General features: G+C 40.0%; 2 protein-coding genes across 4 annotated transcripts; both read right to left on the bottom strand.

Moving 5' to 3' along the window:
* Nucleotides 1-341: 341 nt before the first annotated feature.
* On the bottom strand, nt 342-3,741 carry FBXL22 (F-box and leucine rich repeat protein 22; the record flags this gene model as incomplete). Its single annotated transcript, XM_079700601.1, has 2 exons — nt 3,275-3,741; nt 342-687 (listed from the first exon to the last, which is right to left on the bottom strand). The coding sequence occupies exons 1-2, from the start codon at nt 3,607-3,609 to the stop codon at nt 342-344; spliced, it is 681 nt and encodes a 226-aa protein (XP_079556727.1). The 5' UTR covers nt 3,610-3,741.
* Nucleotides 3,742-9,890: 6,149 nt separating this feature from the next.
* Nucleotides 9,891-107,284, bottom strand: USP3 (ubiquitin specific peptidase 3; the record flags this gene model as incomplete). 3 transcript variants are annotated; one of them, XM_079699506.1, is made up of 15 exons in its annotated part: nt 9,891-10,141; nt 11,444-11,511; nt 11,695-11,808; nt 12,999-13,117; nt 40,279-40,359; nt 40,537-40,643; nt 44,280-44,426; nt 53,223-53,336; nt 55,903-56,016; nt 57,626-57,708; nt 59,242-59,323; nt 62,416-62,499; nt 76,572-76,703; nt 79,979-80,039; nt 107,194-107,284. In XM_079699506.1, the coding sequence occupies 15 exons, from the start codon at nt 107,282-107,284 to the stop codon at nt 9,976-9,978; spliced, it is 1,563 nt and encodes a 520-aa protein (XP_079555632.1). In that variant the 3' UTR covers nt 9,891-9,975. The 3 variants fall into 3 exon arrangements, with proteins under 3 accessions (XP_079555632.1, XP_079555633.1, XP_079555634.1); XM_079699507.1 differs by lacking the exon at nt 55,903-56,016; XM_079699508.1 differs by lacking the exon at nt 76,572-76,703.
* Between the last annotated feature and the right edge of the window lie 14,612 nt (nt 107,285-121,896).

The raw sequence follows: 121,896 nt of genomic DNA, 5'->3' as shown, positions 1-121,896 counted from the left end.
GCGCCCCCGGGTAGCTCCGAGCGGCCACGCCTGCCCACCAACTGCAACCTTAGCCGGGGAGTATGGGCTAAGGGCTCCCGCGCAGCGCCAGGCGGAGAACCGGGTGCTTAGGGGAGACAGGGAAGGATGCTGGTGTTTAGTGAGAAACACCCGAGTGTTTTTCAAGCATCTGGCCATCAAATCTTGCACTCAGCCAATGTATAAAATCGTAATGTGGGGGAGGAGCTCGTATCCCCGTCTTGGCTGAGGATGTGGCGGCTGTCTAGGGGCTGTTGTTCAATGCAGGCCACTCCTCCCGCCCGGAGGCCCAGGGCCGGTGTCCCAGCCACGGCCCGGCCGGCTTAGCGAAGAAGCTGCTTGCGGAGGGCAGCGCCGGGCGAACGCAGGCCACGCTGGGGCTGATCGGGGATCATGGCCGCGCTGTGCTCGGCGCGCAGAGTCAGGCGCGGGCACGCGGCGCGCAGGCGGCGCAGGCCGGCCGCGCTCACGTTGCGGCAGAAGTCCACGTGCAGCGTCTGCAGCGCCCGCCCGTGCGCCGCCACGGCCGTTAGCGTGCGGTTGGTGACGCGCGCGCAGTTCTCCAGGCGCAGTGCGCGCAGGCGCGGGCAGGACCGCAGCAGACGCGCCAGGCAGTCGTCGGTGACGTGGCCGCAGCCCGACAGCGTGACGGATGCCAGGTTGGGGCACCTGCGGAGAGAACGCGGCGACCGCGGGCCGGGGCCGAGGAGGGTGCGGTTAGAGTGCTAGCGTGCGGCTAGCAACCGCACAATTCCAACCCGTGAGGCCATCGGGGCACGCCTCTGAGTTCTAGTGCTCTGAGTTCTAGAGCCCTGGTTTCAGCTCAGTTGACTGAGGCAGTTACTGCATCTACAGTGGGATGCCAACCTGTCACAGGCCAGGATCCGGAGGTAGCTAGACCCAGGCCTGAGGTGGGTACAGTCAGGGACACAGGTAGCTTGTCCAGAAAGCTTTGGCGGGGGGGGCCTCTGCCCCAACCTTACCAGCATCAGCTGGGGGAAAAGATCTTGAGCAAAGTTGGACTTGGCTTATTTGCGCCATGACCTTGATTAAATCACTCGCTGAGCCTTAGTTTACCTGGGGGGGTGGGTGTTGGGGGTGGGTGGCGCGGAGGGAATAATGCCTACCAGTGGGGTTGTTGTGATGATTAAGCGAGATTTAGGGTGTCTGGAACCTGTACAGGACCTTCTGTAGGCTATCATAACCCATGTTTCCTGGGAGCAAGCAGGACCAGACCGCTTCCAGTCCAGAAGGACCTGTCTCAGGGGTGCAGGCCTTGGTTTCCTGTAGCCAGAGGGAGCTGGAGTCGGGCCACAGGGGGTTTCCCTCTCCCCATCAGCCTCCTCCGTTGCCCCTTGACTGCACCTGCCTGGGCCAGCTCAGCTCCCTTGTCCCTGAGCAAGGAGGTGAGGAACTAAAACAGACTGGTCATGGCCACATCCACACACCGAGTGCATCCTGTCTTCCCAAGTCCACACAACTTCCTAAGTCTTCATATCAACCTTCCACCCCCAATTTCATGAATGAGGAAACTGGCTCAGGGAGCTCAAGTGACTTGCCTGTGACATATTTGCTGTCTGACCCAGGACAAATGTCCGAAACTTGCTGGGCCACCTCCTCATCTGTCAGGCAGAGAAACTGTTACTTTCAGCGTGGTGGTAAAGATTAGGTAGGTGTTTAAGCCCCAGGGCTGTTAAATGATCCCTTCCTCTAAGAACCTTTAAAATAATCCTGATGCAGGAAGAAACCAGAGAAAGAAAAAGCCAGCTCCTTCCCTGCCCAGCCATCCTCAGCTTTCCTCTCACAACCCCTCTCCCCAGCTGATTGCCAGATCTAGATTTGGTGCATTCTTATCAATACCTACTATGTGCCAGTGCTACTGTGTCATTTAATCCTTTCAGCATGTGAGATAAGGTAGTTTATCCCATTTTACAGAAAAAGAAATGAGGTTGAAAGTGTTTAAATATTTGGGCTGGGGTCACATGGTTGGACAGTAGCAGAACTGGGGGACTCAGCCCCGAGCCCTTTGCTTTTTTGGTGACACTGGGGACCGTTGCTGTACCTAGACAGTGGCCTTGGAGGTCCAGTCGACACCTTGCTGGTTTGGGGGATTAAACCTGGTTCCCCTACAAGAATGCAGCAGATTCGGGGCAAGCTTTCACCCCATACATATCGCCCTCCAGTCTGATTTCTGAGCCTTGTTAAACTCATCAAAATGGCATGGTCCCACCAAGGACCAGCCCCAAGTCCATCTTCTGTTTTCTTCTCTTGCCTTGAAAAAAAAAACAAAGGTGGGGCGAGGCCAGTACACTATTTCCTTCCATTCCTTGTTGGGCTGCCAGAATATAGCAGCTGTTAGACTTGGGTGGCAGCAAGCTGACTGAACCTAGTTTGTTAGTAAACAAGGGGGTGTCTTTCCTCAAAGGCAGGACAGGACTGGTAAAGTCTCAGTGAGAGTCTCTTCTTGCATGGACTGCTCTAGGCAGGAGGCTGTGACTGTGAAGGGAGTCTCACCCATGGCTAAGCCTCTGTGGGGTTGACAGGTCAAATACAGGATGTATTTGGGACAGACACCAAAAAAATTATTCCGTCTATCTGAAATTCAGATTTAGCTGGGCCTTTTGAATTTTTATTTGCTAATATCTGGCAATCCTAGACTGGGGCAAGTCACACAACCTGTCAAGAGTTCTGGTTTGCTCATTTGAAACTCCTTCAGGTACCGTGAAGATTAGTGAGTTTTTAATAAGGAAACCATTAGCACCACCCCTACTTCTGGAGCCTGGCTTGGTTAGCTAACCCAGAGCTGAGCACCCTAATTCTCCTTCCTCAGCCGCATTTCACAGGTCTTGGGGTTTGCTTGCTAGGGGCAAATCGGAGGGGTGAGCTGATTGCTGAATCTAGAAACCTCTTCCTGGAGCCTGACCTTGAAAGTGAAGGCCCAGCTGGACCCACCCAGCACTTAATGGCTGCCAGGGAGGACAGCTGCCCGAAACACAGGGACAGCTGAAGACAAGTTCGTCCTCTTTGCCGAAGCAGCTCCAGGACCTGTGAAGCTAAGAGGAGGATTGGTGCCCGTTTCCCCCAGGATTTTATCCATCTTCTGGGGACTGCGCAGTGGGCAGGCCTGGAGGGTCTGTCTTGGGCCTAGTCTGAGGCTCCCTGAAGCAAAGCCATCTTGCTCTTGTAATTTGCTCTTCCCTGACCCCCGGAAGCCTCCCAGAGCTCTGGATGCCAGCGCTGCTCAGAGGCGGCCTACCTGTCGCACACCTGGAGGAGGAAATCACTGACTAGGCTCTCGTGCCCGCTGCAGATGCTCCTCTGGAGGGCGCTCTTGAGCCAGTCCTCGATGCTGCACACCTGCACGCGGCTGGAGTGCCAGCAGATGGAGAGGCTCCTGAGCGCCGGGCTCAGGAGGAAGTTGTCCTTCTTGAGTTCTGTGAGGGAACGAAAGTGTAGCAGGGACCAGAGTGCGGGGTCCTCAAACACGTCCTGGAGCTGGGGGCAGGTCCTGGCAAGGTTCTTCCTGCTGTCCTTGTCCAGAAAGGAGAAGAGGTGTAGGAGGCACTCGCGGTTGAGCTGGGTGATGTGCATGGTGCACAGCAGCCACGGAGTGCGGCTGGAGCCCAGGGACCTGACCTACCTCCTGCTGCTCCCCACCCCCCCAGCTCTGGGCTGGTGGACATATATGGTTGAGGAATGGTGTTTATTTTTGGCCAACAACTGGTGCTGCTGCTCTGAAGAGGGGGGGAGCCCAGACCCAGACATACGTGCAGCAGTCCGTGGCTCGGCTTATGTTCTGAGGAATTGAAAATCCTGGCAGAAAAGCAGCGTATTGAAGTTAAATAGCTTCCTTAAAAGGGATTTCTTTCCTTTTAGCTGACCATGGTGTCACGCGGAGAGCTCTTTTGGCATTTTCATTTGTGGTGCTGGCTGGACCACCTCTGTCTGGGCTTGCAGTCTCTACTCACTGGGAGGGACTCTAATTGTAAATAGTATCTGTTTTCATTTCCTAGGACATCAATATGAATCTTTTGCTCTCCTCTTAGTAGGAAGAAGCCTGCTGTCTATGAAGAGCTAAGGGTGACGGTTTTGTGCTCAGAGGTGTAAGCAGAAGCCATGGGTGACGCTTTTCTCTGTCACTTTGTTCAGTAGTGATGGTTTCCAGGCTGAGCTACCTTCAAATCCTGCTGCTCTCCTCCAGGCACAGGGATTTCTTTGGTCTCCCAGTTGGCTGTATTTTTACCCTGAGCTTTTCCATAAAAGATTTGTCTTAAGTAGCTTATCTCTCCAAGGTTCTTCTGTGTGTGTCACGTTTTAAACTTGTTTACTTGGCTTTACATTTTTCCAGATATGTGTCCCGCTGTATCTAGTCTGTATTTCCCAAAACGTCAGGATGGATGAGGCAGCTCTTAATACAAAACTGCTTGAAACAATTTTAAGTTGAAGTATTTTACTCTTTTGCCCTTTAAGCCTGCCACACACCATCCTCCTTGTGAGTGATGCTTTTAGTTCCTGGAATTAAGCTGCTAGGCAGGCTGCCTGGAGGCGGTTCATTAAGTTCTCCCTTCCTAAAGTAACTGAGATTTCTCAGTCCATGGATCCATTTTCTAATACTGCTTCACTCCCAATCATTCACCAGACCCTACCGCATTTCCCCTCCTGTGAACTCCTAGCTCTGTGTACTGGTTGGTTTGTGGGCTACAGTAGTGAGATGCGGAACCATTTTTTCTCTGCTGGACCAGGGAACACCACCTCAGTGGTTACCTTTGTTCCTTTTCCCACATAATTAGAATGGGAAGGAATGGGAATACTTTGTTTCCACTTGTGTGGAGTAACACAGATGAGGGACATATGGCGGACCCTCTTCAGGAACTAAGGCTCGATCAGACCTGGTGCAGCTTTGCCTGTAAAAGCAGAATGCAGCCTAGAGGGGAAAGCAGGCATTCTAGCCAGCTCCCTGGCTCTGAAGAGCCGGTCTCAATGGTCCCCTGTGTCTCAGGTACCCCACCACTGCCAAGGTAAAGTGGAAGGGGTGACTTTTCTTAAAAACAACATGAACCAATGAACAGCCAAAAGGAAGATGTGTTTCTCAAGGAAAGGTTAACTAGGAACTGCTCATATTTCAAGCTAATCATTTTAATTGTTCAAATTACAGCTGACAGCCAGAGTCCCTCTTTGGGCTCTAGCTACACTCACCCACTGAAACGGTACTGCTGCACCAGAGGTGGATTTACTAGAAAGCCTTATTCTCCCCACTTTCCCTCCCAAATCCTTTCCAAACCAGTACTTATAGAGGGCTGATCCCTGGAAGTAGTTGGTTCTTTCACCTTCCTAAAAGGCAGAGCCGTGTTAAGTGTGCTAGCCGTGTTAAGTGTGCTGGCCACAGGGGAGAGTCATTGTGGTTCCTCGTGGCTTCCAAGCTGCACTCCCGCAGCTCTGCTCCAACAGCAAAAGGTGGGCAGGGTGAACGTTCAGAGCCTGGCCTCTTCGCTGTTCGTCCCGCAAGGTTGTAGGGAGCACCCCAGAATGCAGGGTGGGTCCCTGTGCCTGCCTGCCTGCAGGGAGGGATCTGGCTTACGGCCTGGGGGTTGTGGCAGCAGCTCCTCCCAGCTCCTCCCTTTCCGCCCTGTGGAGCTCAGCTCCGTGGCTGCAGTAGCCAGCTATGGCCTCTGACCAGCACAGCTGCCAAAAGGAGACGTGTGACATGGGAACTGGAGGCAAAACCATTTGGGCTGCAGGCGCCTTTGTCTTCAGTTTCAGAAGACTGATAGAAACAGGCAAATAAGTAACACAGAAAAACGATGGGTGTGGACACAGGGTGGGTCTTGGTTTTTTTGCTTGTTTGCAGGGGACATGGGGGCGGAGAGGGGTGTAAAGCAGAATATTTTTTAACAATGGCACTTGTTTGCCTGTTTGGCTTTAAAAGGCGGTCCTTTGCTCAGAGCCCCAAACCTAGTTCCTCAGAGTAGAGTCTGGCTCCAAAGGAGTCAAGTGGACCTCATTTTTATAAAATCAGTGTCACAAGGAAAGACAGGATGAAGTCACTCATTTGCGGGTGAGCTCCCTCAGGACCTGAATGCAGGCACTAGAGGATCTCTCCCACCACCCCCCTCCCCTGCGCCTCCAGGTCACTCCATCTGGGCCCATGTGCACCAGCAGCCCCAGATGGCAAGGGGTCTGTAAAAACCTACTACTACCGGTTGACTGACTCTAATGGCCTGTAGCTTGAGCTAAGTACATCATCACTTACTATGCTCCACTGAAAGGTGTTCAGAAATAATAGTCAAAAGGAAAGAGACCAGATCTTTTTTTTTTGGTCTGATAACAAACGATATAAAGAGCAATTATGAAAAACAGACATTTACATATACTTCTAAAGTCTTATGAGAATATCCTGTTGGCATTGGATAACCAATCATAGGCGCAGCTGCAGTAGCAGGATATGCATATGCCTGTTGGTTCATACCATTGTGCGTATTTGCAACATTACTTCCATATTGCTGAGTGCTATCATAACCATTCTGGTAAGTCCCTGTTGGATTACCAGTCCTAAAACTGGAGACCAGATCTTTAATGATACTTTCCATAAAACAGTTCAGGTTGGTGAAGCAGAAAAGGGACGTGATTACAACTTAAATGAAATCAGTCACTTGCACAGTTAATCCTCTCAGCATCATACAGACTAGGCTTTAGTGGAAATGATTACATCACACACAACCAACACTCAGAGGGCAGTCTGGAGTCCGTCACAGACCTGAGGGGGAAGGTACTGCACCCAGTGAGGTGATGCACAGACCTTGGACCACAGCATGACGCCACCCACGCCCACCCCTTCCTGTGCTATTGGCACCCTCCTGCGGCCATATGCTCATCCCTTGGGACCCATGCCCTGGATGCAGGAATGGACTTTGCTCAGGAGCTTCTCCAGGGCCTGTGTGAAGAGGCCACTCCAGCAACGGGGGGGATGTGAGAAAGTTTAGGGGGGACGGTGGAGGTGGAAGTGGGATAAGTATATCTAAATAGACTTATGTACATACACTAAACCAATGAAGAAGAGGTTTGGCTTTAAGACATAAATGTCCCCAACCCCAGAAACCAAGCTGCTGAGCAGGTTCCACAGGTGAGATACACATTTAACACTTAACCAGGGCCCATATACTTTACTGGTTTTATTCTATTACATTTGTCATCACTAGACACTGAGTAGAATACAGTGGATAAGCAAAAGTTTCTCCACCATGGAGAGAGATTTGTGTTGCCACAAACTGTTTCTGTCACCCACCTGTGTGGGAGGACTTCTGAGAAAGTTCCATTGTTCCGAGGAGCCCTGTGACTCGGCGTGAGGCCCTGCCTCAGCACTGCTCTGAGCGAGAAGCCACAAACACGCTAGAGACAACACGGCACAAGGGAAGAGCCCCGAAGAGCACGAAGTCAGCTTTTGAAATAGGCGTGATAAAGCTGCACAGTGAAATTTTCAAAATACAGATAGGCACATTTACATCACTGGTGTTCAAGTGCACAGTTCACATGGATCCAATCACTTTTCCAAAGAACCTTCATGATATCCTTCAAACATGTCTGCTATAGTAAAATCAAGAAATAAAAACACTACAGAATTCAGAGAGATGTGTTCATTTCCTAAGCCAACAGTGTTGCCTGTGTGAGGACCACTTCCCCCAACAAAGTAGTCTGTTGTAAGTTCCATTTGGTATAAAGGCCACTTTCCTCCATCAACACTGCCCAAGGCTTTCTTGCTGGAGTTACAACTGCTGCCTGTCCAGAGACTAATGATTTAAGTGCAAATGTTAGAAGTTACAGCTGTGTACCTTCTAAACAAAAGAGCCTGGATTCATAGGAGCAAGATCAAAGGAGATGCACGTTTCAAGTTCAATGACATGTGGTGTTAATGCACTGATACAGTAGATCAAATTATGTGAAACTGTCATTTCTGTAGATCAAAAACAGTCAAATAGAATTTCACATGGCTCGACCTGTGTAATTTAACATTGTTAACTGTTTTAAATACATTTCCCTCTTAATTCTAGGCTCTCTGTTTCTAAGTTGTAAGACTTAAGTACGATGGCAGAGCTTTTTTCTCTGGAGTGGAAGTGCAGACCAGCGCTGTCTGAGAGGGTTCTGCACACAGGTGGAACTGTCCCAGACCTGGGCAGTCCTGTGCCACGTGTGGCTGCTGAGCATTTGAAATGTGGCCAGTGTGACTGGAGAACTGAATTTTTAATTTATTTTTAATTAAAATTAACATTTAACTGACCATATGTGGCCAGTGACTGCTGTATGGGACAGTACAAGTTTAGACATAATTGTAATTTGCTTCTAGTTAAAGTATATAGCAGATGTGTTCTGCTCTGAGAAAATGTGGGATTTATCCGGCTGATATTAAAGTGGAAATAGAGCACATCTGCTCCTGCAACTGCAAATATCCAACCTAGGAGGAGAGCCACCCAACTTTCTTTTACATTCATACACTTAAGAAATTATCTGGACTATTTTTTTCTTTTAACAGAAAAACAAGAATAGCAAAAAGTCTGGTTGGCTGGCTTAACATGAAATACATTCTGCCCCTTGTAACAACTTGTAGAGAATTGGGAAGGGAGGAAAATAATGATTGGGACAAGGAATGAACATGAAAATGTGCATGGTCCTATCCCACAGGCCTAGCTGGAGCTCCTTCCTTTTCTCTAATTTGCACATCATGCCACCAGCACCCCAAGATCCACAGGCTGGCTTGGAGCACTTGCAGAAAGCACAGTTACCTTCATTAGATGGGATTCTGGTTCCAGATTTCAGTTTGAGTTAAATCTAAATAGTGCTGATGCCTATTTTTCTTGAAAATTTTAAAACAGACTACTAACCTCAAGAATAGAAACTCTGCTTATTCAAAGTGAAAATATTTTCAATTGCTCTGCTATGAGGATAGGCCAATGAGAATTGTTAAAACTTAAGACTAGTAAAGACTTTAGTTTCCTTCTGTGGAAGCAGAGCCCACAGTATTACCCAACGTTTAGCTGATGGTCAGAATCAACTCTGGAGGGTAGCATCACAACCTCAGGTGACCAAGTAAGACTACAGTGGACATGAAGTTAATCCCAGTGCTACAACTAATGGGGAATTGGGTGCTGACTCAAAAAGGCGAACGGAAGCTATGGTTTCATGGCAGTGGATAAATAACACCTGGATAACATGTAGCCGAGTCATGGAATTTTTTAAACACTTAAGTGTATTTGGCCTTACTGGGAGTTTTTAGTACCCCTATCTCTATGAAAATACCCCAAAACCAAAAAAAAAGTAATTCTTGAATTTGCAATATAGTTACAACTGAACCAACAAATTTAGTTAGTTAGTGCTGATAAACAGCAGCTTTGAGAGATACGAAGAGCAGCAATTACCTGGTCTACTACTTAATGATGCCCTTTCAGTTATCTTTTACAAGCAAAAAGAATGATTACTGAGCAGTCACTGAAATCTTGTGGGCCACAAATTACGTGCACACATGATCCTTGATTTTGAGCCAACCTGATCTCCGTTACAGCTGTGAGAAGGCAGCAGGTGGTTACGTTGCTCTTCACCATCAGGAACATATCTTCCTTTCAGCATGTGACAATAACAATGCATTGATGTAAATGTGCCTCAAAGTGAGAACTGAACATTAATATAAGAAAGTCAAATAGAACTAAGTTCTTGAAACTACATATAAAAACTGAATTATTACAACTAAAGCAGCAAATCAAAATATCTGCTGAGGTTTTCTGGTAGAACTAAAAAAAAAAAATTAGTTGGTGCCCATGTTCAATAAGTCACTACCATTGACAAAATAAAACTAAACCCAAAATAGGAAACTGAAAAGTGCATAATGAAATTAAATCTTGGATCAAGTATTTATGGAAAATTGGAAATGTTTGTCCGGTATAGTTGACGAATAATGATTTGGAGGAGGTATTAAAGTTTATCCGACCCAGCTTTGGCCTGGCGTTCCACATAAAAAAGGATGTAGGCCTTGGCCTTCACGACGGTGTCTTCATCAGTCAGTGTTACAGTACTGTCATTGAAATGGAACCAGCGGCCTTCGTGAGTTGCATATGCTGTGTAATGTCCAGAACCGACCCTGTAAGGAAAGGTCAAATGATCAAAGAAAAAGACTACAGAAATCACAAAAGAATATATGCAGCCATATAAATTATTAGGTAGACAATAAATTTTAATAAGTACTGTAATTAGAGAATAAATCCTAGAGGCTTGTAATTTAAGATGGTTGCTTGGGCTCATGTGTTTATCTTCTCAAAACTCATTGAAATGACAAGGAATATATTGACACTGGGAAACAGGGAAGAGTGCCATGGACTGACCAGAAATTGAGGATTTTTTAGGACACACAAAGCAGTGTTTACATGGTACTGGATTAACAGAGAAACCAAACAGTGAAGGAGCTCTCAACCTAAACAGCAGAGGTCAAAGCCTATGGAAACATGGAAAACTGAGGACCAGATTTCCTATCAAAGTCTTAGAAGAAACCTGAGCATAAGACAGAAATCTGCCTCCAGGGAAGCACTTTCCCTCCTACTTTGGCCATCAAAGGCTTTTCTCTCTCAGCATGACCCACCCACTCACACATGGAGCCCCAGAGTCAGTCCTCCCGGGTAGGAGAAAGCCTGTAGATAGAATAGAGACCTTCATAAACTGCTAGAAAAACCCTTACAACATTTCCATGAACAGAAGACATCAGACTAAGAGTGCCCCTGTCAACTACCAAAGAGAAATGCATCTGATGTATCTTAAGTCCAAAGAAAAAAACAAACAAATGAGCATCAGACACGTAGTGGACTTGTCACTTGTAACTATGAATGGTGAAGTCAGTGGAGCAATGTCTACAAAGTTCAGAGGGAAAAGGATTTTCAACATGGATAGTGGTTTGCCAAGTCTGAAGGTAAAACTGCCATTCTCAAGCAGACCAGAAATAAGGTATATACCCCTAATACAGACTTTCAGGGGGAAAAAGTAATTGAGAATGTCATTTAACAAAATAAGAAATGCACCTTTAAAGTAGATGACATGAAGTAAAGTTATTCTAAATAATCCCCCATTTCCCCCCAATTTAAATATCAATTGGCCAAGGAAATCAACAGCTTTGGAGTAAAGACTACTCAGGATTTTGTGAACAATAGACTGGTTCCAAATGCTGGGCTCAAATGAACCCTTCTCCATTTTGGTTTCATGCGCCTTCTCTTCATGCTTTGCAACATCCTCAGGAATATTCTTTCCCACCAAGATTGACGGAAAGTTCCACTTCACCCACTTTAATGAATCTGAATCTAGTATAGGGAGTCTGGGGAGAGTTATCGGGAGTGGTACAAAATTGTGGATCTTCACTCTGTATTCCCAGCCCTGAGAAGCCTGCTGGCATACTCACCCGGAACCATGGTGCACCACCACAGCAGCAAGGTCATAGAGGCAGTTCTCCGGGCCACTGTTCTCAGGCTACAGAACAAGGGAGAAGGTATCCCAGGACTGAGTTAGGAGCAGTGGTCAATGACATCAGCATCTCCCTACCTCAGTGACCTCTACCCTCTCTTTGTGAAGACTTAATTTTACTGAAGAGCCATCTTTTCACCAGGCTAACAAAGGTTACTTACCCCTACTATATTATTACCTGCTACTTACCTCTAGTAAGTAGCATTTCATGTCTAGGCCTCTCAGGGGAAATTCTACATATGTATCAACTTTGTTTCTTAAATATGCTGTCCAATGAAATCTTTTCAAATGTAAGCATAGCACCTGGATGAGAGATAAAGACAAAAATTATAAACAATTTACCTTTCAATCAAAATTAGCTACTTGGTACTAATGTCTCTTAAATAATATTTTAGGTGGCCTACCAGTTTTTCTTTTGATTCTTGATATTAGTTTCTTCCATGAATACCTTATTGTGGTACTGTGATTTATAACAGTATGTTTTTAGTCTTTGTCTCCTTTCCTGGCACAGAGCTTCTAAAAGCCTTGAAATTTTCTAAGTGAGGAGAGCCATGAAGGTGTCTTTTTATGTTAATGAGGTATGGGCACTTGTTGCCAAGAGAACCAATCAAGAGATGAGAGAGTTGGAACTTTCAGTCCCACCCCACCCCCCACCCCCAAGAGGGGAGAGGGACTGGAGTTTGAATGATCAGCAGTGGCCAGTGATTTAATCAGTTAGCCTGTGTAATGAAGCCCAAAAGGACAGGGTTTGGAGAGCTTCTAGGTTGGGGAACCAGAGCTCTTCCACGTGCCACCATGCTGGGCCCCAAACTCCAAGAGGACAGAAGCTCCTTTGTTCAGGACTTTGCCCTTTGTATCTCTTAATCTGGTTGTTGATTTGTATCCTTTAACATCCTTTGTCATAAATTGGTAACCTAGTGAGCAAACGGGTTTTCTGCGGTCTGTGAGCTGCTCTAGCAAATTAATAGAATCCAAGGAGGGGGTCATGGGAACCTCTGATTTATAACTAGTCGGTCACAAGTAGGGGTAACAGTGTGGACTTGCGACTGGTGTCTGAAGTCCAGGGAAAGGGTCATAGGAACCCTCAATCTGTAGTTTGTAGCTGAGAAGCATAATGCACAAAGTAACAACCTGGCCTTGTGATTGGTGTCTGATGGGGAGGGTGACCTTGTGGGACTGAGCCCTTACCCTGTGGAATCTGATGCTATCTCTGGGTAGATAGTGTTAGAATTGAGTTCAATTGTAGGACACCCATGGTGTCAGAGAAGTGCTTGTTAGTGGTGTGGTGGGAAAAAAAACCCTCCACACATTGTAAATAGTGATTAGGACACATTTACTTATAAATTCTTAAAGGTTTAGTTTTACTGAAAACCTTAGAGACCAGTGCAGAACAGATTATATAAGTATAAAGTTAGAAAAATAATTTGTCTTCCAGTCAGTCATAAGCATTTTTTCCCTCAAAATTGCATTATAATTTGAAACTCAACACTTACCTTGGGTAGTTTCTGAATCCAAAACTTTTTAGTGGACTTTTGTTTCTTCTTGCACTTGTGGCACATATATAACTCTGTCTCATCAAGTTCTTCTAAGTCGGTAAAACTGCGAAGACAATCTAAAACCAAATTGATTTTGGCAGCATTAAAACAGGATGTCTTTTATAGAGGCAGTGTACTGTAGGAAGAAAAGACTATGGACTTCGAAGCTGAACAACTCAGGTTCAAATCTCAGCTTTATTAGCTATATGACCTTAGAAGAGTCAGCCTTTCTCAGTTGCAAAATGGAGACCAAAAAAAAAAAAGTCTACATTGAAGGACTGTTGTGAGGAAGAGAAATAACATGTATAATGTGCCTGGCATCATGTCTAATAATCTGATGATGATCAATTCATGACAGATGTTATTATTGTAGTTGGGTTTACTATTATTAGTAAAAGAATTAATCTGGATAATTCTGATAAAAATGGTTACCTAATGAAATCAAGGTTCGAAGAGCAATTTTCTCTCAGTATCTTACATAACAAAGGACAAAGCCCCAAGTTCATAAAAATGTCAAGTTTACCTCAAGCATTTTCAGTCATAACTTAATAAACATACATTACAGAAGGCTGCATTATTGACCTTCCTATTATATATCTCCAGTGAATCCTTTGCTTCACACACTACTCAGAATCCCCTAGATAAACCACAGCTATATTTTTTTCTTTTAAAAATTTAACTGTGTAATCTGGGATTTGGTAAACTTTGGCCTCAAGCCAAATCCAGCCACCTGGTTTTGTAAATAAAATTTGGAACACAACCACACCCACTCATTTATATACTCTGTGGCTGCTTTTACACTACAACAGCAGAACTGAGTAGCTGTGACGTAGACCTTATTTGCTGTAAAGCCTAAAAACATTACCATCTGGCTCTTTATAGAAAAAGTTTGCCAAAGCTTGGCAAAATTAGTAATATATTCAGAAGTCCATGTATCAATAAAATGTATGTATTGTTCTGTGAGAATAAATATATTATTTTTTTAGAGAAAAATATGAATGCCTGTGTACTCGCCACTCCAGTAAGGAAATGGACTCTCTCTAGTACTTGAGAAGCCAGAGTTTATGTGAATGGCATCCCCTAGAGGTGTTCAGGGGGCAGCCTGTGTGGCAGCCCTGTTAAGAGCTTCCTGAGTGTCTCATTCCAGTCAACCCTCCCCCAACCCCAGAAGCAGTCATTATCCTAACCTCTGTTTAATCATTTCTTGGCTTGTCTTTATATTCCATATACATGCATTTTTGCATCTTTAAACAATATACTGTTTGGTTTGAGAAGTTGGGTTGCAAGCACAGACCTAGCGTATAAGGAAAAGCAACACTCTCGCTGTGCTCGGAGTCTTCAAGTCATAGTCAGCCTTGGCACTAGAGATTGTGAGAAAGAGCCCGTTCAGGGGAGTTAGTGGGGCAAGGTCTAGCAGGGATTAGATGTGGGCCGGGTTCTACACAGGCCAGCATGTAGCCAGAGGCCCATGTACTCTTTTCTTTTTTTAAGCATACTTTTTTTTTTTTTTTTTTTGCGGTATGCGGGCCTCTCACTGTTGTGGCCTCTCCCGTCGCGGAGCACAGGCTCCGGATGCACAGGCTCAGTGGCCACGGCTCACGGGACCAGCCGCTCCGTGGCATGTGGGATCTTCCCGGACCGGGGCACGAACCCATGTCCCCTGCATCGGCAGGTGGACTCTCAACCACTGCACCACGAGGGAAGCCCCCGAAGCATTCTTTTTAAAGCATAACTTGTTATATTAGCTTCAGGTGTATAATATAATGATTCAATATTTGTATATATTGTAAAATTATCACAATACATCTAGTTACCTTTAGTCACCATATATGTTTCAAATTTTTTTCTTCTGATAAGAACTTTTAAGATTTACCCTCTTGGGCTTCCCTGGTGGCGCAGTGGTTGGGAGTCCACCTGCCGATGCAGGGGACATGGGTTCGTGCCCCAGTCCGGGAAGATCCCACATGCCGCAGAGCGGCTGGGACCGTGAGCCATGGCCGCTGAGCGTCCGGAGCCTGTGCTCCGCAATGGGAGAGGCCACAACAGTGAAAGGCCTGCGTACCACAAAAAAAAAAAAAAAAAAAAAAAGATTTACCCTCTTAGTGACTTCCAAATATGCAATACAGTATAAACTATAGTTAGCATGCTATACATTACATCCCTGTGACTTTGTAAGTGCAAGTTTGTACCTTTTGACCCATTTTACCCACCCTCCACCCCGATTCTGGCACCCATCAATCTGTTCTCTTTATCTATGAGCTTGTATTTTAGATTCCATACATAAGTGAGATCATATGGTATTTGTCTTTCTCTGACTTATTTCATTTAGCACAATGCCCTCAAGAGCCATGTTGTCCCAAATGACAAGATTTCATTCTTTTTCTTTTTTTTTTCTTTTTGGCTGCGTTCGGTCTTCGTTACTGCACGCAGGCTTTTCTCTAGTTGCGGTGAGTGGGGGCTACTCTTCGTTGCGGTGCGCGGGTTTCTCATTGTGGCGGCTTCTCTTGTGGAGCACGGGCTCTAGGTGCGCAGGCTTCAGTAGTTGCAGCAGGTGGGCTCAGTAGTTGTGGCTCTCAGGCTCTGGAGCACAGGCTCAGTAGTTGTGGTACACGGGCTTAGCTGCTTCACAGCATGTGGGATCTTCCCGGACCAGGGATCGAACCCATGTCCCCTACATTGGCAGGCAGATTCATAACCACTGTGCCACCAGGGAAGTCCCAAGATTTCATTCTTTCTCAGGGCTGAATTATATTCCATTGTGCATGTGAGTGAGTGAGTGAGTGAGTGAGAGAGTGTGTGTGTGTGTGTGTGTGTGTGTGTGTGTGTGTGTGTGTGTGTGTGTGTGTGTGTGTGTGTGTGTGTGTGTGTGTGTGTGTATGTATCACATTTTCTTTACCCATTCACCCATCGGTGGACACTTAGGTTGTTTCCATATCTCGGCTATTGTAAATAATGCTGCAATGAACATGAGGGTGCATATATCTTTTGAAATTAGTGTTTTTGTTTTCTTTGGATAAATACCCAGAAGTGGAATTGCTGGATCATATGGTAGTTCTATTTTTAATTTTTTGAGGAACCTCTATACTGTTTTCCATAGTGGCTGCACCAATTTACAATCCCCACTAACAGTGTATGAGGGTTCCCTTTTCTCTACATCCTCCTCAACACTTGTTATTTGTTGTCTTCTTGATGACAGCCATTCTTACAGGTGTGAGGTGGTATTTCATTGTGGTTTTGATTTTTATTTCCCTGATAATGACGCTGAGCATCTTTTCATGTGCCTGTTGGCCCTCTGTATGTCTTCTTTGGAAGAATGTCTATTCAGATCTTCTGCCCATTCCTTCAGCTGACATTTTTAAAAATTTATTATTTTATTTATTTATTTTTGGCTGCGTTGGGTCTTTGTTGCTGTGTGCAGGCTTGCTCTAGTTGCGGTGAGCAGGGCTACTCTTCATTGTGGTGAGCGGGCTTCTCATTGCGGTGTCTTCTCGTTGCAACTGCAGAGCACAGGCTATAGGTGCATGGGCTTCAGTAGTTGTGGCATGTGGGCTCAGTAGTTGTGGCTCATGGGCTCTAGAGTGCAGGCTCAGTAGTTGTGGTGCACAGGCTTAGCTGCTTCGCGGCATGTGGGATCTTCCCGGACCAAGGCTCGTGTCCCCTGCATTGGCAGGTGGATTCTTAACCACTGCACCACCAGGGAAGCCCCCTTCAGCTGACTCTTGGAACAACGCAGGTTTAAACTATGCAGGTCCACTCATACAGATATTTTTTTGTAGTAAATACTACAGTACTACGTGGTCTGTGGTTGGTTGAATCCATGGATGCAGAACTGTGGACATGAAGGGCCAACTATAAATTATACGTGGACTAATCCCCTCATTGCTCAAGGGTCGACTGCAATCAGATTGTTTTTTTCTGCTATTGAGTTGTGCAAGTGTTTTATATATTTTGGATATTAACCCCTTATCAGATATATGATGCAAATTCAGTAGATTGCTTTTTCATTTTGTTGATGATTTCCTTTGCTGTGCAGAAACTTTTTAGTTTAATGTAGTCCCACTTGTTTGTTTTTGTTGCCTTTGCTTTTGGAGTCAGATCCAGAAAATCATCACCAAGACTGAGGTCAAGGAACTTCTGTGTATATTTTCTTCTAGGGATTTTAGGGTTTCAGGTCTTATGTTCAATTCTTTAATCCATTTTGAGTTAATTTGTGTGTAAGGTAGTGGTCCAGTTTCATTCTTTTACATATGGCTGTCTGGTTTTCCAAACACCATTTATTGAAGAGATGGTCCTTTCCCCATTGCATATTCTTGGCTCCTTTGTAATAAATTAACTGACCATGTATGCATGGTTTATTTCTGGGTTTTCTATTCTGTTCCATTGATCTATGTGTCTGTGTTTGTGTCAATACCATACTGTTTTGATGACTGTAACTTTGTAGTATAGTTTGAAATCAGGGAGCATAATACCTCCAGCTTTGTTCTTTTTTTCTCTAGATTGCTTTGGCTATTCGGGGTCATTTGTGATTCCATACAAATTTTAGAATCATTTGTTCTAGTTCTGTGAATAATGACATTGGTATTTTCGTAGGGATTGTACTGAATCTGTAGATTGTCTTGGGTATTATGGTCATTTTAACCATTGATTCTTCCAATCTGTGAGCACAGTATATCCATATCTTTCCATCTGTTCATGTCATCTTCAATTTTTTTTATCACTGTCTTGTAGTTTTCCAAGTACACATCTTTTATTTTAATTAATTTTTATTGGAGTATGGTTGCTTTACAATGTTGTGTTAGCCTCCACTGCACAACAAAATGAATCAGCCATACACATGCAGATATCCCCTCCCTTTTGGACTTCCCTCCCATTTAGGTTACCACAGTGTATTAGGTAGAGTTCCCTGTGCTATGCAGTATGTTCCCATCACTTGTCTATTTTATACATATCAATGATGTATATGCAAGTACACGTCTTTTACATCCTTGGTTGGATTTATTTCTAAGTATTTTATTCTTTTTGATGCAGTTGTAAATGGTATTGTTTCCTTAATTTCTCTTTCTGATAGTTCATTATTAACATATAGAAATACAACAGGTTTTTGTACGTTGATTTTGTATCCTGCAACTTTACTGAATTTGTTTAATTCTAACAGTTTTTTGGTGGAGTCTTTGGCATTTTCTATATATAATATGTCATCTGCAAATAGTGACAGTTTCACATCTTCCTTTCTGATTTGAATGCCCTTATTTCTTTTTCTTGCCTAACTGCTCTGGCTAGGTCTTCCAATGCTATGTTGAATAAAAGTGACATAAGTGGGCATTCTTGTCTTGTTCCTGATATTAGAAGAAAAGATTTCAGCTTTTCACCACTGAGTATGATGTTAGCTGTGGACCTGACATATATGGCCTTTATTATGTTGAGGTGTATTCCCTCTATACCCACTTTGAGTGTTTTTAGCATAAATGGATGTTGAATTTTCTCAAATCTTTTTCTGCATGTATAGAGATGATCATATGATTTTTATCCTTCATTTTTGTAAATGTGGTATAACACATTGATCGACTTTGCAGACGTTGAACCATCCTTGCATCCCTGAAATAAATCCTACTTTATCATTGGTATATGATCCTTTTAATGTATTGTTGAATTGGGTGTGCTAATATTTTTTTGAGGTTTTCTGTGTTTATGTTCATCAGCGATACTGGCCTGTAACTTTCTTTTTTTGTGGTGTCCTTGTCTGACTTTGGTATCAGGTAATGCTGGCCTTATGAGTTTGGAAGTGTTCCCTCCTCTTCTGTTTATTTGAAGAGTTTGAGAAGGATTGTATTCTTCTTTGAATGTTTGGTTGCATTCACCAGTGAGCTGTCTAGTCCTGGACTACTGTTTGTTGGGAGGCTTTGATTACTGGTTCAATTTCCTTACTAGTAATCAGTCTGTTCACATTTCCTGTTTCCTCATGATTCAGTCTTGGTAGGTTGTATGTTTCTAGGAATTTATCCATTTCTTCTGTATTGTCCAATTTGTTGGAATGTAATTGTTCCTGTGGTCTCTTATGATCCTTTGTATATCTGTGGTATCAGTTGTAATGTCTCCTCTTTCATTTCTGATTTTATCTATTTGAATCCTTTTTTTAAAATAGTTTTTAATATGTGTTTTTACTTATTTATTTGGCCATGCCACATGGCATGTGGGATCTTAGTTCCCCAACCAGGGATTGAACCATGCCCCCTGCAGTGGAAGCACAAAATCCCAACCACTGGACTGCCAGGGAATTCCCAGTCCTCTCTTTTTGGCTTGGTAAATCATAGCAAAAGGTTTGGAAACTTAGTTTATCTTTTCAGAGAATCAGCTCTTAGATTTATTGATCTTTTCTGTTGTCTTTTTTGTCTCTAATTCATTTATTTCTGCTCTGATCTTTGTTATTTCCTTCCTTTTAGTAACTTTGGATATCATTTGTTCTTTTTCTAGATCCTTGAGGTGTAAAGTTAGGTTCTTTTTCTTTTTTTTTTTTTTTTTTTTTTTTGGTACGCGGGCCTCTCACTGCTGTGGCCTCTCCCGTTGCAGAGCCCAGGCTCCGGACGCGCAGGCCCCGCGGCCATGGCTCACGGGCCCAGCCACTCCGCGGCATGTGGGATCCTCCCAGACCGGGCCACGAACCCGCGTCCCTTCCATCGGCAGGTGGACTCTCAACCACTGCGCCACCAGGGAAGCCCTAAAGTTAGGTTCTTTATTCGAGATTTTTCTAGTTCCTTGAGGTAAGCGTTTATTGCTGTGAACTTCCCTCTTACAACTGCCTTTGCCGCGTAGCATAAGTTTGGTATGTTGTATTTCCCTTTACATTTGTCTAAAGGTACTGTTTCTCTTTTGATTTCTTCTTTGACCTTCTGGTTGTTCAGTAGCAAGTTGTTTTCATCTCCACATGTTTGTCATTTTTCTAATTTTCTTCTTGTAGTTGACTTCTACTTTCATACCATCATGGCTGGGAAAGATGTTTGATATGATTTCAGTCTTCTTAAATTTATTAAGACTTGTTTTGGGAATTCCCTAGTGGTCCAGTGGTTAGGACTCCATACTTTCACTGCCAAGGACCCAGGTTCAATTCCTGGTCTGGGAACTAAGATCCCATGAGCCACACGGTATGACCAAAAAAAAAAAAAGACTTGTTTTGTGGCCTTACATATGATCTACCTGGGGAATATTCCATGTGCACTTGAGAAGAATGTGTATTCTGTTGTTTTTGTATGGAATGTTGTATATGTATCTGTTAAGTCTATCTGATCTAATGTGTCATTTAAGGCCAGTGTTTCCTTATGGATTTTCTGTCTGGATGATCTATGCATTGATGTAATTGGGGCACTAAAGTCCCCACTATGTATTGTATTGCTGTCTATTTCTCACTTTAAGTCAGTTAATATTTGCTTTATATAGTTAGGTGCTCCTATATTGGGTGCCTAAACATTTACAAACGTTACATCCTCTTGTTGTATTGACCCCTTTATCATTATATAATGCCCATCTTTGTATCTTATTACAGTCTTTGTTTTAAAATCCATTTTGTCTGACATACCTATCCTAGGTTTGTTTTGGTTTCCATTTGCATGGAATATATTTTTCCATCCCTCTACTTTCACTCTGTGTGTCCTTATATCTGTAGTGAGTCTCTTGTAGGCAGCATATAGATGGGTCTTGTTTTTTTAACCCATTCAGCTGCTCTGTCTCTTGATTGGAGAATTTAGTCCATTTAAAGTAATTATTGATAGGTATGTACCTACTGCCATTTTGTTAATTGTTTTCTGGATGTTTTGTAGTTCCTCTCTGTTCCTTTCTTCTCTTGCTCTCTTCCTTTGTGGTTTGATGACTTTTACTGGTATGCTTAAATTCCTTTCTCATTATCTTTTGTGTATTTACTGTAGGTTTTTACTTTGTGGTTACCATAAGGCTTACATATTATATTTTAGACTTACAACTTATAAGTCTATTTTAAGTTGATAACAAGTTCAAACACATTCTAAAGCTCCATTTTCCTCCTGCCCACATTTTATGTTTTTGATATCACATCTTTTTATTTAAACATCTTTATTAGAATATAATTAACGTCACATCTTTTTATCTTGTGTATCTCTTAACTAATTATTGTATATTTTACTACTTCTGTCTTTTAACCTTCATACTAGCTTTCTAAGCTTTCTAGCTTTCTACCTTTACTATATATATTTACCTTTAATGGTAAAATTTATACTTTATGTTTTTGTTACTAATTAGTGCCCTTTATTTTCAGCTCAAAGAAGTCTCTCTAACACTTCTTGTAAGGTCAGTTTAGTGGTGATGAACTCCTTTAGCTTTTGCCTGTCTGGAAAACTCTATCTCTTCTTCAATTCTGAATGATAAATTTTCCAGGTAGAATATTCCTGTTGGAAGTTCTTTTCTTTCAGCACTTTGAATATATTGTGCTACTCCCTTCTGGCCTGCAAAGTTTCTGCTGAAAGATTAAGATTCTCTCCTTGTTTTTAACTTTGACACTTTAATTATATGTCCTGATGTGAGTTTTCTATCTCTTTGTTGAAGTTCTCACTGTTGTTCATCCATTCTTCTCCTGAGATGGTAAGCATCTTTATGACCATTATTTTGAACTCCTTATCAGGTAAATTACTTACCTCTGTCTAATTAAGGTTTTTTTCTGAGGTTTTATCTTGTTCTTTCATTTGGAACATAGTCCTCTGTTTCTTCATTTTGCTCGACTCTATGCATTAGATACCACAGCCGCCTCTCCCAGTCTTGAAGGAGTGGACTTTGTAGGAGATGAACCATATTGCTCAACCATGCCCTAGCTCTTGGTTGTCTCTCAAAGCTTTGTGATTGTCTAAGCAGCCGCCTATCTTATTTTTAACAGTTCCCAGTAGTTGAAGGTGTGCCAAGACCTGTCAGTGTCCCAAAGGGAAGAATCTCAGGCAGCAGCTTTTAAAGTATGCAAATATATACAGGCCTATGGGACTGCAAGCATAAGTTTCACTAGCCACCAGAGCTGGAGGTGTCCCTCCCACCAGAGTCAAAAAATTGGGGTCCAGACGAGGGTATAAACTCCTTTCTGGGAGATACCAGTGAGCCGTGGCAAGGCAGAAGGAGAGTGCAAAGATGACCTCCCTGGCCTGTGTTGTCTGGGAGTACCTCTATAAGCCCCTAAGTGTGTGCCAAACCAGAAGCCTGCCTCTCAGGCCAAAGCTCCCAGATAAGTAAATTGGCCTCTTTTACAGGAAGACTTGGGGTTTTAGTCTGCTGTCTGTGCAGTGCCCTGGAGGTGGTAGCCTACCAAGCACTATCTTCCATGGTTAGAGTCCTGTGGGACCCAGGAACACCAGTCCCTCCCCCCTGGCCTCCAGAGACAGGCAATCAAGGGGCATCCCGTGGGCTGCAGTCACAAAAAATGGGGCACCAGACATGTCTAAGAGCTCCCCTTCAGGATATGCTGGAACTGTGGAGTATGGCAGAAGGAGAGGACAGCACCCATCCTCCAGGTTCTCTGGAAAGGATTATAGTCAGCCCTTAGGTGTGTGTCTAATTAGAAGCCTACCCCTCAGGCTGCAACTATGATGATAAGCATATAGGCCTCTTTCAGAGAAAGGCTGAGCTCCTAGGTCTGTTGTTTCTTGCTGTGCCTGGAGAGTGATAGCTGTTTAAGAGCTCTTTCTCCATTGGTTACAGTCCTCTGGGGCCTGTGAGCCTAAGCCCCACTGGCCACCAGAGCCAGGTGACATAAAGGTGTCCCCTGACAGCAGCTACAAAAATCCGAGTGCCAGACAAGGGTATAACCTCCTTTCCGGAAGATACTGGTGAGCTAGAGCAAGGCTCTAGCCTTGCTAGAACACAAAGGTTGCATCTGCTGGCCTCCACTCCCTGAGAGCAGCTCTGTAGGCCCCTAGAACTGCACCAGACCAGAAGCCTGCCCCTCAGGCCAAAGCTCCTGGACAAGCAAAGTCTCAGAAAGACTGGGTATGTTTGTCTGTTTTCTATGCAATGCTGTGGGGATGGCAGTCTGCCAAGAACTGCCTCTCCATTGTTATAGTCTCATGGGATGCAGGAATGAATGTAAGCCCCTCTGGCCTCCAGAGCCAGGTGATAAACGGGCATCCCCTGATGGGAGCTGCCAAAACTGGGGCACCGGATGCATGTGAAAGTTCCCCTCCAGGAGATGTTGGTGCTCTGGAGTATGGCAGAGGAGAGCTTGAAGATGGCGCCTGCTGTCTGGAGCAAAACAGAAAAGGAGTGTAAAGATGGCACCAACCCAAAGCAGAACACACACACAAACAAAACGCGGCACCTGCAGGTTTTACCAAGGCAAAGGGAGAGCATGAAGATGGCACCCACCAGCCTCCATCCCTGGAAGGTATCTCAACAGGCCCCTGCCCCTCAGGCTGATGTTTTAAGGTTAGCAAATAAGCCTCACATAAAGTCTCGGTGCTTTTCAAAGGTCTGCTTCTGCATAGGACCCTAAAGTGAGTGAGTCTGTGCACAAGCCCTTTAAGAGCCATTTCTAAGTCTCGTGGGTCTGGTGGATGCAAGCCCTGCTGGTTTTCAAAGCTGTTTTGAGGCCTCACCTCTCAAGTGCAGGTCTTAAAAGTTGGGGTGCCTGGTGAAGGGAGAAGCTCTGGGTTTTGAGTTTCCTCCCTATGTGGGTTGCTGCCCTGGGTGTGGGCTTATGGTGAGATTGTGTCTCAGCCTCTCCTACCCACTACAATGTGGTTCCCTTCTTACTTGCCCAATGTGCAGGAGTCGCTGTTAGTTTTTAGGGTTTTTTTCAGAGCAAATTGTTCCATATGTAGCTGTAGATTTAGTGTGTCCATGGAAGGAGTTAAGCTCAGGATCTTCCTATGTCACCATCTTGAGCTGGAATCCCCAGGCATTCTTCTTTCTTCTTTTTTTTTAATTGAAGTATAGTCGATTTGCAATGTTATGTTAATTTCTGCTGTATAGCAGAGTGATTCAGTTATATGTATATATACATTCTTTTTACATTCTCTTCCATTATGGTTTATCATAGGATATTGAATATAGTTCTCTGTGCTATACAGTAGGACCTTATTATTTATCCATTCTATATATAAAAGGTTACATCTGCTGACCCCAACCTCCCACTCCATCCCTTCCCCAACCCGCTCCCCCTGGCAACCCCAAGTCTGTTCTCTATGTCCGTTGAGTCTGTTTCTGTTTTGTAGATAGGTTCATTTGTGTCATATTTTAGATTCCACATATGAGTGATATCATATGGTATTTGTCGTTCTCTTTCTGACTTACTTCATTTAATATGATAGTCTCTAGTTGCATCCATGTTGCTGCAAATGGCATTATTTTGTTCTTTTTTATGGCTGGGTAGTATTCCATTGTGTATATGTACCACATCTTTCTTATCCATTCATCTGTCGATGGACATTTAGGTTGTTTCCACATCTTGGCTATTGTGAACAGTGCTGCCATAGGGGTGCATGTATCTTTTTGGATTAGAGTTTTGTATGGATATATGCTCAGGAGCGGGATTGCTAGATCATATGGCAACTCTATTTTTAGTTTTTTAAGAAACCTTCATACTGTTCTCCATAGTGGCTGCACCAACTTACATTCCCCCCACCAATGTGGGAGATTTCCCTTTTCTCCACACCCTCTCCAGTATTTGTTAGTTGTACAGTTTTTAATGATGGCCATTCTGACGGGTGTGACGTGGTACCTCATTGTAGTTTTAATTTGCATTTCTCTACTAATCAGTGATGTTGAGCATCTTTTCATGTGCCTATTGGCCATTTGTATTTCTTCTTTGGAGAAATGTCTATTTAGGTCTTCTGCCCATTTTTCAATTGGGTTGTTTTTCTGTTGAGTTGTATGTACTGTCTGTATATTTTGGAAATTAATCCCTTGTCGGTTGCATTGTTTGCAAATATTTTCTTCCATTATGTAGATTTTCTTTTTATTTTGTTTATGGTTTATTTTGCTGTGCAAAAGCTTGTAAGTTTGATTAGGTCCCATTTGTTTATTTTTGTTTTTATTTCTATTGTCTTGGGAGACTGAACTAAAAGATCATTGGTACAATCCCCTGCAGGCATTCTTGACTATATCTTTGCTCCCTGATCCCAATACCTGGAATGTACATCCCACAACTGCCTCTCCTCAACTCAACTTTTCACATTTTGGTTTTTTTTTTTTTGAGCCTTTCCCAACCTCCAGGGGAAGTGACCCTTCCCTCTTAACCTTGTCCTAATAGATTTTGTTAATACTACATTGCCAACTTGCTATTTTATCTCAAGGATGGCTCCTAGGAAAGGGTATATAGTTTTGACCTTTTATTTCCTGAAGCAAGTAACAAATATTAAACTTAGAGTGACGCTGCCCTTAGGGACCTCCGAAGTTACACATCTCTAGCTACAAGAGCACTGATTATACCACAGACTGGCTTGTACTATGAATCCCTTTAGATTGATCGCTATGGTCTTGTAATCTCTGAAGCTGAAATTATGAGAACTTCCATCAGCAAGTATTTGTTGCATCGTGTGAAAAGCTGTAACCTTGCAAGGAAGGGGTGGGGGTGGGGAATGGGATTAGACATAGGAAAGAAAAATATAATTTTCCACATTTAAAAATCAGCATATAAACACTCAATAAACTAGGAAAAGAAGGCAACTTTTTTAACATGATAAAGGTCATGTATGAAAAATTCAAAGCAAACATCATACTGAATGGTGAAAGACTGAAAGCTTTTCCCCTAAGATTAGGAACAAGACAAAGATGCTTTTGCCACTTCTATTCAACATAGTATTGGCAATTTTAGCCAGAGCAAATAGGCAAGAAAAAGAAAAGGCATTAAAATTGAAAGGAAAAAGTAAAATTATCTATTTGCAGATAATACAATCTTTTATGTAGAAAACTCTAAAAATAAAAAACCAAACTGCTAGAGCTAATATACCAATTTGGTAAAGTTACAGGATACAGAATCAACACAAAAAATCAGTTGTTTTTGTACACTAACAATGAACAACCCAAAAATAAAATTAAGACAATCTCATTTATAATAGCATTTTTAAAAGGAATAAAATACATAGTAAAACATTTAACCAAGAAGACAAAAGATTTGTACTGAAAACTACAAAACACTGCTGAAAGAAATTTTATAAATACCTAAATAAATGGAAAGACATCCCACGTTCATGGACTGGAAGACTTGATAATGTTAACATGACAATACCACCAATAGAAGTACAAAGATTCAATGCAATTTCTGTAGAAATCCCAGTGACATTTTTTGCAGAAATAGAAAAGCCCATTCTAAAATTCATATGGAATCTCAAATAATCCCAAATAGCCAAAACAATCTGAAAAAGCAGAACAAAGTTGCAAGACTCACACTTTTCTGATTTCAAAACTTACTACAAAGCCATAGTGTAGTACTGACATAAAGTTAGTTTTCAGGGTTCTTTCAGAGGAAATTGTTCCATACGTAGCTGTAGTAGTGACATAAAGTGAAAGAGAATAGAGAGTCCAGAAGTAAACTCTCAAATATATGGGCAATAGAATTTTGACAAGAGCAACTGGATCATTCAATGGGGAAATGACAGTCTTTTCAACAAATGGTGCTAGGGAAACTGGATATCCACATGCAAAAGAATGAAGTTAGACTCTTACCTAATACCATATACAAAAATTAATTCAAAACTCTTAGAAGAAAATATAAGGGAAAAGCTTCATGACTTTGGATTTGACAGTGATTTCTTTGATATGATACCAAATGCAGGGGCAACAAAAGAAAAATTAGATAAACTGGACTTTGTCAAAATTAAAAACTTTTGTGTCTCAAAGGACACTAACAACAGAGTAAAAAGACTAACCACAGAATGGGAGAAAAATATTTGCAAATCATGTCTCCAGTAGGGATTAATAGATATATTAAAAACTCCTACAACTCAACAACAACAAAAGTAAACCACTTGATTCAAAAATAGGCAAAGGACTTAGACATTTCCCCAGAGAAGATATACAAATGGCCAACTAAGCACATCATTCAACATCATTAATGATTAGTAAAATGCAGTTCAAAACCACAATGAGATACCACTTCACACTCATTATGATGGCTATTATTTTTTTAAAAAACTGAAAAATAACAGGTATTAGCTAGAATATGGAGAAATTAGAATCCTCATGCATTGCTGGTGGGAATGTAAAATGGTGCAGCCACTGTGGAAAACAGTTTGGCGGTACCTCAAAAAGTTAAAGAATTACCATATAATCTAGCAATTCCACTCCTATGTATACACTCAGAAGAATTGAAAGTAAGGACTCAAACAGATATTTGTACACTTACGTTTGCAGCAACATTCTTCATAATAGCCAAAAGGTAAAAGCAACCCAAAGTTACATCAACAGATTAATGGATAAACAAAATGTGGTATATATGTACAATGGAATATTATTCAGTCTTAAAAAGGCAGGCAATTCTGATACATGCCATAGTATGGATGAACCTTGAAAACATTATGCTAAATGAAATATGCCAGTCACAGAAGGATAATAGTACGATTCATAGAATGTAGAATAGAGGTACCAGGGCTAGGGAAAGAGGAATGGGGAATTACTGTTTAATTGGTACATTTTCTGTTCTGGATGATTTTTAAAGTTCTGGAAATAGTGGCGATGGTTGCATAATATTGTGAGCTTACTGAATGCTGCTGAATTGTACACTTAAATTATTAACATGGTAAATTTTACGTATATTTTACCAGCATAAACAAACTTTTTTAAAAAATAAGTGAATATCAATATCTGCCTGAAGCTTTCATAAACAAATAAAGGGAGTAGGCAAGAATGATGACTCTGAGATGCTCGGTCACTCAGCTTCTCCGTCCGATTAACCAGGTGGTGGTATGATTTGCTAGCAAGACATCCATTCCCCAAGTCTCCCCAGCCACGTAACACTAAGAAGCAGAAACAACTTGATGGTGGGGAAGCATCTTTTTCCTATATTTAACTTGCATTGAACCACTTTCCTGTGTATGGAAGCATGCAGTCATTCAGAGGGAGTTACTAATGAGTTAGTAGGTGGCATTGTGAAAGTCTCCGTTGGTAATTATTTAGACCCTCTAATTTCAGGAATATGACACCCTTACAAATGTTGAGATTATTGAAAGAATATATCAACATTTCACAGCGACTCAGTTGCATTTTTGAGACCAAAATGTAAAATGCACAGAAGTACTGGAGTGCTCTCTGGTTTCTTCTCCCTGCTAAGACACGGGTGGGTACCTCTGCAGTCGCCCTGCAGGACTCCCTCCGTGGGGAGGCCCCGCCCACTTTCCACACACAGGCCTACAGTCACAGCATCTGGTCTTGGCCCTGCATCATCCTGCTCCTTTTCTGAAAACAAAGCCCCTCCCTCTAGCAACCATCCAGTCCTTTTCTTCTCCCCAACACAGTTTCATCTTCCTCCAGCATCTTTTTGCTTTCCAACATTTTCTTCCTTTGTATTTTTCTTCCTCCCTGACTTTTTGAGAGGCTTAAACTTATGGGGTGACCACCAAGTAAGTGGTCCCACAATTGACTTATGTACAAGATAGTGCAGAGTTCCCTCCTTTTCATGTGAGGCCGTACATGATAAACCAAAATGGAACAGAAGCCATGAAAAGCCCATCAGACAATTCACACGCAAGCAATACAAGCTGAGCCTAGCTTTTCCAACACTCAGTTTTAAAAATGGTGGCCCCAGCTACCTCTCGGAGCCCTCTCTCTCTCTGTTCTCACACCTCTCCCTGGCGCTGCCACAGGCACAGGAAACCCACACCTGCGGCTGTCCCCAGACAATGACAGGCCAGAAAACTGCTGTGCCGGGGGCAGCCTCTAGGGAATAGTTTCAGTGAAGAAACGACATTGTAAATCCTTGCTGGATTTGTAGAGAACTACCCCCACTACCACAATCATCTTCCTATGTGTTTAAAAAAGCTTCTTTAGTTCTCCTGAAAAGTTAAGGCCTATTTGTAATGGTTTCTATGGGTTAAGAAAATAGTAACTCACAACAATTCTAAAGTTCCAACTGCTGCCTTTTTATAAAGCAGCTTTTAAAGGAGTTTTTAAATTAAAATATCCTTAACCATAGTGTTTCTGGAAATAAGCTTATAAGGGATGTTTCTTTTCCTCTTTGTGCTCTTTTGAATTGTCCCCAAATTCTACAATACACATACAAAGAATTTTGCTTCTGTTTGAAACCTATGCACACAAACATTTCTTTAAAAGGAGGACTGCCTAGATACAGCATCTCCTTGACATTCACAGATTTGACAACTGCCATCTTAACTATCTGAAAAGTCTGAATGACCCCAAAATGTACTACAGTGTAATATTTTGCAGCAGCATGAACATGAATCTCACCTCAGAGCTCACATGTAGAAGTGAGTCACATGGCCGGTGACCACTCTACTAGGCACCCATCACTCACACCTCAGCCAAGTTTTGTTGTTCTCTACCTATCTTCATTAAGGATCTGAGAAAACTGCTTAACGTTTTCATTTGTACTTTACTGCATTTCATGAGGGAAAAATATATGTGTGTGTGTGCACGTGTGTGTGTATATATATATGCCATATGTGTGTGTGTGTGTGTACATGTGTACGCATGCCAAGGTGGCTTCTAAAACTCCTAAGATTCTTAAAGGTTTCAGGACATATATTTCATAAATGTCAGTCTAACGCATTACATAAACTGTTAAACAGCATTCTATAGAGAGCAGGGAATAACACTGATTTGTTGAAGTTACTACATCACTTCATACACTATATAAATTAAACAAAGCAGTAATTGGGAAGTATGCATAAATAATCCACATTTTGTTTTACTCCCCCAAAACAAATATATAAAGGTGATACAGTAAGTTAAAAAACTAAAACAATATAAAAAAGATGAAAAATAGTCCCAGTTCCATTTCTTTCTGAATCCCACTACCCACTAAGATAGTCACTGTGAACAGGTATACACTGCTCAAGAATTTTAATGCACGTATTTTTTTAGTATTATATAAATGGAAGAATTCATGGAAGAATTCTATATATATACTTCCATGGATTGTGTTTGACTCTACAATATTTTGTAGCTTTCTTTCTGTGGCCTAGCTGTTGATCAGTTTTATCTTTCTTAAATGTTACATAGCACAGTGTATTAAACCAATGCCCTACTGGTGGACATATAAGTTATTTCTGATTTTTTGCAATAGCAATGTTTCCATGAATATCTTTTACATATGTTACTGTCCACGTTCACAAATGAAATTACTATGTCTAAAAAAAAGCCCATTAAAAATGGTGATCACTACCCTCTGAAAACAACTGTACCAATTTATACTCCTAACAGCAATATATGAGATTGCCCACCTTACGAAACTTTCACTAACAATGCATATTATCTGTCTTTATCATCTTGACTAATTTTGCTTTACTTACACTTTCTTGTATATAAATGAGACTTAGTATTTTTCCAGATGTTAAATTGACCATGTGCATTTCTTTCTTATTCATATATTTTGCCCAAGTACTTTTTTTCATATATGTTACAAATATTAGTTTCAAGTTTATCATGTTTTCTACTTTGTTTATGGCATCTTTTACCATTATACAGTTAAATTTATGAATTTCTAGCCTTCATGATATACTTACAAAGCTCTCTCCTACAACACGATCAAAAAGATGTTTTACTATAATGTCCTTGTGGTTTTATTTTTCACACTAAATCCTGAAGTCTTAATCTGGGAAAACATATGAGTTAGGAATGAAATTAATGATTCCCACATAAATTTTCATTTACATTAATACAACCTATTGACTAATTCCTTATTTTCTCCACTAATTTGAAGTGTCTCCTTTGCCATGTAGTAAATTCCCATACACATAGTACTTCTAGGACACTACCTATGTCATCTCTGTCCTCCATTATTTTTGTTTTAAAAACTTTTTTAGTTCCTCTTAAGAATATCTGCTTATAGAAGAACTTCTGAACTAATTAGAATAAATTTAAGGAGTAATTTGGGGGAAAACTACATCTCTATCATACTGGGTCTTCCCATCCAAGAATATGACATGGCTCTGTTAATTCTAGCTTTTTCTGTCCTTTTATAAAGTTTTATAATTTCTTCATCTAGGTCTTGCATCTTTCTCAATAAATTTATCCTCAAGTACTGATGAGTTTTTAATACAACTGTGAATAGGATCTTTTGCTATGTATAAGAAAGCAGTTGTTTTTTGCCTGTTTTCTATTTGGCCATCTTACTAAGCTTTTTAGCTCCACATTAAGCATTTATTTATCAAATCAGTATCTGTGTTTATTTTTTGTTAACTGAGGGCTAGAAAAGCAGGTCGCCTGCGTTCCAGAGATAGCTAGGGCTAAACTTTCTTTCATAATTTCCAACTGATTCTCTTGAAATGTTGTAGGATGTACTAATTTGGTCTTTCCTCTTCACTACTTATTCTTATTTCTTTTCCTTGTCTACTGCCTTGTCCCACAGCAGCAGTCCTCCTGGCTGATTCCTGACTGTAATGGAAAGTAGTGCTTCACTATTAACTGTGATGATCACTGACAGCTTTTGATAGATAATCCTCAACAACATGTCTATTCCTATAATAATAGGGTTTTTTTTTCTTCTTTTAATCAGTCATGAATTTGCAATTTTATCAAAACCTATTTGGGCATTTTGATTTTTCTTCTCCCAATAAATTATACTTTCTAATATTAAATCAGTCTTGCATTGTTGAAATAAATCCTACTTGATCTCTGTATATTACTGTTTTAGGACACTACTGGATTCTATCTGCTAACATTTTATTTAAGATTCTTTAATTCATAGCATTAGTAAGATAAAGCTACATTTTTTCCCCCTTCGGATGGTATCTTTGTTAGGGTTTAGACATGGGGTTATTTTAGCCTCCCATACACCCTTTCAGTTAAATGATTTCAAATGACAGTGGTCTTTCTCACCATCACCTTTCCTTTTTAAATGAAAACCTTAACAATTACGGATCCAAAAAGCACATAAGTAATTCTAGCCAAGTAGATGTCTAAGGATGTAAAAGCAAAACGTATCAGGTAATCACACATCTCCATCCCCATTCAGTAAACAAATGTGTATTACTCAACTAAAATTCATCACACTATGGACTGTCCAAGAAAAACGACTGCCCTTAATTGATATTAGTGGTAAACAAAAAGAGAATGAAACGTTACCACACCCATCATATACTTTTTAAAGCTGACGTAAGCTATTTATTTGTTTAATTTTTACTGAAGTGTATTTGATTTACAATACTGTCTGGGTTTCAGGTGCACAGCAAAGTGATTCAGTTATACATACACATATATCGATTATTTCAGATTCCTTTCCCTTATAGGTTATTACAAAATATTGAGTATAGTTCCCTGTGCTATACAGTAGGATCTTGTTGGTTATCTACTTTATATATAGTAGTGTGTATATGTTAATCCCAAACCCCTATCATAATTTATCCCTTGACCCGCTTTCCCCTTTGGTAACCTTAAGTTTGTTTTCTATGTCTGTGGACCTATTTCTGTTTGGTATATAAATTCATTAGTATCTTTCTTTTTTAGATTCCACATATAAGCAATATATGGTATTGGTCTTTCTCTGTTGGCTTACTTCACTTAGTATGATAATCTCTAAGTCCATCCATGTTACTGCAAATGGCATTATTTTATTTTTTATGGCTGAGTAATATTCTATTGTATATATGTACCACATCTTCTTTATTCCTCTGTTGATGGACATTTAGGTTGCTTCCATGTCCTGGCTATGGTAAATAGTGCTGCAGTGAACACTGGGGTGCATACATCTTTTCAAATTATGGTTTTCTCCAGATATATGCCCAGGAGTGGGATTGCTGGTCATATGGTAGTTCTAGTTTTACTTTTTAAAGGAACCTCCATACTGTTGTTCATAATGGTTGTAACCAATTTACATTCCTACCAACAGTGCAAGAGAGTTCCCTTTTCTCCACACTCTCTCCAGCATTTATTGTTTGTAGACTTTTTGATGATGGCCATTCTGACTGGTGTGAGGTGATACCTCATTGCAGTTTTGATTTGCATTTCTCTAATAATTAGTGATGTAAGCATCTTTTCATGTGCTTTTTGGCCATCTGTACATCTTCTTTGGAGAAATGTCTGTTTAGATCTGCCCATTTTTTGATTGGGTTGTTTGGTGTTTTTGTTATTGAGCTGCATGAGCTGTTTGTATATTTTGAAGATTAATCCCTTGTCAGTTGCTTCATTTGCAAATATTTTCTCCCATTCTGAGGGTTGTGTTTTTGTTTTCTTTATGGTTTCCTTTGCTGGGCTGAAGGTGTTAAGTTTAATTAGGTCCCATTTGTTTATTTTTGTTTTTATTACTGTAGGAGGTGGATCCAAAAAGATTTTGTTGCCATTTATGTCAAAGAGTGTCCTGCCTATGTTCTCCTCTAAGAGTTTTACAGTATCCAGTCTTACATTTAGGTCTTTAATCCATTTTATTTTTGTGTATGGTGTTAGAGAATATTCTAGTTTCATTCTTTTACACATAGCTGTCCAGTTTTCCCAGCACCACTTATTGAAGAGACTGTCTTTTTTCCATTGTATATTCTTGCCTCCTCTGTCATAGATTAGTTGACCATAGGTGCATGGGTTTATCTCTGGACTTTCTATCCTGTTCCATTGATCTATATTTGTTTTGGGGCCAGTACCATACTGTTTTGATTACTGTAGCTTTGTAGTACAGTCTGAAGTCAGGGAGCATGATTCCTCCAGTTCCGTTTTTCTTTCTCAGGACTGCTTTGGCTATTTGGGGTCATTTGTGATTCCATTAAAATTGTAAATTTTTTTGTTCTAGTTCTGTGAAAAATGCCATTGGTAATTTAATAGAGATTGCATTGAATCTGTAGATTGCTTTGGGCAGTATAGTCATTTTGATAATACTGATTCTTCCAATCCCAGAATGTGGTGTATCTTTCCATCTGTTTGTGTCACGTTCAGTTTCTTTCATCATCGTCTTATAGTTTTTGGAGTATAGGTCTTTTGCCTCCTCAGGTAGGTTTATTCCTAGGTACTTTGTTCTTTTTGATGTGATGGTAAATGGGAATGTTTCCTTAATTTCTCTTTTTGATCTTTGGTTGTTAGTGTATAGGAATGCAAGAGATTTCTGTGTATTAATTTTGTATCCTGCAACTTTACCAAATTCACTGATGAGCTTTAGTAGTTTTCTAGTAGCATCTTTAGTATTTTCTATGTATAGTATGTCATCTGCAAACAGTGACAGTTTTACTTCTTCTTTTCCAATTTGGATTTTTAAAATTTCTTTTTCTTCTGATTGCCGTGGCTAAGACTTCCAAAACTATGTTGAATAAAAGTGGGGACAGTGGACATCCTTGCCTTGTTCCTGATCTTAGAGGAAATGCTTTCAGCTTTTCACCATTGAGTGTGATGTTAGCTGTGGGTTTGTCATATATGGCTTTTATTATGTTGAGGTAGGTTCCCTCTAGGCCCACTTTCAAGAGTTTTTATCATAAATGGGTGTTGAATTTTGTCAAAAGCTTTTTCTGCATCTATTGAGATGATCATATGGTTTTTATTCTTCAATTTGTTAATGTGGTATATCACACTGATTGATTTGAGGATACTGAAAAATCCTTGCATCCCTGGGATAAATCCCACTTGATCATGGTGTATGACCCTTTTAATGTATTGTTGGATTTGGCTTGCTAGTATTTTGTTGAGGATTTTTGCAGCTATGTTCATCAGTGATATTAGCCTGTAAGTTTCTTTTTTGTGGTACCTTTGTCTGGTTTTGGTTATCAGGGTGATGGTGGCCTCATAGAATGAGTTTGGGAGTGTTCCTTCCTCTGCAGTATTTTGGAATAGTTTCAGAAGGATAGGTGTTAACTCTTCTCTAAATGTTTGATAGACTTTGCCTGTGAAGCCATCTTGTCCTGGACTTTTGTTTGTTTGAAGTTTTAAAATCAGAGTTTCAATTCTGGTACTTATGATAGATCTGTTCATATTTTCTGTTTCTTCCTGGTTCAATCTTGGAAGTTTGTACCTTTCTAAGGATTTGTCCATTTCTTCTAGATTGTCCATTTTATTGGCATGTAGTTGCTTGTCTCTTATGATCCTTTGTATTTCTATGGTGTCCACTGTAACTTCTTTTTCATTTCTAATTTTATTGATTATTTATTTGAGTCCTCTCCCTTTTTTTCTTGATGAGTCTGGCTGAAGGTTTATCAATTTTGCTTATCTTCTCAAAGAACCAGCTTTTAGTTTCCTTGATCTTTTCTGTTATTTTCTTCATCTCTATTTCATTTATTTCTGCTCTGATCTTTATGATTTCTTTTCTTCTACTAACTTTGGGTTTTGTTTGCTCTTCTTTCTCTAGTTGCTTTAGGTGTAAGGTTAGGTTGTTTACTTGAGATTTTTCTTGTTTCCTAAGGTAAGACTGTCTTGCTATAAACTTCCCTCTTAGAACTGCTTTTGCTGTGTCCCATAAGTTTTGTATCATCTTGGCTTTCATTTTCATTTGTCTCCAGGTACTTTTTGACTTCCTCTTTGATTTCTTCAGTGGTTGTTTGATAGCATACTGTTTAGCCTCCATATGTTTGTTTTTTCAGTTTTTTCCTTGTAGTTGATTTCTAATCTTACAGCATTGTGGTCAGAAAAGAAGCTTGATATGATTTCAGTTTTCTTAAATTTACCAAGGCTTGCTTTGTTGCCCAACATGTGATCTATCCTGGAGAATGTTCCACATGCAATTGAGGTGTATTCTGCTGCTTTCGGATGGAATGTTCTATAAATGTCAATTAAGTCCATCTGGTCTAATGTGTCATTTAAGCCCTGTGTTTCCTTATTTATTTTCTGTCTGGATGATCTGTCCATTGTAAGTGGGGTGTTAAAGTCCCCCACTATTATTGTGTTACTGTTGATTTCTCCTTTTATGGCTATTAGCATTTGCCTTATATATTGAGGTACTCCTATGTTGAGTGCATATATATATTTACAATTGTTATAACTTCTTGGATTGATTCCTTGATCATTTTGTAATGTCCTTCTTTGTCTCTTGTAACAGTCTTTAAAGTCTATTTTGTCTGATATGAGTATTGCTACTCTAGCTTTCTTCTGATTTCCATTTGCATGGAATAGCTTTTTCCATGTCCTTTCAGTCTGTATGTGTCCCTAGATTTGAAGTGGGTCTTTTGTGGACAGCATATATATGGGTCTTGTTTTTGTATCTATTCAGCCAATCTATGTCTTTTGGTTCAAGCATTTAATCTGTTTATGTTTAAGGTAATTATCAGTGTGTTCTTATTGCCATTTTGTTAATTGTTTTGGATTTGTTTTTGTAGGTCTTTTTTCTTCCCTTCCTCTTTTGTTCTCTTCTCTTGTGATTTGATGACTATCTTTAGTGTTGTGTTTGGACTGCTTTTTCTTTTTCGTGTGTCTATTATAGATTTTTGGTTTGCAGCTACATTGAGGTTTTGATATAGCAGTCTATATATATATATACAGGATTAAGTTGCTGGTCTCTTAATTTCAAATGCATTTGTACTCTCCTCACAACTGCTGATTTTGATATCATATTTGTGGTTTGATGATTTTCCTACCTTTACTGTATGTTTACCTTTATTGGTGGGCTTTCCCATTTGTAATTTTCTCATTTCTAGCGTGGCCTTTTCCACCTAGAGAAGTTCCTTTCGCATTTGTGATAAAACTGATGGTGCTGAATTCTCTTAGCTTTTGCTTGTCTGTAAAGCTTTTGATTTCTCTGTTGAATATGAACGAGAGCCTTGCTGGGTTGAGTATTCTTGGTTGTAGGTTTTTCCCTTTCATCACTTCTAAGTATATCATGCCACTCCCTTCTGGCCTGCAGAGTTTCTGCTGAAAAATCAGCTGATAACCATATGGGGATTCCCTTGTATGTTATTTGTTGCTTTTCACTTGTTGTTTTTAATATTTTCTTTTTGTCTTTAATTTTTGTCAATTTGATTAATATGTGTCTTGGTGTGTTCCTCCTTGGGTTTATCCTGTATGGGATTCTCTGCACTTCCTGGACTTGACTGTGCATTTCCTTTCCCATGTTAGGGAAGTTTTTGGCTATTATCTCTCTTCAAATATTTTCTCAGGCCCTTTCTCTCTTCTCCTTCTGGGACCCATATAATGCAAATGTTGGTATGTTTAATGTTATCCTGGAGGTCTCTTAGACTGTCCTCATTTCTTTTCATTCTTCTTTCTTTATTCTCTTCCACAGCAGTGATTTCCACCAGTCTGTCTTCCGGCTCACTTGTTCATTCTTCTGCCTCACTTATTCTACTATTGACTCCTTCTAGTGTATTTTTCATTTAGGTTATTGTATTGTTCATCTCTTGTTTGTTCTTTAAAGCTTCTAGCTCTTTATTAAACATTTCTTGTATCCTCTTGGTCTGTGCCTCCATTCTTTTTCCGAGATCTTGGGTCAACTTTACTGTTACTACTCTGAATTTTTTTTTTCAAGTAGACTGCCTATCTCCACTTCATTTAGTTGTTCTTCTGGGGTTTTATCTTGTTCTTTCACCTGGAACATATTTCTCTGCGATCTCATTTTATCTAACTTTGTTTGAGGTCTCTGTTCCCCAGCCTGCAGGACTGTAATTCTTCTTGGTTCTGGTGTCTGCCCCCTGGTGGGTGAGGTTGGTCCAGGGGCTTGTGCAGGCTTCTTGGTGGGAGGGACTGGTGTCTGCCCCCTGGTGGGTGGAGCTGGGTCTTGTCCCTCTGGTGGGCAGGGCCATCTCAAGAGGTGTACTTATAGGTGGCTGTTGGCTCTGGATGACTTTAGGCAGCCTGTCTGATGATGCGTGGGGCTGTGTTCCCACCCTGTTGGTTGTTTGGCCTGAAGTGTCCCAGCACTGAAGCCTGTAGGCTGTTGGGTGGGGTGGGTCTCTGCCAAAATGGTGACCTCCAGGAGAGCTCACACCAATTGAGTATTCCCTGGGGCGTCTGCCACCAGTGTCCTTGTCCCCACAGTGAGCCACAGTCGACCCCCACATCCCCAGGAGACCTTCCAAGACCCTCAGGTAGGTCTGACCCAGGCTCCTGTGACTGCTTTGCCCTGGGTCCCAGTGCATGTGAAACCTTGTGTGTGCCCTCCAAGAGTGGAGTCTCTGTTTCCTCCAGTCCTATGGAGCTCCTGCACTCAAGCCCCCCTGGCCTTCAAATCCAAATGCTCTGGGGACTCCTTCTCCTGATTCCAGACCCCAAGGCTGGGAAGCCTGATATTGGGCTCAGAACTCTCACTCCTGTGGGAATCTCTGCAATATAATTATTTTCCAGCTTGTAGGTCACCCACCCGCCAGATATGGGATTTGATTATATTGTAGAAGTGCCCCTCCTACTGTCTCATTGTGGCTTCTTCTTTGTCTTTGGGTATAGAATATCTTTTTGGTAGGTTCGAGTCTTTTTTGTTGATGGTTGTTCAGCAGTTAGTTGTGATTTGGTGTTTTTGTGAGAGGAGGTGAGCTCAAGTCCTTCTACTCCACCATCTTGTCTCCAGCCTCTCCCTCATTCTTAAGCAGAAGTTGAGCCCTCACAGGCAAATGTCTTTGATGCTTCATCATGAAAGATAATTGCCACTGCATGCTTCTTGTCTCTCGAGGCAGCCTGGTTATATTTTTGATGTTGTAAGGTTCAGTTACCTTGTGAAAGTTTCTGAAATATGCTGCCTTTTCATCTGGAAATTTTTCTAGCCCTCTGGGTCCTTTACTAGGTGCCTTCTTGAAAACCACCAGCATCGTCTGAAAATCTCGTTTTGTTGCATTTCGCAGCTACTGCATGGTTTAGAAATTCTAAAGCTGACAGTAAGCTCTTTAACAAAATGAAGTCTGAGAATTCAAAGGAAAGCCAGCTGAGAATACAGGAAACATGTTTCTAGCCAAACCCTCAACACCTCAGGATGGTCTGGGCCCCCTGATGCTAATACCAATCTTTATCAGATTTCAAGGAGCCTATGCCAAGAAAAAGACTACTTGGGATATGAGGCAAATTCCATTTGCCACTATTCTTGTTTATAGTACCAGTCAACCACCTAAGTAAGCTGTGTCATATTTTAGGGGGAAGTGGCATGGATGGGGCTTCCTTAAATTTCTTCGGTACTCCTGTTCAAAAGAGACAATCAACACTGTTGTATAGGTGGAGAACAAACTAAAAGCATCTACGAAGTGTTTTCATATACATTTTACAGGATAATTTGATTCTATAGCAGCACCGTCCAGCAGAACTTTCTGCAACAGTGGAAATGTTCTACACCTGTGCTGACCACTACCGTAGCCACTGGCCACACGTGGCTACAGAGCACTCTAAGTATGGCGAGTGTAACTGAGCAATGGAATGTGAAAGTTCACTTTGATTCATTTACATTTTAACAGGCACATGTGACTTCATGGTTGCATACTGGACAGTACAGTTTTAGACCAACAGAACCTTCTGTTTTGTAAGAAAAGTTTACATCATATGTATATTAATCATTATGACAATACTCCCTAAAACTTTTAGTGAACATGTAATTCAGGGTAGAAACTTTTTATTTGCCTTCACTGTAGAGGTACTTAATGACAGAACACATACTAGATCCTCTTTCTTTTTTCTATCCTAGTTTCTTCTTTCAATGACTAAAAAGAACGATTAGTCATTTCAGTGGTTGGTCAAGGACAGGTCTTCTGCCTTGACTGAAGTAGTTAATACTCATCAAGGAAAAAATCTGTTCAGAAATCTCTCAAAGTAAATGTGAATTTTAATCTTGCAATTAAAAGCAAGGCCTCAGGCTTAGCCAACAGTTATGTCATCAAGAGAGCTCTCAAATTATTAGTCATACGAAAGAGTGAATGACACCATAATTTGTAAAACTTTTCTGAGCTTCTTTCTTCCTCTGGTTACTAGTGGAATATCCATAGAATAAATTCTATTTCATTAGATCAGAAAAAGTTTTGTTACAAACTTTCAATTTTAAACTAGTTTTAAAAAGAGGAGAAAGGTGAGAAATATTTTATGTTTCACCTGGCAGGTCAGTATCTCTGGCAGGCATTCTTGCTAAACAGAATTTTTTTGTACAAGAAGAGACATTCAGGTTTGACTTTTGTTAAGTTATAACACAAATTCATTAAAACAATTATTTGCTATTTCAAGGGGGAAAAATTCTAGAACATCAAAGTATCTTTACCTCGTAATGAACAAACTGGTCCATTTTCTTGATTCTTAGAGCGCTTATTTCTGAACTGACTTGGAATATCTAATGAAAGGTCTTAAAAGGAAATAGGAAAACAGAACTGTTAAAGGCATATAACCACACTCAAAAAATAATTTCAAAAATTGATGTATTTTTAAGGATTTATCTCTTTACTGTCTTAGTTTTCAAAGGAAATATTACAGTTATTATTTTAATACAATATCATATCTCCATATGCCAAATATGTCTTACCTAGGAATGGATCAAACTTTCTAGATTCTGTCCCACATATGAGGCAGTTAACCTCATTTTGGAGAATGCCTCCGAATATAGCCGTGACAACTGTGGATGCTCCATTTCTAAAGAAAATCACACAGGAAAACATCTCAGTAAAAAACTAAAATACATATGTGTAAAAGGTCCTATAGGTGGCTCTGTTTGGGGGGTATATATATATATATATATATATATATATATGTATATATAATTTATTAATTTAAATTATAAAATAACACAAAAATTTCGAAGCTATATATAGACGTATACCAAATTAAAGGTTTAAGCCACTGTCCTTCCCCCAGCTCCTTTCCCAATCCCACTACTTTGTACAAAAGTTACTAACAAACAAACACTGAACATTTGCCATTACTAACAGATCACGTACATGCCTGTACTCAGGGCAACAGGACCCCTTTCCCCCAACTATACCCCTCAGAAAAGAGGGAACTGCCTTAGATTGGACCCTTTGCAAGACTTCTCATATTATGGGGAGCACTCTCAGTTACTTTACTTTAAACAACAACCTTGATCAAAGATAGTTTCAGATTTTTTTAGATGGTCATATTTGGGGAAAATGAGGTAAACAAATTTAATACATACTTAGTAATCACTGGTGGAGATATGACTTCACATTTGAAGTGCTGGATGTTACTATCACAAACCTTTTAAAAAGCTCACTTAAAACAATATAATAATTCCCTTGTGGAGATCAAAAAATATGTACAACACTTTAAGAACAATAAAAAACCAACTGTCCTAATGTTACTTAACCTCTCTGTGCCTCTCAGCTTCATCAAATGTGAAACAGGCGTAACATCTATCTACCTTAGAGGCCTGGTGACGATGAAATGGGAATATACGGACAGTGCTTTTAGACAAGTGCTTACCAAAAAGAAAGCCCTTAGAGTGTTGTAAGCATCTTTTATAACAATAATCAGGATCATACCTGTCTTTGGCTTTTCTTTCCTAAGTATGTATCTTGGACATGTAACTCACTCTTTGACAGGTGCACAGCCTGCCACGGTATGGACATGAACAGCATGCACAAGAACATTGCACACGAACAGCATGATTAGCAAGCACTTACATTATTTAGCACTTACATGCCAGGCTCCATTCTAAGTACTTTCCATGTAAATCAATTAATCCTCACAACAATGCTGAGGTAGATAAGATCATCCCCATTTTGCAGACCAGGAAGCTGAGGTTCAGAGGTTAAATAACTTGGCTCAAGTTCACACAGCTGGCCTGACCTGAGCACCTGCTCTGGACACTACGCTCCTTCTCTTAATTTAACTAATATAATATTAATGGGTAAATCAACTATACTTCAATTAAAAAATATTATTTTAAAAACCAAAATGGCTTTGGGTTTCACTGCAACAACAGGAACCCACATAAAATTGTCAACAGAATAAAGATGAATCAGAATTAAAATAAAAATATTAATGGATACTGAGGTTCATTTGTGTACTTTCATTACTAGTACTACAGTGAACACAGATATTAACTTTTGTGCACTTATGCAGTTACTTGAGCCAGTATATTGCTCTTTTTCACTAATAGCAATTTGAGGTGGTTTCTGTCACTTGCAGTCAGTAGTACTCCTAATACACTGAACCGTACTTGCTCCAAATTAGACCTACTGCAATGATGAGACAGACAAAACCTACCTGAGCAATTCTATTATTTTAAAAGTTTGCTTCCTTTTCTATGAAAGGGCTTCCTTCCTTATTGGCAAAAGAAACATACTGTAGCTTTTTTGTTTCTTTTTAAGTTGTTCATAGGATACACATGGCTTTAGTAAATTACAAAGGGAAGATACAATGGGAACTGTAGGATATAAATGGCCATTTCAGGTTTTAGACTTAATATCTGTTATCACAAAAAAAGGTATACCCCCCTCAAAAAAAAATCTACTGAAAAATTAAAGGACTATGACTGACCCTTTCATACTGATGTTCACACACACTGCTGCCTTTAATTAAAATGGAAAATGCTTTATTAAAAAGCAGTACATTTAAACTCAATGTACTTCTTTATAATTTCTTCCTCTGAGGAAAAGATACTAATGAATTCCTGGCTATCTGATGTGTATGGCATTAAGCTTAGTCATTATACAATGACTTAAAACAAGATTCACGAATTATTTCAAAATCGCTGTTCCATTTATCTTAACTACACGAGAGAGTTTAAACATTGGCTACTTGGACAGGCTATTATGCTGCAAAGTTCCTTTATATTGGCACTCATGATTTTCTATGTGTTAAAAAGAACACATCCACCATTTATTTCTACCATCCTCACCCCCACCTTCAGTAGGGTTCAGTGTGTTTATACGAATAAATACAAGTACAGGAGACTTTTTTTTGTAGTTTTAGCAAATATGATCCTTAGATCCTGAAATGCATCCTCCAGTGAATTTAAGGAAATATAAAGGAGCCTGAGTTTTGAATACTTGATGATAATTTTTTTATGTTCCTAACTAATGGAACTTAAAATTACTATTATTTAAAATATCATGAAGGGGTATGGATTAATACTGAAAACTCATTAATTACTAAAAGAACATCTTGTATCACACAATGTGATTCCCTAAGGGTGCCCTGGGCATCAAATAAAATAACAAAGACATATATCCTCTCACTTCACACAGACTATCCTTCATAGAGCCCAGCTCAATATCCTTTATGTATGAATATATCATCCTAAAATACAAAACAGAATTTTTCATTTAATACTATGTTTGATTTGGTGCTAGCAGCAAGATCATTTCTACCAAATCACAGGTCCTTCCCTTTCTGTACTGGATTCTAATTTGAACCATAGCTCCTAGGACCTAGGTTCAAACATTTAAAAAAGTATGGCAATTCATATTGATTGCCCATCTCTGATACAGTCAGATTAGCTGTGAGACTCCTCTGTCATTAAAAAGACCTTATCTTACACAAAATCCGATTTACGGACTGTCAGGCAACATACTACAGCAAACCCTATATATAACTTACTCTTTTCTTCTTTCTTTGGGGAGTTCGTCTTATAAATCCCTTTCCTGCATAGGTCAATATGAAACTTTTCCCAAAATTTGGACAAAAGGAGACAACTAACCAAGATCCAAGCTGAAGTAAAAGTCAATTATCTCTCCCTCAGCAAAATAAACATTCTGATCTCAGTGTATATTTTGGGGTATTAGTACCTGGGAAAGCAACCCAAAAGGTTTGTTTTGTTCATACTGAGAGGCAAAAAAAATTCTGAAAAGTTACAAATGCCTCAATTTGATGAAAGAACAGACATATTTTTGGAAAATTTAAGTCCAAATGAGGCTTTAGAAAAATTCACATTCAAAATATTTTAAGCCTGTTATTAGTGAACAAATGTAATTATTTTAGTATATGAATATTGTCTCCCATACATTATTCAATACATTTGGAGGAAAATTTCTAAGTGTTAAATTGTACAAAATATTTTCTATTTTTTCAAGTTTAAAAATAATCTATAGCAAATAACAATTAGAACTACACCTAGATGCAAGTACAAGATGCCTTCGATCTGGAAGCAGGAGGCATGTGCTAGTCCACTTGGTCACAAAGTTCAAGTGCACAAAAGTTTCAGCAAAGGTCCAGAAAACTTTCCACCTTCCATTATAAATCTAATAAACAAGAACACCAGTAGAAATCTGAGGTCTTCCCAGAAAACAAAAGGAAACTAAATCTTACATGCAACATTTGTTACTTGCAGACAGAGTAGAATTCTCTTGCAGAACTGATGAGCGGGAAATACCGTTGAAACCGCCCTGGAGTTCCAAGTGCAGGTGGTCTAACAGGTAGCGCATGAACTCATGAGCGTCCTGCTGCTGATAGCCCCTTGAAGCAAACAGAAACAGTCACTGTGGGGCACTGCCTGCCCAGCCCAACATGCAGGAGGGCAGAGTGTTGAGAAGGGCCACAGCCCTGCGCTCAGAGCACAGGGAGGCGCCCTGATCCTTCCTCCTCACTTCCTCCTTGTCTTACACGTAAAAGCACCTTCAAGACAGAATTCCACTACTGAAAAACCAGTTTGAAAACACAGAATAGTAGAGCTAACTGGACTTCTAGTGTTCGCAACTGACCTCACTTAAGAGGAAAACTGAGGGGCAAAAAAGGGGTTGTGTGACCTGCCTGAAGTCATGCAACTGCAACAAGGAGAGTAACATGTCTCCTGGATGGACTGTGAATCTTCCCATTTCCCACATGGCCTCTCTAGAAGATGCTCAAATGTTAAAATTTCACATCTTAACCTGCACCAGAAAACTAGGTCTAAACCACCATTATAAGAAATAAGGAATTTAAATCTTTAGACTGAAAGATACTAATTTTTAAACACTGGCTGAAAGGAAGAAAAACTTTATCTAAAGAGTTAAAGATGTATAGCATTCTATACTTGCATCCTAATCTCTGATTCAAGACATTTTTTAAATAAATAAAAACTTTAAAACGCATTGACTCATAATTATGCTCTAGCCTAAAACTTTAATATATACAGCAACATATTCTGAGGTTACTTCTTACACTATATTCAGTCAGGAAATTCTATGCAATTCTTCTACTAATACAGATCAATGACAAGTGAACAGTAATAAAATCTGACAGAAAATTAAGCTGGTACAGTTGGAAAGTAACAGAGGTTTATGTAGATAAATCCAGCAATGATATCTAAAGTACATTCATAAAATTATGGATAGGAAAGACTACTGCCTACATTTTTACAGGCATGGAAGGTTCTCTTTAATCTTTGCTCTAAGCGGCAAGTTTTCTGGCCTGGTCTTGAGTCAAAACTTCTACCACTCTTCCAGGTAGTGGTTCCATAAACAAAATTTCTTTTAACCAGAGTCCCCCCGCTTTTCCTAAAACTTCTCCTGGAAATAAATTATGGAAATGATCTGCCTAATCAATGGAACTTAAATTGAAAGTCACTTTAGCATTTCACTGTAACTTTTTCTATACTATTTAGCAACTAAATATTAATATATATGTTCAAGTATTTCTTCTAAGACTCTTAAGAATAAAAATGTTAAAATTCACAGTCAAAAGTATTCAAAGTTGGTAGTTCCTTTATATATCTAAGGAGGTGCTTTAAACTTTTTCAACATAACATACATTTTTTTCGTGACTCAAAGGTAAGATCAGTATTTCAGGTCATATTTGAAATTCTATCACATATAAAAATGTTTTATTCTCTCACCAAAATAACCTAACATCTAATCATTATTTTCTAAAATGGATCATGAAAACCAGTACCTTGTAGTTATGTCAATTTGCGTTTTCATCAAACACATCCGTCCCTTTTTAAAACAATCTGCCTAATGTACATTAATGAATATTTCCAACCATACCATGATTCTCTTGATTCTCTTTCCTTATATCAAAATACATTATTTTCTAATGTTCCCTTTACCATTAGAAACACATTTGTTGACCTACATGAGATCATGGAACACTCATTGTTTTATAAAGATAAGTTATGGGGATCTGTTTCAATTTGTGATCTTTACCAGATAACAAAAAGTCTATGTTTCTTCTAGGACTGGGACATTTTTTTGATTCTGACTAAAGAGACATTTACAATTCCATTTCTAAACATTTAAATAAAACCTTTCATTGATTTATCTGAAAATCTTAATAATTATTATTTAGTATATTAAATTCAACAGACTTAAGTTATCTTTTCAATTATTTCTCAATTATACAGTCTGGGCTTCAGAGTCTCCTCTGCAGTCAACTTAGGTTTCTTCTTTTTGGTAATCTTGTTAAAGGAAACACCCCTCACATTTGGGTGCAGTGTTCGAGTTCTATATACAAATTATTTCAGTGATGTCACCCAAACAGGTGTCTGTGAATTAGTGAGGAAATGAATTTATGAAGAACCAACTGGTATCTCTGTGACAGATCAGAATTGAGAGAGAAAATAAGACAGAGGGAAAGCATGGTGGCTCCAGTTTTAACACTGTTCCTATCTTCACTTGTTTGTGACCTTCGATAAGCATTACCTCTTTCTCCTAATGTCTACAGAAAATCTGTGTCATAAAGATGCTGTGAGAAATCATCCGTGGAGAGCACACTGCAAATACAAAAAGCCTAGAGGCTCATGAGGCATCCCTTTTGAATGAGGGGGCAGAGAAGGACAGACACTGCTGAGGCACAATGTATAGGAACACAGAGCAACTATCTCTTCACAACAAGTTTTGATACAAGGAGGCAAGCCATATTTATTCGGATCTTAAGAACAAAGAAATGTTCCAATAAAGAATGATCAAGGAAAACATTACTCTGCACCTGCCTAAGTGAAAGGCAGACACTGCAAATAATAAAACAGACATCACATAATACAGGCACACACAAGCACTTGTGTGATGCTCCAACATGCGCAACTGTGACACGTGCCTGTGCATTACTGACCATTCTCTGTGTTTTGGCAAGACCAGTACATTATGTGTAAAATAGCAAAGACCAATACGGAAAAGGATATGCCTCTACAGAATCAAATTTTATCATACTAGAACAAACTTCTTCTAAAGTACCTAGGACACATTAGAATTTTAGATTCTGTTCATATTTAAAATAAGTTATTGTTTTGTCCAAATTATCTGCAAAACCAAAATCAGTTAAATTTAGCTATTCCTATCCAGTGTGAGGCACCAATCAAGGCCGAGTTTCTTCAAGACAAAAATACCAGAAAATGAAAATGACAAAAATGTTTTGTTTACAAACACATGCACAAAAATACAATAGCTAAATTCTTAGAACTAATACAGCATACCTGGTTTTATTGCACTTTGCTTTGTTGCGTTTTGCAGATACTGCCGTTTTTACAAATTTCAAGTCTGTGGCAACCCCGCATCAAAGTAAGTCTGTTGGTGCCCTTTTCCAACATTTGTTCACTTTGTGTCTCTGTATCACATTTTGGTAATCCTCGCAATACTTTAAACTTTTCCATTATTGTTATTATCTGTTAATGTGATCTACGATCAGTGATCTTTGATGTTACTACTGTAATAGTTTTAGGGTGCCACAAACCATATAAGGCAGCAGACATAATAAATGTTGTGTGTGTTCTGACTGCTCCACCGACAGGCTGTTCCTGCCTCTCTCCCTCTCTCGGGCCTCTCTATTCCCTGAGACACAACAATATTGAAATTTGTCCAATTAATAACCCTCAATGGCCTCTCAGTGTTTAAGTGACAAGAAGAGTCACATGTCTCTCACTTTAAATTAAAAGCTGAAAGGATTAAGCTGGGACTTCCCTCGTGGTCCAGTGGTTAAGAATCTGCCTTCCAATGCAGGGGACATGGGTTTGGTCCCTGGTCGGGCAACTAAGATCCCACATGCCATGGGGCAACTAAGCCTGCACGCTCTAGAGCCCGTGTGCCACAACTAGAGAGCCCGCGTGCTGCAACTACTGAGCCCACCCACCACAACTAGAGAGAAGCCTGCACGCCACAATGAAGCTCCCATGTGCCGCAGCTAAGACCCGATGCAGCCTAAATAAATAAATATTTTTAAAAAACTAGAAACCTAAAAGGAATAAGTTTAGTGAGGAAGGCATGTCAAATGCTGAGACAGGCCAAAAGTTAGGCCTCTTGCACCAAACAGCCAAGTTGTGAAAGCAAAGGAAAAGTTCTTGAAGGAAAGTAAAAGTGCTGCCCCAGTGAAGACACGACTGATTAAAAAAAATGAAACCCTATTGCTGATATGAAGAAAGTTTTATCAGTCTGGATAGAAGATCAAACCAGCCACAACATTCCCTTCAGCCCAAGCTTAATTTAGAGCAAGGCACTAACTGTCCTCAATTCCATGAAGGCTGAGAGAAGTGAGGAAGCTGCAGAAGAGAAGTGTGAAGCTAGCAGAGGTTGGTTAGTGAGGCTTAAGGAAAGAAGCCGTCTCCTTAACAGAAAAGTGCAAGGCAAAGGAGCAAGTGCTGATGTAGAACCAGCAGCAAGATATCCAGATCTTGCTAAGATCAGTAATGAAGGAAGCTAATAACAGATTAGCTTCCTTCACCAAATAAAAGATTTTCAGTGTAGATAAAACAGCCTTATACTGGAAGAAGATGCCATCTAGGACTTTCCTAGGTAGAGAGGAGAAGTCAACGCCTGGCTTTAAAGGACAGGATGCCTCTCTTGTTACAGGCTAATGCAGCTGGTGACTTTAAATTGAAGCATGCTCATTTATCATTCTGAAAATCCTAGGACCCTTAAGAATAATGCTAAATCTACTCTGCCTGTGTTCTATAAATGGAACAACAAAGCCTGGATGGCAGCATATCTGTTTACAACATGGTTTACTGAATATTTTAAGCCCACTGTTGAGAGCCACTGCCCAGAAAAGATTTATTACTGCTCATGGACAACACACCTGGTCACCCAAGAGCTCTGATGGAGACATACAATGAGATGAATGTTGTTTTCATGCCTGCTAACACAACATCCATTCTGCAGCCCATGGATCAAGGAGTCATTTTGACTTTCAAGTCTTATTCTTTAAGAAATACATTTTGTAAGGCTGTAGCTGCCACAGATAGTGATTCCTCTGATGGATCTGAGCAAAGCAAACTGAAAACCTTCAGAAAGGATTCCCCATTCTAGATGCCATTAAGAACATCATTCGTGATTCACGGGAAGAGGTCAAAATATCAACATTAACAGGAGTTTGGATGAAGCAGATTCCAAACCTCATGGATGACTCTGAAAAAAGTTGAGCACTGTTTGGAACAGCTTTATTTCTCTATCTGCTAATTTACTGCAGTGGTCTGGAACCAAACCCAAACATTACTGAGGTATGCCTATATTGTTTAAATATAAAATATAAACAGCTTGATGTTTTTTTTGTTTTTTTTGTTTTTTTTGCGGTACGCGGGCCTCTCACTGTGTGGCCTCTCCCGTTGTGAAGCACAGGCTCCAGACGCCCAGGCTCAGCAGCCATGGCTCACGGGCCCAGCCGCTCCGCGGCACGTGGGATCCTCCCGGCGGGGCACGAACCCGTGTCCCCTGCATCGGCAGGCGGACTCTCAACCACTGTGCCACCAGGGAAGCCCTTGGTGTTTTTTTAAAGTCCTCTATTTACAGATACCCAAAAAAGATTATTATTAAATTAAATAGATCTTTTCAAGTGATATTTTATTATCTACAAAGATCTTTTATATTTTCTACAAAGCGAAGTAGAAGAGCTAGCAAATTCAAGAAAGATTTTTCAGTCATTTCTTCATCATTTTTAAACATTCAAGAAAACTACAGAAAACTGTTTTGGGAAGTCAATGAAGATATATTAAATCAAGTTTTACATGAAAGTAGAAATAGCACGTAAGTGACACGATGAATCAAGGGAATAAATACTATGACCTGATATGAATTATCAAGAGACTTTCCTGGAGAGTGTTAGCATTAAGCTGGATTCTAAAGAAAGAGATGTGACCACAGGCAAATACCATAGACAGGAAGCAGATGACAGACAAATATATGGAGGCAACAAGACAAAATCATGTTAAGGAAAGCAAGGAGTAACAAAGGCTAGCAGAAAAGACTATCAAAATTACAAAAGCTAATTGTCTTTTGACCCAGCAATTCCTCTCTTAAATACCTGCATTATACGTATGAGATTACCCACTTCAGCACTATTTGGAACAGCAAAGAAGAAGAAATGTAACCTATGTAATCATTGGTAGGGGACTATTAAACAAATCATGATGCAACCTAAAATGACTGAGAAAGCTATTTATATACTAATATGAATCATCTCAAAGTAGAAAAACAAGATATATTACCATTTATGTTAAAAATTATGCACATGCTTGTATGTATATACACACAGAATATCACTGAAAGGATACACAAAAATCTGTTAACTATGGTTGCTCCCGGAAAGCAAAATGAAAGGCTGGGGAATAGAGTAAAAGAAAAAAATTTTCATTGTATAACCTTTCTTTACCTTTTGAAATTTTGAACCATGTGTATTTTTGTCTATTTTAAAAAATACACTTTAAGGTATTTTTATGAAAAAAGAAAGGACAGGAAAAGCTGGGCATACTAGGAAGCCATAAGAAGTGTGGTAAGTAGATATATGTATGCTGAGAAGTTCAAACTCAGGAACAGTTTCCCTGCTGAGTGACTGGCTTTTGGTTTGGGTGGGAAAAGAGAAAAGAATAGCTCTGATGATTTCTATGTCCAAAGCTGTTGATTACATTTAGGGTACTTTTTTTTCTGCATTTATTTAATAAATGAAAGTTGTTCCTACTTCTACATGCATGATTGTATTTCAGGCTCCTCACTTTTTTTCCCCTTTGGCCATGCCGCACAGCTTACGGGATCTCAGTTCCCCGACCAGTGATTGAACCCAGGCCACAGCAGTGAAAGCCCGGGATCCTAATCACTAGGGCACCAGGGAACTCCCCAGGCTCCTCTTATTTTATTCCAAGGTATCACACTCCCTAGATACTGTCATATGTTAATCAGGGAAAATGGGCTTTCTAAACTTTAAAAAATTTTACTTTGGGATTATAAATACAAACATAATTCAAGACCCATTGCATTTCCACTTCGGCACGTTATAAGAACTTTTACCCTGTACACATAATAGGAGTAACAATTACGAGAAGAAAACCCTACCTCACACCTGGGCGTTGTGCAGTGACCCTGTACTAAAACTTTATTCATGATATAATCTCAAGATCTAGAGCTAACCAAGAGAAAATTATTCTCTGATTACATGAAAGTGAGGAACAATCTGAGTTACTACAGAACGAAGAGAAAGCCCTGCTAAGAACACACAGACATCCTATCCCGATCAGTCATTAACGAAATCTAAGAGTTCATATGTAATAGGAATCACTCCGGAAATGCCATCCTAATTTCTCAACCTGGTTACCTATTCCAAAAGTTCTTTCCCTTCATTGGTAGGAATAATAGAATGAGTAAAATTAAGCAGCTAAAAACTAAATCATGCTCACAGATGGGCTAAAGAAACTAGAAAGAGCAGAGATACGGGCAGATTTAGATGAAAAGTAGAATTCTATTAAATGAAGAGGGAACTGAGTCACCATGGGAACCAAGTAGAAGAGTATAAAGGTGGTTGGTGGGCCTCACTGGGGCATGCAGACAAATACTGTTAACACATCTATCGCTGACCAACACCACGAAACCTAGGTTCTAATTCTGGTCCCAACACCTACTAGATGTATAAAACTGAACAAACTACTCTCCTCTGTCTCAGTTCCGTCTTCTTTCAGATGGGGCTAACACTTCTTACCCTGATGGGAATTTTGTTATGTTTCTTAATGAAGATCAGATATAAAATACCTAAAGTGCTTGACACATAATAGACATTCAACAAATGGAAGCAATTTTTATATAATAACCAAACACAAAGATTAAATCCCCATCAAGAGTCTAAGTAGGTGATAATTAGAAATTTTATATCTAGTCCAGACGTGATTAGCAGTAACAATCATTTCTACCTTTCCTATTTAGAGTCAGGAAATTCTAAAATTCTTACAAAATTATTCTCTCCTCAGGAGAGATTTAAATAACATGAAATATAAAAGATTTCCTTCAAAACAAAGACCAGGGTTAACAATAGTCAATTATGTCTGATCCTCAAGGCTACACTCTTTGGCAAGGCAACAAATTATAGTCCTTTGAAGCTGTTACCCTTTAGACATTTCTCCATACTACCAATATATCTAAACCACTCTGAGACAGTAAAGCAAGATATACTGCTGAGTTTTACTAGAGCGTGCTGGTTTTAAAAAAGGAGGAGAGGGCTGTACATAAGGTGCCAGAATCATGACTAGTAGGAACCATGACGTGCTTCAGAAAGATAAAAGTCAGCAGAAGGTGGCGAAGGCTGCTGTCAAGCACCCGTAGTGCTTCAGGTCTGTTGTTACCTACGGGGAGGACTAGCTTAGGAGACGAGGTAGATTTCTCTGACAGCAGGGCTGTTTCCCCACTCAAGTGAGACCAGATAAAGAACACTGGAGGGGTGGGATGGGGAGGGTGGGAGGGAGGGAGATGCATGAGGGAAGGGATGTGGGAACAGATGTATATGTATGACTGATTCACTTTGTTATAAAGCAGAAACTAAAAAAAAAAAAAAAAAGAACACTGGAAACGCTGTGACTCTATAAGCACATTAGGAGATGATGTGTTAATTGTGTTACCTTCTGGAAAGCGAATGAATCCCAATGGACTTAACTATAGTCTTGTAAGGTCTTCAGAACTCAGACCAGAGCAGTGAATACGATACCATGGTTTTCTACTGATTACACTTGGATTTTTTTTTTTTAGCTGAAATAACAGGACAGTGTATGATGATAATTACTCTGTATAAGATTTTGAAAAAAATCAAGGAAATTTTGTCCAGTATGTTTTCCTAGAGCACGTAAGTTATTTATAAGGGCTTTGTTTTTATAACAACAAAATGCCCTGCCTTTTGTTACAGATTTTTCTAAGGTCTATCTGTTACTTAAACACATTTGCCTAGTAGGATATATCCAACTTCGGCTCTTCTCCTTAAAAAGCAAAACACTGGTTTACATTATTGAGAATACCACCACTCTGTTGGAAATTGTTTCAGGAACAGTGTAAAGACTAATATTAATGTTTTAAATATCCTTCATTAAATAATACTTACCTAAAATTCGGCATAATCTTCCAAATAACATAAAATAAGGACTCTGGGCTAAATGCAGTCTGGCTACCTTGCCATAATGCACAGAGTGTCTTTCTAAACTCTTCCACCAAAGACCTAGAAAAGAGCAGGGGATGATGAGACCCTCAGCATTAGTAAAAGGCTGCTATTTCAATACACAATGCCAAACTGTCTAAACTCCACAAATAAAAAATGAAAACATAAGAAGAGTTTGGTCTCTTCTGAACTAGACCTGACAGCTAAGTATAGCATCTCAAAACCCATACCAATAGCAGTAATTACAGACAAAACTAGTTTTTTAACTATATGGTGAACTCTGAGTATGTCGAAGTACTGCCATACTTGTAAAATAAAGCAATGGATAAGTTACAAATCAAATTACCTAAGAATGTAATGTTTCCAAAAAACCCGTAAAACAAGTAATAGAATCTCTTTCTCCATCTCTTGCCTTTCTCCTTCCTGCCCCTCTAGGAGCGCACTTCCCAGACCTCGCTGCGTGACTGTTTGCTCCTCTCTGCCGCAGAGTTCATCTGGCCACAAAGCTTCAACACTCACCTCTATACCAATGAATCTCAAATCCAAATCTAAACTCCAGATTTTTCTCATGACCACTTTTATTCAGCTGTCTCCAGGTTCCAACAGGAATTTTCTACTGGACTCAGTGTGTCCTAAACCTGCTCTCCCTACTCTCCCTGCCGCCCCTCAGTCTCCAATCGCCCCTTCTCTCACAGGAATACAACTTCCATTTTTTTCTTGGCACATGAGCTCCTGGAATAAAAAAAAATTTGAGTGTGCCCAACTTCTGACAAATTCCCTTAAAGAGAAAGAGTGGTCCTTCTTATTCACCCCTTCCTTCTGCCTTCCAGCTAGAATGAGGACGAAAAGGTGGTGCGCCAGCACCACTGTGCATGACGTGGATAAGAGTCTCACCCAGGGCTGGTGGGACAGAAAGACAGAGGAGCCCAGTGATTGTGTGAAACAAACCTAGACGGATAACCTCCAACTTTTACATGAGAAGATAAACCACGGATGTTTAAGTCACCGTTAGTTTTGGTCTTCTATGCATGTAGGTAAACTTATACACCTCCTCAACTTCAATGACTGTATGTGTCAATACAGCTACCATACTCGTGGATACCTGGTTGGTATCACAGAGAATCTCACTATCTTCTTTGTCAACCCCTGTTATCCAGTAGGTTCCTGAGATACAAATCATATTTTTTACTTCCTAGTACCTGAACCCTCATCCTATGTTTGAGGAACCCCACCTTAAGAGTCAAAGCCTGCCTCCTACTGTGGAACCTGAAAAGGCCAGGTACTTGCTCTCTCTCAGCCCCCGCCCACTCCCCCTTGAAGCCAGGACTCAGGTACATGGCCTGGGTATGCCTATTTGAAGCTGAAACAGTGCCAGATTGTTTCTGGTGGCAAAGAGCACAGTCAGGAGTGCAGGGGCGACAGTAACAGCAGCATCCACCCAGCACCCAACTCCAGCAGTGCTGGCAATGGGAACTTCGGCGCAGCATGGACAGCGGTCCTAATGGGACACCCTCATGGATGCCTAGACTCCAGGCCTGATTTTCCCCCCATCCAGTAATGGTAAGCTCACCAACAGACTTTCAATAAATTCCTTTTCTGCCTAAAATGGCCAGCGGCAATTTCTATAATTTGTAACTAAACCCTAAATGACACTAATGCATCAAGTACTACTAATTCTTCCCTTAACTTTTGTGCACATGTATTTTTTCCTCTTCATTTCATGGCTATTCCCTCTAACCAATTACTATAAAGTGAAAAGCCTCCTTGAACGCAGGCACGTTCCAGCTCATCTTATAAGCTGCTACCAAAGTAAACTCTTAAAACACCACTTCTAGTGATATCATTCCATCCCTGCTCCAATGCCTGGCTGCACTGCGTACTCCACACTACACACTATTCTAACACGGCCTATCCTATTCTCCCTCAGACATCTAGGCAGAACACTATCAGATTATAAGACGGCTTTTCAGAATGTGTGGGGATGGGGTGTGTGGGAGCAGGGATGGGCAGGCAGGGAAAACATTACATTAAAATACATACAGATGATAAACCGTAGCCCTATTTCAGTAATGTTAAGATACCCCTTATGGTCATGATAATATGATAAATCTTTCTGAACCCCAAAGAGAACATGGCTGCACTGAATTTGAATATATATTGGTTTGGTTCTCAATAATCACTTGGCAATTGTTTTCTCCTTCCATATCAACTAAAAATTGACTGCACTGCTCCATAATTAATTTGATAACTACAAATTAATTTAATTATCCAAGACAGGTTTACCTAACTCTATCAGACAAATCAATTCACAAAGACTAATGATATTCATGCCAGTCTATACCTAGAACTGTATTTTCTTCATAGATGCCAATTTTAGAATGCCCACATCCACAGACTCAACAAGCAGAGTGCTATATTTTGTCCTGCCTACTAGGTAAATAGAAATGAAAGAATTCTAACAATTATTAAGATTGCTAGCTAGATACTTAAACACAATTGAGAGTTGTTTTGGTGTTTTTTTTTTTAAATGCATGTGCCTATTAACTCAGATAACGCAATGGAAATCACCAGTAAGAGTCATTTGTTCTGTAGCTCAAAGCCAGAAAGGACATATTCTTAGACTCACACGTTGTTGTCCCCCTGGCTCCTGGTATGGTACGTTCGCCTTCCTGCTGTCTTCCCATTCCTTAACTCCACAGCAGGCAGCTCTTTGAAATAACAGCAAAACTGCTCAATGTTACTATTTTAAAAGGAAGGGAAAAAAAACTATTAGTTTTTAAATGTACTAAGAAGTAAAGAAAGCACTATGAGACCTATACAGCATATGGATTTTGAAAATGTGATATTTCTATTTCTCATTAAAATGGTACTCAATGCAATCTCTTAACATTGCATTTCTTCATTAAGCTTACTCATTTACTCCAAGAAAACAATATAAGGGGGACTTCCCTGGTGGCACAGTGAGTAAGACTCTGCACTCCCAATGCAGGGGGCCCAGGTTCAATCCCTGGTCAGGGAACTAGATCCCACATGCAAGCTGCAACTAAGAGTTTGCATGCCACAATTTAGGAGCCCTGGAGCCACAACTAAGGAGCCCGCCTGCCGCAACTAAGCCCCAGCGCAACCAAATAAATAAATAAATATTTTTTTAAAAAGGGAATATAAGTAGATGACTTTGCAAAAATAAACAAAGACCTTAAAGCAAAATCTCTGTTCCAGAAATCCCCAATTCCCCCTTCCCATCTATAGACTGTCACCATTTCTTTCTTTTCAGGGTCTTTGTTCCCAAGTGTTCAATAATTTCCTCAAATAAAAGCCATGAAACCAAACATATTGTTTAAATACACTATACAGAGTAACAAGGAGAATTCGGTAGTGACTAGAATTTCTTCTTTGAGCAAGACTAGATAAGCTGAGAGCCAGTACCTTTAAGGAGAGATCACACATGGCTTCTGTTCCTTATTAGCAAGGTGGCCTTGGGAAAATAATTTACTGTGGTCTTTGATACCACATTAAAATCTAAAAGTATGCAACTTTCTAAATAATTTCTTCTGTATAACTTAGGTCAGCCTTGTTGTCTATTTTATTTTTCCTGCTCATCTTACTCTTTTTTTTTTTTTTTTTTTTGGCCACGCAGCATGTGGGATCTTAGTTCCCTGACCAGGAATCAAACCCGAGCCCCCTGCAGTGGAAGCACAGAGTCAACCGCTGTACCGCCAGAGAAGTCCCTGCTCATCTTACATTTTGAAGATCTTCTAAACATCTGATCTTATGACCATACTTAAGACTCAATTAATGATTGAACTAAGTTATCTGAACAAGGTTCCTTATAGCCAGGGGTCTGCAAACTATGGCCCACAGGACAAATCTGACCCTGGGCCAGTGAGGTTTTACATTTTTAAAGTGAGTTTTATATTTTTTAAAGAGTTGTTTAAAAGGGAGAGGGGTGTTGAAGGGAGGAGAAGATGTGTAAGGAAGCCTGGATGTGGCATGCAAAGATTAAAAATATTTATTTAATCTGGCCTTTTACAGAAGTTTGCTGGCCTGTGCTCAAGCCTATTCAAGAAGGAACAGGAACTAAATAATAACAGCTAACAGTTATTTACTGCTAGGCACTGTTCTAAGCACTTTATGTAAATTATATAATATCTTCCCGACTACCCCGTGAGGTAGACTATTATCCCCGATTTCACTGATGAGAAAACTAAGGCACAGGGAACTGAGGTAACTTGCCCCAAGTTACTAGGCTAGAGTTAGTGGCAGAGACAGGATCTGAACCCAGAGCCTTTGCTCTTAACCATTCCACCAGAAACTAACGTCAGATACTTAAGCTCTGACTGTAACAGTACCTGAGTGACTGAAGGATGGCGTTCATGAAACACGTGTTCCCCAAATTCCGAAGGCCTGTGGCACAAATGGCAGTGGTGCTTCCCTGTAAAATGGAACAAGAGGTGGCCTTCAGTAATACCAAGAGAAGGCCAACTGTTTCAACATCAAAGAAGAACAAAGGCCTATATTTGAAACTCTAGCAACAAGCCAGTTCGGAATTGATACTTTTCAGTCCAACAAATATTTCAAATTCTCTTTCTACTCTCTGTAAACGTGTCTGGATATTTTTAGAAGGCTGTTTCTGACCCTAGGATTGTTCTAAATGGAAGCTTATGAGGAAGTCACCATTAATAAGTACTGCGGAGTACACAATGCAAAAACCAGGAAGATTCTTAAAAGAAGTAAGTTTAAGACTTAATGCCGTCATAAGACTCTATTAAAGCTACTACAAATTGGAAAAAATATAAACATGCCAAGTATTTCTGTCCCCCAGCTTTTAACTCTAAGCCATGCAAATGACCAATACATGTTTTCCTAGCAATGGAATATCAATCTGAAAAAACTACCTGAACTTCCCTTAAAGACTAAGGCTTTGTTTTTTGATTAGCTGTACAAATGCACTGTGATGTCTGAATACTACACATGGTTAGTGAATCTACCCATCCAACCCAAAGCATCACTTTAGCTCTTTCTTCCACAAAATTGTAATACTTAATTAAGTGTGTGTCTAAACACAGCTGGCATGACAGCAGAGAGGTAGATGCAGGACAAAATTACTGGTATATTTTACAATATTTAGTCATCTTTAAACTTTGTTACTCCATTCATGGCCATACATTTGGTAAGAGATAGGTATCAGAATGAGGAAGCATATTCTTTTATGGTGAAATTGTATTAATGAAGTCCTAAGGAAAAAACTTACCAAAACCTCAGACCCAGAGCATTTTATTTTTTTAAGATTTTTATTTTATTTATTTATTTTTTGGCTGTGTTGGGTCTTTGTTGGTACGTGCGGGCCTTCTCTAGTTGAGGTGCACGGGCTTCTCACTGCAGTGGCTTCTCTTGTTGCAGAGCATGGGCTCTAGGCGCACGGGCTTCAGTAATTGTGGCACACAGGCTCAGTAGTTGTGGCTCACGGGCTCTAGAGCACAGGCTCGTAGTTGTGGCGCACGGGCTTAGTTGCTCCACCGCATGTGGGATCTTCCCCGACCAGGGCTCAAACCCGTGCCCCCTGCATTGGCAGGGGGATTCTTAACCACTGTGCCGCCAGGGAAGCCCCAGACCCATAGAATTTGCACTAGGGACCTTCAACAGAAGGAAGCAAGGATCTTTGGGATCCTATAGAGATGGAGTAATAAGGTACATGAGTAGGCGTTAAGAACAAATGCCTGCTAAGGCAGAGGAGCACGGTGGTCATCCTGACAGAAGGAAGGCACTGACAGACAGACAGATTCGCTGGGGTATTTAGTCACGTCAAGAATCATTAGTACAAGTGGCAAACATTCTGTAAAATATTCCAAATCCAAGGCATACATTTATAAAAGTTTATAAAGGGCAACATTAATGTTAGAATTGTAATCAAACAGTGACTAGATCTCAACCAATTCTTATATTTGAATACATTTTAATTACTTACATTTACTTTTAGTAACTTGCTGTTCAGTGATGAATTTTCCAAAAGTTTTCTTTTCCTATGCCGGTCAGCTGTGAAAGCTGAGCTATTAAAGCACAAACAGACAGTCAAAAAGACATTCATACATACACAACACTACACAGCAGGACAGAGTAAACATGGCTGTTCTAAGTATCTAGGGTATGGAGCCCTGCCTGGCTGCTTAGCCAGGCCAGGAAGTGACCCGTTAGGCCACTGTGGCCCACAAGTATTTCAAGTAACTGAGGAGTTCCACTTCCCTTGGAAATCCCCTCTGCTCCTCCAGCAGGGTGGGACTGGAAGCTGCCACCCGCGGGCGCTTCCCAGAAAAGCTGGCCAAGTGGTTGTGGTCTGTTGGACAGTCCCTCTCCTCCACCGCTCTATCTACCTAATCAATGGTGAAGCTTCAAACAACAGAACACCCACTACTCATAAAAAAGAAAAACACTGGTCTGACATGATTATTCTGAGATTTAACATTAAGTCTTTCTTTCTTAATTTTCATAAAGGTATCATGTTTTGTTAATATGTTGTAATAGATGATGATATAATCTGAGTTTGCAGAATGATAAATTATAGACGCATAGGCATATATCAATTCATTTGATTCAGCTGTGCTACAAAGCATATTCTAAAACAAATCCTAATTAGCACATAAATTCTGAATTTAAATTATCTAAATGTTTCTCATTGAAAGAGATATTAAGTTTGAAATTTATTAGAAAATAATTCCTATCTTCAAAGGGTCACTTTAAAATTATTATGTATCAGGGGAACTAATCTAAAGGAAGTGAAAGTTACTATTAAACAACATAGACTTTTTAAGTCTACCAACTCTTTCCCATCTTCTAAAAGTACCAGGCTAATCCAAAGAAAATACATAATTATTTTTCCTTCCAGAATTTCCACATGAACTGTCTTCAGAGCATCAGATCTAGTGACAGTCAGCTGTTTCAAATCTAAAAATATTCTTAGGAAAAATGTCTTCAGAAATGTATGTCCCTCTCAGTGTACTGGTGACTACAAGGTAAGAAGAGATAATCCCATATGTACTACCATGTTAAGTTATTCCTTCACAAATTCTATAGGTAAAGAAGTTCAGTCACAAGCACAATGTACTGTGACAATGCCTAATAACTTTTAGTTTTAACCTATACAAAAAAAGCATTTAGCTTTTTAAAAATGTTATTAAATTTTACCATCAATGATTCTCAAAATGGCAGAATCCTTTAGATCCATGCTATTTAATATGGTAGCTGCTCACAACATGTGGCTAATAAATTTAAATTAATTAAACTTAAAAATGTAAAATTCAGTTCCTTGTCACACTAGCTAATTTTCAAGTGCTCAATAGTCACATGTGTCTAGTGGCTACCATACTGGACAGTGTAGATTAATACAATGTTTCTGGCGCTCAGTGCTTCTCCAGATGATATGCTAAACAGTCTAAAGTAAAACGCAAATGTAATCATAGTTCTTTCATTGTAGCTTCCATTACAGATTAAAGGCTATGTCTGAAAAAATAAAAATAAATTTAGGTAATGTTTATCGACATAGAAAAAGGATTGCAAAGTAGCTTTTTCAGAGGGACCAAGGAGAAGTGTAGACAAGGCAGTCTGTGACATCTTTTACCTGATGAAGAAATAAATGGAAATAAAAGATTCAATATCTGCATAAATGCATTTGATGTCCGGTTTTCCCTTTGACTTAGTTCTAATGAATTTATTTGTCATTGAGATGATAGTCTTTTCTTAGAGAAAGCTATAAATGGCAGGAAGAAATAATTTGGTAGCTACCTACTTCTATAACAAAGAATCAAGTTAGTAAGATCTTTACAACGACATCACCACAACAAAGAGTGATATTTACATAAATTACTGCAGGAATCTCCTACTTCACAGTTAATTGTGATTATTTCAGACCAAATTCAATATTCTAGATCTGTGTGTCTATACTTCTGTCTCTAACCCTAGATATGCTCCTGCTGCTTTGTTCAAATTAAAAGGGAGGAGGCGCTTTGAAAAAGTGAGGAGCCCCAAGATGACAAGCCAAAGTGCACTTAAACCCAGACTGTTCTAATTAGCTTAGATTTCAAAGAAATCAATTCTTCCCTTATCAGCTTATAGTCTATTTAGACAGAGACATGCACAGAGGCTTTGGTTAACCAAAGCTAGACAGTGTTTCACTCAAAGAACTTAGGTTATTCCCTCTCAGCACTCAATTTTAAAATACTCTGTTGGCTTCACATGTAAGTTTGCTAAAGGACTCCCACTTGTGGCATGTTCTCACAATACCATTTATACATTGACTGTCAAAATAAATAAGATGTTGTAAAGCAATTATACTCCAATAAAGATTTTTTAAAAAACAACAAAAAATAAATAAATTAGATGGCACCTGACGATTAGGGGTGATTTACACAAATTTCACCTGAGTCAGCGACCATTCCAGGGCCATGCTTCTATCCACTGCAGCTTCAAAGACATTGCTACTGGGGTTTCTGTTTACGCTTGAATTTTGGGTCTAGTGAGTTTTATCTGACTAACCTATTTGGCTATAGCAAAAAATAATTCTATTCACTTAAGCGGTTTAATTTCTTTATGATGACAAACCATTTCACAGTTTCCTATACTTTCAAGTGATAAATACTGCCCCTAACAAAAAAAGGAAAAGAAGAAACTAGGATCTTGTGCTATCACATAGATGCATGCTGAACAATAATATAATTAAACCTATTTTCCCTTGATACATAAATTTCAGAGTTTCTAAGACCTCATAATACATTTGGACAAGGATTTTCTAATACCAAAGGTAACTCTATAATGATTTTGTATCATTTTTTGCCCTTCCCTTGCACTACCAAAATTCCCCTTGCAAATAATCTGAGGAGCTTATAAGTTGGTGGATAATAACTAAAAAACAGGCTCTGGAGCCCTTGCATATGGTTTATGACAAATATTAAACAAAATAAATGCTGAGCTATGATCACTGACTATGGGCATTTTCAGATACCCAACTCCAAAGTTTATTTTGTTCACATTTCAATCACACTAAAAACGTGATGAAGTTATGGAACTCATAAACAAAAATCCCACTCAGAAATGCTGAAAGACCCCTCAACCCCACTCCATCCCTTCTTTCCCAAGGCCTATTACTTACTTTTCCAAGTTCTGTAAGTGTTCTCTGACTTTCTGTACCAGTCCCAGCTTGGTGTCATTAATCACAAAATCATCACAGCGATAACTGCAAGGAAAATATTAATCAATGTGTGTAAAGAGCTTGAGGAAACCACAGTAATGAAATCACTAAAAGGCCTGTCTACTGCCAAGATGATCACATGCCTCTGCAGGCAGTTACTGTCAGTGGTGAGTTTAAAGAGGACTTGGAATTCACAATGGAATGCTTTTTAAGAGTCCTTTTAAAAAGCCACGTAGGCAATGAATACCAGTTTCTTTACACATTTTTATTCAAAAGCTCTTCAATTCCTCTTTCAAAAATGAAATATGCTACTACATGTTATATTCTTTTCAGTGGTACATAATACATGGAAAATGTAATACAAAGCACCAATTCTGTTCATGTAACATGAAGCCTAAATCTTTAATGTGATCCTTCCCAACTCAAATTAATGGGGAGTTAGCAGGGAGGAGAGATTTAAGAGAAAAGCAGGAAAAAAGTAATTATATGAATAAAAAAACTAAAAGCCATATATTTTACACATAATTTAATTTAAATAAACTGAATTCAGATGGTTGAGAAGAATGAATCTTTTCATTCCAAGGTGTTAGAAAACAAAAGTATAAAACAGTGGCTGCATCCATCTTTCAGGAAACCGATAACCGCTCTGAAGAAAGACATTTAAGATGTTCCTTAAAACTGACAGTGTGTGTGTGTGTTTTAGCAAGTCAATAAGCAAATAATATAAGGAATCACACATAACAAACTTTAACTTGTACATTAGCATTCAATTTTCTTCCTAGAATAAGGCCAATTTTAATAAAAATAACTTACAAGCTAGTACCAAAATATTCTTTTGAACTGAAGCTTTGTACAAAACCACTTATTATAACTACTAAAGAATAATGACAATAACATTGCCATTCTGAGCAAACAAAAAACTTTGAATGCATAGCAATTAGTAAAAATTAGGTCATCTCTAGCAGAATCCAAAAAACATTTCTTACATACCTGAAACCAGTCTATAAAAAAATTGTGAATAGGATGGGGGAAAGTAATTTTTTTTTTTTTTTTTAGTAATTTTTTTTTTTAAGTGAATTCATTTTGGCAGTTTCTGCCTTCCTTCAGAGAGGTCCCTGGGCATTGTTTCGTTTTTTTTTTTTTATAGTGTTTATTTATTTTTACTTGTTGACAGTTTGCTTTATTTATTTATTTATGGCTGTGTTGGGTCTTCGTTTCTGTGTGAGGGCTTTCTCTAGTTGTGGCAAGTGGGGGCCACTCTTCATCACGGTGCGCGGGCCTCTCACTATCGCGGCCTCTCTTGTTGCGGAGCACAGGCTCCAGACGCGCAGGCTCAGTAATTGTGGCTCACGGGCCCAGTTGCTCTGCGGCATGTGGGATCTTCCCAGACCGGGGCTCGAACCCATGTCCCCTGCATTGGCAGGCAGATTCTCAACCACTGTGCCACCAGGGAAGCCCGAAAGTAATTTTTTTAAAAAAAGATTACACACAAAAGCATGGCTTGTGTCTCTTATTCACAGAATTCAAAATGTGAGTGCTTTTGAAAACTTTAAGTAAAATATATATGTAATTATTTAACACGCCCCTCCGCATTAATTGACTGCCTATGTTGTCAATCAAGAGTCTCTAACGTATTCTCCAAGCTCCCGTGGTCAATCCCTAATGTTTCTACAAATAGCAAAAGCTACCTTTTACATCCTAGACCGTTTCTCTATGATCAAAGTACCAGCAATGGCAGGAAAATAATTCCTTATCAGTTTTATAACAAAGACATAAAGGAATTAAATTAGTGAAAAGGTTTAATTCCTTGCTTCCTCTCAGCATAAATGTTAAGAGGGTAAGGTCTACTCTGCAAATCTGGGTTTAAGGCACTTGGTTCCTCCATGGACCTCAGGCATTCACTAAAGAATGAAATTGTATTGTTACTCTAATTCCTGCTTACATTTTCATTCTATGTTTGCATAAATATATGCATGTATTTTGGTTAAAAGAATACCCAGTGTTCAAAACAAAAATAACTCCAAATGCTAGTGCTCATCTGGGGAATGAAGTCTAAAAGCAAATTCAGATCATCTTTCATGTATTTACATGCTGCTAGAATATCTCATTGAAAAGGTAAACCCCTTAGCTTCTACAAAAAAAAAAAAAAAAAGGTTGCTTTGTTTAAAGAAACAAATTGTTTCAGATTATATGAAATAACTGGTTTTTGTCTTATTAAAGTAATTCTTTTTGGTGTGACATGAATTCAGCCTTTAACAAATCTGTTAAAGGAACGTTTTCATATATTGAAATACAGATTCATTTACGGCCTTGCTCCATTCTGAACTAATCTGACTTAACTGGGTCTAGTTGCTTCATCTCTTTGAATGTTCATCATTAAAGTGAATAAGTTTCTCTAGACTCCAGAGCTGTCCTAATGTGACTAATGCAACTGAGGAAATGCATTTTAATCTTTTAAAATTTTAATTGATATAAAATTTTATTTAACTAAAGCAGTATAAAATATATTTCCATTAAATACTTTATGGTTTTGGTAAAACTATATTTCACTTTTATTATGACATCATATAAGATGTACTGCAGTGCACATGTCATTTCTAGGATCACACATAAGCATATCACCAGTCTAGTTTATGTCAACAGAAGGTTTCAGTTATTTTTCTATGCAAGAATGAAGCGCTGTAATGTGCTTATTTGAATATTTTCTGCAGACAGCAGGAGTTACAGTGATACTTATGTAAATAGTAATTGGTAGTTAAACTGAAATACTTATTTTAATAATTAATATAAATAAATTATTTTTCTGGGTTAAAAACTAACAATGAAAAAAAATTTTAACTTCCAAATGAAGTTTGGAACTTTAAAAAAAGATTACACACAAATGTGTAATTGACAACACAGGCACACTAATGAGGCAGAATCGAGTGGAAAAGGTGTATCACAAATTTTACAAATAATGGCAATTACAATGTAATACAGCAGAGCCAAATTAATAAGCTGTGTAAAAAAGTTTTAAGATAATAAAGTAGATAATATTGAGTCATTTTCAGCAAATGCATAATAATTTAATAAGTTGCTTCTCTACAGTCAAAAAATAATCAGTGAAATTTGTCACAATCAATGAAATCAGAATGAAATGTATAACAAAGAAGTTTCTTAGTGATTTTAAGGATTGAGCTTGTAATTCTGGCAAGCTTTAAAATAGCTTGAATTCTTGCTCAAGAAAGAAAACAATTTTTAGATGGAGAGATGAAACATTAAGTTATTATTTCAGTTAAGGGAGTTATGTTTTAGAATTTGAGATAAAGATCAAAAAGGATATTTTACAAAAAGTGAAAGATCTTCAGTTGATCCACCAAGCAATTGTTAGTGAATAAAAGACCTTTCTAACATTATTAAAGATCAATTCATTCAACATTTGAAAATTGTAAGTACTTTTACTTTTAGCTTTAGATGAGTTTTAAGATACAATGGCCAATTAATACTTTGGGTACGTTTTGTTTCAAATGACTTCCAAATTGAAATCTCTTCATCTATTTGCAACCTTAAAAACAATCAACCGCATGCTGTAAATATTTTTTAATCTTTTACATCTGTCACTTTCAGCTAGACAGGAAAAAGTTTCTATCAAGACAGACAAGGACCTGCTACGTGGGATCAAAAACCCGGATTTAATGGAATTATTTCCCTTATTTGATCCACTGCATATTAACATATTGAAAATATCTGTGCTCTAAAGTAGACTGTATCATGGATGCAGTTATTAAAACTGTTCAGTATACATGTGCAAATGCTCTGACTCTTCACCAGTTTATGAAACTGTTAAAAGAAATAGAAGATAATGAATATAATGACTACATGTTCTTTGCCAGTGTTCACTGCTTGAGTCACAGAAGAATTTTACAAAGGTTTACTGTACTGTTAACTCTAATTCAAGATTTTCTTGAAACAAAAGGAACACCTGCCAATATTGAACAAAGAGAAAACATCACAGCATGATTTACATTTTTTCACCTATATCACAGTGCACATGAATGAGCTAAATTTAAAGATCCAAGGAGAGAATAAAAGCTTGTTTGTGACCTAGCTAGACAGGTATGAGAATTTATGTTAAAATTTAAACTATTCATAATACATAATAAACAATTCATAATACATAATGATTTTACACATTTCAACGTGAACAAATATACAGAAGATTTTAAATGCAATGGCATTATGTAAGTTGTCTGCAAAATCTACAAGAAAAATTGAAGAATGCTTTGTTGATATGGACAAATTTGGAGTTGATTTTCAGTTTATATATGGTCCTTTGAATTTGATGTTGATAATACTGAGTGGTTACAAGAGTTAGTGGATTTACTTAAATTAGATACAGTTTTGAGACTGATATGCTTTTGCTTCGGACTCAATTATTCTAAAAAAGATGAGTCAGTCTTGTCAAAACAGATGCCAAGTATTAAAGAATATGGGGTTTTTTGGTACTTCATTCATTTATTGGAAAATTTTTAATAGTGTTTGGAATCTACATTTTAACTGCACTTTTTATGACTAAATACAGATCAAGCATTTCTGACGAAAAGTTAGCATCTGAATGGAGATGTGCTGTACGTGTAAAATACATACTGGATTTTGAAGGTTTCATATTAAAAAAAGATGCACACTATGTCTAATAATTCTATATGGATTACCATGTTGACATGATAATATTTTGGATAATTGGGTTAAATAAAATATAGTTAAAATTAATCAACCTGTTTGTCTTTGCTTTTTTAATGTGGCTACTAGAAAATTTTAAATTACTTATGTGACGAATTATTTCTCTTGCACAGCACTGCTAGCCTAGAAAATATCTAAGACACTAGTTGTTCTACTATAATACTACCCAATATTATAAAGAGGTAATAAATATAACTTTAATGAACTATAAGAAATCAATTTTATTTTGGCTGAATTTGTTCTCACTAGCTTAAAAAATTTTAAGTTTTCACAATTGTCCTATTGCCAAGAGTCAATTTTAGATCTTCTTACAGTCACTATGAAGGACATTTACTTCTAAGATTCTAATTTTTGTCCTGTCTGAATTCACCACACTATACAAGCGTTATTAGATGATGATGATAAAAGGAAAAAGCACCTGCTTCCACAGGTCAAAACGTCCAGGGGCGCCTGGCACGTGGTAGAGGGTCAATAAATGTCAGCTTCCTTTTGCTGTGTAACCAGGGCTGCCTCACAGCACACCCGTCTCTATCTGCCCCCATCCCCTGTTCTGATTTCTTCTTCCTCCCTGGCCCAGAGGTCAAAAGAAAATAAATAACAAAAGTAGGAAGTAAATAAGAATTTAAATGTTGTCTGGTTACCTTAGTCTTTAGCTGAGACGCTGCTTTCAAACTGGAAACTATCGCACTAATACTAATATTAAAAAGTCCCAAGGCAATAAGAAGGATTTAAAGTAAACAAGTTCTAAAAATCTCTTCCTGGTTTACAATTGTGTTGAAGGTATTAGGTCAGTATTATGCTTACCTCTAACACCTGAAAAAATAAATAAAATTTAGCCACTATTCTTAGTTTTCCCTTCAAGGAGATTACACCAGAATAAGTACAAAAAAGTACATAACTTGTAGGCTGTGTTTCAAAGCTTCTAGATTGCTCCTCTGAAACTTGGAATGCATTTCCCATTTTGAAATAAATATTGTTATAAAATATGGTTAAATGCTGCAAGGTGAAAATACACCTGGTTCCCAAAATGTAACTGAAATAATATAAAAAGTTCTACTCCTCTTTTTCTTCTTTCTACTGAGAAATTGGAGCTGAGGTCCAGGTTTTGGCATCTTTTCATATAAATAGGACTTCACATGTCTAGCAAACAAAAGTCAGGAACTACCTATATTAAACAACCAACTTTTAGGCTATTATATTAACACTTAAGCAAATTTAAATTTAGTGATTTTAGGTGATTCTTCAAGTAAAGATGAGCTCTACCTCTAACAGACTACTTGTCAGACAAGGAAAACGTTTACTTCTGTATTTACCAAAAAGAAAGAACTGTTTAAGGAAATTTAAGTAAACTGAACACTAAAGACAAAAAAATAATACTTAGAAGTCATATCAGGCAACATATTAGAGATGTTAGATAAGGAAATCAGACATAAAAAGGCAGGGAAGGAGAAGGTACTGGTATCTTTCTCTACTTCTAACACCTTGAGACAAAGTATACTATCATCTTAGCTATGTAAAAATTAGTCTCAAACCAAATTTCTTGAACCAAATATGACACTAAAGTAGTTTTAAAGTACTTCAAGCCAATAGTTAATAAACTGATTAAATGTAGAGTAGGGTATTATATATATACTACTGTTCAGAGCAGAAGATACACAATTAATTTTACTACCTTGCACTGAAAGAACATGTAGCAGGTAGCAAGTAAATTTTCATAAGAAATACCAATTATTTATACTACTATAATAATTTGGTAAAAAACTGATAATATCACAGCTCAAGTTATTTCAAATTCTGCTTATTCTAATAAATAGCAAAATTGTCCAATTTCTTCATTACATTGATTCCTTATGTGTACATTTTTAAGATTGTGATTTTTTTCTTATTTCTAGTATTTAATCATGCCTAATCCTTTCTAAATATTTTTCTCTCTATAATCTCCCCTAAACCCATCTTTTTCCTCCTCCATCTCAACTAATATTTTATTCTAACCCTTGGTTATTTCCTTTAGTATGATATCCCCCTCCACCCCACCCAAATACAGTGACTTTCAAATGCACAGATATCTGTAGCCGAATTAAACTATAGTATTTGATGGTCCCTGCAATATCAACCTTACCTAAATTTTCTTCTCTCTCATCTTTCCCTCCCAATCTTCCCTTTCATTTCAGTGTTACCTGCTTTATGTTTAGATTTAAGCTTTCATTCCATACACCACCAACTCCCTTACCCTCCCTCAGTATTTTCCATGTAGCACCATTCACTTGTTTAACAGCAAAAAATATTCCTTACTTGGTCATCCCTATCTGTACTTTTTCCCCATTCTCCAAAAATTGAAACATGCAGCATGGCTCAATTATTTTCTCATCCTAAAATTTAATGTGGGTTTACCTCCTTTTAAAAATTCTAATTTTAGAAACACTTGTTTCCTTCCTATTTCCAGCCTGCGCCTCATGCCCTCTCTAATTATAAAAGGAAAAACACCAGTCCACTAAGACGAAATCTTCAAATTATTTTCAGTGGCTCCGAATCAGATAAAAAATAAGCCACAAAACTGAGCATCCATCACCCCCAACACATTTACACATTTGTACTAATTATATATGCAAGTAAATCTAAATTAATATGCATATAGTATAAAAAGAGAAAAATTTTAGAAGAATGAGCTAGAGATGAAATAAACTTTTTTAATGTCTTCATACCATTATTAAACTAGTATCTCAAAGTATAATATATACATAGGGTGAGGTTTGACATTAATGATCATGGATATAAATTCATACTTCACACAGTCTCAAACTTTTTGTCCAATTTATCAGATCTGATTAGTCTGTGTTTTTATTAGATAGCCAATATTTTTACTTTGTAATGTATTTGATGAGCTCAGAGTAGGAGTGTATGTCAGCTTACCTTTTCCTTGTTCACCAATATTTGTCTTACTATTGTTACTGTTATTATCTTTGAGGGCTTTTTCTCATAAAAAATCTTTAAAATGTGTATCCATTTGAATCTTGGTAAAATTAAATAAATCCATGTAACTAGGCAGACAAAAACCATTAACATACTGCACAATGCTAAAAGTGAACAAGGGAGAGGACGCCACACGTGAAGCTGATTCAGGACACTCCGTGTGTGGTTCATGACACATAACCACCTAGTCTACAGACCACTGGCAGTAGGTATTTTAAATATTTGCCAATGATTTTATTTTTGCCAGATAAAAAGTTTTAATAAAAGTTCTGCTATTTTCCTCCCATACCTTCAAGTGCATTATTTTAGAGACCACTGCACTAAAGACTAGGTTCCTAACATACAGCTGGTTCTCAATGAATATTTATGTCTTGAATAAAAGCAACATATCTGCTATTTTGATTTTTTGGATGTTGTGCACATTATGTTCGAGGACCATCATGTTCATCAGACCCTGTCTCCAGGAAAACTTTTGAAGGTAAAAATTTGAGGGGGAAATGAACTGTTTACAATGTCAAGTTTTCTTCACAAAGGATCCATATCTTTGCTTTGTATCTTTCTGTAATACTTATTCCTAGATTTAGTTTATAATTTTGGTCATTATGTTGAATGTTTGTTTTTTTGTTTGGTCATTTCCATTTTTAACTAATGACTGCTAATGAAGAGAAAGCTATTAGTTTTTGCATATTTATTATGTATCACCATCTCAAAATTAATTATTAATTCTACTTGTTGTTTTCTACTAAAGTCCCCCTGAGTTTTCTCAGCATTATATAATTTGAAAGCAGAAATAATTTCTTCTTTTCTAATATTTATACCAACAATTTATTCTGTCTTATTTCAATGGCTAGAACTGCCAAAGCAATGTTTAATAATAGTGACGATGATGTAAATGATGATAGGAAGTATTTGTCTTTTTTCTGATGTTAATGGAAATAGCTTTAGTATTTCATCAATTGGCATAGGATGTCTGCTTTCTTTGGGGGGAACTATCATATTTTAATAGTTTCCTTTTATTTCAATGTTATTAGTTTTATAAAAATCAGAAATGGCTTATTTATAAATGTATTTTTGCTTCTAATGATACAATTATCTGGGATTCCCTTTAAAATGAATATGTTGGCAGACTAGTGAAATTAACTCAATAATTATATAATTTTTCTTTTTGACACATTTTACTGGGTTAGATTTGCTTTAAGTTATACTTATTTACAACTATTTTAGTTCGTGAAATTGACTTATTTTCTTTTTGGAGTTTCTATCAGATTTTTGTCTTAAGGTTTTTAAAGTTTCATAATATTAATATACTCAACGTTAAATTTTGAGTGTGAGGCTACACTGTCTGATATAGTAGCTAATAGTACATGTGGCAATTTAAACATAATCATTAAAATAAAATAAAACATTCAATTCCTCAGTCCCACTAGCCACTTTTAATTGCTCAACTGCTACGATATTATATGGCGCAGATGTCACACTGAAAACAAAGAAAATCTCTCTTTCTCAGCTTTAAAATTCTAAAGCTTTTTCCATTCCTGTTGTAAGTGCTATTGAAGCTACCCAAGTCATAAGTCTCCACATCATATTCTTGAAGCACTAAGAAAATATTCCCAGACCAAATCATTCTTCACCCACATGAAACAAGAAGCAATCATCATACAAATGAACCTGAATTTTTTACGCAACAGTAAAGGAACAAGTCCTTTAATCTACTGGCTATAAGGCAATCTTTATATAGTAAGTCATGTATAATACTAATACCAAAGAAACAAAATCAAAAAACTTTAATGCAAAAAGTACCCCTCTGGGCTTCCCTGGTGGCGCAGTGGTTGAGAGGCCGCCTGCCGATGCAGGGGATACGGGTTCGTGCCCCGGTCCGGGAAGATCCCACATGCCGCAGAGCGGCTAGGAGGCCCGTGAGCCATGGCCGCTGAGCCTGTGCGTCTGGAGCCTGTGCTCCGCAACGGGAGAGGCCACAACAGTGAGAGGCCCGCGTACGGCAAAAAAAAAAAAAAAAAAAAAAAAAAAAAAAAAAGTACCCCTCAAGAAAGGGCAACGGCAAATCAATCATTAAGTTTTAAATTCCTTGTCATTCCCTTGTATCATAGATAACATCATAATAGGACACCTAGAGTAAACTTTGGCCTCCAGTTTTATTATAAATGACAGATATAGCTACAGAAAACAAAAAACAAAACAAAACCAAAAAAGCTGGTATTCCAGTGACTTCATATATTTCAAACCAAGAAAAGTTAAATCCAAAGACGCTTTTAGAAAACAAGCTTATTTTTAAATTATCTTTTATTCAATTCTAATGCACGGCCATCAACTTAGCCAATTTTGGAAAATTAGAATACTTGCAGAGAAAACTAATTTCCTTTGTTAAAAGCAGACAAGTACCAGCTTATTAAGAAAGAGCCTTTTGTGGGCTTCCCTGGTGGCGCAGTGGCTGAGAGTCCGCCTGCCGATGCAGGGGACACAGGTTTGTGCCCCGGTCCGGGAAGATCCCACATGCCGCGGAGCGGCTGGGCCCGTGAGCCATGGCTGCTGAGCCTGCGCGTCCGGAGCCTGTGCTCCGCAAAGAGAGAGGCCACAACAGTGAGAGGCCCACGTACCGCAAAAAAAAAAAAAAGAAAGAAAGAGCCTTTTGTTTTCAGACCACGTGCTAAAAAGTTTCTTTTTAATAAAACTTCAAAATACTGTTTTTAAATAAACAAAATTCTTCCTGCTCTCTAATCTTTACAACACTGAAAATTTGTGCCCAAAAAGTTTATAAGGATAGTCAACAAAAGATCTTCCCCTTTTTAATTTTTAATCACAACTGCTTTTGAAAATGATTCAGCATCCATTTAAACCCACAAATAAAAGCTTTATTTTTATTAGTTTTAATTAAAACTGCTATTTATTATAGGTGTTTAAAATCTAAAATACAAGTCTTTTTTCTAGACAAATGAATTGACTCACATTTCATAATATTTCTTTGTTTGAAGGAGTGCTTTAAAACATTACCCTGCCAGGAAGGAAAAATTCTAGTAATTTAGTTTTAATACTCCTTTCATACTTTTGAATTCTCAGAAATTCAGCTATTGTTGATAAGTTGACAAGACTATGTCAGATGTCAAAAATTATCTGTTCAGTATTTTAAATCTATTAACTCCAAATGTCTATCTACATAAGAAGTCAAATAAAAGTTCCTAATTTTAATCTTTGTTTCTTCTCAATTTTAATCTCTTTTTTTGATACAAAAATATATACCACATACAATTCCATTTGTATTAACTGGGGGAGGGAATTTGGGGTAGGAGGAAAGGAAATATTACTGAACACACACAATAATCTGAACACTTGCCCTTGTGTGAAAATCTTAAGATTTTCATTTTTATTAAAATCTTCATTTGTCTCCTAAAGGAGTGGGTTTGTGTCAAACCAAAATGATTCTCTCCCTCTTTTGAAATAATGACCCGTTTTATGTTCTGCTTGGTTAATATGTGCTTCTCCTGGACGCCCAGTTTATATCAGAAGTGAAAGGACCTGCTCTACAAGGGTGTCCCTCTCGGGAGGCAAATGGAATAGCTCACATATGCTGTGATTTGAGTCTTCTTCAGGAAAAGGGTTCTGCAGCTCTTCAGTCCTCCAAAAGGATCAGGAGGGCACAACAGTATAGATTTGGTATAACCTTCCCCATTTTTGGAAAATAGTTAACAAAATTCAGTCTTTCAAACATCTACTGCCTACTCGGCACCAGACACTGAGTACTGTGGAGGATACAAAGATCTGACATATGGTTCCTGCAGTCCCCAAGGACATTCACAAATAACTAACATGCAGCAGGAAATTATAAGTATCCCAAGGACTGTGAGTTTAGGGGAGATTACATCCAGCTACAATTGGAGCTAGTTGGGGTAGGGGGGAGTGCTAAATGATAACCTCATAAAGAATACGCAAAGACAGGACAAGGCAGGGACTCTTGGAAAAGGGAAAATAAGGACAGAAAAACTGTAAGCCTCGGAGCCTGTTTCAACTTCTTCAGAGGACAGAGCACATGGAAAAGGAGCCTTAACATTAGCTACAGTCAAAATATTTTGACTACAAGCATAATAATTAATAATCAAATAGGTTAAACTTAATACACCTCTAAAGTAAACCAATTAGTCTAACCACAAGAAATTTACATACAAGGAAAATTTACAAACTGGAGTGAAATTACTAAGGTGCACTGGAAAATAACACACACACACACCGCATACAGAAGAAGAAATCCTTTTTTGTTTCTTAATCATAGTGAGGTGTGGGGAAAATGTTAATTTAAACCACAGCTTCATCAGCTTACTACTAGCACAGTTTCCTTTTAGGCTATCAGTATAATGCTGCAGGATGATTCCCTGGCATTTTGTTCTAAACCCACAAATGAGATGGTTATGTGACCAGCTGCAGCTCCCTTCCTGCATTTCAGAAGCTCTCGGAGTCCACACACTTGGTCTCTGTATAACTTCACACAAAAGACTGGCAACTGGCCAAAAAACCCCTGCCATGGTGTATATTCCCCCAAGGTCCAAGATCTGCCATTTAATTCCAATTCAGCCGTGAAATGACTTGTACTTTAGCATACTATATCAATATAAAACAAATTAAATTCCAGTCCTAGTTAATAAAGGTATTCCTCTAAAATGCAATATACAAAGACATTAAAGTATATAGTCTATATTTTTAAAGAGACCTATGAATATAATTCCACTCCATTAAGAAAATTCCAAGATAATTCTTTAAATTTCCTCAAAGAGTTACTATTTCCTCATAATCTTACCAACAGCAAGAAAACCCACTGCACACAGAGATTTAATTGTACTTCCAAATTTCCCCATTAAATATTTCATGCACATTGCTAACTAAAAGTCAAGAAGAATGAACGTTTTCAACATCTGGTGCGTACAGGTTGACATGACCTGCAATGATAACTGTGAGACAGATACCTCAAGAATGATCTTAATTCCTGCTGTTTAAAGAGAAATACTTACAACCTTACAGAAACACATGGTTCTGTCAATTAGATAGCTGCTGTGTCATTCTAGTATGTAAGTGTCCTGAGGGAAACGGGGGCGGGGGGGAACTAATGAAAACACTTTAACAGCTTGGCTAATGCTTAATTTTTATAGGAAGGAGTGTTTTATGAGAGCAAATAATAATAAACTGAGCACTAGGCTCAGAAAATCTTCCCAAGATTTTCGCTTTTACTGATGTCTTCATGTACCTCTAGCTTATCTCTCTTCCACGTCCGGACATCTTCCACACAAAGGATCACTGAAATACTAGTGATCTACAGGACTAACCCTTACAATAGTTTATTCAATAGCCACAGTGTAATAATGTTAAACCTGTAAAAATGTAAACTTGGTAAGCCACTGACCTTTTTTTCTTCCTTTTGATGGGACACCTTTCTACAATATAATAAGCAGCTAAGGATAATGTAGAAAGGATTAGCACACAACTTCAGTAGAAAGTGTGACTCAAAAGCAATATTTGGACTTTAAATCCCCATCCCTGCCCAGTATTGCCTTCATGTAACATTCGAGGGCTATATGGCAAAAACAAAAATAAAAGGGCTCCTTTAAATGGCTTTTTTTTCTTTCAATGTCAAAAACCTTTCGAATTCAGTAAAATGATTAAAACCATAAAGAATTATTCATAATTTACTAGTCAAGGAAAGAAATTTGCTTCACGCCAAAGTTAAAACTGTAAAATACACTGACTCTTTGAGCATACCAAATGGATATGGATTGTTAAACATCACTTGTAACCTGAATAACCTGTTCAAAGTAGTCAAATTCTTACTTTGTCATTTATATGAAACAGACATGTATAGTATATTACAAAGAGAGAACAGGGCCTCCAATATCCTTTTAAAGGATGTGACACTTACAAAAAAATTAGCCTGAAAGGCTACACACAAAATTCTTGATGTCTATCTACAGAGTAGAAGAGGAGGAGTGGAACTGTGTTGGGACAGGGGAGACTGTCAAAATAATTTTTTAAACAAAGAAGTTAAAAATTTAAGATTATATAACAAAACGTTAACTGGACAGTAGGAATGTGGGTTTTTATCATATTATTCTTCAATTAAAAACAAAACAAGAAAAAGAAAAGGAATTATAATGAACAACAACAAATACTTTTCACTTCCCTGAAGCTTAGTGGGATGGGAAAGAAGAGGAGACCTAGAGGTTGAAAGGGCAACGCAAATTTACATCTGAATGAATAAGGACAAGCATTCCTGATAGCCCCAGTCCTCTGTGAATTCCAGCAGGACTCAAAGGCAGTAATGTCAGTACCCACTGGCTTAGAGACTGGGGGGAGGGGAAAGAGCGAGGAAGACGAGAAAACGCCTGCGCACACACAGTAAAGGAATGGCATTTTCAGATATTAATACTTACCAGTATGTACTGTAGCTACTGCAATCCATACACACTGTGTGCTGAGCTTTTTCTTGCTTTTCTGATTTCTTATGGTTGGTTAAGGGTACTTGTGCATCTTCATAATGTTTTTTTGCATGGCCATTCACATACCTTACAAAAATCAAATGAAAATATATTTTAATCTAAATATTGCTTTGGAAGTTAAAGTAGCAGGAGATAATAAAATTATATGGTTATCAAATCAGAATAAGAAAGAATTCCTTCTAATAAAGAGCATTCAATCCTGTAAGAGCATTCATCACTTAGTGACTTATTAAGCTGAGTACTTAAAATATGCTCCTTTTTTGCAATCAAATACAGTCCATTTATTATTATACACAAGACTAGGACCAGGCAAGGAAAGGTGTTATCTTTGCAAATCAGTTTCAATACCATTGAGATTATCGCTTATCAACTCCTTTGCTGATACTTTTGCTATATAGCCTTTTTCTTTTTTTAAGTTTTCTTAGGCTGCTAACTCCCAACTCAGCTATTATCAAAGACAAGCTTTGCAAACTATATTACTCAATCACTGCCCACAGGGCCGTAGGCTCTGCTTAGATTGCTGCTTAATATAAAACATTCGAGTCAGATATGGAAACAGGATAATCTCCCATCTCTTTCTCATCAATATGGCTTCAGATCTTTCATTTGAATGCCTGAATAATCACACCACTAATATGGAAATAGGTTTGTTTAAAAGAAATCCAAACAAAACAGAAATTATCTTAAGCTTACATAAACTGTTATTTCTTACTACATGGGCAAAGATAATTAAAGGTTGACTACAGTCAGAAACATTTTCTAACACTTTCCAACTCAGATTTAATAAATCATTTTATCACAAAAAGCAAAATGAAACTGAAATAAGGATTCATCTATACCTTCACCTAAATACTGTACAATGCCGTAACCGACCACTACGTGAAGATCCTCATGAAACAAAAACTTCCCAGTTCCTGGAAAGCTGCCAGTTTATAGAAGGTAAGGCCTAATTGTAAACTCAGAACAGTCAAAACAAATGTCGGTTAAATAGTGCCAAAGTAAACCTGCTCAGAGAGTTAAGGTGACATTTTTGTCATGATGTGCCTTAACTGTACAAGGAGCAACACTTACCTTAGGGGAAAGTAGGATAGTTTGTGCTAAGTAAGGAGATCAACTCCAAGCCTGGCCACTCTACCCCAGGAAACCTGGAAGCATCAGAGGCACTACTAACCTCAACTCAGAGTTTGATCACGTTTTCCCCCCTTTTTTTCACTGTAATAAACATAACCAAGACTTGTGTGTAGGGTCTTCTGTTCACAAAAGTGGACTAAAATGAATTTTTAATTCCATTGTATATATGGCTGAGTTAAAATAAAAATAATGATTAAGAGTATAAACTCAAAAATTAGATAGCCTAGGTTTTAGCAGGCGTTATCACATGCTGGCCTGGTGAGCTTGGGTGAGTTACTTAACCTCTCTACTTGTGTTTTCTCATCTATAAAACAGAGATAATAGTACTTATATCTCATGGGTTGTTAGGTGATTAAATCATCCATGGCTCAGAATGCATGAATGAATGAATAGTACATATAGTTCCTTTAGCCACCATACTGTAGCCTCCAAATGTGCTAGATATTTCCATGGTTACTGTAATAAATGCCAGTGATAAAGTAAGAAGTGTATTACTGCTAACATTAAGATTAGCAATGTTTTGGCTAATATTCAAATACATGTCAGAAGTTTTAGATTTTAACCAATTTGGTCTAAAAAGGAAAACAGATTTTTTAACAACAATCAAAAAATTGGAAAAAATAACTTAAAAGGGATGGTGTCATGAAGACCAATACAATACATAACTCAAATATACTACTGATAAAGTGCATTTCCTAGTTTGAAAGAATATTCAGTTTAAGACTCCCCTAAAGACAAGTGGTCTAAATTACTAAAAAAATTGTCATTCTTGGCAATCAACACCCAGGATTACATGGCAAAAGAAAATTAGCCAATCAGCTATGTAAAAATGAAGATCCAAATGCAGGCTACTCGCATTATCTGTGTAATCTACTTAATTATATTTCTCTGAAACCATGTCAGATTTCCAAATTTAAGATTGATTACAATTGGAAACATACTACCTACAGAGCCTAGAAAATTTTCAATTTATTTTTCCAATACCTACTTAGAGAACTGTTTGTTGCTTGCTGTTAAGAACACTAATGTCTCCATTTTTTGAGAGTGTGTCAGGTCTTTTTGTTGACATATGACCTTGCAGATTTAGGCTGTAAAGCACTATGAGACAACTGGAGGATAGAACTATATAAATTTTATTGTGTTATAATTCTCACCTCTCAAAATCTAGGAGAGGAATCTGTCTCTTCAAGTGCAGAATTTAAGTGCTTCTACTTTTCTTCTTTTTTTAAAAAAATGTTATCTGTACAAAGTATTTTCAGGTTCCCCAAATCCTAGAGATTTCAAAACCACAATAACCACAATTAAGATATGCAGTTAACATTTTCCAAAAGTACTCTTAAATGTACATGGAAAAATAGACTCAATTCCAGAACTGAAAATGTGAAAAATCAAAAGTTAACTGAACAAAGATGCTCTCTTCATGCAATGAGGGTTTACGAATAACGATGGGGAAACCGTCCAAATAAATACAATATAGATTTCAGCCTGTGTGACTCAGTATGATTTCCCACCTCCTTGCTGCTAAGCTACTAACTTCTGAAGTAAATTCAAAGCAGATTTTCTAAGCTAAAAGAGCCATAGAAATAAATGTGCTACTACCAGACACACAAAGTTTGATATTTATTTGAGTTTGTGCTAGAAGAAAGAGTTACTAAAGTATTTAAGTAACATCATTTTGAAGCCAAGAACTGGGAGGAAATGCTCAGGCTTGAACTGGGTTTGGGAGTGTTAAGTTCCTAGAAAGCAAAAATGTCTTACTGGAACAATGATATATTTGGTACATCTTAGCAGAAATAATGAACTACACAGTGAGACCATTTTTGAGGGAATTCCTTTATCTGTTTTGTTTTCCGAAGAATGATGTTATATCTGGGATTTGATTCAAAAGTCAGTAAAGGTAGGGAACGGTAGGTAACAGGTGAAACAAAATTGGCCACATGTCAATCAAATATTACTAGTAGATTGTCTTGATCATCAAATTAATTCTTCTGAGTATCAATATAAAGGGGTTTCCCCCCCTAGATTTTCCTCAGTTCCATCACTGAACAAAGGGATTCTATTAGGAGAGGGAAGCCCTACAGAGAATTACGTATACGCTATAATTAAACAACGGTGCTAAATAAATCCAAATCAATAACACTTTGACATAAAGCTTAAAGGTAAACTGAAAAAAGCAAGTTGGGTAGTGAAGTAATAAGCATGTCACCTACCTTCCACAGTGGACACTTGAACAAGTCAAACAGACCCAGGGGCTTTTGTTGGACCGGCACACTAATAAAAAGAAAAATACACAATATGCCAATTGTATCACGTTATTTCCCAGTTTCTCCCCTAATCTGTAATACCACATCCTGTGATTAAGTTATAAATTCCATGGCTGCTTAGGTGTACTGAAATCACAAATCCTTGCTTTGTGAGTGCATTTACACAAAACGGCTGCCTAATTAATGTTATACTGAAAGAATCTAAACGCATGTCCACAACAACTGCTCATATTAATTGCAGACTCAACTCAAATAGTTTAACCACAGGCTAAACACTTTTCTCCTTTATTACTTATTCCTTTTTTTTTTTTCAACAGTCTCTGACAAGTTAAGGACAGTCTATTTTCTCATCAAAAGCATTTTTAAGGGAATTCCCTGGCAGTCCAGTGGTTAAGACTCCACGTTCCCAATGCAGGGGGCACGGGTTCCATCCCTGGTTGGGGAACTAAGATCCCGCATGCTGCATGGTGCAGCCAAAAAATAAATAAAAAGACAAAACATTAAAAAAAAAAGATTAAAAAAAACCATTTTTAAGGCAAATTTTTTAATCACATGTCTTTACCATACAGATCATATACTACTATAAATGACAACTCTTTTAGTTTATTTAGTGAGAAGCATAACCTAAGGATACAATTCGGAAGACTAAGCCCAGTTCTTCCCAAATTAACGTCTCAAATGCATTAAATATAATTCTAAATATGATGACTGCATGTAATTCTTGCTGAGGGTATAATCAGGACATTAATTACTTTAGTTTGAGTATTATAGGGACGCAGCAGGCAAAAAGGGGAATGAAAACTTTTAAAATACTGATTACAATTTTGCTTGCTGTTTACTTATTCAATTTTAAGCCCAATAAACATAACAATGATTTTAAAAGGGAGGGGATATAAAAATCACGAGGAACAAGCTTTTTCAAAACACATATGCTCTACTCAGGCAGACATCTACATTGGGGTGGGTATAGCAGGAGAAAAGAACTTGTCTATTTTGAGAAAAGCAACTTCCCAGGTGACTCCCTAATACAACCACTTCAGAACCACTAGTCAGCCTCCTAGGGGCCATGAGGGGGGCATCGCAGCACATCCACACACTCAGGATTATAGTAAATTCACTGCCTGGCACACAGTATATGCTCAATGAACAGTTGTTGAAACAAAGTTTACCTTTCTTAGTTTAAGATACCAAGCTCTTCCAAGATCTGATCCCTACTATATTATATTGGTCCTGTCTAATCATACATCACAATCGGCCTTTCTCATTGTTAAGAAAAATTAGCCAAAACTGGAAATAAAGTGAATCAAGAACTATAAGCCCTTTCAGTGTATAATAAAACACATTATACCATGAATATCCCAAAGATATTTAATTATAATACCATTGTTTGACCTGCTGTTTACTATCGATTAGGACCCAAATTCTATGAACTTGTAGGTTTTTATTTGGTAGAGACAATATCTGTCTGGCAGACTCCAAGGGCTATGGTTGTACTACCCTGAAGTACATTAATGGGCTTTATATCTAGCCTGGCAATTTACTTCAACATTCATTCTTCAGTGTCTGCATTCACTCAATTCCTCAAATGCTCTTGGAATCAGCTTTATCATCCTGCTGGTTCCCTTATTAATGAGTTAAATAAATCTTTGACACACATTCATTCTACATTTGGGAGGGGAGGAGAAGGCAAGGAAGAATAGGAGAGTACAGTGATATACTGCCCAAGGGCCTCTGCCTTTCTGCCCAGCACAGGGCTCTAACTATTTTTGAATGAGAAAACTTTCAGTGGTAACAATTCCCTTCCAGTTAGCCAAGGGCTTTACCTTTCCTTAGTGCATTACATTAACTGCTAGGGCCAACCTGAAGGCATTTTAGTTTTTTACTCAGTTGGGTCCAATTTTGTTATATGTGCATGTAAGTCACATGACAAAGGCTAATAAGAAGACCGCCAAACTGCTAACAGCAATTATTTTAGGCAAGTACATGAGAAGACTATTGTGAGGGGAGACTGCTGGCTTTTATTTGTACACCCCTGTGGTATTTGATTTGTATCAACAAAAACATGACATTTTTATAGTTTGAAAAGCAAGTCCTATAAAGTATATTTTTAAAGGGAAAAATAAATTAGAACACAGTTTACTTGAAACAGATATTCCTGGTCTGCGATATAACTTGAAGGATTAAAAAACTACAAATATTATATAGTTTTATTCCTCCAGCAACCCTTTTTCTTTCAGTAAATACTAAGAAACACTGTACTCAATCTGGAAGAAGTTTAATATTATCCTGAAATAAGTAATTATAATAGTAAGTTTAGGCCCAAGTTTTTAGTCATTTACAGGTTTTTGTTTTTTGTGTAATTATGGGAAGATTTTTCCCCCTCCTTTGAATGAGGAAAAAAAAAATCTAGAACAAAATCACTGTTACTTTGGTGCGTTTCCTACCAAGTGTTCATTTTTTTCCCCCGATGGCTGTAAAGTGTGTGTATGGACAAAAAGTACATACAATTTTGTGATCTAACTTTTCCACTATCAGTATATTAAATGCATTTCTTCATGTTACTGAATTAGAATAGTGTACTCTAAATCTAGTCTTATAAAATCTCAATTACCTCATAAAGTTTTATCAGTTTTTTAATTTCTTAATTTCAAATTTTTGAAAAGATACCCTAAGCCTGAGGGGAAGAAATGGGGAATAACTGCCTAATAGGTACAGGGTTTATTTTGGGGTGATGAAATGTCTTGGAACAAGATAGAGGTGGTAGTTGTAGATGTACTAAATGCACTGAATTGAACTATTCACTTTAAAAAAATGGTTAATTTGGGGAATTCCCTGGCAGTCCAGTGGTTGGGACTCGGTGCTTTCACTGCCAAGAGCCCAGGTCCAATCCCTGGTTGGGGAACTAAGATCCCACAAGCTGCATGGCATGTATATAAATAAATAAATAAGTAAATAATATTATGTTATGTGAATTATACCTTGATTAAATAAATAGGTGCTTAAGACAGGGATGAGGAGAAAGAATAAAAGGAAATAAAATAGTACTGACTTTCAAAAACATCGGAAAGAAGTGACTGTGCCTTTTACTAAATCTCAAAAAAGACCTCACTTGGGCTTCCCTGGTGGCGCAGTGGTTGAGAGTCCGCCTGCCGATGCAGGGGACACGGGTTCGTGCCCCGGTCTGGGAAGATCCCACATGCCGTGGAGCGGCTAGGCCCGTGAGCCATGGCCGCTGAGCCTGCGCATCCGGAGCCTGTGCTCCGCAACGGGAGAGGCCACAGCAGTGAGAGGCCCGCCTACCGCAAAAAAAAAAAAAAAAAAAAAAAAAAGACCTCACTTTCTAAGTTAAGAAATCAAATTTCTTTTATCATGAATATTTACAATAAGAAAGTTAAGACTTAATGTGTGATAAGACAGTTGGTCTTGGCTATTTAAATGACAGTACTCTCTGAGGGCTTAATAGTTTCACACCAGAAGAACATTTGAAGGCTAGGAAACTACACAGAAAAGGGTATTATGGGGCATTCTGAAGGCATTTATTACACTGCTTCAGGGAATATTCACTCTGTGTATATATACCTTATCTAAATTATAAACCTTTAAAGTACCCAAGACAATTAGAAAACAGAAGGAAAAATATTGGCTTTAAATTAAACTCTCAATTATTGCTACAAATAGAACAGGTCATAGCATGAGTAAAAGAATACCTGCAATAATCTTAAATTCATTTATTTTAATTACCTTAAGGGGACATATTTTATTATAAAAGGTAGTCTCTCAATGTATAGACAGATGGGTTTCAAGTTTATCTGTAGGATGAACACATTTCCCACGGAAACTGCATTAGAGGTTTGCAGGCTATTTTATAAAGCTCTACAAGAACCATAACAAAACTGAAATACTATATTGTGTGTGTGCATGTGTGTGTGTATAAAATAAAACCATACACAGTCAATAAAAAATGTTTTTTAAGCTATAAATATACTATCTATTCAGCAGAACATAAAAATATTAAACTGAAGGGTTTTTATTTTTTAAATCTTAAATGCCGGTGCTTGAGAAAGAGACGTTAATAAGGTTGGAAACTTGTAGGAGTTCAAAAAGATAAGTCTGAAAACTTATAAGGGCACTTTTTATTATGCCTAATTACACTTCAAGGTGACATCATGGCAGGGAAGCCATGCAGTATATTTCTCACACTGTTACACATGGCCGCAGCAGGGTCACTGGATGTCATAAGCAGAAGTCTGGTCCTCTTTCACTCAGATTATGAAATTTCCTCAAAGTTACTCTCCTCCAGCAATCTGTCCCATACGCTTAGATTCTTCCAACCCCGAGCTCGGGTTTCCTCTCTCAGCTCCTGGGCATCTCAGCCTGGGGGCCTGGTACTATCCAGCTCCCTTCACTCTCCTCCTGCTGCTATAGCCTCAGAACTCTCCTCTGGCCCTGTCCTCGCCCTCAGCCACGAGCTCTGCAAGTTGGCAGCAGCACCCCTTTGCGGGGAGTGGAGAATGTCGATCCTCTCCTAAGCTAGGGCCATTTCCCACAAGGTAGAAGCTCTGACACAGGTTGGGCAGGGGAGACAGGTGAAGGAGGCCCAGCCTCTAAAACATGCTCGCATTCATGGCTTCTTCCTAAAGCCCCCAAAAGCCTTAACCCTCCTGGAAACTAGGAAGGGACAACTGATGGAGCACAAAGGCAGAGGGAAGGCATCCAAGTGATCTACAAACCAAAGTGGTTTTACTCCTTGCTACTTCTATGCAGGGAAGAACAGTCTGCTCCTTTACCAAGAGACAAGAAGGGCAGAAAACTAGGGAGTTCTAGGGGACTTCCCTGGTGGCGCAGTGGTTAAAAATCCACCTGCCAATTCAGGGGACACAAGTTCAAGCCCTGGTCCGGGAAGATCCCACATGTTGCAGAGCAACTAAGCCCGTGAGCCACAACTACTGAGCCTGCGCGCTGTGACTACTGAAGCCCGCGCGCCTAGAGCCCGTGCTCCGCAACACAAGAAGCCACCGCAATGAGAAGCCCATGCACCGCAACTAAGAGTAGCCCCTGCTCGCCACAACTAGAGAAAGCCCGCGTGCAGCAACAAAGACCCAGTGCAGCCAAAAATAAAGAAATAAAGAAAAGAAAACTAGGGAGTTCTGTGCTTAAAGGGGCCTATTTATACACGAATATCTTTAGGTTGTGTTCAGAAGGCAAAATGGCATCCACAGCGAATATAAATTTCTTCCCACTGATCTTCAATAGCCTTATTATTCACTATACAGAACCTAATAAGATAGAATACATTTGGTATTCAAGCCCATCAACAATTCTCCTGGAATTCTAATTTTTTTATAAAACATCATGCACTAGTGCTTACGATACAACTTAGTCACTGTCTCTACACGAAAAATAGTTCAAGCACTCAGCACTGACAGGCAAGCCATTTATAGTGCATCCATTATTCAATAGTTGCTTCAATTGGCAGAGAGGCTCTTGAGCTTCTTAAGAATTCAGAAAGGTGAGGATCCAATGACTAGGATTCTAGTCCTGGCCCTGTCATTACTAGCTATAGAACTGAGAATGTCACTACTATTCTGAGTCTATGTCTTCACTGTAGAATAAAAACTAGGTGATGAGCATGTCCCCTCTAATTATAAAATTATTCAAAGAACACAAAGCAAAAAATAGATTAAATAATCATATAACTTCCCTATAGATAAAATTCTTCCAACTCCACTCTCCTCCTAATTTTCTTAACAAAAAGATTAATTGCTAGTGTAGTATAATTTTCTAAATCAACAGCCTTCAGTTTTTTTCCTGCTCCCACAACCCTTGAGAGGCAAATACATTCCCAGCACATTGCCTGTCAGTAACAGCAGCTCACTGCAACAGCGAGGTCAGAAAGTGTGTGGAATCGCTGTCCAAAACCATGGTACAGGGGCTTCCCTAGTGGCACAGTGGTTAAGAATCCGCCTGCCAATGCAGGGGCCACAGGTTCAAGCCCTGGTCTGGGAAGATCCCACATGCCGCGGAGCACCTAAGCCCGTGCACCACAACTACTGAGCCTGCGCTCTGGGGCCCACGAGCCACAACTACTGAAGCCCATGTACCTAGAGCCTGTGCTCCACAACAAGAGAAGCCACCGCAGTGGGAAGCCCACGCGCCGCGACGAAAGGTAACCCTGCAAGCCGCAACTAGAGAAAGCCCACGCGCAGCAACAAAGACCCAACACAGCCAAAAATAAAATAAATAAATAAATTTATTAAAAAAATAAAAACTGTAGACAAACATGCTGCTCCAATAGTAAAACTCAGAATATCACCCCCCCTACCAACAACACACAGTTTTTAAAGGGCCACACTAAAAAACCAGCAACCAGCAAATATTCATAACGTGTTTTTTCAAAGAGCAAGTTCTTAAATATTCTAGTACATACTATGTGCCAAGCACTATTGCACTTTATTGGGCCACTTTATAAATATTACTTCATTTAATCCTCTACAGTCCAAGGAGGTGTGTACTATTATTGGCCTGTTTTATAGATAAGGAAGCTGAGGCACAGAGAAGTTATATACCTTGCTAAGTTAGTAAGTGACAGAACTGGAACTCAAACTCAGTACTTGAAGGTATGGACTGTCGCAGAGCAGTAAGTCCAGAAGGTTGTCATTTTTGCTTTAGAAAGATTACGTTCTACGTGTTTCTGTGTATACATTATACCTGTATATAAACTGCCTGAAGTCTAGAAGGGTACATAGTAACTGTTAACGGTCATGTAAAAAGAATGGGATGGGGGATTAGAGCCACATGGACCTACTTTCAACTATACTGTTTGAATTTTTTCAGAAAGCATTACTTCTTTTATAACAAAAATAAAGTTTAAATGTCTTAAATTTAAAGATACTGGTATTATAAAGTTGTCCTAATGAAATAAACTTATTCTAAATTATTAAGCCTAAGTAGTAAGTGAAACCAAAATCCTAGATTACAACTCTATGGGTGTGTAAACATACGATCAATGAAAAATATTTGCAGCTGTTATTCAAAACACACACACACACACACACACACACACACGCTCCATAGAAGTATCAATAGTAAAAGTGTTATTCCTCTCGAAAATGGAGAATAGGGCAGAATTATCATTAAAATTCTATAAATATTCCAGTACATATACAAGTAGAAATATACTCCAGGACTAACCCAGCTTACTCTCCAACTAATATATTCTTAGATGTTTAGAGCAAGGCGTATAATCTTCTTTATACCATAAATGCTCTTTGAACCACATACTCATGAGCCTATTCTATGCTAAAAGTTCTGAAGCCTCTTCTATCTTCAACTTGAATCCTCTGAAATTACTGGGGGAAAGAGTGGTAAAGTCACATAAAGAAAGCAGGAACTGGGCCTCCACGTAGTCCAGAAAAGAAGAAATCCAGCGATATGAAGCAACCGCCAGAGGTGCCAGAGCAGCCTGAGGGTAGCCAAAATCACTGCCTGTGTTCCCATACCGCCACCTCCCACCCCGGCACTGTGGCTCATTCTGGGAGTGCACACTGGGTTCCCAGGGAGCAGGGAAGCAGGACAAAGCAACAGGCAGCGCCCAGGGCTAAAGAAGTGAGCCCATGCAGAGCTCAGGAGAGGAGGTCCAGATACTGAAGGCGGAGGAGACCGAGCATGAGCACCAAATCCAAACTGCTCAGAAGCAGCAGGCTGGGGCTCACAGAAGATCACGGAACCAAGAGTTCAGGGCCAAGGCAGGGAAGGCAACTATGAAGTAAAGCTTACCTCGGTTGCCTTTCCTCTTTGCCCCATGAGAATCTCTCCCACCTTCCTCCTCTGGCTTCAGTCCCATTCTTATTCAAGGCTGGCAATCAGTTAATCTCTCCTGAGTCATTACATAAGTAAATTTCTGATCAGTTTTCTGATAAAGTCACAGTTCAGTATTTCTCACAACCATTCTCTCCTTTCTGCTTAATGGCCCTATGATAGATTAAAGATGAGCACTCCTCCCATTAAAAGGCAGGTCTATGTCCTCTTTCCTTGAATCTGGGCAGGCTCTGCAGTGCCTTGACTAATTGAATATGGCAGAAGTGACTGCGTGTCAATTTGCAGGTCTGAGTTTTAAGAAATTGACAGCTTCTTCTTTTTATTGCTTGCTCTTGGGGAAGCCAGCCACCATGCAAGAAGCCTAATCACCCTGAGACCAACACACTGTGAGAAACCCAAACGACACAGAGAGACCTTCCAGAATGTGACACCATGGGGGATGGGGGGGGTGGGGAGGGACAGAAACAGAGAGCAGGAGCACAGAGGCACAAGACATGTGAGTTAAGAAGCCATCATGGAAGCGGATGCTCCAGCTTCAGGTACGCCAGCTGTGACAGCCCCAGCCAAGTTCCTCCTGAATTCCCGACCCACAAGATGATAAGAAAAATAAAACGGTTGTTTTAAGCCACTAAGATGTAAGATAGTTTGTTATGCAGCAATAGATAATCAGAACACTACTTGTAGAAGGAGGGGTATCAGTGATACAGTATCTACCATTCACCCCTGCCAAACGACTCATGGGAATGACTGACATTGTTGTTTAGTAGAAGTGAGGATGAGACCCTTTGGGAGGTTCTACTCCATAGGAATCAAAAACTATCCAAAGACTAGACTATCCCCTCTGTAACGGGGGTAGTAAGACAGTAAAAACACTGCAGTCTGTCATCAACTAAGCTGCAATCATCCTTTGGAGTGGCTCTTTCTGTATCCCATTAATATTTTAAATCCAGGTGTGCTGTCATTACCATAGACAACCTAATTCTTGAGCAAAACATCACTCCTAATGTCGTCCTATATTGTAAAAAACGACCTTCAGAAATCTCAAAACCACTATTCCCGTATTCTACTCTAAATAATTCAATTCTTCTTTATCTAAGATAAATAAGGATTACCTGGTTCTCTTTAAGGGGCACCATCCTTGGCTCTCAGAGGCTAATCTTGAGACTGCTCTAGCCAACTTTCCTAATCTTTTTCATGTCAGGACATGCATGGAAAATGATAACATCTGTATGGTGCATGCACATAAACTGAAGAGTCATCGCAGGGCCAGAAGTGATCTGTTTGGAGGCTCCAGTCACCCTTAGGCTGAGGGGATCGTTATCTCAATACATATGTAATCCTTTTATGGCCCTTCTGATGGAAAGCTATGTGGTCAATCTTTATACCTGGTTATCTAGCAATGCAGGAGGAGGTCCCCTTCTACTCCAATGCCCACTTGTTGGAACAAAAGACTGGAAGTCATCAACCAGCTGCATTATCTAGGAATCCAAGATGCTCCTCTGAGTTTATACTACTCACTAATGCGCTGAGACCTGTAGGAGAAAATAAATGGATGCCCAAATCCTTATTTCTATCCTATGTATAACCGTCTCTTGATGCCCAAATCCTTATTTCTATCCTATGTATAACCGTCTTTTGATGCCCAAATCCTTATTTCTATCCTATGTATAACCGTCTTATCCTACTGCCATTCTATAACCCAAGGGAGCAGCCAGTTAACAGTATGACACAGGAATCTAACATGAATTAAATTAAGAGAAAACTACTACAACAGCTGGGTCTGAGTACTTAGGTGGTAAAACAGCATTGACGAGTATGTAAAAGGAAAAGTCAACTGCTTAAAATGAACCTGAACGTAGACTAAAAATGTTTCCAAGGCCACTTCCAGCTCTCTGATTTCAAGGTTTCCCAAACAGAAATATAATTACAATAAAGTATTTCACTTCCACAGCCTTGAATGTATTTGTAAGATCACGGTAGATGGGAAGATAGAAGCAGGCAGACAAATAGTTTGAAGTATTATTATAAAAATCACACATTATTGCTCACAAGATTAAAAAGTTAAAACTTTTAATCTTCCCTGAAGATACCCAATAATACAAAAATATATTTGTACAAGGCTGTTAGTTGCAGCATTATCTGAAACTGCAAAATACTGGAAACAACCTAAATGCCCAAAGATAGGAGAATGTTTGAATTCACTGTGACACATCACAAATGGAGTACTATGAAGTTGTTAAAAAATAATAAGTAAAATTTCTACAAACATGGAGTGATATCCAGAACACACTATTAAATGAAAGAAGCAAATTCCAAAAGAGTATACTTAGGTTGCTACCTTCTGTGAGAGAAAATAAGAAAATACTCATGTACCTGCTTTTTTCTTTTATAAAAGGAAACAGGAAGGATAGATAAAAATAACTGGTTGGGGCTTCCCTGGTGGCTCAGTGGTTGAGAGTCCGCCTGCCGATGCAGGGGACACGGGTTCGTGCCCCGGTCTGGGAAGATCCCACATGCCACGGAGCGGCTAGGCCCGTGAGCCATGGCTGCTGGGCCTGCGCGTCCAGAGCCTGTGCTCCGCAACGGGAGAGGCCACAGCAGTGAGAAGCCCACGTAATGCAAAAAAAAAAAAAAAAAAAAAAAAAAAAAAAAAACTGGTTGTCTACATGGGGTGGATAGGAATGAGTAGAAGGGTTAGGTAGTAACACTTCTTGGTATGGCTTTAACTTTTGGAACCATACTCATGTTTTATATACTCAAAAAGTAAAATAAAATCAGCAAGGATGAGGTGGAAAAAAATCTAAAAGGAAGGGCTTCCCTGGTGGCGCAGTGGTTGAGAGTCCACCTGCCAATGCAGGGGATGCGGGTTCGTGCCCCGGTCCGGGAAGACCCCACTTGCCGTGGAGTGGCTGGGCCCGAGAGCCATGGCCGCTGAGCCTGCGCATCCGGAGGCCGTGCTCCGCAACAGGAGAGGCCACAGCAGTGTGAGGCCCGTGTACCGAAAAAAAAAAAAAAAAATCTAAAATGGAAATCAAACAGAAAGAAACGAAGCTAACTGTAAATCAAATAAATCAGCGTATTAAAAGATGGAATGAAAGGGAAGGAAACAACCCAAGCAACTTTTGAACATAACACTTCATATTTTGTGAGTATACAGACAAAAAGAAACTGTAAACAAATAGTGAACTCTAGTTACAAGGAGTTTTCTTTGCAATGGTATGGGTTAGCAGTTTAGAACTACTTTCTCTGATTATGGCATGGGGCAAACAAGTACATATGCTGAGATAACGGGAACCAGATTCTCTCTGTTAGAGAAGGGCATTACAAATACAGAAAGGGCAAGACTAGATCTGTAGTGCTGAACTGGAATTAAAGGTATCAAAATGAACTCATGGTTACACACACACACACACACACACACAAATATAGACATGTTTATTTATTCATATATATTTATATTTCTTAGCTCCTATTTGCTGAGAGATCTTAGTTTATAAACTTTATTCCCAACTAAAAGGAATGATGGCTACTTGGAGAAATGGCTGATTCTAGGACTAGGGCAGGCTGAGTACAAGATGAGCCTGGAGCACCTTGCCATGCCAGAAAGTAAGAAAGGGCTCCAAGAACAATAGGGGCATGTCAAAATTATGGCCTAAGGAGGCTCCCACTAGCCAAATCTAAGACAATGTGAGCTTCAAAATAAATAACAGAATGTCACAGAATAAAATAAAAATCTATGAGTCCATGTTAATGAAATAAATGAATAAACAAGTGGGTGAGAAAGGAAAGCTCTTCCTTGTATATACTTAGAAGAAATAAGTTAGAAAATCAACATCTTTCAACTATCCTAGTAATAACTGATTCAGTCAAGAATCATCAATGGATGCTAAATTACTAGATGAAAGTTTGATGAAAAATAAAACATCTATACATAAAATCTCAAAGCATCTCCTACAAATTACCTATTAATAACAAAGGGAAAATAGTAACTTTACAGGAAATAACCTTGCAAATATCACCTTAATAAAATAATCAAAGTCAACATCACCAAAATGAGACAAACCAACCTCATATACCTCTTGATATGATGCCCTGAGAATACACATTGCTTCTGCAGTATTCTTACAAAAACAATGCACAGCCTGAATCTAATCATAAGGAAACAACAGAAAAACTCAAACTGAAGTACACTCTATAATTAGCCTGTTTTCTTCAAAAATACCAAGATGTGAAAGACAAAGACAGGATAAGGAACTGTTCCAGACTGAAGGAGACTATAGAGTTATCACAACTAAGTGAAATGCATGATCCTGGATTAGATGTGGGGGGCAGAAAAGCGAAATAGCTACATTACATGAAGGACATTATTGGGACAACTGGAGAAATCTAAGAATGGAATGTGCATTCGATAATACTATTATCTCAGTTATTAAATGTCCTGATTTTGACCAATACCCTGTGCTTAGTGAAAAGAAAGTCCTTGTGCTTGGGGAAAAAAAAATAAAGTATTTCTGGATGAAGGAGCATTAGGTCTGCAAATTACTCGGTGGCAGGGGTGGGGGGAGGTGCATAAAAAGAAGGTTCAAACGTGTAACACAAATGTAGCAAAATGTTAACTGATGAATCTAGGTAAAGAGTACATGGGAGTTTCTGTACTATTCTTAGCAATGTTTCTTTTCTTTTCTTTTTTTTTGTTTTTGTTTTTGTTTTTTTTTTTTTGCGGTATACGGGCCTCTCACTGCCGTGGCCTCTCCCGTTGCGGAGCACAGGCTCCGGACGCGCAGGCTCAGCGGCCATGGCTCACGGGCCCAGGCGCTCCACGGCATGTGGGATCTTCCCGGACCGGGGCACGAACCCATATCCCCTGCATTGGCAGGCGGACTCCCAACCATTGCGCCACCAGGGAAGCCGAGCAATGTTTCTTTAAGTGTGAAATTATATCAAAATAAAAAGGCTTTCTGAGATTAAAAAAATTTTATTCTTTACTTCCAATTAAGAATATTTTTTTAAATTACTAAAACACAAAGGAAAAGGTTAAATTACCATTGTGCAGAGCCAAACAGTACTATAAACCTGGCAGTAACTTCCCTTTATTGATGGATGATAAATTAATCCAGTAATAGTATTACAAGATATTAATTGCAGTGGTCCAAGTGACCTTACAACTTTTTCTTTCAATGTTTCTTTTATATATCCAAACTCCGGCTTGTATTTGGCTTCCCAAGCAGAGTCAAACCCCCAGGCTTATCTGCTCTCTCTGCTGACTCAGGTAATAGCGACAATATTTTGCCCTGTTCATTAGGGAAGATAAATCTGAGTTTAAACTTTTACTCAAAAACTGTCCTGCAAAATTTCAGTTTTAGTGATTTAACTCTCTGGATGATGACTAATAAGATCCATTTCTGATGGGGCAAAGCATTTTTTTTGCCCTAAAAATTGGATTTTAAATGTCTCATTTAAAAATAAACACCAAGGCTTCCCTGGTGGCGCAGTGGTTGAGAGTCCGCCTGCCGATGCAGGGGACACGGGTTCGTGCCCCGGTCTGGGAGGATCCCACGTGCCGCGGAGCGGCTGGGCCCGTGAGCCATGGCCGCTGAGCCTGTGCGTCCGGAGCCTGTGCTCCGCAACGGGAGAGGCCGCAGCAGTGAGAGGCCCGCGTACCACAAAAAAAAAAAAACAACAAAACACCAAATTAAGCATGGCAGACCAATTTCTCTCTTACCTCCTCTCCATCCTAACATCTCACTAAAATGACAATAAAGAAATTAAACTGACATTAACTCACAAAGATCATGTGAGACAAGCACATTTCAACACATTTTTGGGAGTCAAGAAGAAGCTGGAGGAGCAGTACTGATCTTCGTAGCATGAAGGAAGCTACAGCCTAAGTGCCAGCAGAGAAGAGTGCAGACAGGAGGCAGCTCTGGGCTCAGGGACACTGGGCACAACAGACAGCAAAGGTAAGGGTGGCACTGAAAACAAGGGGCCAAGGGCTGCAAGGAACAACAGACTCATGGAACTTACTACATCCTGATGTCAGAACATCAGTGGCCAGGTGTGCAGCTCCCAGGGGGAAGACTGAAAAACTAAATGGTGCTAAAAAAAAATATATTAGCCATACAGACATCTTGAGCGTCTTCCTCCAATAAAGAAGGTGGCTTGCCCCCAACCTTATGGTGAAGCCCACTACAGACAAGCCTCACTCACTTACAGAGCTTTTTAGTGCCTCACTCTTACATGAAAAAATAGACAAAGATAAAACAAGATCCTTGAAGAAAACCTCTAGTCTGGGAGAATCATTTTGAAAAGAAAAAGAGGAACTCAGAGGAAACAGAAACAATGCAGGGAGCACAGAAAAACCTCAAAACAAACAAAGTCTAAAATCCAGGAGTAATGAGAGAAGATAATATAAAACAACAGCAACAGGATGTATGAAAAAGCAGTGGTCAGAAAAATGAGAAAAAGCTCTTGAAAATTAAAAATATTATTATCAAAATTCAATAGAAGGGTGGAAGGGGAAAAAAAAAACCACCTAGGAAATATCTCAGGAACTAGAACCAAAAGGCAAAGAAATAAAAAGATAAGAAAATTACAGGTTCTACCCACAGTGCTCAACATTCAATTAATAGGAGTTGTACAAAGAAAAAAGTACAAACTAGGAGATTTAAGTATGGGAGGATGAGTGTTCTCTCAAATGTTTAGATTGAAAAGTCCCCTGAGTACCAATTGCAATCATTGTTGCTTTTGTTGTGGTCATCCGTTTACAATGCTTGGTGTCAGTTTATTTATCTCTTGTAAAAATAAAATACAGTGTGTGTGTGTGTGTGTGTGTGTGAAAAACAAAAAAGTCCCCTGAGTACCCATCACAAGAAAAAAGAACAAAACTAACCATGCCAAGACACATCATTCTGAAATTCCAGAACACCAAGGATAAAAGGACTATCCTGAAAGCTTCCAGGAGAAAGAAGAAAAAGATATATATGAAGGAACAGTAATCAAAAAGGTATCAGGTTTCTCGACAACACTGGAAGCCTAAAAACAAAGGAACATTGCTTTCAAAATTCTAAGAGAAAAATCTTTTCTAACAGTCTATAGTCACCCAAGCAGTCAAGCATAAAGGTAGAATAAAAGTGTCTGACTTGCGTGGGATCAAAAATTTGCCTCTCCTGAGACGGGAGCTAGATGATGTACCCCAGCAAAATGGTCTAATAAATCAAGGAAGAGAAAGACCTGGGATCCAGGAAATGAGAGATCTAATACAAAAGAATAGCAAGGGAATCAGGATAAAAACTGTCGAGTTGGCCTAGAGAACAGTCAGTTCAGATGGGAGCGAGAGAGCTCTGGGAAGGAAAGCTTCAGGAAAAAATAATACTAAGACATTATGTGTTTAAGTGCTTGGAAAATAATATTCATAGACATTTAACAGATTTATAGGTTACATTTGGGAGAAAATGTACAGAAGGCAAAGTAAGCAATTTTTTTTAAAAAGGCAATTATTAGCTCAAAGAAAAATAAAATGCCAGACAAGAAAAAAAGTAATCACCATAATAATCAAAATTTGTAGTCTAGTTATATTGAGAAATGGAGAGAGGGGCAGAGGGGAGGGTAATGCAAACACTAATGTCCTCATTTACCATAGCAAGATGTCAAGAGATGATACCTAAAATGGATAAATTAAGAAATAACAGTGTAGGGGCTTCCCTGGTGGCGCAGTGGTTGAGAGTCCGCCTGCCGGTGCAGGGGACACGGGTTCGAGCCCTGGTCCGGGAGGATCCCACATGCCACAGAGCAACTAAGCCCATGTGCTACAACTACTGAAGTCCGCATGCCTAGAGCCCGTGCTCTGCAACAAGAGAGGCCACCACAGTGAGAAGCCAGCACACCGCAACGAAGACACAACACAGCCAAAAATAAATAAATAAATTTATTTAAAAAAAAAAAAAAGAAATAACAGTGTATTACTTAGAAGTATGTAGGTAAACATGACAGAGAAAGCTAAATAGAGCTGAAAGTGGTGGTCTGTGGACAGAAGGGCTGAGAGCAGAGGGGAGGGAGGCTGCTGCTCTACTTTAACCCTTTTGTACTACACTGTACGACTTAACTGTACATGTATTACTTTTGATACTGCACTGTACGACTTAACTGTACACATATTACTTATGATACTGCACTGTACAACTTAACTGTACACGTATTACTTTTGATACTGCACTGTACGACTTAACTGTACACATATTACTTATGATACTGCACTGTATGACTTAACTGTACACATATTACTTTTTGAAAACATGAATTAATCTTTAAAAGGTAAATTGATATAACAGTCATATCAATTCATGAAGTTGCCTAAACCATTTTCTTATCTTTAAAAAAAATGCCTATAATCTATTACATGAAATAAAAATTACAATAGCACTTTATCATTTGGGGCCAGGCACCTACTGAATTCCCTGTATACTACAAGGCTAATTTGCAGAGCCAATGGTATGTGTCCTCTACTAGAGAATGTAATTTCAAAGCTGGCCAAAATTTATCATCTATATGTTAACAGATCCAGATACCTACAGAGCCAGAAAAGAGAGGGCATCTGGTCCTGCTGATCTCCTACACAGAGGCAAAGTCTGATCCATAAGACTGGTCCCCTCACTGGCTCAAGCATTTCACTGTATTTTGAAATGCATTTCTGAAATCAGTTTTCAATGTCAAATGAAAACAACATATGGAAATAATGTATGTGAAACTACATATTCTCTAAAACTAACATACCAAACACATTTTTTTATTATTCATTCTGTCACAAACTCAGACTTGTTCAGACCTACTTTGGTGAAAAACACCTAATGAAGCTATTAGGCTTTATCTATTCTACAGTCTTCAGCTAAATATTGGCACTGCGCTCCTACCTCCAAATGAGAAGAAAGGGTAGTGGGGAGAAGGATTAGAACTACTGAAGTCAAAGAAGATTACTAAATCAGAGTCAAAATGGTCCACTTTTGCCTTGGAAGACCAGACACAAATAACTACAGAAAAATTATCCGGGGTTTATATTGTTTCAAAAATAACTTTCCTTAAGAAGTTGATTATACACAGAATGAACACAAAAGCCATGAATCACTTAAGAAAAATTCTGGCATCCAATATTCCATTTATTTAATATAGCAAGATCTGATGCAATTCCACGCCTTTGCCAGCAACCTGATAAGCAAATCCATGGTTAAACAGTAGAGGGATTTTCAAAAGAAATGAATCAAGTCATAAATGTAAACACCACACAACTATTATTTCAAAACAAAAGTGTATGCAAGATAAGAAAAGGTGCATATATATATATTTTTTATAGGAAGCACTCCCTCCCATAAATAAATGAAACAATTAAGAGGTTAAGGGACCTCTTATTATCAAAGACTTTACTCAGAGTGGAGGTTTAGTATCTGCACTGTACAATTCTTTTCCTAGTTTTTGTGGTATATAATATAGGTTAGCACTAAAGCACAAAGTTGGGCATGGGGGTGTGCGAAATTACAACAGTTGTATTTACTGGTGTGCTGGGAAACTATTCTTTTAAAATCAACAGGACTTTTTAGGAAGAAATGGAAAGAAAAAGCAAACTGGGCACATACTTATACTCTGCTTAAAGGGCTAGATACCCAAGATTACAGAAAATAGGAATCTGTAAACTCCGATAGCTGCTCTAATTATTTAACACAAACCAAGAGTTGGAAATTTTTTACAACCAATAGGTCCAATTTTAAAATCGGACCCACATTTCCCCAAAAATCTCTATTAATTATTCAAAGAAAAAAGCCTGAAAAATATTTTTTAAATGAGGTTCTAAAAAGACTATACACAAACAAAACACTTAAAATAACTGAAATGAAACTGATGCAGTTAAATTAAATTAGAATTAAATTCTCACAGCATGAATGTTGAGCTCTGGCAGCAACTTCATACCCATAAGGTGAAGCTTGAGCCAGTTGTTGCAAACAATTTCTCCAATGTTAATACAGCTCACAATTAACATTCAAAATAATTCAAATGGAAACTAGAGTTAATCTCAATTTTACTGTGTGACACTAAAACTTAAAAATCACTCAATCAATAATATAAGTGTCGGCCCCAGAGTGTCTAAGTTATATAGAAGTTCTTTTTCAAAAATATTATATTAGAATATATCTCTAACATGTTATCTATCAATTATCCCAAGGAAACATTCCATCACCAAAAAAAATTTGCTCCCTAGAAATTTCAGCAGGATCTTCACAAACTTGGACCAAAATCCTACCATCCCAATATTGTACAACAAATGTTCAAGACAAAGGAATGGACAATAATCTATTATCTAAAAAAGAAAACCCGAGTGTGGTCAGTAAGGATAAAGATTTAAAGAAGCTAAATCAACAAGGGTACTATCCTACAATCAGTTACATTAAACCTGCAAGAACATGACAGTTAATCACTAGCCTGCTCTTCCTGGTGATGAGAATAGTATAAGAACAGTCCATAAAATTAAGAGTCTTCAGGGCAGGTCAAGGATAAACAGGCAAGCAGATTTCTACAAGGCTGCCTTAAACCCAGCTAGAACAAAGAAAAAATATCAGGAAAGAACATCTACTCAAAATGGAAAACAGCCCACTGATAGAGCTATTCAATCCTAAAGTACAAAGTCTCCAGAAAAAATCCAGTTGGTTATAATATCTTTTCAAAGACACAAGCTGGTTCATATTCAAAATAAACTCTCAATTCCCTCCTCAAAAGAGTCTTATAAAATTTAATTAGCTAGCATTGATTAATGGTGAAGTATTTAGATAAACACAAACACAACTACAAACTTCATTTTCCAATGTCCAAGTTTAATTTCAACAATAGTTTTCAAAATCTGAAACTGCCATCTTAAGCTTATCTGCATTTTATGTATCTGTAAATAGCATACATATATACCTAATTTTCAGTATGTCTTAAGAAGGGGCGGGGAAGAAGGGAGGGAAATCTGTTTTAAGCCCTGCAGTCTGAAGACTATAATTAATTTTTACAAGAAATATAATTGGAAAATCTTAGAATATAACTAGATGGAATCAACAAAGTACCCTGCCTAAAAGCAAAGATTCAAATAACCTCTGAGCTACCAGAGGCAAAAGCAAAATTCCCTTTCTTAGGAATTCTCTCCCTCTCCCACCCCACAACAAACCCACCTCCAAAAAGAATCTCCTCCAGCAGAAACAAAATGAAAAAATGGGAGGGGGCAACTTCAAGAAGTGAAGCACATTTATAAAATAACCAAAAGCTAACTGCATTTTATCCAGAGCTATGGTGAGAAGGCTGACTCATGATATCTGAACTAAAGTAATGTGAATTTCAGCCTACAAAAAAACTAGACCTGAACCGAAATTCAGACATTCAAAAACAGTGTTTTTCCAACTGTATTAACAATCGAGTTCCACCTTGGTGGCACTTTAATCAATAAACAGGGGGAGGAAGGGCTAATCAAATACAGAAAACTAAAATTATTTTCAAAAGGTAGAATTTAAAATGTACTTTCACATCAAAAATCTTCAAAGGAATTATTCAGAGTATGTTTCCAAACACTTACAATCCTTTAACTTATCAAGCAGTAAATGACTAGATGGCAAAACAAAGACCCTGCTTTTACAAAGGCAAGCCAGAAGTATGGTTTGAATAGTATTTGAATTTAAACTTTCGGCTATCGCTAATGCCCCCAAGCATCTTGAGCAACTCTGTTAATCTTTGTCTCAGTTTCACAATCCATGAAACAGGAAAAACTACAAGGATGGGTAGTTAATTAAATTAGTCAGGATTAAATGCTAGCCAACTGCTCTGAAGTTACTTTATGTTGTTCTCAGTTCTCCTCCTACTGAGTAAAACTAATAGATGAGAAAACATCTGGAATTACTATATATACTAACATCTGCAGACTCACAGCAGTTAAAAGATGATCTCTGTTTACAAATTTCTAAGCCAAAGATCATTCAACAATCAGAAAGATTTCAGGATACAACTGCAATGAACAATTTTTAGGTAAATTTCCTTTCATTGTGAAAGATACCTACTCTTAGCTACATTCTCAAAACAGACTGTTACAAATCACAGAACATCTTGAGAGGTCTTGGCACAAAACAATTCTAGGTAAGATGAACAAGCTGTTCCTGTTGTTAATGGTATTCTCAGCATTCTAAGCTGTCAATCAAGGTAAGCTTCATCACAAATAAACCCTCCAAAAAGTACTAGCCCCTGCTGAGAATCTAAGTACTTCCTCCTCAGCCATCTGTCCAGGAAAGCTCTATTAATACACCTAGAATGCAGTTGCTCTCATGTGTAAAGGAGCTATGAATAAACATAAAACACTAAAATACATTAAACAGTATATATTTTCCACTTCAAACATTAATAAACTACTACCCAAGTCTATATGGATGCCTAGGTTGAACACAAAACCCATAGGTTGGACACTAATTTTTTTTTTCAAAGAAGGAAAATATATAATACAGCTCAAGAAGGGGGAAATGGATCAAAAAGAAAAAACAAAGCAGGTTGGGGGAAATGTACTGATATTTGTAAATTACTCCCTGATGGAAGAGGGACTCAATTAAATTTTAAAACAGGAATTTAAATTACTCAATGAGCTACAAACTAAATTACTCACTGTTCTGCTTACTGAGCTACAAACACTAGAAAAACATAAGTATTACCAAATTGAGTTTAAAGGATCCAAAATTAATCTATTATATTCCAGTAAAGAAGGAAATTGCATAAATTTCAAAGAGGAAAAAGTAGGCTGGTATAAGAGCCTAAGGGTAATGCTGTAAAAGCAAAGAATGATGAGAATGAGTTATTCTGAGGATAAATGAATAACAAGAAACAGAAACAAAGAGTTCAAATTCTCCCATCAATCCCATCCTTTCTCCTGCTTAGGCCAAGGATATTCTTTGTATACTAAGAATACCATCAGAAAATAACTTTTGATCCATGTGTCAAAACTTCACAACAGCAAAATGTTAGGCTTAATCCCTAGACTTCAGCCTCTTCAAACAAACACATGGAGCACATTCTAAATTCCAGGTCCTTCACATGTACTACCAATTATTCAGAGACTTTGGAAATATGCTTAGGCTGCTTTAAGGTTCTGCGGGCTGGGACTGGGGGTGGATACTGCCAGAAAAACTAGAAAGACAATTACATTTGACTTAAGCGTACAAATATTATTTTTTAAAAAGTTTAAATTCTTCAGAAAAGCATATAAAAATCAAACGTTGATCTTCAAAATTAATGTGAAAAAAGTATCACCTGTCCATTGATTTTTAACTGCCCCATCCACATTTACTTCTAAAAATGGCCACCTGCCCACCTATAAACACAGAATGTCAAACGAATACAAATTCGTTGTGGTAACAACATTGCAGATGGTCCGTTGCTCACAATCCAGTCAAAGTTTACTTTACAGACTAAAAACTGGAAGTGAGGACTGGTGAAAGCATTCTGGGGAGAAGCTCACTTACTTTCCATTTATTTTAAACATAAAGTTTAAGGCCATTCCAGCCACCATCCAAGTGGAAGAAAGTTCCTTCATTCATTAAGCAAATATTTACTGAGTGTCTTATTATACACTAGGCACTTAATAAATATTTCATACAGGGTTATTACTAAAAAGCAGTAAACGCATTTGACCTTATGATGAACAAATGACTGGTCCTACCTAGAAAATTTAGTCTACTGGGCATACAAGAGTCTTCTTTAGATTTAGGTTGTGAGAGAAATACGATACAAAATAACCCATCATCCCATCAAGGTGGTTTCTCACCTTTATCACAAGCTTTATCACAAACTACAGATTTATTACCAATGACAAGGAATCAATAATCAGAACACCATCCTACTAAATGGATCTTCTCTCCAATATCCACCCCAAACTGCAAAACATTTACTTAATCTACACTTACTTTTCTTTTTTAAAAAAAATTTATTTATTTATTTTTGGCTGCATTGGGTCTTCGTTGCTGCACACGGGCTTTTCTCTAGTTGCTTGAAGCGGGGGCTACTCTTTGTTGCGGTGCGCGGGCTTCTTATTGCGGTGTCTTCTCTTGTTGAGGAGTGCAGGCTCTACGCACGTGAGCTCAGTAGTTGCGGTGCACGGGCTTAATTGCTCCGCGGCATGCGGGATCTTCCCGGACCAGGGCTCGAACCCATGTCCCCTGAATTGGCAGGTGGATTCTTAACCACTGTGCTACCAGGGAAGTCCCTACACTTACTTTCCTTAGGTAACGTGAGGGCAAGCATGTACTAGAAACTTTAAGAAGCCTTCTCGGACTTCCCTGGTGGAGCAGCAGTTAAGAATCCGCCTGCTGAGCCTGTGCTCTAGAGCCTGAGAGCCACAACTACTGAAGCCCCTGCGCCTAGACCCCGTGCTCCGCAACAAAGAGAAGCCACAGCAATGAGAAACCCGCGGGCCGCAACGAAAAGCAGCCCCCGCTAGCGGCAACTAGAGAAAGCCCGCGTGCAGCAATGAAGACCCATTGCAGGAAGACCCAATGCAGCCAAAAATTAATTAATTAATTTTTTTTTTTTTTTTAAAGAGAGGCCTTCTCAACTCTTTGAAGAATTAATCACGGAAAAATTCTCATGCCTATGCTATTAAAATATCTCCAATTTAACTGGCTACTTAACCCAAACGCTTGAAGTCTTTGGCTTTCCTTAGTTATTAAAACAGTTGTGTTTAGGGCAGCCTTTTAAACAATTTGGGTTTTCTCCCCAGTATTTTGCCACTGGTTTAACTCTTTTACCCACAAAAATATGAAATGCCCAAGCCTCCAGATTCTGAAAATAACCTCTGATATGTGCACTTAACAAAAACCTTGAGAGAATGTCCTAGTTTTTTTTTTTTTAACTTTTTCATTTAAAATGAGAATGCCTAGGGACTTCCCTGGTGGCACAGTGGTTAAGAATCCGCCTGCCAGTGCAGGGGAGACGGGTTCAATCCCTGGTCTGGGAAGATTCCCACATGTCGCAGAGCAACTAAGCCTGTGTGCCACAACTACTGAGCCTGCGCTCTAAAGCCTATGAGCCACAACTACTGAGCCCACATGCCACAACTACTGAAGCCCATGCGCCTAGAGCCCGTGCTCCGCAACAAGAGAAGCCCCCGCTCACTGCAACTAGAGAAAGCCCGCGTGCAGCAATGAAGACCCAACGTAGCCAAAAATAAATAAATACGTATGAGAATGCCTTTAGCAAAATTAGACATAAATCAACTTTTAACCTCATTAGGAGATTGCTATTTTCAACATCTACCTTAAACCACAACATGGATTAATCTTCTAAACAGTTAGTTTCCTCTCTCTCCCCAACTAGATTAGACTGTAACTTTTTTGAGAGCAAGGGACTGACTACTGGACCCCATGGTCCCAGCTAATACATTTTATAAACTCTGTAAGTCTCCACACAGACATAAATGCTGCTAGTTTTAAGGCCTTAAGGGATTCTTTAATATTTTAAAGCTATTTTGATCAGAGCAGGTGTCCTTAACTGTTACTATCGTTGTATACAAGTGGGTTCTCAAAGTGTGATCCTGAGGCCTGAGAGTTTCCAAAATCCCTGCATGGGGTACATGAGCTCAAACTATTTTCATAAATAACATTGATGTTATTACTTTTATTCTTTACCCTCATTCTCTCACTAGCATGCAGTGGAGTTTTCCAGAAGCTACATGATGTATGATATCTCAAGAGACTGAATGCAAAAGCAGATATGAAAATCCAGCTGTCTTCTATTAAGCCAGACAACAGAGTTGCAAAAATTAAAATAATGCCAATCTTCTCACCAATTTTTTTGTTTTGAAAACTATAGTTATTTTATACAAACTATTATGTTAACAGGTAATGGGTTTATTATTGCTAAATAAATATATATTAAAAAATTTTTCTGTTTTAATTCCTAGTACAGCAAATATCGATATAAGCTGTACAGACAAAGGCTCTTTGGGTTCTTAATAATTTTAAGAGGGTAAAGGGGTCCTGAAGACAAAAAGCTTGAGAACCACTGTGGTAGGTACACAATTATAAAACATATACAATAATACATACCAAGGGCTTCCCATAGATAAGAAGCTCAAGTTAATTGTGAAGTATAATTACTTCTTACACCCCTAATCTTGTTGAATAATATATCTCTTTGAAAAGCATAATTCAGCATAAAGCCAGTCCATCCCAGGCCCTATCTAAGGGGCCTTAGATATTTATTGAGAGTCCGCTTTATAAAGATGTTCTGGCCTATAATATCACCTATTACTTGAATAGTGTTTGGAGTTTCTCAAAGTTTTCACAAAAATTACCTTGTTCATCCTAACAACAACCTGTGAAGTAAATGTGAAGTATTACTCCCACCCCCCCTTTTTTTTTTAACAGATGACATAATGAAACCGATGCTCCAAGGAAACAGAACTACCTTCAAGGATGTATTGCTACCTAGGAGAACCTAGGATGTTGGTCTTTTGCAATTTCCTTGGCTGCCTTAAGGCTGTTTCACTGCAGTGTAACTGCAAGTTCCCAAAGAAAACAAGGCAAGGGCATTAATTTTATTGTCCCAGTGCCAAAACAGATTTTTCCCTCCCTAATAAGAATGTAATCAGACTCAATACTTGGTCACCGCATTATTCCACACACTGGCTACCCAAAAAGAAGGAAAAAGAAAGAAAGAAATTAAGGAAGAAATTCGAGAGTGCTGGAGAATAAATGCCAGAATACATAACCCTCCAAGATGATGAATTAGTCAAGGACTCACAGCTTTTTTTTTTTTTTTTACACCCCACATTTGTTTATTTATTTATTTTTGGCTGTGTTGGGTCTTCGCCTCTGTGCGAGGGCCTTCTCCAGTTGCGGCAAGCGGGGGCCACCCCTCATCGTGGTGCGCGGGCCTCCCACTACCGCAGCCTCTCCTGTTGCGGAGCACAGGCTCCAGGCGCGCAGGCTCAGCAGTTGTGGCTCACAGTTGCTCCGCGGCACGTGGGATCCTCCCAGACCAGGGCTCGAACCCGTGTACCCGTGTACCCTGCACTAGCAGGCAGACTCTCAACCACCGTGCCACCAGGGAAGCCCTCACAGCTTTAATAATCATTTAATCACTGAAACAACAGGCAGGCAAGAACAAGATCAAGCTCAATACAAAAACATGAGACTATATCAATGAATGGATGCCAAGAAGTTAAAGCGGAAGGCCCACATGAAATGGGTTCAACTCATAGAACATGAGCAAAAGGAAAAAACCCACATAAAGTTGCAAAACTAGCTTTATTGGTTCTACAAATCCACGCACATGACTAAAATCACCCTTCCAAAGCAATGTCAGAGACAAACTTCGTTGCAAGATGCAAAGATGACATCCTAGCCCTTGGATAGAAATCACCCCTCCCTTAGGACTACACATACTAGTTTGTTCTTTTTATCAGCACAAGCCTCTTAGTTATGCTCCAATTTAACTAAAGTTCCTCAAGAGATGCTCAATTTTCTGCATCTCTTTTCCACACCCAAGTGGACGCCCTGACTGACAAAGGCAAGACTGACTCACAACAGGATATCTGCCACTTGCATAAACTCTTTTCCTTTTTTTAGATGCATGTGACCAATGAGGCCATTTTAAAATTTGATGTGATTTTACCTAGAAACAGCCAGAAGTGTGCTGTCTGCTTTGTATCTATCCCTGTAGTTTACCACAGATGAGCAGAAGTAATTTCATCATTCCTCATGAGGTATGCTTTTCCTAGTGTTTACTTTGGTCCTTTTTTTTTCAATCCCTGGGGCGGGGGTTACAGTTACAGCACCACAGCTCTAGCTACAATTATAGATAATACAACACCAACTAGTTTGTAAAGCAATTTGACACACCTTATTTGTTGTTTCATACTCAACATTCACTGTAGAAGAGACATTCGTAGGTAAGTTTCTACACCCTCATAAAAGAACTGCAATACCGCACCATAAAACCAATTAACCGGATAATCTTTATGGGCTTTATGCAGAAAAAAAAAAATCTGACTTTACAAAGGCAAGCAAAGCATCAAACCTCTGAGAGCTCAAGGAAACCGCAGTTATTTCCATTTCTTATCCCAGGGTACATTTTTCTTTGTGGCCTTACCTGGGTTTTTCTCCAAGGACATAATCAACATTTAAGAAGTAATCTGTCAAAAGTGTCAAGGCATTCTCTAAACTATCCTCCCAGCTCCGGCCCACAATGAGAAATGTCACACAGCTAAGTCGTACCATTGCTGTTTTCTTCCTTTTATTTCTTCAAACGAACTTAAGATTTTTTGAAATGCACAATTCAAATTCTACACTACAACGCAAACTACCACTGATCATCTCAAAGCTGATAAACAAAGACTCTATCGGCGGCACCAGGGCCCTACCAGGAAGTAATCAAAGCAGTGTGGCCGGTGCGATCTTAAGTCGCTAGAGCAGACAATAAGAGGACACTGGGGCTTCCGAGGGGCCCGGCAGGAGGAGATAAGATGCTTAAGCAATGCAAAAACATTACATAAACCTAATAACCGTCCTACAGCACATGGACTCGGAAATCCCAAAGCAATTTCAAACAAACAAAAATATGTGTAAGGCAACGCGAGCCGCCCCTCCAAAGCAGCTGCTCTATCAGCCTTCTGAGCTTTTTCAGACCGCAGCCTGTTTTCAAACTTCACCTTCCCTGGCTGATGAAAGACTCCGACCTCGGCCGCCCGAGTTCTGAGCACCCCTCGAGGTCCCGGCTCCTGCTCGCCCGGCGTGGATCTGGTCGCCGGAGCATGGGGGGAAGCGAAAGGAAGCGGGTCCGGGGCAGGTAGCGAAGGGCCCCAGCGCGCCCTGCAGCCCAGACAAAGCTGCGCCCCTGAGAGGCGCTTTTCCCGTCCGGTCTAGGAGGGGACGCAACTAGGGCCCCGCCACACGTGCGGCCGCCTTGTGGGGGCCGGACACCCACCCCCGCGGCCCCCGACCCGGCGACACAGACCAGCACAACCCCCGGGCACTGCAGGGCGGCGCGGGGGCGCAAGCCGCAGGCCAGGGTCCCCGCTCGCCGCCGTCCCCACGAGCTCGTGGCCCCCGCGGTCTCTATCCCTCGCGGGCCTCTCCTTCGCCGGCCGGACCGTCGGGCCGCGGGAAACAAAGGAGCCGCCGCCGCCGCCGCCGCTCCGCCCGCCTCGCCGCGTACCCCTCCCCAGCCGCCGGGCCCGGCTCGCCCGCACCGCTCCCCGAGTCCGCGCGCCGACTGCCCGCGGCCCCTAGACGGCAGGCCCGGCAGAGCCGGGGCCTCGGGTGCGCTTCAGGGCCGCCTGGGGCCGCACTCACCGCTGCAGCACCAGGACGACGGGGAGCCGTTGGGGAACTTGGCTGAGTCCGGGGCGATGCAGACGCTGGAGCTCAGGTGCGGACACTCCATGGCCACGAGGAGGGCGGCGAGGAGGACTGAGGCTCCGAGACCAGGCGCGGGGGTGGGGCGGAGGAGGGACTCCGAAGGCTCTGCCTGGGGTCGCTCCTCGCCGGGCGCTCGGCCGACGGCGGCTGCGTCCCGAGCCCTTGCGTTAAAGAAAGCAAAAGCTTCCGGGCGCCGGGTTTTCCCGCCCGCCGTCTCCCGACGCCCGGCTCCGGAAAACGTGGTGCTCCGGGATCCGGGTTCTGCCGCCACCCCTAGGCTGGGGGCTTCCGTCTTCCCAGGCCGGCCCCTCCCCTCCCCTGGGCAGGCCCCGCCTACAGGCCCGGCCCCGCCCCCGTCCTCTCCCGCGGGGTGGGGTCCCCGCGCTCGCAAGCTGGTGGCCCAGAGTCGGACTGCGCTCGGAAGTGACTTTCCCAACTCCGCTGCCCGCGGCAGCCGCGGCTTCCCCCGGCCCCGGGTAGGGTGGGGCGCCAAGCCGGGGCACGCCGGGCCGGTCCGCTGTTTTTACCCCGGCCCGGCGAGCGCTCGCAGTCAGAGAAGACTGACCCTGCGTAGTGTGTGGAGGCCTGACTACACTGCGGTAGAAAATCTGGCCACACAAGAAAGTGTGAAGAAGAAAATAAAAACCACCCGGGCAGACAGACAGCCCCCATTTTACGCACGAAGGCACAAGCTCAGAGAGGTTAAGGGCCTGGCCCCCGGTGGCCCAGCGGGCTGCATAGGTCCCAGAGCAGTACTGGTTTAGTGGTCTGCTCCCTGCGGCAGGTACGATACTGACTGGATTCTAGGTTCTGAACACGTGGCCTTTGCCAGCCACCTGGGTGCAGAGTGCGGGGGACGATCGTGAATCTGGGTTCAAACCCCGTCACTGTGACTCACCATCTGCATTACCTCCAGCACGTGATCGGACATTCATACCTCACCCTCCGGTGTAAGTTTAAATGAGCTAACTGTAACCTGGGTGTGCTGAGCGGGGCGGTCCCGGTTACCAGGCGATAAAAAGGGAAGGGATCTAACATTTGTTAAACACCTGCTGCTGTCTCCTAGCCAGGCACTTAACACACAGTACCTCATTTAAACCTCGCACCACACCGCCAGCTGCTGTAACCATCCTCTTTTTTACCGCAGGGGAAACCGAGTCTGTAATTGGTTGATCCGTGCCGGGATTGGATCCCCGCCTCTCTAACCCCTTCGTAGAAAAGAGGATAGGGCAAGCCTCCAGCGGCCGCTAGGGCAAGCGTTACACCCTAGCGAGCCTGCTATCTCTCCGGGGCACGGCCTTGAGGACGTCCCGGGCTATTACGAACATTGCCTCAAAGTTGAGGCTCCTTGTAAAACCCGGCGAAGGAGCAACAGGGCCAGGAGGCGAGTAGGGGGAGGGGGAGGCTGATGTGGCAATCCTGCGGGCTGGGCGAGAGGAGGAAGGAAGGTCAGGAAATGATTAACTGGGCCGGGCCGGGTAGTGGTTAGAGCAGGCACCTCCCCGCAGTGCAGTCCTGGAGCAGTCCAGGGATGCCCTCTCAGTCACTTAGGACGCCTCGCCATCCTCCCCACCACCCGCCACCTCTCGGTTTCGGCCGCGCACTCCTCTGCCTAACGGTGTCCACTCACCTGCGGCCTCTCTGCCGACACTTTCCTCCCCCCCCCCACCCCCTTCGCCAACTCCCGGAGTATTTCCAGTTCCTCTGTCAACGCTCTTTGATTGCTCCCCAAGTTTTACTTGACTGCTTTAGAGCAAGCCATCTTGAGGTTTTATGGCAGTGACGAGTTGTGGAAAGTGCTGCTGCTCAAATCCTAACCCTGCTGCCTACTTGATGACCAACTTTAGCAAGTGTCTCTAGTCCTCCCAAGCCTTTTTTATCCGTAAAACTGGGAAAATAATACCTATCTCTCAAGGAAGATGCGAGAATTCGTGAGAATTGCCACCCCGTAGTAGACAGTCAATAATTTATAGCTTTTTTCTTTTTAATGACAGCAAGTGAGAGAATAATTCCTAGGAAGAGGGAGGATAAACAATAAATGTGACCTCTGCCCAGGCTGTCCCAACCCGCTCCTCCTATCAACCGATTCTTTTTCAAGGCCTGGCTGTATTAACCTCTGTTTCCTTCCAGAAACCTACCCCCCATTTACGATCCATGCCCCTTCATTTAGCCATGAAACATGCCCTGAACTCACGCCGGTCTTTTATCCTAGCATGTAACGGTTCCTTTTTCACCCTCGCAAAGACTCAGTTTCCTTATCATCTAGACCTCAGCTTAAACATCACTTCCTCAGGGAGGCCTTTCCTGACCCTGCCCCAACTCCAGGTTACCTCCAGGTGTGTGATGCCCTTGTCTGCCCCCATATTCTGCCTTTTTAAAAACACTCTTCAGGCACGTAATTATTTGTTCAATGTCTGTCTTCCCCTTGGAGGTCCATAAGGGTAGCAAAAAAGTCTGTCTGGTTTCCTGCTGTATTCCTAACATAACATGTGGAACATGGAGGGCATCCAATAAATGTGTTCAATCATGAATGAGTGATCGATTAGCGATGTCTATCATGGGCAGGCGGTTAGGAAGTGGCCCAATATACGCCAGGTAGTCATCCCCTTCTCCCCCACTTGCTCTGTAAACTTCCCTTCAGCTCTGAGTTTATGATTTTAACGGCATCAGGAATGTGAAAACACCTTGTGAGGTGTAATCTGCCAGGGGAGAAAAAAAAAGGAAAAATAGTTTTTATTAGAGTCTTCTCTCCCTAACTAGAATAAAAACCCCTCCGAGCAGGGCCCCTAAACTTAGTCCCCCGTGACTGGTATTAGACCGCAGAGGGCGAACTATGACTATCAGGCAGTTCAGAGAAGCTGGGCAAAATCAGAAGTCCCTCCTGGGACTTTTGCTAGGTTTACCTAAAACTTTCCTGTGTCTCTGAAAGTTTTCATAATTAAAAAAATTTTTTTCTTTGGAAAAAAACCTCGTGGTGAGTAAATGTGTCAAACGGGGGAAGACCACGGGGCACACTGGGAAATCTGCTTTTTTAGTCCCTCGTTTCTTCGGCTACATTTATTACTACGTTTGCTTTTTGGTTCTCGGCCCACATCCCTTTGGCGCTGAGGAGCTCTGACTTACACAAGGGTGAGCCCTGGTGGTGCTGAGCCAGCCTCCAGCACGGGTGCCGGGTGCCGGGAACGCGCCGCCTCCGAGAGTCCCCGCCCAGCCCTCGGGAGTCCCAGGGGGTAGGGATGCGGGAGGAGGGCGGCTCTTGCCAGCAGAGGAGGGCGAGTTTAAAAAGTTTGCATTTTTCAGAGGAGAGGAATGCACAATTTCAACCACACTATCAAATGTTTTTCTTCTAAAGGCTATATCTATATAAAGGGAGGAGGGAGGGTTGAGCCAGGAGCTGGGGGTGGAGAAGTTGGGGGTTATAGGTTGCGGAGGGAACCATGATCAGGACCGGTCTCAAGGTTGTTATGACCCTCCCCTAACTTTTAGACTTGAGACTTGTGGCAGAATTCGTGGCCCCGAAGCAAGGATTGCAAGCTGACCAGGCCCAGGGGAAGAAGCCTTATTGGAAGCACCGAGAGAGCTAGGTTAATTATTTACCTTAGAGATTTTTCTAGGAGCAAAACCTCCTTGGAAAACTCAAGAGGAGGCTTGGTGAGTTTTCGGAAGGAGGGGGAGAGGGTGAGGAGAAGCCGCTCAGGGACTCTTTTATCACCTTGTTTAATTTTCCAAGAGGCACTTATCTGATACTTCCTTGCTTGTTTACTTGTTTATCTATTGTCAGCCTCCTCCATGAGAACAGAGACCTTGCTAGTCTTGTTCACTGCCTGATTTCCAGCTTCTGGAATTCAGCCTGGTGCATGGCACGTCTTCAGGAACTATTTGTTGAATGATTAAATGAATGATGGGGCTGGGTGTGGGCTTCAGCCAGCCAGCCCTCACTGGCTGTCATTCTCCCAGTTCTTTTCATTCACCCCTTCTGCATTATCTCCCTGCCCCAAATTCTTCAGTGGCTCCCTATGTGTGGCAAGATAAAATTGGAAACCCACTGCCATCACAGTCACCTGTCCCTTCTCTTTTGTTAAAGCTTTAAAAAAAAAAAAACGGTTCTAGCAATATCTAAAATAGCTCCCTCATTACAGAAAACGTGCTTCCTCACACCTGTGTCCTTCCCCTCCATTCCCTTTTACCTGCCCAGCCGTAACTCCTCCCCCATGAAGCATACAGCCTCCTTAGGGAAGCCCTCCATCACTCACCCAAGCAGACTTCTAAGCCCTCCCCTCACACCATCACTCTTTCTGTTCCTGCATCTTGTCACATGGTGCTGGGCTTTTCTGTTTACATTTCAGTCTCCTTTGGGAGCAGATGCTTTTCTTCAGTTGTGGATCCTAGGCAATGAGTTCAGAAGTTGAAGATATTGGGAAAAGATTATATTTATTGATTAAATGTTGTTGGAAGTGCCCCTTTCAAGAGCGACTACATCAATCATTGTGTGTAATGTTCCCCTAGGTATTCACAGAAAGGACCTCAACTCTGCAAGAAGAGAAATTTACATTAAGTGGGTCCCAACTGGGTGCAAGATACTATATCAAGTGGTTTTCATTTCTTCTTTAATCCCCACAACAAATCTTAGTTGGAAGTATTATCATTTCCTTTTTACTGATGAAAGAACTAAAGCTCAAATAAGATATAAATAATTGCATAAATTTACACAATTAGTAATTGCTCTTTTATCAAAGGTGGTTTTCACCCCTCACACACATGGCCAGCTAAATAATTTTGCCGTATTTTATAGGGGTAGCTGAAGTTCCTAATAAGGAAGAAGACTCTAGGCCTTCCCTGGTGGTGCAGTGGTTGAGAGTCTGCCTGCCGATGCAGGGGACACGGGTTCGTGCCCGGTCCGGGAGGATCCCACATGCCGCGGAGCGGCTGGGCCCGTGAGCCATGGCCGCTGAGCCTGCGCGTCCGGAGCCTGTGCTCCGCAACGAGAGAGGCCACAACAGTGAGAGGCCCGTGTACCGCAAAAAAAACAAAAACAAAAACAAAAACTCTTAAGGACCACAGGACACAGAAGAGCCTTTTAAGTAACTAAAGAAAGGATCATTTATGTTCAGTACCATTGTAACAATCATTGTATCATCAACATCTTAATTTGTATTGCTTTTTTCTATTGCTTTTAATGCTTTCTTCTTTATCATTGAAATGTAAACTTCACAGCACTTTTATGAAGGAGATGAGAAGGTTTTCTTGTTTAAAGACCCACTTTGCAGCTAAAGCACTGACCAATTAAGCAAAACCAAATGGCTCTAGCACCAAACAACTCTTTGACAAGTTAAGGAGTCACTTTTCTCTCTGGGCCCCAGTCTCCCATTTGTAAAATCAGGGAGTTGAATCTGGATGATCCCCAAGGGCCGTTCTAGAGTGAACATCCATTTATCCTGTGATAGCTCAGGGCCACCCAGTGACACTGGCAGAGGCAAGACCGCCCTTGTATCTGGCAGCAGAGACTGCTAACTGTTCACCCCAAATCTGTTTTCTTTTCCTCCTGGTTTCAGGAAAGAAATTTCTCAGCTCCCTTTATAGCTGGGTGCAGTCATTTTTGAGTGAGCAGAAATCACAAGGATCAGCCTTTGCTGGCACTGTGGACAGCTGCCCATGACAAAAATACTTCAGTGTCTAGTTTTGTTTATCAACACATGGGGGAAATATATTAGGTCAGGTCCAGAAAGAAATGTTGGGTCTTCTAGGCTTCCAGTCTGCTCTTTCTTTCTGTGCTTCCTCTTCAACCATTTGTTCATTTACCCAACAAATACTGTATGCACTCCTGCCACGTGCCAGGCACTGAAGGTACAGGGACTTAGAGCTCTGCACTACGTGGGGGCCTCCTCTGTTGACATCTCTTTGCCACTGTCAAGATGGAAAGTGTAATATGACTCCTTTCCCCTTTGTTCATTGACTGACTGGACATCAGAGCCTCTGAATTTCAAAGTGCTGTCTAGACATGGAGTCTTAAGCCTTTAAATTGTGAAAATGACTTTACACAAAAAGGGCCTGGCTTGGTGCTTGGTGTACAGTAGACCCTCAATAAATGTCCATTTCCTTGAGACCTTGTCAAATAGAAGGGTTGATGTGGGGGATGAAGGATGATGGCCTGAAATCATTGATTCTAGGATAGCTGGCCAGAAGGGCAGATTTTTATCCTTTTTAAAGGGATCCAGGCCAGATTGTTCATTCAACAAATATTACTGATGCCCAAGGCTCACGGGATATAAAAGTGAAACAACACAAAGTCTCATCCTCAAAGGGATGAGGAAGGGAGCAAGAGAAACAGATCGGCAAAGAGGCAATTGCAACCCAGTGTGATAAGTGTTATGAAGGGAAGTACAGGATGTTACTCAGCCACAAACAAGGGGCAACTAACCCAGGCTAGTGGGTGAGGGTGGGGGAAGCATCAAGCAAGACTTCCTGGAGGAAGTGACATATGATCTGAGACTTGAATGGTATATAGAAGTTAACCAGGTACCTGTTACAGTGGAGGATTACTGGACTGAATGTCAATATTATGACATAGTGTGAGTGTTTTGTGTTGGGTAATTACAATCATTGTTGCTTTTGTTGTGGTCATCCATTAACAATGCTTGGTGTCAGTTTATTTATCTCTTGTAAAAATAAAATACAGTGTGTGTGTGTGAAAAAAAAAAAACTTAATGCAAAGTGTATCTGGGGACCAGCGCTGGTTTGTACATTATTTCCTACAGGTCTTCATCAAGATGTAGTTTAAGTTTTTGTAATCTTTTTTTTACCCCTATGTTATGTTTGTTCTGGTTAAATTTATTGAAATATAAAAAAATAAAAAATAGAAAAAGAAGTTAACCAGGTAGAGTGGGGGAGGGGTCATAGCATCCCAGGCAGAGGGAACTGTACCTGCAAATGCTCAGAGACTCAGAGAGGGTCTGAGACTGCCAGTCTGGCTGGAGAGTCACGTGCAAGGAGGTAGAAAGCTGAGAGGTGAGGCTGGCAAGGAGGGCAGAAAGACATTAAAGGGCAGCTGATGCTCTGGAGCAGAGAACTGCCATCATAGAGAAATCTGGGTTCCCAGGACTCGGGACTCTTTCAGGGTTGCACTTTGCCAGGTCCTGGGAGAGGGGTTAAGGGTGCAAAGATGCAGAAAGATGAGAGATAAGACAGAGGAAAAAAAGGTACCACTAACAATTATTAACATCTATAAGATGTTTGACTGCATTAGTCATCTGGGAAATGCAAGTGAAAACCACAGCACACACCTAGGTGGAACCAAATAGGAGAGGGACTTCCCTGGTGGTCCAGTGGTTAAGACTCCATGCTCCCAATGCAGGGGGCCGGGTTTGATCTCTGGTTGGGGAACTAGATCCTGCATGTCACAACTAAGAGCCCACAGGCTGCAACAAAGATCCCGCCGGCCGCAACTAAGACCCAGTGCAACCAAATAAATAAATAAATATTTTTTTAAAAAAGAAGAAGAACCAAATAGGAGAGATTCGAATGCAGAGGTGACTGCCCCACACCATAATCATGACCAGACCTCTGAGACTGTGTCCATGAGGAGCTTGCAAACCACTGAGGGGGAGAGGCTCATACACTTTATGAAGTAGGATTTTGGTGGGGAAAAGAATCCTAGGCTTCAGAGAACCTCCATCTCTGCCTTCCCCCCCTCCTCCTCACCTAACTTAACCTGACAATTCAGCTATCAGGAATATCCAACTAACCAGAAAATGAATTTCTCACCCAACCAGAACGTAGATTTTCATAGTCCCAGACCCTTCCATGAGGTGTCTGATGCACTGTAAAGAAGCAAGGCTTTGGGTCCAATCAGGCTGGGTTCCTGCTTCTGCCACTGGCCTGCTGTGTGACCTTGGGCCAGCAGCCTGACCTCTCTGGAGCCTGTGCCTATGAAATAGGAATAATAATAGCTGCTTCCAAAATGGAGATTCCCCTGCTCTGTCTCCCTTAGCTAAATACTTAACGTTTGGAAAGGGAGAATAGGGATCCACATGTCACGATCAGACCCATTTTCTGAAGTTGCCAACACCCATAATTTATGCATTTATGTAATCACACCAAAGGTTATAAGCATATTTTATAATTCCATCATCTAGAAAGCTCTGCTGTGGTTGACCCAGTTATAAATTGGTAGCAGCGGCAGCAGCAGGAGAAAAAAGGTATTTCACATTATTACCATCTGAAGAACAGTAGTGGAAAAGTAAGGAGAGGGCTTTAGAGCCATTTTGGCCTTTCTCAGTTACCGGTGGAGCGGCTGGTGCTTTCAGGCTGGAAATGGAGCTCAGAATCAGCAAGGCTTTGTGGAAGATTACCCTGAGAGCCCTTAGGGCAGAATGATGAGAGAACTGGAAGGGCCAGAAGTTTCACAGAGGAGGAAACTGGTCCTAGAGAGGTGACACATTTGTCCAGCAACACAGAGTCCTCTGGGCAGCTCTTGACATCAGAGTGCTCCTCGCTTGCCAGAGTCTGTGCAAAGCGAAGCTGCAAAAGGATTTTTTCATGCTTCTCGTTCGGCCCTTCCTGTGTGCACGATGCATAAGCTGGTTCTCCTGGAGAAAGATGGCTACAGAGGCAGGCTTGCCTCCCCCATACCCCTCGAATGGGTCCTAGACTGTCACCTTCTGCGTGCACCGCTGATTCTGCCTGTGGTCATCCACAGTGGGTAGTTTTATGGTTGACATCCTGATTTTTTTTTTAAAGCACTTTTTTGAGTTGTGAGCTAAACTAGCTGCTTTTTTTTTTTTTAAATTTTTTGGCTGCACTGGGTCTTCATTGCTGCTCTCGGGCTTTTTTTAGTTGCGGCAAGCGCGGGCTACTCTTCGTTAATCTTGTAGAAAATGCATCCTGATTTTTTTTTAATCTTTTATTTTATATTGGAGTATAGTTGATTTACAATGTTGTGTTACTTTCAGGTGTACAGCATAGTGATTCAGTTATACATACACAGGTATTTATTCTTTTTCAAATTCTTTTCCCATTTTGGTTATTATTGCATCTGATTTTTTTAAAATTTATTTATTTATTTATTTATTTTTGGCTGCGTTGGGACTTTGTTGCCGCGCGAGCAGGCTTTCTCTAGTTGTGGAGAGCGGGAGCTACTCTTCGTCACAGTGCGCGGGCCTCTCAACTGCGGTGGCTTCTCTTGTTGTGGAGCACGGGCTCTAGGCACGTGGGCTTCAGTAGTTGTGGCACGTGGGCTTCAGTAACTGTGGCTCGCAGGCTCTAGAGTGCAGGCTCAGTAGGTGTGGCACACGGGCTTAGTTGCTCTGCGGCATGTGGGATCTTCCCGGACCAGGGCTCGAACCCGTGTCCCCTGCACTGGCAGGCGGATTCTTAACCACTGTGCCACCAGGGAAGCCCAACGTCCTGATATTAACTTGGCTATAGTCATTTACCACTTTTTCTTATAACTGAATCAAAAAAATAATTCTGGTGAATTGAATGGCCTGGCAACTGGTTTCTGGATTTCATTGAGTTTTTACAGCACTTGAAAAACAAATTCATCTGTACTTCCTTAAAAAAGATTTTCAAAGTCAGAAATTAGCCTGAATTTGTAAGGGGTGAGGGCAATTACTCTGCTTTGGCTGAGTTGAAAAGACTTCTTCACCATGTCTCAGAATACATTTCCTTTCCATTTCCCCTGCCCATGCCCGCCATCTCCTTCCCCAGGACCCTCAATGTTTCCTACTGGACCACACCTTCCCCGACAGCCAAAAAAAAAAAAATCAGGACACTCCCTTCTCTGAACCCCTCCCATAGGCCTTGAAGGGGCCTTGCGCTCAGCCTGTGCTAAGACTGGGAGCTTGCACGGCTGGAACCAGTTCTCTTCGTGTCCCCGCTGAGTGGCCAGCCTGGCAGTGGGTGTTGGCCAAAGAAGGGAGGAACCACGCAAAGGCCACATCCCCACCTCCCACTGCCAGATCTCACTGCAAACTTGCATCATCACTTCCTGCCTGTGCTCTATTAGAAGCTGTCAGCAGCTGCCCACTGCTCCCAGAAGCAAGCCTAGACCCTTCCATGGCATCAAGTTTCCCCTAATTTGGTCCTGACTGACCTGCCAGCCTTGCTTCTCCACCTACCACACAGGCCTCACTGCTGAGCAGATTCTCTGCTCTCGCCCTGCCTTCTTGCTCAAGCTCTTTGTTCGGTCTCTTTCACTCCAGCCTGTGGAAGCCCTCCAACCCACGGAGGCGCAACACAAAGCCCATGTTTAGAAAAATTCTGCCCAGCACCCATCTCATTCATATTTTCTCTCTCTTTCCCACTCCCTCCTTCTCCTCTTCCTCTCTTCTTTCCTCCTCTCTCTCTCTCTCTCCCTCTCTCTCACACACACACACACAGCATGGATTAATCTCCCTCCTTTATTCACATTCCCATGGGACTCTACTTGTCCTTAGAGACAGCACTTATTGCAATCTGCTTTGGAACAGAATTCCTCACATTTATACTACCTCCCAGTTAGAAACTGTCTCCCTGGAATGCAAGAGCTACCCATCTTCATTCATCTGGATATTTATCATAGTACTGGCCCCAGGGTTTTACACATAGTAGGTTCTCAACAAATGTTTGGGCTTTGAAGACAGTGACTTGATGGACAGAGACCTGGCTTTGGCAATGGACAGAACTGAGTTTGAGCGCCCCTCCACCTGTTAATAACTGTGTGATCTTGGATAAGTGGTGTACTCTCTCTGAACCGCTTTACAGGTCCAAAACCTGTAAAATGGGGGTCACACTAGTGCCTACCCCATAGAGTGGTAAAGAATGGTTGAGGGCCTCCCTGGTGGCGCAGTGGTTGAGAGTCCGCCTGCCGATGCAGGGGATACGGGTTCGTGCCCCGGTCTGGGAGGATCCCATATGCCGCGGAGCGGCTGGGCCCGTGAGCCATGGCTGCTGAGCCTGCGCATCCGGAGCCTGTGCTCCGCAACGGGAGAGGCCACAACAGTGAGAGGCCCGCATACCACAAAAAAAAAAAAAAAAAAAAAAAAAAAAAAAAAAAAAAAGAATGGTTGAGATAATATGTGTAGAACATGTAACTCTTGCCATTCATAAAGCAGGTTCCTATAAACATGGGTCACCAACTTTATCCTATACACATTTTTGAAGCTCGCACTTTTGCCTTGGATGCCCTAGAGTGGATATCTGGGGAGAAGCCTACTAGAATATTCCCATTGGAAGACAAAAATGCCCTCCTTGCAACCTGGGCCTGGGAGGTCAGAGGGGTTGGCAAAGACTGAAAGGATTCTGAGGAAAGAGTGGGGGGGAGGGGTGGCAAAAGGGGGCAGCCCCAGGCCCTGTAGGAGGTGGGCCACACCCTTCCCAACTAATAAAGTCAGACACTTCCCAGGAAATCAGCTCCTCCAATCTCATTTATGCTAAATTAGCATCTACTACAGAACTTCCCCAAAGCCATCCCCACACTTTAATGGGAACTTGAGTAATCAGAAATAGGAAAAGCAGCCAGGAGCATAGAGAAAGGGCATTTGCAAAGGAACTTGGCCAGTGTGTCTCTGGCACTGAGGGTGGGGGGGACAGAGGCCTAGGAGGGCAGGACTCTAGAGGACCAGGGAGCCCCGCCTGTCACAGAGACACTCACACTTGCCAAACAGCCTTCTGATTGTACCTTGGTTTCCAGGGGCAGCCATCCTGGAAACAGGTGAAGGGGACAGGATTTAGAGTGAGGTGGAGAAGGGTGGGATGGGAACAGCAATGTCCTCCATGTGGCACCTGTGGTTCTCAGTACACATTATTAAATGGGAGTTTTGATACATTTCAGCCTCCCGAGACTTTGGGCAGGGCCATCAGCTCTTCTCAGGGCTGAGTTCCCTTGAATACGCTGATCTCCTACTTCCCTCTGTGCACCAGCAGCCTGTCCAAAACTGAGTTCCCTGTGATAGGACAGTGTTGTGTGTCTGTGGGTGAGGGTGATACTAGTTTGCACAGCTGTCGTGGTGGGAAGATTTGAATGCCAGGTGGCAGTCTTTCCCTTGGAGACAGGATCCTGGGTTAGGATCTTGGCACTTGAATGACTTTTGGAGGTCACGTAGTCCAACCACCCTATTACCGATGAGGAAACTGACACCTAAAGAGGCCAAACCAGTTCACAATGTATACACGTATCAAATCACCACCATGGAGACTTTATATGTTTTATATATTTGTCAATTATACCTTAATAAAGCTGAAAAAATAAACTAAAATTAAAATTAATAAAAAAGAAGGCAAGCCAGGAAGAGAACCAGGTCTCCTCATCCCCAGCCCAGGGTTTCTATCCTGTTTCTCTATGATAGCCCCATAAAGATGTTTTGGTGTGGTGTGAAACAGGCATCACCACATGGTTGAAAATGATAAATCTGGATTTGACTAGAACATGTGAATCTTATGTGTTCTAATCTTAAATTACAGCCCTTACTCCTTGCCTGCCTTCTTGTAGCTTCTTGTTCCCGTGGGGAACTCGTGTAAATGGTTTCTAGATTCACACTCTGATAGACTCTTAGGGTGGAGTTGGGCAAGGTCCAAGGCATGAGAGTTTGGGCTTGATCAGCCTGCTCTTTTGAGTGCCGGGTGGCAGGCAGGCAGGCAGGCATTCTCTCCTCCCTTCCCTAAAAGGTCTCCATCCTCTTTAAGTCCAAAAGAGGCTGGTATGCAAGGAGACACCCCTGGGAGGTAGCACGTGGCCCCTCTCCCGGGGAAAGGAACAGACTGAGTGAAAAACAGACAGTAACTCACGTGAGTTCTAAAAAAGCACAAGTAGATCAATGGAACAGGATAGAAAGCCCAGAGATAAACCCACACACCTCTGGTCACCTAATCTATGACAAAGGAGGCAAGAATATACAATGGAGAAAAGACAGTCTCTTCAATAAGTGGTGCTGGGAAAACTGGACAGCTACATGTAAAAGGATGAAATCAGAACACTCCCTAACACCATACACAAAGATAAACTCAAAATAGATTAAAGACCTAAATGTGAGGCTGGACACTATAAAATTCTTAGAGGAAAACATAGGCAGAACATTTTTTGACATAAATCGCAGCAAGATCTTTTTTGACCCACCTCCTAGAGCAATGAAAATAAAAACAAAAATAAACAAATGGGACCTAATTAAACTTAAAAGCTTTTGCACAGCAAAGGAAACCATAAACAAAACAAAAAGACAACCCTCAGAATCGGAGAAATTATTTGCAGATGAGCAACTGACAAGGGATTAATCACCAAAATATACAAACAGCTCACGCAGCTTGATATCAAAAAACCAAACAACCCAATCAAAAATGAGCAGATGACCTAAATAGACATTTCTCCAAAGAAGACATACAGGTGGCCAAGAGGCACATGAAAAGCTGCTCAACATCACTAATTATTAGAGAAATACAAATCAAAACTACAATGAGGTACCACCTCACACCAGTTAGAATGGGCATCATCAGAAAATCTATAAACAATAAATGCTGGAGAGGGTGTGGAGAAAAGGGAACACTCTTGAACTGTTGGTGGGAAGGTAAATTGATACAGCCACTATGGAGAACAGTATGGAGGTTCCTTAAAAAACTAAAAATAGAACTACCATATGACACAGCAATCCCACTACTGGGCATATACCCTGAGAAAACCATAATTCAAAAAGAGTCATGCACCACAATGTTTATTGTTGCACTATTTACAATAGCCAGGTCATGGAAGCAAGCTAAATGCCCATCGACAGACGAATGGATAAAGAAGATGTGGTACATATATACAATGGAATATTACTCAGCCATGAAAAGGAATGATATTGAGTTATTTGTAGTGAGGTGGATGAACCTAGAGTCTGTCATACAGAGTGAAGTAAGTCAGAAAGAGAAAAACAAATACCGTATGCTTACACATATATATGGAATCTAAAAAAATAAAATGGTCATGAAGAACCTAGGGGCAGGACAGGAATAAAGAGGCAGACCTACTAGAGAATGGACTTGAGGACATGGGGGGGAGGGTAAGCTGGGACAAAGTGAGAGAGTGGCATGGACTTATATACACTACCAAATGTAAAATAGATAGCTAGTGGGAAGCAGCCGCATAGCACAGGGAGATCAGCTCGGTGCTTTGTGACCACCTAGAGGGTTGGGATAGGGAGGGTGGGAGGGAGGGAGATGCAAGAGGAAAGAGATATGGGGATATATGTATATGTATAGTTGATTCACTTTGTTATAAAGCAGAAACTAACACACCATTGTAAAGCAATTATACTCCAATAACAATGATAAAAAAAAAGATGTGGTACATATATACAATGGAATATTACTCAGCCATAAAAAGGAGCAAAATTGGGTCATTTGTAGAGACATGATAGACCTAGAGACTGTCATACAGAGTGAAGTAAGTCAGAAAGAGAAAAACAAATATCGTATAATATCGCTTATATGGGGATTCTAGAAAAACGGTACAGATGAACCTAGAAAAATGGTACAGGTGAACTTATTTGCAAAGCAGCAATAGAGACACAGATGTAGAGAACTAACTTATGGATACCAAGAAGGGAAGGGGGGGTGGGATGAACTGGGAGATTGGGATTGACATATATACACTACTATGTATGAAATAGGTAACTAATGAGAACCTAT

Source organism: Hyperoodon ampullatus, assembly GCF_949752795.1.
Source record: "Hyperoodon ampullatus genome assembly, chromosome: 3".
Classification (NCBI taxonomy): Eukaryota; Metazoa; Chordata; class Mammalia; order Artiodactyla; family Ziphiidae; genus Hyperoodon; species Hyperoodon ampullatus.
Note: the sequence above shows the minus strand (reverse complement) of the source record. Positions and strands in the feature narration are given on the sequence as shown.